The sequence below is a fragment of the Chaetodon auriga genome, chromosome 5 (genome assembly GCF_051107435.1).
Source record: "Chaetodon auriga isolate fChaAug3 chromosome 5, fChaAug3.hap1, whole genome shotgun sequence".
Classification (NCBI taxonomy): Eukaryota; Metazoa; Chordata; class Actinopteri; order Chaetodontiformes; family Chaetodontidae; genus Chaetodon; species Chaetodon auriga.
Window position 1 is genome coordinate 11,397,765 of NC_135078.1, and position 134,186 is coordinate 11,531,950.

General features: G+C 44.0%; 8 protein-coding genes and 1 non-coding gene across 10 annotated transcripts in view; 5 read left to right on the forward strand and 4 right to left on the reverse strand.

The window, feature by feature from the left end:
• The window catches only part of LOC143320664 (E3 ubiquitin-protein ligase TRIM39-like), a 14,084-nt gene extending 4,203 nt beyond the window's left edge, over positions 1 to 9,881 (forward strand). Inside the window, exons 2-4 of the mRNA XM_076730502.1 lie at positions 8,999 to 9,164; positions 9,279 to 9,517; positions 9,852 to 9,881. Coding sequence (XP_076586617.1) covers positions 8,999 to 9,164; positions 9,279 to 9,517; positions 9,852 to 9,881 — 435 coding nt within the window. The remainder of the gene's footprint in view (positions 1 to 8,998; positions 9,165 to 9,278; positions 9,518 to 9,851) is intronic.
• A 10,317-nt stretch (positions 9,882 to 20,198) lies between these two features.
• LOC143321342 (uncharacterized) lies at positions 20,199 to 28,489 on the forward strand. The gene is made up of 10 exons (XM_076731641.1): positions 20,199 to 20,278; positions 21,286 to 21,903; positions 21,998 to 22,034; positions 22,831 to 22,910; positions 23,228 to 23,308; positions 23,466 to 23,525; positions 23,683 to 23,787; positions 24,279 to 26,163; positions 26,661 to 26,825; positions 26,994 to 28,489. The coding sequence occupies exons 2-10, from the start codon at positions 21,340 to 21,342 to the stop codon at positions 27,287 to 27,289; spliced, it is 3,273 nt and encodes a 1,090-aa protein (XP_076587756.1). The 5' UTR covers positions 20,199 to 20,278; positions 21,286 to 21,339; the 3' UTR covers positions 27,290 to 28,489.
• Positions 22,351 to 22,432, forward strand: trnal-aag (transfer RNA leucine (anticodon AAG)). Its single transcript has one exon. It is a non-coding gene; the product is annotated as a tRNA-Leu (tRNA).
• Positions 28,490 to 28,642: 153 nt separating the features above from the next.
• Positions 28,643 to 38,900, forward strand: LOC143320516 (protein transport protein Sec24C). The gene is made up of 21 exons (XM_076730239.1): positions 28,643 to 28,886; positions 29,867 to 30,574; positions 30,759 to 30,817; positions 31,249 to 31,302; positions 31,736 to 31,847; positions 32,045 to 32,172; positions 32,250 to 32,385; positions 32,615 to 32,724; positions 33,115 to 33,227; positions 33,326 to 33,517; positions 33,666 to 33,762; positions 34,359 to 34,463; positions 34,759 to 34,926; positions 35,392 to 35,488; positions 35,579 to 35,727; positions 35,911 to 36,049; positions 36,246 to 36,367; positions 36,523 to 36,702; positions 36,947 to 37,144; positions 37,818 to 37,907; positions 38,335 to 38,900. The coding sequence occupies exons 2-21, from the start codon at positions 29,914 to 29,916 to the stop codon at positions 38,473 to 38,475; spliced, it is 3,051 nt and encodes a 1,016-aa protein (XP_076586354.1). The 5' UTR covers positions 28,643 to 28,886; positions 29,867 to 29,913; the 3' UTR covers positions 38,476 to 38,900.
• A 2,695-nt stretch (positions 38,901 to 41,595) lies between these two features.
• On the forward strand, positions 41,596 to 111,777 carry camk2b1 (calcium/calmodulin-dependent protein kinase (CaM kinase) II beta 1). 2 transcript variants are annotated; one of them, XM_076730241.1, is made up of 25 exons: positions 41,596 to 41,907; positions 46,564 to 46,658; positions 54,407 to 54,466; positions 55,043 to 55,097; positions 55,450 to 55,515; positions 67,623 to 67,695; positions 71,041 to 71,143; positions 71,458 to 71,541; positions 71,717 to 71,811; positions 73,194 to 73,316; positions 73,523 to 73,606; positions 75,318 to 75,360; positions 77,860 to 77,955; positions 83,746 to 83,780; positions 88,513 to 88,581; positions 93,021 to 93,065; positions 95,756 to 95,804; positions 99,182 to 99,271; positions 99,983 to 100,126; positions 100,692 to 100,862; positions 101,620 to 101,695; positions 101,798 to 101,892; positions 102,245 to 102,478; positions 103,304 to 107,629; positions 111,271 to 111,777. In XM_076730241.1, exons 1-23 carry the CDS (start codon positions 41,846 to 41,848, stop codon positions 102,475 to 102,477), a joined length of 2,046 nt encoding a protein of 681 aa, XP_076586356.1. In that variant the 5' UTR covers positions 41,596 to 41,845; the 3' UTR covers position 102,478; positions 103,304 to 107,629; positions 111,271 to 111,777. The 2 variants fall into 2 exon arrangements, with proteins under 2 accessions (XP_076586356.1, XP_076586355.1); XM_076730240.1 differs by lacking the exons at positions 93,021 to 93,065; positions 99,182 to 99,271; positions 99,983 to 100,126; positions 100,692 to 100,862; positions 111,271 to 111,777 and having other exon boundaries at positions 103,304 to 107,632.
• Positions 108,814 to 110,247, reverse strand: LOC143321387 (nuclear factor 7, brain-like). The gene has a single exon (XM_076731694.1). It carries the CDS (start codon positions 110,245 to 110,247, stop codon positions 108,814 to 108,816), a length of 1,434 nt encoding a protein of 477 aa, XP_076587809.1.
• Positions 111,778 to 118,415: 6,638 nt separating the features above from the next.
• On the reverse strand, positions 118,416 to 119,849 carry LOC143320519 (zinc-binding protein A33-like). Its single transcript, XM_076730243.1, has one exon. The coding sequence runs from the start codon at positions 119,847 to 119,849 to the stop codon at positions 118,416 to 118,418; it is 1,434 nt and encodes a 477-aa protein (XP_076586358.1).
• A 2,174-nt stretch (positions 119,850 to 122,023) lies between these two features.
• On the reverse strand, positions 122,024 to 123,451 carry LOC143320520 (nuclear factor 7, brain-like). The gene has a single exon (XM_076730244.1). It carries the CDS (start codon positions 123,449 to 123,451, stop codon positions 122,024 to 122,026), a length of 1,428 nt encoding a protein of 475 aa, XP_076586359.1.
• Positions 123,452 to 126,053: 2,602 nt separating this feature from the next.
• LOC143320521 (zinc-binding protein A33-like) lies at positions 126,054 to 127,481 on the reverse strand. The gene has a single exon (XM_076730245.1). It carries the CDS (start codon positions 127,479 to 127,481, stop codon positions 126,054 to 126,056), a length of 1,428 nt encoding a protein of 475 aa, XP_076586360.1.
• Between the last annotated feature and the right edge of the window lie 6,705 nt (positions 127,482 to 134,186).

Genomic DNA, 134,186 nt, shown 5'->3' on the forward strand with positions numbered 1-134,186 from the left:
GCGATGGGAGGTGTTTGTGTTAGACGACACTCTCCACCATCCAAACAGCAGACCAGGGAATATGTTGTGGAAGAATCTTGGTCATCTCTCCTGTGGAGTTCACACACTTGCAGAATCTCTGACAAACCTCCTAGTGGCCGAATGCCAAACTACTTCAATATTTAATGTTGGTTTTTCCTTTAATTTGTCACCCCTCTTTATTTCTCAGATATGACCAATCGAGCAATAACAGGCATCAGTCTGAGGGCAGATCACTTCTATTTTCACCTGGAAGGACGTTAAGAACCAGGATGGAAGATTATTTAAATCTGTTATTTAAGTTTTATTATTTATTTAAGGAGCAATAGGTAAAAATATTGTAACTTAAAAAAAGGTACAGTAATATTATCAGAAAAATGTTGTTACGACCCAGCTCGCTAGGGGTAAAGAAGTAATAAAAAAAAAAAAAAAAACAGATGTAAATGGTTAATATAGTTATTTATTTAAACCCAAGTCATTTTAAATTGTTTGGGTACAAAGGACAACTTCCCAGACAACAAAAAGACCAGTTGGGTGCTTTTCAAACAAATGAAATAAACATAACCGAAAGAGACCTCTCAAAAACGAGAGCTGACCTGAATCACAAACAAAACGAAATGGAAATAAAACCCTCCTAAATGAGGCCGACGGTACAGGTGGAAAACAAGAACCAAAATACAAAAGAAATAGCACCCATAAGCCTATTGAGGCCAACAAACAATATGACTGGAAGTGGGTGTAAAATCAGTCCCCAGGTCTGGTTACAACAAGAACACAAGGAGCACGAGCTCAGACAAATCTACAATAAACCAAATGAATCTCTCCTGTGTCGAGCTTTGGTCATGAGACGTGCCAACCACACACTGCCAGGCTGAGACAACTCTTGTAGCCAGCAGGAGATAACTGCTTGCAGATGATTGGGCACCGGCTGGCTCCTCCCCAATCGCCGTCCTCTTCCGGGGGAGGAGTCCTGTTTCCACACCCACTCACCTGCAACTACTCACATACATGCAGGGCACAAGAACACACACACACAAACACACACAAGAACGGTGGCGGCCGTAACAAATGTCCTTCAGTCTCTAAATTAGTGAGTGAGTGTGAATGGTTGTATGTCTGTCTATGTTGCCCCACAATCGGCTGCCAACCGGTTCAGGGTGTACCCCGCCTCTCGCCCATTGCCAGCTGGGATAGGCTCCAGCCCCCTGCAACCCCGAAAGGGATACGCGGGTATAGAAGATGAATGAATGAATTTTAAATACTGAATGAACATGGAAGCAGCATTGTGATATTGCTCATTGGAGCTCATCTTATCTGCTTGAATGAAGGTGGTCAAGTAAAGAGTACAAAGTACCATAAAATGGAAATACTTCGAATACAGTCTGAGTCCAGTTCTTTCTGTGGAGGCTGTTTTGCCACCTTTTCAATCCAAATCGACCACAGTTCTTTGTGTTCTCGATGAGGAAGAAAACAAAATACTTTCACAGCAACTACGAGATCCTTTGTGATCTCGAGACAAGTGCCATTGACGGGGGGCCGCGATTGCTCCAAAACGATCATCCTCTTTATCACTGGAGTAAAGTTCCGTGAACCCGATGAGCTTCGAGCTGTCCGCGAACAAGTGGAGCCCGTAGAACCTGAAGATGGCGTCGCTGCCCTCGGCCACCTGAATAACCCCTCTCTCGGTGGTCTCGGGAAAACTGAATACCCACCTGCTCCATTCTGGCTACATCTGACCTTTGGACACAGTTTGTCAGTGTTTAGGGCCGAATGTGCTCAGGTCACAGAGGTGAAGGGTCCTTAAGCAAGACACTGAAGCTAATGTTTAACATGAAATACACACAGATATGATCCTATAAGAACAGAAATGACCAAACGTGTGTCAGCATGAAAGAAAATGTTCAGAAAGCTGTTTCTGATATGTATTTGTTCTGAAGAAAGTTCAAGGCCATATCCAGAAAAACTGGGACTCTCTAAAATGTAAACAAACAGAATGTGATGATTTGGAGTTGGTACTGATGAATGGAGTTGGTACTGATGAATATTTGTGACACACGGCATTTTAATCTGAAAGTAACTTGTATAAATGTAATGTGCTAAAAGAATTTTTCCCTCTTAAATTTAGTGGACAAGAAGTGGAAAGTAACATGGAATATAAATACTTAAATCATTAAAAGTACCTCAATTTTGTACAGACAGAAAATGTTGAGGCTGATATTGTAGATATGTTTTCATGTTTCTGTGTGTTAAGAACAGATTTACTATTCAGCTTTTAGTATTTGCTAACTTTCACACTGAAGACAAAGAAGGTGAAAAAGACATGACCTTCAGGACTGTTACTGCAATTAAACTGTTGATCCTATACAGAAAAAAAAGTGAAACAGAAAGTTTGCCTCATGTGTCATCTTTTGCTCTACTTCCTGTGTTTTCTCTCCCTGGTGATGGTTTGATTTGTGTCACCTGTCACTCATTTGTTTCCACCTGTGCCTTGTTAGTCTTCCCTCCCAATATATTTAAGTCTGTGTGTTTCCCTCAGTCTTTGCCAGTTTGTCTTCATAGCTCATGTATCACGTGTCCAGCCTTCTTGTGAGTAGGCAGGACTGAGCAGTCTGTCCAAATGCTTTGGGGTTTTTGCTTGTTCTCTTAACCTGCTGTGTTTTTTGGATTTATAGACACTGAGTCCTGTTTCTGTGGCTTGTATTTTGCTTTTGGACTTATCACTTTGGTTTTGACGTTTGCCAGCCTCACCCTCCCGTAAGTCTTTGTTTGACTGTCATTTTATGTTAATAAATTCTCGATGACACATTTACTACAGGTACATGTTCAAAGTTCAGGCAATTAAACAAAACTGCTACGCAAAGTCCAAAGATAATGAGAGCGGTAATCAGCAATAAACAGGAAAATGAACAAATGTTTCTGACAATCTCTTTGCATATAAAATAATGTAAACCCTGGATTTAGCTAATCAAACCTGAATAATAACACACACACACACACACACACACACACAAACACACACAGTTGATTTTAATGTCACAGAGAAGCTCCATCTTAAGTGTTTTACATCAGTGGCCTTTTCATCACCAGTGTTCACTGTGACAAAGAGATAAAACTGTTCACCTTCCTGTCACTGTTTAACACTTCAGGTCGTCACACAGAGGGTTTAAACATGTTTGAATCCAGAAAGAAATGTTCTGAAGGACAGCTTGTTAAGTGTCTGTTATATCTGTTGGTCGTGAAATGAGAGGGTGAGATTAACTACCATCAATGATTAACTAATGAAAGAGGTTGAGAGAGCAGATTCTCTCTCATTGTGGGCAATCTGTTGAACACTACACATTTAGGAGACTGAGAGTCGGACTGGAGGGAAGGAAAACTTGGTGAGTCTTCATTTCAAAACAAAACAGAAAACAATCAAATGGCTGAGAAAACTGCTCTTCTCGAAGGTTTCCTGAGTTGCCATGTGTGTTCAGAGACTTTCAGAGATCCTGTGTCTCTGAGCTGCAACCACAGCTTCTGTTCAAGCTGCCTGCAACAATTCTGGGAACAAGCTAAAAACAAGAACTGTCCCATTTGTCAAAGAAAATCCTCAATGGACGATCCACAAGAGAACATTGCACTGAAGAAACTGGCTGAAGCCTTTACTGAGAGACAGAAATCTGGATCATCTGAGACAAAAATAGGACAGGTGGAGGTGGAGGCGGAGGTGGAGGTGGAAGTGGAGGTGGAAGTGGTGTGTAGTAAACATCAAGAAGAGCCTAAATTGTTCTGTGAGGACGAGCAGCGAGCTGTGTGTCCTGTCTGTGAGTTTTCTCTGCACGAGAGTCACAAGGTGGTTCCTGTAGAACAAGCAGTCAGTGAGCTGAAGGACCAGCTGAAATCTGACTTACAGTCTCTGCAGGACAAGAGGGACAAATACAAAGAAGTGAAGGAAACATACAAAGAAATGATTCAACACTCCAAGAAGCAGCTGTTGTCCACAGAGAAGCAGATCAGAGCAGAGTTCAACAAGCTCCACCAGTTCCTGAAAGAGGAAGAGGAGTCCAGACTGGCAGCTCTGAGGGAGGAAGGGGAGCAGAGGAAGAGGACTGTGAGCAGAGAGATGAAGATGATTGAGCAGCAGATCTCCTCTCTGTCAGACAGTATCTGTGCTGTTGAAGAAGAGCTGCAGAAACACAACGTGCCATTCCTCAGCAGTTATAAAGCCACTCAGAGCAGAGCCAGAGTCCAGTGCTCACTGTCAGATCCACAGCTGCTCTCAGGAGCTCTGATAGATGTGGCCAAACACCTGGGCAACCTGTCCTTCACAGTCTGGAAGAAGATGAAGGACAAGGTCCACTTCAGTCCTGTCATTCTGGACCCAAACACTAGAAGCCCCTGGCTCTATCTGTCTGATGATCTGACCAGTGTGAGGTTTGGACACAAATGGCAGCAGCTTCCGAACAATCCAGAGAGACACAGTTACTATGACACTGTTCTGGGCTCTGAGGGCTTCAGCTCAGGGAAACACAGCTGGGAGGTGGAGGTGGGAGACCATCCTCGATGGAATGTGGGTTTGGCTAAGGAGTCAGTTGATGGGAATGCAATGGGGAATCCTGTACCAAAAGAAGGGATCTGGTGTTTAATGTATGATAGTGAAAGATACACTGATGGTTATGCTGAGACTGTCACAGTGAAGAAGAGTCTCCAGAGGATCAGAGTCCAGCTGGACTATGACAGGGGGAAGGTGTCCTTCTACGACCCTGAAGACATGACTCACATCTTCGCTTACAAAGACACTTTCACTGAGAAACTCTTCCCATATTTCAGTATTGGTTTTGCCTCTGATGGTCAAACTGCTACTATCAAAATCTGTCAAACTGATGTTTCTCTGTGATGTTCAGGAATTTAATTTTTCCAACTTTCACCCTCAAGTTTTTTGTATCGTGACATTTGGAGTTTATTAAACTCTAAACTCATCATCACACTTTACACCTAAAGCAGCACTCTGGATGTGCTTGTCTTTTGTTTTTCTATTTTCCATCTGAAGCAGCATACATTTGAATTAAGTTAATGGTCATATTGATGGACAATTAAACTACTCTGACCTCAGTGTCTGTGTAGGTCACTTTAGATGCTGCTCTGTCAGCAGCACTGATGTGAAGCTCAAGTTGAAGTTCAACAGCCAACGAATGAAACTGTGTAAAGCTAAACAGCTGCATCTCTCTCTTCATATGTGTGTTTTTTCTTGAATGAATCAAAAGCAGGATGGTTAGAGTGATCTTATGAGGAAAAAAAAGGATTTTGCTGGGGGGAGGGGTTACAAAGCAACTGGTTTTATGTACAAACTACAGAGTTTCACGGTCTGATTTGTGGTTTCAGTGTTACAAACCTTGTTCCAAAACAGTCTCTGACTCTGTGTAAAGCATAGATAAAACAAAATGTAATGACTTGTTAATCTTTTTTTTTTTGACTGTTTTGGGCAGCAGCATCTCAACTGCTGACAGGATGAGACTTAACAGACTGATTAAGAAGGCCAGCTCTGTCCTGGGATGCCCCCTCGTACTGGTGGAGGAGATGGGAGAGAGGAAGATGATGGCTAAGCTATCGCCCCTGCTGGAGAACATGTCCCACCACATGCAGGACACTGACAGCACATGGGCATCTCCTCCAGTGACAGGCTGCTTCAGCCACAGTGTGTGAGGGAGAGACACTGCAGGTCCTTCCTTCCTGCTGCTGTCCAACTGCACAACCACATAACATTACATACAGTATTCAATTTTTACTTATTGTATTGTATTGTTTTTTGTTTTGTTCAGAAAAGTAGAGGAGGAGTGTTTGGAAGGAGACGAATATGCAATATAAGAGTAAAATGAATTGTCCAGCACACAGTTATTATTATATCATATTATTACACATCAACTGCATCTGAGTCTCATGTTGGCATTTCAGTGTTTCATCCTGTTTAGCGGTCCAGGTCTGAATCCAACACACAGTTCGTCAGTGTTCAGGGCCGAACTTGCTCAGGTCACAGAGGTGAAGGGTCCTTAAGCAAGACACTGAAGCTAATGTTTAACATGAAATACACACAGATATGATCCTATAAGAACAGAAATGACCAAACGTGTGTCAGCATGAAAGAAAATGTTCAGAAAGCTGTTTCTGATACGTATTTGTTCTGAAGAAAGTTCAAGGCCATATCCAGAAAAACTGGGACTCTCTAAAATGTAAGCAAACAGAATGTGATGATTTGGAGTTGTATGGTACTGATGAATATTTGTGACACACGGCATTTTAATCTGAAAGTAACTTGTATAAATGTAATGTGCTAAAAGAATTTTTCCCTCTTAAATTTAGTGGACAAGAAGTGGAAAGTAACATGGAATATAAATACTTAAATCATTAAAAGTACCTCAATTTTGTACAGACAGAAAATGTTGAGGCTGATATTGTAGATATGTTTTCATGTTTCTGTGTGTTAAGAACAGATTTACTATTCAGCTTTTAGTATTTGCTAACTTTCACATTGAAGACAAAGAAGGTGAAAAAGACATGACCTTCAGGACTGTTACTGCAATTAAACTGTTGATCATATACAGAAAAAAAAAGTGAAACAGAAATAACAAGGAAGTAGTGTCATGGTTCAGTGTTAGTTTTGATATTTCCTGTTTTATGTTGAAAGTTTGCCTCATGTGTCATCTTTTGCTTTACTTCCTGTGTTTTCTCTCCCTGGTGACGGTTTGATTTGTGTCACCTGTCACTCATTTGTTTCCACCTGTGCCTTGTTAGTCTTCCCTCCCAATATATTTAAGTCTGTGTGTTTCCCTCAGTCTTTGCCAGTTTGTCTTCATGCCTCATGTATCACGTGTCCAGCCTTCTTGTGAGTAGGCAGGACTGAGCAGTCTGTCCAAATGCTTTGGGGTTTTTGTTTGTTCTCTTATCCTGCTGTGTTTTTTGGATTTATAGACACTGAGTCCTGTTTCTGTGGCTTATATTTTGCTTTTGGACTTATCACTTTGGTTTTGACGTTTGCCAGCCTCACCCTCCCGTAAGTCTTTGTTTGATTGTCATTTTATGTTAATAAATTCTCGATGACACATTTACTACAGGTACATGTTCAAAGTTCAGGCAATTAAACAAAACTGCTGCACAAAGTCCAAAGATAATGAGAGCGGTAATCAGCAATAAACAGGAAAATGAACAAATGTTTCTAAAAGTCTGCATACTGAAGAATGTAAACCCTGGATTTAGCTAATCAAACCTGAAAACTAACACACACACAGAGTTCATTTTAATGTCACAGAGAAGCTACATCTTAAGTGTTTTACATCAGTGGCCTTTTCATCGCCAGTGTTCACTCTGACAAAGAGATAAAACTGTGCACCTTCCTGTCACAGGGATGAGCGAGTACACCGCTATCTGTAAATGTATTTGTTCAACCATCTAAATTATCTGTATCCTGTACTCGGAGTGGGCGGGGCCTAACGGAAATGGGTGTGGCTTAAATCGGTGCATTATTTTAAGTCTGAAATTAATATACAATAAAAATATTAATATAGGCTATTTTTTGTGTTCAGCTATATGTGTGTAAGTGGTCTGTAAGACTGTTTATTTTTTAATGATCTGTGTGAACTTGGTGATTCATGCAAACATCCAGTGATGGCAAACAGGGAAATAATATCTCAGCCTTGTTCACTGTATTCTTCTCAAAAGCACCGCGTTCAGTACGAGCAAACTTTTCCAACTGACTTTAGATCACCAGCCAAAATAAGAGCGGAGTGGAGGCAGTGACCGACGCGACACGAGCCATTTCCAGCTCTATCTTGTCAAATGAACCGCATACGTCACGAAACGAATTCACCAAGTAACTTTAAATGTCATACAAACCGAAACACAGGCGAGCTGAAGAAGGAGTACTGAAGAGAGCTACGTGAGCTGGATCGTGTCTGTGTAAGGAGGGGCGGGCGCTGTGTGTGACTGGCCAATCACAGAGCGTGAAGACAGTCAGTTACCCAATGAGGATTTTTCTTCAGCACGAGCCCGGATAGTGACGAGTTTTACTCGTATCATGCTCGTACTCGCCAAAAATGCTTTATCCGTATCCGGCTCAACCCTACTGTTCAACACTTCAGGTCGTCACACAGACGGTTTAAACATGTTTGGATCCAGAATGAATTCGAAAATCTTCCATGTTCTGAAGGACAGCTTGTTAAGTGTCTGTTATATCTGTTGGTCGTGAAATGAGAGGGTGAGATTAACTACCATCAATGATTAACTAATGAAAGAGGTTGAGAGAGCAGATTCTCTCTCATTGTGGGCAATCTGTTGAACACTACACATTTATGAGACTGAGAGTCGGACTGGAGGGAAGGAAAACTTGGTGAGTCTTTCATTTCAAAACAAAACAGAAAACAATCAAATGGCTGAGAAAAGTGCTCTTCTCGAAGGTTTCCTGAGTTGCCATGTGTGTTCAGAGACTTTCAGAGATCCTGTGTCTCTGAGCTGCAACCACAGCTTCTGTTCAAGCTGCCTGCAACAATTCTGGGAACAAGCTAAAAACAAAGACTGTCCCATTTGTCAAAGAAAATCCTCAAAGGACGATCCACAAGAAAACATTGCACTGAAGAAACTGGCTGAAGCCTTTACTGAGAGACAGAAATCTGGATCATCTGAGACAAAAATAGGACAGGTGGAGGTGGAGGTGGTGTGTAGTAAACATCAAGAAGAGCCTAAATTGTTCTGTGAGGACGAGCAGCGAGCTGTGTGTCCTGTCTGTGAGTTTTCTCTGCACGAGAGTCACAAGGTGGTTCCTGTAGAACAAGCAGTCAGTGAGCTGAAGGACCAGCTGAAATCTGACTTACAGTCTCTGCAGGACAAGAGGGACAAATACAAAGAAGTGAAGGAAACATACAAAGAAATGATTCAACACTCCAAGAAGCAGCTGTTGTCCACAGAGAAGCAGATCAGAGCAGAGTTCAACAAGCTCCACCAGTTCCTGAAAGAGGAAGAGGAGTCCGGACTGGCAGCTCTGAGGGAGGAAGGGGAGCAGAGGAAGAGGACTGTGAGCAGAGAGATGAAGATGATTGAGCAGCAGATCTCCTCTCTGTCAGACAGTATCTGTGCTGTTGAAGAAGAGCTGCAGAAACACAACGTGCCATTCCTCAGCAGTTATAAAGCCACTCAGAGCAGAGCCAGAGTCCAGTGCTCACTGTCAGATCCACAGCTGCTCTCAGGAGCTCTGATAGATGTGGCCAAACACCTGGGCAACCTGTCCTTCACAGTCTGGAAGAAGATGAAGGACAAGGTCCACTTCAGTCCTGTCATTCTGGACCCAAACACTGGAAGCCCCTGGGTCTGTCTGTCTGATGATCTGACCAGTATGAGGTTTGGACACAAATGGCAGCAGCTTCCAAACAATCCAGAGAGATACAGTTACTACGACACTGTTCTGGGCTCTGAGGGCTTCAGCTCAGGGAAACACAGCTGGGAGGTGGAGGTGGGAGACCATCCTGACTGGAGAGTGGGTTTGGCTAAAGAGTCAGTTGATGGGAAGGCAACGGGGAATCCTGGCCCAAAACAAGGGGTCTGGTGTTTAACATATTACAATGAACAATACACTGATGGTTATGCTGAGACTGTCACAGTGAAGAAGAGTCTCCAGAGGATCAGAGTCCAGCTGGACTATGACAGGGGGAAGGTGTCCTTCTACGACCCTGAAGACATGACTCACATCTACGCTTACAAAGACACTTTCACTGAGAAACTCTTCCCTTTTTTCAGTATTGGTTTTGCCTTTGATGGTCAAACTGCTATTATCAAAATCTGTCAAACTGATGTCTCTCTGTGATGTTCAGGAATTTAATTTTTCCAACTTTCACCTGTAAGTCTTTTGTATCGTGACGTTTGGAGTTTATTAAACTCTAAACTCATCATCACACTTTACACCTAAAGCAGCACTCTGGATCTGCTTGTCTTTTCTTTGTCTTTTCTTCTACTAAGGCAGATCTGATTTGGTGTTGAGTGTCATGGAAATGTTTTTTGCTCACTGTTTCTGTGGTCTGAAATAAATAATCCCAAGTGTTTTTCATGCACATAACGGAAAACATTTACACTGTATTGTTTTGAGTTAAAAGTTAATGGTCACGTTTGATGGACAATTAAAACTACGATGTTAAATCATCTGACACAAATCAAGTTCAGTTTTTGGATTAGAACTGATTAGCTTGGTTAACAGCATCTTGTGTTTAAACAGGTCACAATATGACAACCTGTGTCCCCTACACCAAACCTGTTTCCAGCTGTGTGATTCTGTCACTGTTATCATTAGACTTCATCGTCAGTTTCCATTGTCTTGATCTTCTGACGAGTTTAAAACTTGATTATTTCTTCTTTTGTTCATCAGCAGAGTTCATTTGTTGTCAAAAACTGACCGTACAGTCCGAAATGAATTATGAACAGCTGTTTTCATTTTCATTTATTCTTTTCATGCAAATGACTGTCAAAAGATATGTACACATAGATCATCGCCTCTCAATTTCCAGATCAATTTGAACTGATTTGAACATCTGACAACCTGTTGAAAATGTTCGGTCCTCACTGGAGGACTAAAGGAAATAAAAGCTCTTATTTTGTTGTCTGGAAACAAATCTTTATCGCTGACACCATCTGCTGGTGACAATACAACATAGCATTTCATCCCAATGATTGAGATTGAGAGCTGCGATGCTGTTTGTGACGTTTGGAGTTTATGAAACTCTAAACTCATCATCACACTTTACACCTAAAGCAGCACTCTGGATCTGCTTGTCTTTTGTTTTTCTATTTTCCATCTGAAGCGGCATACATTTGAATTAACAAGTTAATGGTCATATTGATGGACAATTAAACTACTCTGACCTCAGTGTCTGTGTAGGTCACTTTAGACGCTGCTCTGTCAGCAGCACTGATGTGAAGCTCAAGTAGAAGTTCAACAGCCAACGAATGAAACTGTGTAAAGCTAAACAGCTGCATCTCTCTCTTCATATGTGTGTTTTTTCTTGAATGAATCAAAAGCAGGATGGTTAGAGTGATCTTATGAGAAAAAAAAGGATTTTGCTGGGGGGAGGGGTTTCAAAGCAACTGGTTTTATGTACAAACTACAGAGTTTCACGTACTGATTTGTGGTTTCAGTGTTATAAACCTTGTTCCAAAACAGTCTCTGACTCTGTGTAAAGCATAGATAAAACAAAATGTAATGACTTGTTAATCTTTTTTTTTGACTGTTTTGGGCAGCAGCATCTCAACTGCTGACAGGATGAGACTTAACAGACTGATGAAGAAGACCAGCTCTGTCCTGGGATGCACCCTCGACCTGGTGGAGGAGGTGGGAGAGAGGAAGATGATGGCTAAGCTATCACCCGTGGGGGAGAACATGTCCCACCACATGCAGGACACTGACAGCACATGGGCATCTCCTCCAGTGACAGGCTGCTTCAGCCACAGTGTGTGAGGGAGAGACACTGCAGGTCCTTCCTTCCTGCTGCTGTCCAACTGCACAATCACATAACATTACATACAGTATTCAATTTTTACTTATTGTATTGTTTTTTTTGTTTTGTTTTGTTCAGAAAAGTGTAGGAGGAGTGTTTGGAAGGAGAAGAATATGCAATATAAGAGTAAAATGAATTGTCCAGCACACAGTTATTATTATATCATATTATTACACGTCAACTGCATCTGAGTCTCATGTTGGCATTTCAGTGTTTCATCCTGTTTAGCGGTCCAGGTCTGAATCCAACACACAGTTCGTCAGTGTTTAGAGCCGAACGTGCTCAGGTCACAGAGGTGAAGGGTCCTTAAGCAAGACACTGAAGCTAATGTTTAACATGAAATACACACAGATATGATCCTATAAGAACAGAAATGACCAAACGTGTGTCAGCATGGAAGAAAATGTTCAGAAAGCTGTTTCTGGTATTTGTTCTGAAGAAAGTTCAAGGCCATATCCAGAAAAACTGGGACAGAAAATGTTGAGGCTGATATTGTAGATATGTTTTCATGTTTCTGTGTGTTAAGAACAGATTTACTATTCATCTTTTAGTATTTGCTAACTTTCACATTGAAGACAAAGAAGGTGAAAAAGACATGACCTTGTTACTGCAATTAAACTGTTGATCCTATACAAAAAAAAAAGTGAAACAGAAATAAAAGGAAGTAGTGTCATGGTTCAGTGTTAGTTTTGATATTTCCTGTTTTATGTTGAAAGTTTTCCTCATGTGTCATCTTTTGCTCTACTTCCTGTGTTTTCTCTCCCTGGTGATGGTTTGATTTGTGTCACCTGTCACTCATTTGTTTCCACCTGTGCCTTGTTAGTCTTCCCTCCCAATATATTTAAGTCTGTGTGTTTCCCTCAGTCTTTGCCAGTTTGTCTTCATACCTCATGTATCACGTGTCCAGCCTTCTTGTGAGTAGGCAGGACTGAGCAGTCTGTCCAAGTGCTTTGGGATTTTTGTTTGTTCTCTTATCCTGCTGTTTTTTGGATTTATAGACACTGAGCCCTGCTTCTCTTCTCATCTCATCTCATCTCATCTCCAACTGCTTATATGGGGTCAGGTAGCGGGGGCAACAGCTTCAGCAGGGGACACCAAACTTCCCTTTCCCGGGCCACATTAACCAGCTCTGACTGGGGGATCCCGAGGCGTTCCCAGGCCAGTGTGGAGATATAATCTCCCCACTGGGGAGGCGCCCAGGGGGCATCCTTACCAGATGCCCGAACCACCTCAACTGGCTCCTTTCAACGCAAAGGAGCAGCGGCTCTACTCCAAGTCCCTCACGGTTGACCGAGCTTCTCACTCTATCCCTAAGGGAGACACCAGCCACCCTCCTGAGGAAACCCATTTCGGCTGCATGTACCTGCGATCTAGTTCTTTCGTTCATGATCCAGCCCTCATGACCATAGGTGAGAGTTGGAACGAAGATTGACCGGTAGATCGAGAGTTTTGCCTTCTGGCTCAGCTCTCTTCTCATCACAACGGTGCGGTAGAGCGAACGCAATACCGCCCCCGCTGCTCCGATTCTCTGACCAATCTCGCACTCTATTGTCCCCTCACTCATGACCAAGATCCTGAGGTACTTGAACTCCTTCACTTGGGGTAAGGACTCATTCCCTACCCGGAGTAGGCAATCCATCGGTTTCCTGCTGAGAACCATGGCCTCAAATTTAAAGGTGCTGATCTTCATCCCAGCCGCTTCACACTCGGCTGCGAACCGATCCAGTGAGTGCCGGAGGTCACAGACCGACGATGCTAACAGGACCACATCATCTGCAAAAAGCAGCGATGAGACCCTCAGCACACCGAACTGCAGACCCTCCTCCCCCCGACTATTTCTTGATATCCTGTCCGTGAATATCACAAACAGGATTGGGGACAAAGCGCAGCCCTGACAGAGGCCAACCCCCACCGGAAACAAGTCTGACTTACTGCCAAGTACACAAACACAGCTCTTGCTTTGGGGATATAAAGATTGGATGGCCCTGAGAAGTGCCCCCCTCACCTCATACGCCCGCAGCACCTCCCACAACATCTCCCGGGGGACCCGGTCATATGCCTTCTCCAAGTCCACAAAACACATGAAGACCGGATGGGCATACTCCCAGGCCCCCTCCAGGAGAGTGAAGAGCTGGTCCATTGTTCCACGGCCAGGACTGAACCTGCATTGTTCCTCTTCAATCTGAGGTTCGACTATCGGCCGAACCCTCCTTTCCAGCACCTTGGAGTAGACTTTACCAGGGAGCAGGGGCGTAGCACCAAATTCTGGGCCCTGTACACTCTCAATGTCAGTGGGCCCCTATCCATGCCAGTGCACGAGGCGCGTGGGCAAAAAAAAAAAAAAGAAGAAGAAGAAAAAGACAAAAAGAGGGTATTTATTTAAAATTAAAAAAGCATAAATAGGGTTTTAAGCTACAGCCAGATCAGATTATATTGATGAGTGGTTCTTTCATTCACCACCTGAATTGATGCATTTGGTCTACTTCTGCTCAAATACCTAAAACATTAGGCTACATCTGGTTTCTGTACTAACGTTTTGATCCATGACACTCTTGCAAATTTTGATTTAAAAACATTTATTCCTGAACAGGAGAACAGGAGACAACTGCACACTCAGGATCAAATCAAATAAGCTGCATTACTTTTGTAATGAGATGGTACAGTATAAATGAACAGAAAAATATTAAGGTTCAATGTGAAAAAAAGAAGCTGTGACTGGTTTCTGCTTTTTACATTAAAGGCCTATGTCATTTTATCAACAGAGCCTGCGATAGTACAAAATGTTGACTGTCAAATTGTTCTTCAGCTTGCAGAAAAAGAAATAAAGCCTTGCTGACATGAGATGTAAAGTGACAACTAACGTTATCTAAAGCTGCAAAAAGCTGCAAGCAGCCTGGTTGGAAACTAGCAAAGCTAAAGACTTCACATGAGCATACAACATCAGCAGCAGCTGTCTGTAGTGGACTACGTTAACTTTAATTGGATTTTGCATAACAAGCAAACTCGGTTCACCTTTTGGAAAGAAAGCAGTCAACAGCTGCCTCCCTTCATTCTGCCTTTTTTCTTTTGCCTTCCGCTCTTTCTTCTTTTGATACCCCGATTTTTGCTTTTTGGGCAGCATGCTGTCTGACCCCCAAGTCATTCAATCCGGGCTCACTGATGTTCCACTTGTCGCCGGTCGCTGTCGGGCGGACTAAACCATTTTGCGCGTCCAAGAGGGGGGGCCCCCAGAATGTCCAATATGTTGGGAGGACTGTGACATAAAGTTCATTCTCTCAGTTGATGTTATAAATATATTTGAAATAAATTATGACACCAATAAATTGGAGGGCCGAATTCATTCGAAATAAAAACATCACAAAAAAAAAAAAAAAAAAAAAAAAAAATCAGGATTGTCATGGGCCCCTCTCCCAACTCGGGCCCTGGGTAGTCAGGTCCACTTTTCCCCCCACTACCACGCCCATGCCAGGGAGGCTGAGTAGTGTGATACCCCTGTAGTTGGCACACATTCTCTGGTCCCCTTTTTTAAACAAGGGGACCACCACCCCAATTTGCCACTCCTTAGGCACTGTCGCAGACTTCCACGCAATGTTGAAGAGACGTGTCATCCAAGACAGCCCCTCAACACCCAGAGCCTTCAGCATTTCTGGACAGATCTCATCAATCCCCAGGGCTTTGCCATTGCGGAGTTGTTTAACTACTTCAGTGACCTCCACCAGGGATGCTGATCCCCCATCAGCCTCCAGCTCTGCCTCTACCATAGAGGGCATATCAATCTTATGCAGGAGTTCCTCAAAGTGCTCCTTCCACCCCCCGACTACCTCCTCTGTTGAGGTCAACAGTGTCCCATCCTTACTGTATACAGCTTGGATGGTTCCCTGTTTCCCCCTCCTGAGGTTCCGGACGGTTTTCCAGAAACACCTGGGTGCCGACCAAAAGTCCTTCTCCATGGCTTCGTCGAACTCCTCCCACACCCACTGTTTTGCCTCCCCTACAGCGGAAGCTGCTGCCCGTCAGGCCTGTCGGTACCTTGCAACTGCCTCTGGAGTCCTCCGAACTAACATATCCCGAAAGGACCCCTTCTTCAGTCGGACGGCTTCCCTGACTACCCGTGTCCACCATGATGTTCGAGCGTTACCGCCTCTTGAGGCACCCAAGACCTTTAGACCACAACTCTCCACTGCAGCTTCAGCAATGGAAGCTTTGAACATTGCCCACTCAATTTTGATGCCCCCAACCTCCACAGGGATGCCAGAAAAGCTCCGCCGGAGGTATGAGTTGAAGATCTCTCGGACAGGGGCCTCCTCCAGACGTTCCCAGTTCACCCGCACCACACGCTTGGGTTTACCAGGTCTGTCTAAAGTCTTCCCCCACCCTCGGACCCAACTCACCACCAGATGGTGATCAGTTGACAGCTCCGCCCCTCTCTTCACCCGAGCGTACGATAACGAAATCGATCATCGACCTTCGACCTAGGGCGCTCTGGTACCATGTACACTTATGAACCTCCTTATGTTCGAACATGGTGTTCATTATGGTTAGTCCATGACCAGCACAGAAGTCCAATAACAAACAACTGCTCGGGGTCAGATCAGTGGGGCCATTCCTCCCAATCACGCCTCTCCAGGTGTCTCCATCATTGCCCACGTGTGCGTTGAAATCCCCCAGAAGGACTATGGAGTCCCCTACCGGAGCCCAATGCAGGACTCCATTCAGGGTCTCCAAGAAGGCTGAATACTGTGAACTGCTGTTCAGTACATATGCACAAACAACAGTCAGAGATTCCCCCCCCCCCCCATAACACAAAGGCATAAGGAGGCAATCCTCTCATCCACTGGCGTAAACTCCAACATAGTGGCCCTCAGCCGGGGATTTGTGAGTATCCCCACACCCGCCCAGCGTCTCACACCTTGGGCAACTCTGGAGAAGAACAGAGTCCAACCCCTATCCAGGAGAACGGTTCCAGAGCCGACACTGTGCATAGAGGTGAGCCCCACCAGATCCGACTGGTAGGGCTCCATCTCACGCACAAGCTCTGGCTCCTTCCCCCACAGAGAGGTGACGTTCCACATCCCCAGAGCCAGCTCCTGCCGCCAAGTTCTGGTCTGTCGAGATCCCTGGCCTTCACTGCCACCCATATGGCAGCCCACCCAACCCCAGCGGTTTCTCCTGCAGGTAGTGGGCCCACAGGATGAAGATGAGGGGGCCATGTTGTCCTTTCGTGCTGTGCCCGGCCGGTCTCCATGGCAAGGCCGACCACCAGGCGCTCGCTGACGGGGCCCTCCGTCCAGGCCTGGCTCCAGACGTGGGCCCCGGGCTTCCTCCGGGCTGGGTATCACCTCCTCTTCCTCAATTTTTCATGGAGTCTTCATGAACCATTTTTAGTCTGGCCCCTTGCCTGAGACCAATCTGCCATGGGAGACCCAACCAGGAGCACTAGGTTCCAGACAACATAGCCCTCAGGTTCACCGGGACACACAAACCTCTCCACCACGGTAAGGTGATGCTTCCCGGAGAGGAGCCCTGTTTCTGTGGGTTATATTTTGCTTTTGGACTTATCACTTAGGTTTTGACGTTTGCCAGCCTCACCCTCCTGTAAGTCTTTGTTTGATTGTCATTTTATGTTAATAAATTCTCGATGACACATTTACTACAGGTACGTGTTCAAAGTTCAGGCAATTAAACAAAACTGCTACGCAAAGTCCAAAGATAATGAGAGCGGTAATCAGCAATAAACAGGAAAACGAACAAATGTTTCTGACAATCTCTTTGCATATAGAATAATGCAAACCCTGTTTTTAGCTAATCAAACATGAAAACCAACACACACACACACACACACACACACACACACACACACACACACACACACACATACACACACACAGTTCATTTTAATGTCACAGAGAAGCTCCATCTTAAGTGTTTTACATCAGTGGCCTTTTCATCACCAGTGTTCACTGTGACAAAGAGACAAAACTGTTCACCTTCCTGTCACTGTTTAACTCATCAGATCGTCACACAGAGGGTTTAAACATGTTTGAATCCAGAAAGAAATGTTCTGAAGGACAGCTTGTTAAGTGTCTGTTATATCTGTTGGTCATGAAATGAGAGGGTGAGATTAACTACCATCAATGATTAACTAATGAAAGAGGTTGAGAGAGCAGATTCTCTCTCTTGTGGGCAATCTGTTGAACGCTACACATTTAGGAGACTGAGAGTCGGACTGGAGGGAAGGAAAACTTGGTGAGTCTTTCATTTCAAAACAAAACAGAAAACAATCAAATGGCTGAGAGAACTGCTCTTCTTGAAGGTTACCTGAGTTGCCATGTGTGTTCAGAGACTTTCAGAGATCCTGTGTCTCTGAGCTGCAACCACAGCTTCTGTTCAAGCTGCCTGCAACAATTCTGGGAACAAGCTAAAAACAAAAACTGTCCCATTTGTCAAAGAAAATCCTCAACGGACGATCCACAAGAGAACATTGCACTGAAGAAACTGGCAGAAGCCTTAACTGAGAGACAGAAATCTGAATCATCTGAGACAGAAAAAGGACAGGTGGAGGCGGAGGTGGAGGTGGAGGTGGAGGTGGAGGTGGTGTGTAATAAACATCAAGAAGAGCCTAAATTGTTCTGTGAGGACGAGCAGCGAGCTGTGTGTCCTGTCTGTGAGTTTTCTCTGCACCAGAGTCACAAGGTGGTTCCTGTAGAACAAGCAGTCAGTGAGCTGAAGGACCAGCTGAAATCTGACTTACAGTCTCTGCAGGACAAGAGGGACAAATACAAAGAAGTGAAGGAAACATACAAAGAAATGATTCAACACTCCAAGAAGCAGCTGTTGTCCACAGAGACGCAGATCAGAGCAGAGTTCAACAAGCTCCACCAGTTCCTGAAAGAGGAAGAGGAGTCCAGACTGGCAGCTCTGAGGGAGGAAGGGGAGCAGAGGAAGAGGACTGTGAGCAGAGAGATGAAGATGATTGAGCAGCAGATCTCCTCTCTGTCAGACAGTATCTGTGCTGTTGACGAAGAGCTGCAGAAACACAACGTGCCATTCCTCAGCAGTTATAAAGCCACTCAGAGCAGAGCCAGAGTCCAGTGCTCACTGTCAGATCCACAGCTGCTCTCAGGAGCTCTGATAGATGTGGCCAAACACCTGGGCAACCTGTCCTTCACAGTCTGGAAGAAGATGAAGGCCAAGGTCCACTTCAGTCCTGTCATTCTGGACCCAAACACTGGACAGCGCAGGCTCTATCTGTCTGATGATCTGACCAGTGTGAGTAATGGAGGCAAATGCCAGCGGCTTCCTGCCAATCCAGAGAGACATACTTATTCCACCGCTGTTCTGGGCTCTGAGGGCTTCAGCTCAGGGAAACACAGCTGGGAGGTGGAGGTGGGAGACCATCCTGACTGGAGAGTGGGTTTGGCTAAAGAGTCAGTTGGGAAGGCAAAGAGGAATCCTGGCCCAAAACAAGGGGTCTGGTGTTTAATGCATCACAATGAACAATACACTGATGTTTATGCTGAGACTGTCACAGTGAAGAAGAGTCTCCAGAGGATCAGAGTCCAGCTGGACTATGACAGGGGGAAGGTGTCCTTCTACGACCCTGAAGACATGACTCACATCTACGCTTACAAAGACACTTTCACTGAGAAACTCTTCCCATATTTCAGTATTGGTTTTGCCTCTGATGGTCAAACTGCTGATATCAAAATTTGTCAAACTGATGTTTCTCTGTGATGTTCAGGAATTAAATTTTTCCAACTTTCACCTTCAAGTCTTTTGTATCGTGACATTTGGAGTTTATTAAACTCTAAACTCATCATCACACTTTACACCTAAAGCAGCACTCTTTTCTTTTTCTTTTCACTCCTAAGGCAGATCTGATTTGGTGTTGAGTGTCAAGGAAATGTTTTTTGCTCACTGTTTCTGTGGTCTGAAATAAATAATCTCAAGTGTTTTTCATGCACATAACAGAACTGTTTTGGGCAGCAGCATGTCAACTGCTGACAGGATGGGACTTAACAGACTGGTTAAGAAGACCAGCTCTGTCCTGGGATGCCCCCTCGACCTGGTGGAGGAGGTGGGAGAAAGGAAGATGATGGCTAAGCTATCGCCCGTGGTGGAGAACATGTCCCACCACATGCAGGACACTGACAGCACATGAGCATCTCCTCCAGTGACAGGCTGCTTCAGCCACAGTGCGTGAGGGAGAGACACTGCAGGTCCTTCCTTCCTGCTGCTGTCCAACTGCACAATCACATAACATTACACAGAGTATAAAATTTTTACTTATTGTATGGTATTGTTTTTTGTTTACTATTTTATAGCTTGCTTTTTCTTACTGATGCTTCTTACTATCATACTGTCCCGTTTGCTGCTAGAACACTGATTAATAAAGGATTATTTTATGTCTTACATGTTAACAACAAAAAAGTTTGATATGATAAAATACCATATATCTAAATAGCTATATCTATTCATCTAACAATATTTATCTAAAATGGTCATTTATTTTCTGGAGTTGTTTCTGAATGTGGATCTGAATTTTTCTTCCCCCACTAAATTAACTGTTTTTGTTTGGTTTTCATTCACTTAATTCTTCTTTCTGGTGCAGTCGTAGATATGCTGCTCTTATTATGAAAAACCAAGCGGAAGTCGTATGTTAGCATCCATGGGAAAGAGCCGTGAGACCAGGGTCTATGTGCCCATAGACATACTTGTAAACAAACCGTTGCGACTTCCGGTGGTATTCACAGGTATGGTGTTCGTACTCAAACATTTTTCGGGAAAATTGTATGTATTTTCTACAGTTAAGTGTTTTAAGCCTGGTCAGTTTGGAGTAAATGTTAGATTTAAGAATAAGCTCAATGAATTTTAATGCCAATCATGCTAACAGCTAACAGCTAATGAGTGTAGCTATCTCAAGACCTAAAGAAATGGGACGCCACACTGCTAGCTTACCGTTAGCTACATTTTGTCGATGTGGTGCACGTAACTGCAACGATTTGGCTGTGGCTGCTTATTCTATACTTTAAGTGTAAATGTACAGAGATTTTAATCAAATAAGTGAGTTCGTTTTCATTCAGAAGCGGTGCTGCAAATGTATGACTTTAGGTGCTACTAAACATAATCATCTAGCTAACGTTAATGTTAGTTGACTGGAACAAGATGCCAGCAGTTTGCAAATGGGCTTTTCCTTCGATGGAAAGTTGTCCCCCCCGATGACACTCACAGTGAGGTCTCTAGATTAACCAGTGAATGTGTCATTGTTTCGAGAGAAAGATTTTCCCCGGTGATTTTGTTTTCCAAGTGTGATTTTTCTTGTGCGTAATGTGTTAAATTACATTAAGATCCATTCAAATGGTGCTGTAGAGGTGGTTGCGTTAAAAGCTAGAACAAATATATCTGCATGGCTCTGTACCACAAGATCCAAGTAAGAAAATGTGTATTTAGTCACATGGATGAGAAGACACTTTAATAGTTAACTACTGAAATCAGTTTACTTTTGGTGGCTCTTTCTTTAAGTCCCCTTCTACTCAAAAATGTATTCTTCTTTGTGTATGCTTCTAATAAGAAGTACCAGAGCTGAAACCATTGGTTGATAATCAGCAACTATTCTGATGATCTATTAATTGCTTTAGTCATTTTTCAGTGAAAAATGTCAAATGTTTGATAGTTACAGCTTGTGTCGTAAATAATAGCAAAGTGAAAATGTAGGACATTGATCCTGATCAACAGTTGTCTGTGTTGTTTTGCTCTACAGGCACACGCTCCCAGACAACAAGAGACTCCAAGCAAACCCTGATGGTTATGGAGAATGATGGACAACCTGGCAACAAATAAGAGCAGCATACCCTGTCAGTCGTGGCTTGGCCAGAATGGCTGGTCGGCAACTTCAGCTCAAGGTCCCCTCTTCAACTCACAGCCCAGCTCTCGGAGTCTCAGCCTGGGCTTGTCCTCTGACCAAAGAGCCTCCTACGACCACCTGCAGGCCTCCAATCAGAGCTGTATGAGTGACATCAGCGCCTTATCATCCACTCATCATCCTGCCCTGTACAAAACCTCTCACATGAGCAGCAATCCGTCATCCACCACGCTGTTTGCCAACACTGCTGTCCCAACTTCCTCTCACAGCATGTCCTTTGCTCAGCAAAGCTCTCACGCTTCATCAATGCTGCTAACTGCAAACCAAGGAAAAAATGTACCTCCACCACCTCTACCCCAAGCAGACCAATCTCCCCAGCCCTGCAGGCCCCAACATCTACCACTTCTCGCACCCCACGACCCTTACAAAGCATCATTTCAACCTCCATTAACCAATCACGGTTTACCAAACGGACTTCAGGATCTGCCGATTAGCCTGCCATCATGTGGACAGCGCGTAAGTATATCTCAAGCTACTTTCGATGGAGCGAATGATAGAGTTTGCTGGTGTTTCTGAGTGCGCTCATGGCCGTGCCTCATTCACTTCTCAGGAGCAGCGTCAGTGGATACCTTCATCGCACTGCAGGGGTAAGCTGTACTTGAAATACCTTTTGCAGTACGCTGGCATGTTGGTGGTGTATTGGAGAAAGAAAAGCCTCTTCACTGTGGTTAAACATGTTGCATTTGATTGATACCAATCAACAGACCACAAACTACATCCTCCAAAACGACCATAAAGCTGAATCAACACATCTCTCAAAAAGAGTTTAAACAAAAACTAAGCACTAAAAGCTGGTGTGCTGGACTGTGTTAGTTTAAGCCACTGTAGCTAGCAAGCTTTTTTATGAGTGTGTATTCAACAGTCAGAGGATCTTGGGATAGGTGACAAATGACTTATCAAAGAGGTAGTGTGGCCGAGCGGTCTAAGGCGCTGGATTAAGGCTCCAGTCTCTGTGGGGGCGTGGGTTTGAATCCCACCGCTGCCATGACTTTTTGTTCACTTTTACTTTTTACTGCTCTGCGACTTCTACATGTTGCACATGTCACTTGTTTACATACTGTGTTGCACATGTTTTATAGTTTCATAGAAATTACTTGCACGTACCTCATACTGTTTATACCTCATGCCAATTGCACTACTTGTACATATTTTTGATATTATGACTATTTGCACTTCTGGCTAGATGCCAAACTGCATTTCATTTTGTCTCTGTGCTGCACTGTCACGATGACAGTAAAGTTGAATCTAATCATTCAAAAAAGAAAAATCATTTTAACACACTACAGATGAGTCACTTGTTCAAACAGTGGTGCAGATTACAGTACTGTTGAATGTTGTCGCCAACTTTCTTCACATTGTCTAACTTTCTTACCTTTTCCTCAGGAACTGTAAACAAGTCTGTCCCTGATGCAGCTGCTCAATCTGATAAAGAGCCGCCTCAGGAAGGGAACATCAGTCCGCCGGTGAGGGAATTAAGAGCACTAAAACTTATTACAGTAGAAAGTTTTGTTATTTGATGGTCTTTTTATTTATTTGTTTTTAACACATCTTCGCAAATAAAGGTATTGAATATTTATTCCATGCATGATGTCATCGAATTTGTTGTTCCTGCAGAGGTGGATGGTGCTCATTGTCAGTCGCTTTGAACAATAGCATCTACCAAATGATTGTTGTCCATTACCTACGATCATGTGGAAGTTTCCAGTAGACTTACAGGCCTGTGGATTTCACGTGAGATCATTACCTTTAGATTACACCTTCTTTTGTTATCTGCTTTCAGGCCAGCAGTGAGAGATGGCGTTCAGTACTTTTACATCAGCGTGCACAACTACTTAAACAGCTGGAAGAGTTGGATAAACTTGTAAGTGTCTTTCATTTTTTCTATTGAAGAAGGTTATTTCTTTAGATAGTTGCGACCCAGTACTACTTTAAAATTAATGTCTTAAATCTCTGTTATGAAGATTATTACAATTCTACACATTTACTCCGCATTAACATCACTTTGCCCCCTCATTAAGCTGGAATCAGTACCTCCAGATGACAGCAGTGATGGGCAGTCTTCACACACAGCTGTTGAGGTAACCTTTGAGTTGCTGCAGTTTCATTTGCAATGAAATACAACAATTTATGCCTCAAATTCATAAATGACTGCTCCGTTATTATGTACATGCTATTCCCACTATATGCTATGTTTGAGTTTTTTGTCTTCTTTTGACTGTCTGTCTTTTTTTCCAGTCACAGTCGCGTCTTTCAGTGGATTGTTCATCACCTGTATCTTGTAATGAAGAATGGGAGAACTGCAATACACCAGAGGACCAGATGTCAGCAGCAGAATCAGTGGTAGGTACTCGTTTGTTTGTTTGTTTGTTTGTTTTTTTTTGCTTGCTCGTTTCATCCTAAAAAAGTACATGCTTTAGTATGAGATGATGTTAGTATCAAGCAGTGAATCATTTCAGAACAGTTTCACGTCTCTGTCTGATATGTGAGGGCTGAGCCCACAGTCAATTTGTGAATAGTGACAATCTCAGCGTTAATGACGAACACTTGAACTTTTGAACGTGCGGTCCACTTTCATACCTTCACAGCACTTGTATGGTGTTAGTCAAGAACATATTCATTTATAGTGGTTGCTCAAACACAAACATAACAGATATTACTGGATGAAATATTTCATTCAATCAATAATAATTCAATCAAATGAAGATGTGTTATACACATTTTAAAAGATCTCTCTTTCTCAAATTCGCTGTGAGGTGTTAGCATTTCAATACTTGTGTCTTCGTTTTGAAATATTTAATTGATTTCTCCTTTGTTTTCTTTTTTTTTTTTAGAAAAAAGAAAATTCCTCAGCTGAGTCAGAGGATGACAGTGATCCTGATTACTTTCCTAACAGTGACAGTGACTTCTCTGATTTGCTGTCTGACCATGACGGGGCCTCTTCAGACGAATCCAGTCACAGCAGTCCCTCGACCCCCACATGTGAAAGGCCCTCTCCCCCAAGGAAAAAGAGGGCTAAATCGGGAAGTTCTTTGTTTAAGGTCAAAAATGTCCGTCCTGCTAAGCAGACATGTGCAGCTAATCAGAAGAAGTCTTCTAAAACCGTCGTGTTACCATGTTCAAACTCTAAAGCTCAACGCGTTTATGACAAGAGGAATTATTGTCTGTTTTGTTCTAAGCCAGTATCCAAAATGGCGCGACATCTTGAGAGGGTTCACAGTGACAAAACGGAGGTCGCAGCTGCATTTCAGTATCCCAAAAATTCCAGAGAAAGACAAAAGATATGGAACAGATTGACAAACGAAGGAAACTTTGCTCATAATAAGACTGTCTTGAAAACAGGAAAAGGCCAACTTGCTGTCCGAAAACGACCAATGCACACTAGACAAGCCAAAGACTTCCTTCATTGTCTTTACTGTCGGGGCCTCTTTGTGAAGAAAGCTTTGCACAGACACATGAGGTTGTGTCCAGAGAAAGTCAGGAATGAGAATGAATCACAGATCGGAAGAAAGCGCATCGCGTTACGGTGTGTGCTTGAGACGTCAGAGGACCTTGGCATAACTGATGGATTTAAGAGCATTCTGTCCCAGATGACGTACGACGATGTGACACAAGCTGTCATGGATGACAAGGTTATCTTGCAGTTTGGTGAGCTCTTGTTTAATCAGCACGGATCTGACGTGAAGAAGCATGATTACATAAGACAGAACCTTCGTCAGATAGCAAGGCTTTTGCTCGAAGCTCAAAAAATAACCCCTCTGAAGAAACTGGAGGACTTCTTCGTCCCTTCGAGCTTCCCACACGTCGTGTCTGCGGTGAACGTCCTGGCAGGCTACGATCCAGAAAACAAAACGTACAGCATTCCTTCCCTTGCCATCAAGCTTGGCTATCACCTACAGAAGACGTGTAGCATTGTTGAGGGTAACGCAGTGAAGTGTGGTGATGCCAGTTTGGCAGAGTCTGCACGAAACTTCCTCTCGGTGTACCAGAAAAAATGGAACAAGCTCATTTCTGCAGGTGCTTTAACAACGCTTCGAGAAACAAAGTTAAACACAGAGAAGAAGGTGCCGTTTGCTCAAGACGTGAAGCGCCTGAACTTCCACATGGAGAATGTTCATCTTCTTGCTGAGAAGAAACTCAGAGAGAATCCCTCTGCAGAAAACTATGCTGCTCTGGCCAAGGTGGTACTCGCTCGAACAATAATTTTCAACAGGAGAAGAGCCACGGAGGTGTCATCGGTGCAGCTAACAGCTTTTATGTCTCGGAAAAAGTCGAACTTGGATGCTGGCATGGACATATCCGTGTCAAATTTGGAAAGAACCATGTGTAGGTTCTTCACTAGAGTTGACATACGAGGGAAGTGTGGGAGGATGGTCCCTGTTTTGCTAAAACCATCGTTTGTGTCTGCTATGGAGCTTTTTGTAAAAGTTCGTGAGACATGTGGCGTCCCCAGCGAGAATCCCTTTCTGTTTGGCCGACCGAACGCTCTGTCAGCCTACAATGGTTCAGAGTGCATCCAGAAATATGTCAAAGAATGTGGAGCTAAAGACCCAGAAGCGCTGAAATCACCAAAGATCAGGAAGCATTACGCAACAATGCTACAGCTCATAAACCTGGATGACAATGAGGCGGACCAAATTCTAGGCCCTAATAATCAAGTCCGAACCTTGCGACAGGACAGTGGCATGCAGCTGGATGACGTCGAAATGGACCCTGATGGTAAGATTTTTACACTTGAAGTGTGGAGTTTCACATGGCTTAGGATGCAGGATTTAGAAAGAGGGTAAATGTGTGGTTAAGTATAGTGTGAAGACGCTTGTGTTACCTGCACATTAGTCACAAAAGAACATGATTGTAACTCAGTATTTGAGCAGCCACACTGTAACCCTTTAACTGTGAATGAACAGTGCAAAATGTGTGTATAATGACCTGGTTTCAGAACGTTATCTGTGATAAAGAGTGTATTTTGCTGATTTCCTGATGTCGAAACTTGAGGACCTTGATCCATTTAGGAAGGTTACGTGGTGTTTGTCCCACTGCTTTGAGAATATCCAGCATAGACTGTGCAAGACAAAGGACTTTTGTGACATCGTGATGCTGAACCCAAAATCTGTCTGGGGTCACTTATTTCTGCGTCTTTTCTGCAGTCGTGTAGATGTGTGTGTAAATGTGTGTATATGTAAAAGAAGACTTGCTGTTTTTTGTCTTCAATACAGAGAGATTACAGCCTGTAAGAGGACCACAAGCTGCATCATGGGATCACAATGAGCATCCTGGCACACAGTACGGACCAGCAGAGTTTTATCAGGAACAAGCTCATGGAGCCACAACAGACGCCAACAGGACTGTACCTGCAGTGTCTGTCAACTCAGGCAAAAAAGGTAATACTGGTGATCATTAACAGTCATTCTGTCCAGTTCTTTTTTTCATTATGGGCCACTTCATTGTGTTATGAAAGAAAGTTGGGTTATTTTATGAAATCTTGTAGTATTGCACAGTTTTTTCTTGTGTAATGGCACAAGTTCACTCGTTTCCCTTTTACCCCACAGGTGCCCAGAATAAGGGTAAACATAAATGGGAGGAAGCAGAGGTTCTTGCTGTTGAAAGACACATGATGCATTTAATTCAAGGACACAAGGTCCCTCAGAAACACGACTGCATTCAGTGTCTTGAGGCTGAGCCAGAAGCACTGAAGACCCGTTCATGGAAAGGGATAAAGGACTACGTGAGAAACAGAATCACTGCCCTCAAAAGACAAAGCGGAACATCTCAAGCTACGTCCACAAACAGTAACTGGCCTGGGCAAGCAGAAGTACAGAATTTTCCACTTTATTGGACAAACTGAGAGTGCAGAGGCCAACAGACACGTGGGGAGAGAGAAGTAGGCATGACATGTAACAAAGGTTGCTGGCTGGAATCAAACTGGCGGCGCTGTGGTCCTGTGGCATGCGCAGTAACCAGTCAGCAACCAAGGTGCTCCTGAACCGCAGCAGAGAGTCCTGAACTTTCCCTGCAGTTATAAATGTAAAGTTTTGTTGAATGCAAAAACTGTTTTGTGCAACTGTTCCCTCCGGTCCTCTTTGCCTTTCATTTGTTCACTTTCCGTCTCCATTTCTTTTGCAGCATCATGTTTCCAACCATTAATATGGCCAAGAACAGACTGAGATGTGATCATTGTTATTTTTGTGGTTTTATGGTTTGCAGTTCTCAGTCATCACTGTTGTTTTCGTACAGTGTATCTTTCACCGTCCCATTGTTAAGTTCGTTCGGACAGAGACAGCTCATGCATACAGACCAATGACGTGTTATGCAGATTTAGCTGACGGCTAATTGTTTTTGGAGCTGTGAGCGAACTCATGACAAAGATATCTGGCATACGTTATTATGTTTCTCTGTTTGCTACATTCATGTACCATGTTTCGTTTGTCTTTGTGTAACAACTTACCACCAATAAAGTGCCAGGAATAACATTCTAGTTATTCATCTGTGACCAAAAAGATAGGTTACCTGGATTCCACTCATAAAACAGTGATTTGTGGACCCTGTCAGGCCTCATCGCTTGCATGTATGTATGAATGACAAGCGTAAAGGCAGTGGTGGAAGAAGTATTGAGATGTTTTGCTTAGAAGCAGCAGTAGCGGCAAAGTCACATGTTCAAAAGTATAAGCAACACAGGCAGCAGAATTGCTCCTGTCGTTGTTATTCAGCCATATTCAGTACTTTGAGTTTAGGTTTACTAATAACATGTATGCAGCCTTTTTATCTTGCATTGTAGCCCACCAAAGTGACGTGATCTCAACTACTGTTTATATTTGGATTTAAATTATAGACTATAGCAAATGTATATGTTAGATAGGTAGTATTACACTCATTGTATTATTTTCTTAAACTTTGTAGAAAAGATCTCTGTGAAATCTTAATCTGTAGCTCTTAAATAAATGTAGTGGACAAAACAGTACGATATTGTCTTCTGAAATGTAGTCGAGTTAAGGTATAAAGTGACATAACATGGAGTCACTTAAATAAAGAACATACCTCAAAACTGTATTTGGGTAAATATGGTTTAATATTGTCCACCTCTGTGTGCAGACAGCAGCTGAGAAGAAACTCTTTAGTCACTGTTAAGGTAGTTTATAGTGTTCCTGTATCCAAGTATAGTAAAGAGTAAGAGTTTTACTTTGAAAGGACAAGCGGAAATGCGTTATTTGTGATGCTTCTTGCTGTCATTGCAGCAAAGGCTCAGGTCTCGGAATGTAACCCGCTGTGTTGTGATTAAAATTAGCAGGTTAATAATGTAACAGTATGTTATCATGGGCTTGTATCTTAATTTAACGCTTAGACCAGCCAAAACAATAATTTCAGCCTCTCTGTTTTCGCTTCCGTCGCAGAGGGGGAGATGAAGCGGCTAACGTTACCGTTGCTCTCCCTGTTGATGTCCGAAGGTATCGACTCTCATCTTCCTTCAAATACAATTGTTTCCATTAGATGCAGCTTTTTATGTCACGCTGTCAATTTATGTGGATCCGCTGCCCAGTGTTCATGTCGAGATCCGTAGACTCGGTGCCATGTAATTAGCTAGCTATAAAATAATTGGTCTTAATGTCAGATCACATAATGTGCAGCAGCTGCATGTAGCAGCTAACGTCAGTCAAGGTGGAGCTCAGTTTTACCTCATTTCAATAGTTGAATTATGCGTTTTATTTTATTAAGTCATTCAAAGTTTTTGGATCCTGAGGGGCTTCATAAATAGACATTTGGCAAAACCAACAGCCATTAACACTCAAACTACCATTTTCCTCCATTGGGATTTCAAAGAAATACTGTTGTTAGCACAGATTTGAAGGGAAACTTAACACCAAGATATCTCTTTAGTCTCTCCTGTGTACACCGATCCTCAGGTGTTTTTTTGAAGCATATGATTTAAGTAAAACTTTCCCCACAATTGCTCTAATTACATGCCTCCTCACCTCTGTTAGTTCTTGTGTTTTGATCATGAACCATTAGAAATGAACTGTCTGCCACATGTTGTGCGAACACATCACCTCATGCCTGCATGCTAACTTACGTGCCTCGCCAAATGAGACATTGCACATTATCTTTTTCCACAGATCTTGCAAAAATACAGCCTCTCACCTGTGTGACTTCACAAATCTGGACTTCAGATCTTTTCCACACGTGTCACATTTGAAAGACCTTTTACCTGTCCGAGTATTGCAGCAAATCTTTGACGCGGCAGGATGCATACATTGTTAATGTGTCTTTTGTGTTTGCAGCGTTGATTGTTTTGTTTTGCCTTTGTGTTTCTTGTTGATCCTGAGCCTCCATGCTTGCAAACCACTACCAGTAAGACTTCAGCCCCGCTGAGAAGAGATCACATCATGTCCCACATGGTCACTTCTGCATGTTTGTGTTTCCTCGCTAGATCCCGCCTCCCAGGAGAAACACACCTGTAAGTGATGGTTATGGAGGATGATGGATGTCCCCACAGCCAAGCAGAGCCAGGCACCCTGTCAGCCGTGGGTGGGCCAGAACGGCTGGTCCCCAGCTTCACCTCAAGGACACCCTTGCAACCCTCTGCCCAGCTTTCAGCATCTTAGCCTGGACTCACCTTCTGACCTCCTGCAGGCATCAAATCAGGGCTGCCAGAGTGACCTCAACACCTTTTCATCCAGAAACAGCTCTCATCACAGTATGCTATATGCTAATAGCGCTGATCAGAGTGTGCAGCAAATCAGCCCTGATGCTCATGTTTCACCCACAGTTCCAGCTGTAAGCCAAGGAAGAAATATACCTCCATGTTCTCTCCCTCTCTTCAATGAAGGGACGCAGCCTTGCAAGACGCATCAAATGCCATTTTACTCCCCCCACAGCCCTTACCAAGCAATATCGTCCCCTTTCCAGCCCCCATACATACACCAGGGTTCACTGAACGGACCTCAGTCACCACATCAAAAACATCTGCCCATCAACTCTCCATCATTTGGACAATGTGCAAACCAGAGTACACAGCGCACACCTCACCCTGCATTTGAGAGGGCACAGGTTGAGTCCTCTGTCGGATACTCACACAGTCATGCCTCGCCCACCTCCCCTATGCAGCCTCAGTGGACGCTTCTGCCAGACTGCAAAGGTTGGTTTATTTTACATACATGTCACAGAGCCTCCCATTTGGAGACCGTCATTTAAATGAAATGACTCACAAAGTCGCTCACTTGCAGTGTGAACCAAACAGCTCACTTCAGAGTTCAGTACTCTAGTCTGGATCTTCCCTCCGTGCTCATCTTCCAGTGTTAACTCCTCTGTTTTCTCCTCAGGAAACATAAACGAGTTTGTTCCCAATGTGGCTGCTCAGGACAGGGACGGCACACTACAGGTGAGGAAAATACACCAAGAAGCATTAAAACTGTGGACATTATTGCTGACGGTGTCGGCACATTATTTTCTCAACTAAAGGGCCAGTGTGTAGGACGTGAGGGATCTGTTGGCAGATTCCACCATGTTGCACCACCTTGTTTCTACCGTAGTTGGCACTGGCTCCAGAGAGGGTCTTACTTGTTTTTAGTGGCCACCATAGAGGAGGGTGAGGTGAGGTGTACTCAGTTGCCACTAAATCCTGCACACTGGACTTCAATCAATTAGTCATTTGTGATGTTTTATGAGACAGCTTCCAAGTTGGACATCATCAAATGTGTTGGCCTGAAAAAAAAGATTAAAATGAATATCAACATTGTTGCTTTTTGTGTGTCTGTATGTTAAAATGATGTCAAGGTTTGAGAATGAGTCGTTCAGCTTTTCTCTCTGCAGTCTCCTAGCTCTGAGTCTCGTTATGGTCTGGATCCAGAGCTCCTGCCCAGTGCCGTGAGTTCTTTCCTTCGCTCTCATCATCATTTCCAGACTGTATTCTGCAGCACCTCTGACGATGAACGACTTTTTACTGACCAGCGTTTTTCAGGCTTTTACCCTTAAGGATGACACACATCTGAGGCATCACAGCGCATCATTTGACGCGCGTCGTATGCCGCTGATGTGTGTTGCTCTTCACAGTGCGTCTTTAAGAAACTTTGCAATAGCTGGAAGACAGTATTCGACTATGAGATGAACTATATTCCAGGACTCTTGTGCTTGTTATATGCAGGACGTATTTTGTGCTTGTTAGTAACTTCATACATGTTTACACAAAGACTTTAACTGTTGTATGAACACAGATATTTTAGGATAGATCCTGCCTCTGTTTAAATAGAGTGAAATGTTCCTGATTAACTAACTGTGTCTCTCTCTCTGTCTGTCTTAGGTGAAGGTGATTGCAGAGGACAGGGCAGAGTGGAAGGGCAAGGTGTTCGTCTCAGAGCCTTTTTCCCATCTTCCTCCTCTGGCAACCACTTCCTGTATCATAGAGGACAGGGGTAAAGCCACTCGACACTGTCTGTGGGTCCAGATAGCATGTGCTACATCAGCATTACTTGCAGCACATGATGTGATTCCTTGCTTAGTGAATGTTTTTAGTACTCTGAAAAGTTGTTGCTTGTGTTATTAAAAGAGCTAAATCAGAAATCAATCAAAAACAAAGCTGAACGTTTGCATATTTAATCTGAATTTGTAGGCAGTGCCAGTCCCTCCGCCATTCGTTCCACCTCTTACTGCGTGCCCTGTGAGGGTCAGACCGCCCTGCTGAGCCGCCTGCCTCTGGGAGCTCTGGTCACCCCTCTGGCAAGACAAAATGCTGGAGAGGTCAGGTTTTCTTATATTTTGTGTATTATATGTTATATTTAATGTAACAGCAATATAAACGTGTGTGTTGCCTTTAGAAACCCCTGCCAGTGTGCAAAGAGCCCGAGTGCGTTATGGGTTGTGGTTGGTGCGGAGCTTCCATGTGCCCGGCGATGGGCTGGCAGGACTGTGGTCAGAGGTTTTACTGCCCCTTCTGTGGTAAACTCAGTGAAGGTAAGAGTTAACGGCTCAGCATGCGACTGATGCTCGGACACAGGCTGTAGCTGAGGTTCAGTGTCAGTATGACAGAAGAGATAGCTGCAGAAGTTCGGTCTGTTCAGCACCGAGTTTGCTTACAGTAATAATAATCGAACCTTATTTGTAATCCAGAGCGTTTCCAGTCTGGTCTTTGTTGCTTGCTTTGCACACAGCAGCAGTCTTTCTCTCCTCTCTTGTGTCTCAGTCCCGTGGCAACACTACCAGCCCACCAAAGGCTCGGAGGGGGTTCGGATGGATAACGACAAGAGGCCTGAACTCAGTACAGGGTCGTATGAGATACTCAGCTCCCAGAAGGTTTGTTTCACCCTCTACAATTGTTAGATTTGTTTGCATGTTGCTATGACCTGCTCTTGAATTGAGGCTTGTCAAACATGGTGTCTGTGCGTGTTTGGTGGGAAGCAATAAAGTAAGACTAAAGCACCCGACACAGGACACGCTGTGCTTTCATTAGAGCCCGTCTGATTAGTTTTAAATGTGACGTTTGTGAGGTTTTCTGTAACCTGATATCATTCAGCTAATTTATTAATTAATGGGACATTTTCACTGTTCACATTATCGGTGCCCTTCAAAGACGTTTAATAGTGTCTGAATTATGTGGAGAAAGATGCTCTGTGTGTGTGTTTATGTGTGTGTGTGTGTGTGTGTGTGTGTGTGTGTGTGTGTAAACTGTTGTACTTTATCCAGGGTGAACCTGCTGCACTGCTCCTCGCCATAGATGTGTCCGCCTCAGCGCTGAGAGGAGGACATTTGGAGTTTGCAACACGACAGATACACACTCTGCTCACCTCTCTGAAGAGGTAAAACACGCCCCCACGTAACGCACACACACTCCTTTATGGAAAACGTGATTTAGCTCGCCACCAGCAATCATTTAAGGGTTACCTCATTCACGCAGTGAGGATGGTGACGGTCTGTCAGACGTCCGTGTTGGTTTGCTGACGTATGACAGCCGGATCCACCTGTACGACCTCAGCCCCGCCCTGTCCCGCCCACACATGCTGGTCATCACAGAGACAGAGGAACTGCAGCTTCCTGTAAGGGAGGGGCTTCTGGTGTCCCTGAAAGACTGTATAGACGGCATCGACAGGTGAGAGATGTGTTCACTGACCTTTTTGTCCGATGCCACTTTTGCATTCTTTGATATGAAGTGATCATTATCTGTCTGCTGTGTGTGTGTGTGTGTGTGTGTGTGTGTGTGTGTGTCTGTGTGTGTGTGTGTGTGTGTGTGCGCGCAGTGTGTTACAGCTCATTCCTCAGTTTAGTGCAGAGTGTGATGGCTCTGCTGGAGTTCCCATGGAGCTGCCTGTCAAAGCAGGGCTGGCCGTGCTGCAGGTCAGTCATCAGCGCACAGACTCTGATGTGTGTATTTAAGGTTTTTGGAGGTTTCTTCTGTATTTGTTGTGGCTGCACAAGGACAGATGGTAATTCTGATTTTGCAAGCTGATTTTAGTGATTAGTGGTAAAGATGTTACTTTATCTGCATCTTCTCTGAACAGCTTGACTATTGGTCAAGTCTATTGTCTGTTGCTATTTCTGCAGTTTCTATTTACTGGTTATTAATTGTCAAGTACTACTAGTTTATATCACACTGCATCACATGCTGTGCATAGTATTTATTTAGATTTTATCACATTTATTCAGGGGCCAGAAAACAAAACAAAAAACATTGACCTTAATCAAAAAAAAAAGTGGTTTCTGTCAGATTTACCTCATAGCTGCTTCACTAAATCCAGTGTAGAATTACTGTATGAAGCTTTCTCTCTCATCCAGTGTTCTTGAAGCACTGATTGCTTATGTTGATGCCTTTGTCAATGTGTTCATGTTTCTGATCATCTATCATTTTTTTCTTTTCACACCATCTCTGCAAGGCAACTGTTGAACACTGTTTGTTGTTTGATTTAAGATCTTTGTTTATTTTTTGTCTTGAGGCCCTGAGTTGTCCTGGGAAGTTGCTTATCTTCCATACTGCCCCTCTGATAGAGATGGGACACACAAACTCATCCTCAGGGTTCTTCAGCTCCAACAAACCAAAGGTACATCGCACTCACACACACACATACTGGACCACATGCACTCGCACACCTGTCAGTCTGCAGAACACTGACTCGGGGCGTCGTGGCAGCAGCATGTATTACACAGCTGTGAGATCATCTTTCTGCCAGAGTTTGTAAGTGTCACTGTGCAGGCGTGCCCTTAAGGCTTAACTCCAAATTCCAGCGGGTGCTGCTCTGTAGCCGACCTTCCTGTACAGGTGGGAGGATAAAGCAACACTGAATATTAAGAGGGTTTCATAGGTGCACTAATTCCCTCCTCTTCTGTTTTTCCCAGTCCATCTTTCAGCCGTCAGAGCTAGCCGTCTCATTGGCCAAGGAGTGCGTCAGTCAGGGCTGCGGCGTTCACCTGTTTGTCCTCTCCCAGCAAGACGTGGGCGGGGCTTGGCTGGGGCACATTCCATATCTAACAGGCGGAGCTCTGCACACCTACAGCCACCTCCAGGTAGATCAACAGCTCGTCCCGTTGTTAGCGCTGGAAATTACATGAAATTCACTACATAAATACAAAGAGTTGATTAGCTGTTGGCTTTTTTGTTAAAGGTAGTAGATAATTTAAAATTTGGGAAGATTTAGACAAAAAGATCACGACCACTTCTATTTCTGTCAGCTAAAGTTAAGGCTACAGCCAGCAGTTAGTTTAGCTTAGCACAAACAAAAATAAGTAGAAACACCCTTTTTATCAAGCAAAAATACACAACTGACAGCGAGTTAGAGCTCTTTGTTGCCCATTAATTTTCTACCTTTTCCAAAATCTGGCCAAATATTCAGCTGACGTCACTTTAAAGTGCTGATGGAGCAACGTGGACATTGTGTTTTTAGCTGTATTTTGATGAACTGATGCGTGGAGTGTGCTGAGATGAGTTGGAGGTCCCATTGTACGCTGGTATTTTCTTAATTTCCACAACAGGGAGAATTGGACAGAGAGCGTTTCAGCACTGATCTGAAGAGGGTCGTGGAGACGGACACAGGCTACAAGGCTGAGCTCAGGATTTTTGTCAGCAAAGGTGAGAATTTTTTTTCCGTGTGTGTTTGATTATGTCGGCATTGTCCTTTAAAAATACCTGTGACTCTACTATTCGCGCCTTCCTCACCAGATTTGCGTGTGTCTGGCTGTTATGGACTTTTTATCCCTGGGCCTAGCCCCGGCCAGGTCACTATGGCGACTCTTGATTGGCTTACAACACTGGCTGTGGAGCTCGCACACACCAGAGCTCTGGACGAGACCAGAGGCATCGCCATACAGGTGGATCTGTGTTTACAGCAGAAATGAGTTGAGCTTACAGACCTGTCCCTTTTCTTGCTTTATGTCATCTAAATCCTGAGAGATTTTTAGATATAATTTCATAAATGAGAAATCCAACTGAATTTGCAGTTTGTCTGCAGAGTCTCCTTTTTTTTTTTTAACTGTAATCCTCCTCTTCGTCAGGCTGTATTGTCTTACAGCACCCGGACAGGAGACAGGAGGACCAGGGTCCACACTCTGACCCTGCGATGCTCACGTCACCTGCAGGACGCTTTCCGGCAGTACCAGGCCCAAACACTACTCACCTTCTACTGCAAGAAATGTAAGGATGCAGAGGCATAGATTAGGGCATTATTTGGATGTTAAACTGTCAATAAAATACGACAAATTCTTAGAAATGAATAGTCCTCATGAGACTGTCGACAGCACAATAATCTGTAACGTTATGTTACAGTAATATTTCCCAAAATTAAAAGCATGTCCCATTTATTTGTGTTTTGGTGTGTGTGTGTGTGCAGTTTACTGTGCAGCGTTGGAGCGCCCTCTACAGGAGCTGAGGGAGGAACTGCAGTTGGAGCTAACAGAAGCGTTAGCGTCCTACCGCAAACACTGCTGCTCTGCTTCGGTGTCTGCTGGACAGGTGAGCTTTGGAAACACTTAACGCTTTGGAAACACTTAACGCACTCATAATGACCTCTTAAACTGCTTTTTTGACCTCATGTCCTGGACGCTCTGTGTGTGTGTGTGTGTGTGTGTGTGTGTGTGTGTGTGTGTGTATGTGTGTGTGTCCTGTAGCTGGTCCTCCCTCGGTACCTGCGAGCTCTTCCTGTTTACATCAACAGTCTGAGGAAGAGCGAGGTGCTGCTGCCTGGCCTGAGGAGCTCCGTCCACCAGCGGCTGCAGCAGCGCTGCCAGGTGCTCAGCATGGACGCCTGCAGCACCTCCACACACTTCTACCCTCTGCTGCTGCCTCTGGTCAGTACCATCAACACATGGGAGTTTGTCTCGATCAGAGTGAGGCTGAAATTCTGCACTAAAATGATGCAGTGGTATATTTGGTGTGATGTGTCCGTCCTGTGGCTTTCAAGCAGAATCAGCAATAGTCTTTTCTTCCATATGAAGTTATTTTAATGTCACTGTTGTTGACAGGGCTACCTTTGTTTTTGCCTTCGTAGCTTTGGCACATGTCAGTAAATCATCACATATCTGTCACCTGCAGCCGCTGCCAGTTGACAGCTCCATCTCTCCAAACCCAGAGGAGGCGCTGCGCTGCTGTGCTGCCAGCCTGCAGTCCAGCGCTCTGTACCTGGTTCATGCACCCCTCACCCTGCTGCTCTGGGTGGGCGCCCAAGTCCCAGCATGCACCTTGGTCGAGCTCTTCAACACCAGCTGCTTCTCCTCCCTGCCCTCCGGAGAGGTAGGAGATTACCGTGATGTACGCAGGTGCACACATGCAGCAAGCAAGGGCTAACACAGTAGAGCTGCATGTACAGCAAAAGATTTGGCCCAGTTAGAGTGAATATAGCAAAGTTTTCTGTGGAAGTTAATTGGCTATGTCAGCTTTCCTGTAATGGTTTCAGCCATTTGGTAATAAAAACGTCCCCTCTCACTTTATGCTACTCGCAGTGGCAAGAATAGAGCCCATAAAACTGCTAAAGGTCAGCTGTACACAGTAGTGATGCGCGAATCACAGTTATAATCTGCGGATCATCATCAGGTCATGAGAGCTAACATTCTGGCCTGTAGGTGAAATAATACGTCATCGGTGAGTTGAATTTATTAAGTGGCTGCAGTGATCCCCCGCAGCACAACCAGTAAGTGCGTCTCCTCAGTAAAAGAGACAACAGCAGCGTAACTTCATTGATTATTTAAGTCTCCCAACACGTGACAGGATCAGTCAGGGTCTGCGTTCCTCACACACACACACACACACACACACACACACACACACACACACACAGTCCAGGATCATACAGTGAAATTGTTTGTGTCTGCTCTCATCAGGGCTGTCTAAAAAACGTTTTAACCCTAAAGACACTCTGCATGCTGTCCATTTCTGATGTTTGTTTTTTCTGCATGTGTTCCTTTAGACCAAGCTGCCAGTGCTTGAAAACCCTCTGTCCATCAGTGTTCGATCGCTCATCAGCACCCTGAACTCGGAGGCACCCTGTGCCCGCAAGGTGAGCCGCTGCGGACCATCGCTGAAGGCCAACTCTTTAGATTTCAACAGCCTCAGGAGCCAGCCAACGTCTGTGACCTTAAGTTGCATAAAATGAAACATCTCCTCTGTTGCCATCCTGCTGCTTCTCCTTATGCTGCGTTCAAGTCACGTCAGATTTATTGTAAATTTGAGCTTCCACCAGGGGCGGAAAAAGAACACTTTAATATCTTCCACCTGGTGTCAAAATGATGGTTTAGCGACCTGTAATTACGTCGTGTGGATTATTCAAGTCGAGCCAGCAGAATCTTTCGTTTTTAGTCATTTTGCTTTCTCAGATATTTAAGGGGATGAGGTAAAATCATCGCTGTGGGGGGGGGACTGATCATGCCCCACTTTTAGCCACTGATGAGACTGTGTGTGTGTGTGTGTGTGTGTTTCTGTCTCAGCTGTGGGTGGTGAAGCAGGGTGACACCTGCGAGGAAGCCCTGCAGCGCCACCTGGTGGAGGACAAGAGTCCCAACGGGGGAGCGTCTTACGCGGACTTCCTCTACCATCTTCACGTCAACTCTGTCCGGCTACTGCAGTGACTTCACACACACACACACACACACACACACACACACACACACACACATCCTCTGACCTCTCTCGGTGCGTTAACTTCTATAAAAGACGTAGTTGCCTCAAAAAAACAGACGTATGGCAACAGAAGTATCAGTGTGGACATATTAAAGGCCTGTCAGGCAGTGCATGGGGACATTTTAATAGATACATAACTTTATTGATTTAATGACTGTGACGTGTGTGACGTGTGCTGTGCTGAATGTGATCCACGCTGTTCTGAAAATGTGTTTACGATGTTAATTTATTGAGATTTGTGTGGTCGTGTGTCCTAGTGTGTGTTGGTGTGTGTGCGTGTGTGGGATGCCCACAGTGTGTTCTGTGTGTGCATAATCTCCTATAAATAAATAAATAAATAAATAAATAAATAAAGGCTTTAATTGAACCTTGACTGAAGTTTCTTCCAGTGTCGTTCAGATCAGGAGAGAAAACCTCCATGAACATCAACGGAGCTGTTCTCTAATTAATGGTTGAGCAGTAAAGGTTAATCAAACTAGTTAATAATAATGATAATAATAATAAACTTTATTTGTATAGCACCTTTCATACAGGAATTGTAGCTCAAAGTCCTTTACAAGGAAGAAATCACATGCATCAAGTGAGTGCTTTTGTTTGTCTCTCAGGAAAAGTCAGAGAAGCACCAAAGTCATGAGGGTTGATCCTGTGAGTGTCATGAGTGTCTGTACAAAACATTTCATTGATCAATCTGCACTGACCAACAGACCAGCGTTGCCATTCACAGAGCCACAACAACTGAAAACAAACCAACCATCTCTGGCAAGAAATGTTCATTGTAACCCTCAATCTCGTTTTCCCTCATCGCCTCCTTGAGTTCTTCCAAACCCTGATCACACAGCCTTTATTTTCAGTTTCAGTTTCTACAGCTGTCTGTGAGGCCTCAGTAATCACACGCTGTCCTCTCTCCAGCACCACATCGCAGCTTCATCACAGCTGGTGAAGAAAAAGACCAACACAGAGCATTCAAATTATCTGCCGCTGTGTGTCTGCATACTTGTTATTGGCCGTGTGAAGGCCGTCCTGCTTCGCTGGATTCGTATCCTCGAGCACTTTGGATGCTGCCCAGTGATATTCTGGTGGGATCACACTGACTGAGAGGATGTGGGCTGTTAGAGCAGAAGTTAAACTGCGAGCTCTCCAGGTTTGACACTTTACCTTAAAGCAAAGAGAACCATATTGTCTTTTTCTTTTTTTTTTAAAAAAAAAAATGTCTTGAAGAATATACAAATATGACTTGAAGAGATCAAATCAATGACGAGAGATCCCTTAAGGCCGTGAGGTCATGGGTGATGTAATACTGCCGTACATTCTGCAGTCACACACATATTACACATGCTGGGTTATTTAAGGAATAAAATTGAAAATTTTGAGCAGATACATGACAAAAAAATTAAGGGATCTTTTTGTTAATACTCACATTTTAACTGAGTTTGGTCGGTTGTCTTAGGTTGATGGGGTGCAGAGCAGAATGTGGACATGTGTCATCAGTATTTCTTTATATTTTTGCTGTGGCACTGAGTGAACTTAGAAAGAACAGAAGTTTTGCACTGTGTACCTTACACGTGAAATTTTGTCATGCACAAAATGCAGCTGCTTTTATTGTGCAGTGAAAGCCAAATGCTTTGAAATTGATGCTAACTGCAGCATTTCTATTGTATTGCTATATATGTCTGTGTGCATCTCTAACATTTATAACGACATTTCACTATTTTATGCTGCAGAGCTATCGCCATAGTCTAACACTCCTAGTCTGTTGCTGAGATGTCTGAATTATATCTTTCTAAAATTAATTTCAGGCTTAATATAAATGTTAACCCTGATCTTCATTAATGCTATATGGATCAAACCGTGAAACAAATCACATCGTCCAGCTTGAATCCAGATAAACACATGTATTTACAACACACATGGCGGCACGTTTTGAAGACACGATCAGCGCTCTCATATTTGCCCCTATTTGGAAATACGCAACGTGCGGGCGAGAGGTGTGTTCGATTACGTTGCCGCGCTTTGCCCTTATGCGCTTTGTCCACCAGAGGGCGGCAGAGAGTCGCTGCTTCAACGCCGCCTGTCAGTAGAGCCGCAACCTAAGCAAGCGGGCTGTCAAGGTGGCCAGTCTTATCAGCACAAGACCGGAAAACTGGCGATTTTTGCCTTCAAAATAAAAGTGCAATTTTGCAGTTTCGAACATGCTCTTGGTTGAAAATGGCAGGTAATCTATGACCTCCAGTCAGTGATCATTAATCATTATACGTTACATATATAATGATTAATGATCACATTACATTAATGATACATTAATGTACAAAGAAATGAATATCTGTAATGTTAATGAATAACAACAATAAAACAAAATGCCAGTCTTAAAGGGTGTACTCTTTTTTTGAAAAGAAGAAAATGTTGGCAAAGCTTTATGACTGAAGTGTACAAGACTGAAGAGTAGGCTGATAGTATTTATTTTATTGCCTCATTTATTCAGTTGGTTTAAATGAAACTTGTAAATATTACTTTGTTCAAATGTAGCCTAACTTTTTTTGTGCCTTGGTAACCAGCTAACCACTTAGCATAGATTAGCTGGTTAGCTAGCTTTCAAGCTGTTGTAGCCTGTCCGAGCTACACCTTTCTACTCCCAAACCAGATGGGAGATACTGTTGTTTGAGGTTAACCAGCTGTAGCCGGACTTCACCATGTCATGGTCAATACATTGTGACTGGAGTGTCAGTATGAATTTTAAATGACATGGGGCTTTAAACAAGTAGCTAGCTTGCTAGTTAAATGGAAGATGGCCTTTTGTAGTTGAATCTGTTCAGCTAGTTAACTTACAAGTTAACCTGCAGCAGTGGCTTACTTTCTATTAAAGTAAGGAGTAATAGAAAAACTGAAAGAAAAAAATGAATTTTGTGTACACACAACTATTTGTAAACCTCCATGTCAGTTATACCATCACCATTTATGAAAACGACACGCTTTATTAAAACGATAAGAGTCAACACTTTTAACATGGAAGCCTTGTTTTATTGTGGAAATCGTCGCAGGAAGTCGCTTGACTGTGGTCAGGTGGCTGGGCTGAGTGTCGGCGGAGCGCGGTAGCTGTCAGATAGTGGAGAGAGGCAGAGAGAGAGAACAGCCACACTGGTCGCTTCGCCTCGATCAAACCCTCCCACACTCGGCGCCTCTATCAAGGCATTTCACCGCTCCTCCGGCCGTCTAGCCTGCTGGGCGGACCTGTATTTAAACGCAACTTTAGCGCAAAAACAATCGCATTTTTTTTTTTCTTACGGAGCTGTCAAAGTAGAAGACGCGAGAGAAGGGAGCGACATGGCCACGACAACCTGTACGCGATTCACGGACGAATATCAGCTGTACGAGGAGCTGGGCAAGTGAGTGCCGGCTGTGTTGATGTGTTTGGGCTGCTTCTCGCGGAGGGCTCGTTGGTGTAAAGTAGGAAACCTGGTTTTCAGCCAGAGCAGAGCTGAGCTCTGACTCTGCAGGCCAGCAGTGTGTGTGTGTGCTATGTGTGTGTGTTAGGCGCGTGCTTTTTCGGGACGGCAGCTCTCAAAATACGCTGCTCTCTCTCTCTGTCTGTAAGTCAGTGTCTGTCTTGCAGATCTCTACTGGCAGTGTTTTGTCGTGTTTGTTTCGAGAGCCTCACAAAAACTGCGTTTGGTGTGTGTCTCTATGATGTGCATTTGTTAAAAATCCAGAGAAACGTGGGGCGTCAGAAATGTCTTGTGGTGCAACCATTTGAACCGCAGGTGAAAAGCAAACAATTTCAGTTCATAAAAAGTTTATAGAGAGCGGCGATTCATAGATCTTCAGCTGTGCGAACAGTGCGTGTGCACTGGAGTCTTTCGTGGTTGCACACATGACAGTTTCTGAGTGGCATGAGCAGATATCCTCTTGAAGAATTAATTCATGTCATCTGCAAAGCTTCAAAACAAAGATCTGAACAAACAAATGCATTCCTGTGGTGTTAGAATGACGTTTTCTAGGTTTCCTTTTGAAAACCTCATTGGCCTTTGACCTGTTTTTCTCCACATGGCATCGATTCAAAGTTCTGCATTAATGCCATCTCGACATGCACGTTTTGGACAACTCTCTCTGCCTTATGAGACCTTTTTTGCAGCATTGTGGCGGCAGATAACACCAGATAAGAGACTGTGCACTTGCACCAGACCAAACAACACCCATCCCTCTGTGCTCATGAAGCTGCATCAGCTGTACATGCACACATTACATTTCTCGGCTAGAGTACATCTACTCACCTGAACAGACAGTTTCTCTTAGCCAAAAACTATATGTGGTAATGTTAAAGGCGCTACAAATATTCCCCCACTGTCATTGTCATCAAACATGTTTAATTATACCACTAAAGATTCTTCTGTTGTGCCAAAGAAAAATGTCACAAAGGTAACTTTAACATGATAAACTCACTCAATCTCTCTCCCTGTTCATAACAAACTAACGCCATGCACTAAATCACTTTCAGCTGTTCTATACGAACACCACAAGAGAGGGAAAATAGACAAAACCAGTTCAGCAACGCCACTCAACTGTAATGTTTGACCCCCACACGCAGCGTGCAGGATAATTATAGTGATTTCACGATAGGTAAAAGTGAAGGTAAAGGTCAGTAAGGTCACCAAAGTCTCTTCTGAGCGCTGCAGATGTAGCTGGAGTGCCTGTATTGTAGTCCTTCTGTCATTGGATTGGGTGGAGGGTTCAGGGGAACAATAGAGAAGTCACTCCTCATCAGGCTGTCAGTGTTTACATTGCTGCTGCCGAGCGTCATGCATCTCGCTGGTGTTGTTTGATTATCATGCAAATCACTTGTTATTTACTGATAGATAGCTTGATCGGCCCCGTGCCATTTTAGCCAGCCGCCGCTGCGATGACGACTGCAACCACTCCAAAAAAAAAAACAAAAAAACTTTCAACTCAGTGAGCAGTGTGTGTCATATACATTAGTGGATTTTGTGCACTAAAGGTTGGACTCTGATTTTGAAGGTTTTTCTGCTTATTGCAATCTATATTAATCCTATAATAAGTTTTATATTGACAAGCCAAGCACTTTGCCCGCAGTGCCTCATAAAATCTAACATACACGACCCTGGTTGTGAAGCAGTGACACAGATCCCGTGTGCAGTATCTTTTGCGGCTCGTGTTTTCCTTTAGGTCTATGAGCGAATCATCTGAGGCTTGACCTCTTAACTACACTGCGGTGGAGGGAGGTTTGCCTGGACTCCAACCGAGTTCGACACCGGCGTTGCGAGTTTTGAGTGTAACTAGATGCAAGACAACAACTGTAGTGAGCTTGGTGCAGGTTTGCCATGTCGTAATCAACCTGATTGGTTATGAGCAGCAAACAGCTAACTGCCCCACCAACAGACCAAAGCTGTGCGTTTAGCGTTTGGGTGAAAATACTGAACATAAGGATCGACAGAACGAGGCTGTAATTAACTGAGAAGTTTATGTGGAATTTCCTTTTATCATGAAACTGGGTCACCGTCTGAATCCACTGTGCTGCAGTGGATTGTGGCTCCAGCTGCAGTCCTCAGTTGAGCGCTAGCTACAGCATTTTCAAAGCCACCTTTCGAAGTGTTCGATGCTGAAGACATGTTTTTGGGTGGAGTATTCCTTTAACCAGATATTTGAAAAACCCCCAGGACAATAGATTGGGCCCAGCTGATTGTTATATGAGACACAGGGATCAGACTGATTTCCAACACTGCATCCCTGCTCATGTCATCCCATAAGTAATAAATATTAGTAACAGAGAAGGTTTTGCCTGTCTGACTCCAATATATCCCGAGCCCTGTGGGACTTCGTGCTATCGTTCTGGCTCTTGATTAAAAAATACATTATGAGGAATGCAGCTGATCAGATGTGTAGGTCTTGCTGTGTGCAGATAAATCTTAGCTTCTGCACAGCACACTCCAGTCAGAGGCGCTGGCTTTGAAGCTCTTATGTGTGAGAGAGATTAATCTGTACGCCCCACACTGCAAAATATCTGTCACAGACCAGTCTTCTTCTTCTTCTTCTTCTTCATGCATAAAGCTGGAGGAAAGACGCAGGTGTGCGCAGCCTCGGCATCCTCGTGATATCGCTCTCTGTAACTTTGTGAAACTAATCCAACATCTGAGGAGAGCTGCTTGTTGTTCGCTCACTCTCTAATGGTGTCACTTTCTTAGCAGGGCTTGTGACATTTAGGCATCGAGCCTTTGCTTCGGTATGTTTATCCCATTTAATTGCAAATCACGTCTATCATGCTTCACTGCAAACGCTGCAGCATGTTTGATTTGTGTGGTAATCAGCCTGAAGTAACTACACGTACTTTAATGTTTTTTAAATCATTTTTCTGTAATTTCCCATATTTGCCGGAGAATTTGTTCTTTGAGTTTGGGATTAGGTGTGCTGTGACATCACAAATGTATTTTTTCATATTTTCCTCATTAATCGAATGCATGGCTGTCTTCTTGCACTTCAGAGACGCAGGCCTTTTGTCACACAGCTGCTAACAGCAAACAAAGCCAATGAAAAGCGCTTTGTCGTGTCTCTTTAAGTTTCTTTATTTCCAAATCCTTCAGTCCGTAATTCATCACAGGCGCCTTGTGAGACAGTAACAGCACACCACAGGCCTGCAGTGATCTGGTTACAAAATCCTTGACCGCTGAAGGCACCAGTGTTTTTCCAAAATAATGTGAGGTCCTTTTTAAACTCTCCATGTCCACTTTCTGAGTGTCAAACCAGACTTTGAAAAGCAATGAGTCCTGACCCTTTACCTTACTGAACTGTATGCGTTAAAGCATATTTAGACACTTAACTCACAGAGTGTGAACTTTCCAGGCACAGCTGTGGAGTTTGTTGTCAGTAACGTATGCACTTGTTTGTGTGTGTGTGGGCTGGTGTTGCCCATGCAGTGCTTAAACACAACTGTGCGTCACTGAGTTTCTTGCTTCTGGGTCTTATTTTTGCACGATCACTCCACCAACCACAGTCTCAACCCCGAGACGGGGCATTTCAAATTTGCTTCAGCTTGTTGTTTTCATCAGGTGCTGAAGCAGTTTTGATGTATGCTGTGAATTCTGCTGGGTTTTGTGTCTCTGCAGAGATATTTCCCCTCAGTGTCTGCTCATCTGAGTCTCAGGTCAGCTGGTCTCACAGCTTTCACCTTTGACCCTGACCTTGTTGGTTGTCTGTCACTGCCTCAGTGTGGAGGCAGACCAGTGGCACCAGTCAACCTTTCGCTGTCGACAGTGGCGGATCTAAGTAAACAGGCCAGGCTGGCCAAGGCTAGCAAGCCAGTTCCCGACACAGTGGGGAAGTGTTTACTGTCAGTTTTTGAAGGGAGATGCTCATCTTTTTGAGTTCAGGCTGCTGATATTCATTATGTTGAAATGGCAGCTTTTTATGGCCAAATACATCCAGACATTCAGCATTTGCAGTCACAGTTTTCTGTGAATTTTGAGTTATGTTTTGCAGAGAGGGTGAACACTGGCTTTGGGAACACGTACTGAAGTTTAGATGTAAGATGTGCTTTAGTTTTGTGCCTGATGCAAGAGTTAGTACATCATGACGTGTCAAGGTAACAACTCACGAGTGCAGGGTTTGTGCGTGTTTAAGAGCCCATTTTAGCACGAGTGCATGTTATTTAGAATATGCTGACTGCCTATGGGGGTCCTCGCGGGAGCCTATTAAGCAGACACATCCTGGCGCTGTACTCTTAATGTAGCTCGCTACATTAACATGTGAGCAAGTGACATCAGGTCCGTTCTGCACTGGGCCTTGGAAAATGCTTGCTGTGCAGAAAATGCTCATAGTCAAACGCTCCGTTAGACAAGAGCCACTCCTCTCCTCTCCACCACTCTGTCATTAATCAAGAAGTTGCAGGTGTGCTGTTGACGCCTTTCCACTAAAAGACCATGAATAATGCAATTAGATAACCACAGAAATATCAACTGGGCTTCAGGCATCAACCTGTTTGGCTTTGGTGTATATTGGAGTTGTCTACTAAATGCTTTTTCTGTGTCTTACAGGGGAGCCTTTTCAGTGGTGCGCAGATGTGTTAAGCTGTGCACAGGACAGGAGTATGCCGCCAAAATAATCAACACCAAAAAGTTATCTGCAAGAGGTAAGCACATCCAGACTCCAGGACTTTCCGTCAGCGATGCTGCTCATTCCATCGTAGCACAACATATACTGGAGCCAAGACCAGTGTGTGCTGTGCCGAGTGGTGTGTAAACCAAAAACAGCATCGCTGAATTTCACTGTTATTTCACCTCCTAAAACATAATGTGTAACCATGCAAGAATGACTAATTCGCTCATAGTTTCTCTGTCCCAGTGGTCACCCCCCCCCCCCCCACCTACAGTGTAGACAATTACATAAGCGATATCTAACAGCAATTAGCCTCTCAGATGGCGCTGCGTAGGACAACATTTTATCACATTGGGGTCTGTGTATGAGAAAAGGACAGCGGAACAGATACAGGCGCTAGTGACAGCAGCGCAGCAGAAAGGCAGCTGGTGTTGCGCAGTGATGACCCCGGGTGAGGGGCTTCTCTGAACACCAGGCTCAGCTTTTACACGGCCCTGTTTCACAGTCACACTGATCATTCTGATTGATGGAATCAGTGGCTTTAATTCTGTGTCATGCACTCAGTGGCTCTCAAGGCATCGAGGGCCGCATGAATGACGCGGGGCTAAGACTCTGGTCCACCTCAGGGACTGTGGAACTGGAGGAGAGAGCATAAGGATTGTGCTTGGCAGTGTGTGCCCTCCCAGTCAAGCTTGTGGCTGGTAGGTGAAAAATGAATTGTGAGAGGTAGCATGTTTTCTGTTATATCAGATATGTTTTGGTTTTGGACTGTTGGACAGACAAACTAAGCACTCTGAAGTTGTCAAAATAGGCTCTGTGAAATTGCGATTGGCATCACACAATTATTTCTGACATTATAGAGATGATACGCCGTACAAACGAGGGCTGCTCCCTGAAAGTCAATCAGTAGAGTCACTGCACTTTCTTTTAAGCTGCTCATTGTTGTCTTTCCTGGTACTTTGCCATTAAACGATCACTTAATGGAGAGAAGAACATCGTAAAAGGCTCTTAGCTTTGAATTCTGTAATATTAATTGCTTGTAAACTTGGTGATAGGCAGTTGAGCTCCTGCCACACTAATTTTAAATTGCTCTGGACGAAAGTGTCAGCGAAATGCTTCAAACGTAATATAATGCTTTACCATATAATAATGTACTGTAATAATGTTTTACTATGTAATCATAGTAATGTTACACTAAATAAAAAAGATCTTTTAAGCACCTTAATTGTCGCATGCTGTGCAGCCAGGAACGGTTTAAGCCAAAGCCAAGGCTAAATGCCATGGCCATGAAGACCAATCCGGCAGCGGCGTGGTCGCTGTGGCTCTTCACACCACCACTTGCTCGGTGTAAATCTCCTGCTGCCCCTCCAGCCTCGTAACTGGAGCCCCACCGCTGAGGCCCTGCCAGGTTGCACCACACTGACACTTGACTGCTGCCGTGCCTTCGCACACGCACATGAACACACACAAATGTGGTGGAACAGGCATTTTAACAGGCATTAGCGGAGGGCATCAACACAGACTGTTGAAAAATGTTCTTAATAAGGACTGCATGATTTGTCAGGTCATCTTTTTCTGTCGACAAACTATCAGCACTGTGTCCGAACCATTTATGAGCGTTTATGTTGAGATGATATGATGTGAAACAGGGAAGTCTCCGTTTATTCTCTCTGAAGTAGTGTGTGCTCCTCTCTCTCAGAGTGTGAGACTGAAACAGTTATTGTTAATTAATAAATCGGCTGATATTGTAATGCTTTTTTGGCATTATCTTTCAACACACTATTTCCAGCTGCAGCAGACTTTCGAGAGAGTATCGCCACTTTCACTTGTAAAATTGCGTGCAGTGAAACAACAGATTGCAGTTTGTGGAGTGTATCTGATAAAGGGGCCGGTATTTTTTAGCTGTTTCTAATTTCTCACTCAGCCATGACCAAAAACGTGATGCTGATCTTAACCTTAATGTAGTGAATGACAGTGTGAAAACAGTTTGACACTGAAAGGAACTGTTCATAGTGATGAACCCACAGAGAAACAGAAGGGTACTCAGAGAGCGCCGACATCCGCCAAGGCCAATGGTCCACTCTCCTTCGCTAAACAAATCTGCAGGCGCAAACTTCAAGGTCAAGATATTGTTCTCGTGAAACACAACGTTTGAACGTGTTTCCTCAATATCTATCTGTTTATCAGTCCACATTTGGATGTGACTAAGACCATAAAAAGTCGGCTAACCCAGAGGATAGCTGGTAGCCATGACTGTAGATTACAATGTGGAGTCATTGTATTTGTACAATTGGTTGTTTTGTCACTATTGAACTATATATATATGTGTGTATATATACCGTATATATATATGTGTGTGTGTATGTACATTATTTGAAAGCTGCATCCCATCATCCTTGGCAGCAGTGTTGTCACTCTTGTCATGCTTTCGTTATATGTCAGTGCAAGTGAGCAACGTTTAATGAGATTAAACCCATCCTAGATTATCCTGATGCTGTTAGCAGGGGGCTAACAGTTAATCCCTGTGATTGGCTTGATGAGACCTTAAGCAGCACACACACACACACACACACACACACACACACACACACACACACACACACAGAATAAATAATTCATCTATAGGTTGTACTATCATTGGACCTATACATTTCACTGGAGCTGCTTTATCGGGGAGTGCAGCTGCTTGCAGCTTTCCTCCATGTTTCTGAAGCAGAGCATAATCACCCTGCTTCTGCATTTGATAGGACGGCTGATCTGACCTGACTGAGTGGTGCACGCGGCTTGTGCTGTGCTCCTTACTAATGGATGAGCTATGTTCTGTGAAACAGCAGAGCAGTGTTTGAGGTGGCGGAGCTGCCGCATACTACCTCTACTCTGGGTCCTATTAATAGCTCCATGACCTATCTGACATGGGCTGCCACAGCCAGGTTTTATGGCAGTCATGCTGACTTGCTGCTCTACTTTGGAAGTGGGATTTGGTTTAGGTTGTTCTGTTGTAATATCTCTCAGGCAGCAGGTAAGGTCAGTGAGCTTAGAGCCCTGGTTGCAGCAACTTAAAGAGGAGCGCTTGTTTATGACCGGCAGATGGAGATGGTAGCCAAGGGGAGGGAGGGGTCATGCGAGAGAAGGCACCCCAGGCACTTGGCAGCTGAGGGCCATGCGCCTGTACGCCTACATGCCTTTAGCACGGGACTCTCATCTGACTCTCTCTCGTTCTCTCTGACACACACACATGCGTGCACGCACACACACACACACACACGGATATCAAGAGAGCCATAGCAGAACTCAGCACTCAGTCAGCTGCACAGTGAACTCTATCAATAATCCATTACAGCTACAAGAAGGAAAGATTTCTTGTTTATAGTCGCCTAAATACTTGAAGCTATAATGATTTCCTGACTCAAAAGCACATAATTGCACACATTGCACATAATATTACATTACCAAGACACACACACACACACACACACACACACACACAACCAGGCCTCTACCTCTGTTTGTAATATCTTCCACTCACCCCACCCCACCCACCCCACCCTACCCCCTGGCAGTCACAAAACGGTTCATACCAATCCAACACATGTCAACAGTAAAATGTAGGACAGGTCTGTTGGGCAAGGCCTCCAGCCAATCACAGGGCTTGTTTTTTGGCAGTGATCTCTGGACAGGGGTTGCCAGAGGTTGCTGTACATCCTTGTAATCTATCATGCGTGAGAGTCGTTGTGCTTGTGCGTGTATGTACAGGTGTGTGTGTGTGCGCGGTGTTTGAGATTCACCTGCAATGCAGTAGCAGTGGTCTGACCTGGTTTGGGCAGCCATCTTTGTGTCAATGTCAAATAACCAGGACAGATGTAGTCACCTCAGTATCAAGCCTTTTTATAAAGTCAAATCACTTCAGCTGTACTTCCACACATAAGTAAAACCTGATTTGTCAGTAGTCAAAATTTACTACTAATACACAGTCTGCTTTGAGTTCAAGCACTATTTTACTCTTATGATGTGAAGGTTTTATGACCTGCCTTTTGTTTTGGCATATTTTAGGTTAAATTGAAGGATGGTACACAATGATGCCTTCAGAGACTCAGAGAATTCATTTGTCTACTGAATCCTGTCACATTTTCCTGCCACTGCGATATAAATTTTCCCTTGAAGGGTCAAACTTTAACTTAAATTTAGAGGCTGCATTATGACACTGTGTCCCTCGTATAGGAAATGAAGTGTTCATCTCTCATGACTTAAACATGGCTGCCTCCTGACCTCCCTCACCGTGCAGCAGTTCATACTCGACATTTCCCAACTCCAATGTTCTGAACAATGGTTATATCTGGCTGTCTTTGTGGCTGTCTTTTTACATCTCCTCCCCTCTTGAGACTTAAGCCCTCACTGGTGATGATTAACCCAAATTTCTTCCTCTCCTCTCTTCTCCTCTTTGCTCCTCCAACATATAGATTCCCACAGACTTCAGTGAACTCAGTCCTTGGGCTGTCTCACTCAGTGAGCGCTTTGTGCCTCTGTTCTTCTGCAACCTATCTCTTCCTGCTTGTCCTCTTTTCTCTGCGTACTCTGTCCTTCCCCTCAGGACCAGTCCTCCTCCTCCTCCTCCTTCCTTTCCCCACCGCCTCCTCTCATTTCTTATTTACCCTGCTGCATCAGAAGCACTGGATTGGCTGACCAACTCTTTGACTGACTGCCTAAATGAATGTTTGACTGACTCATTGAGCTCTGAAGCAGCCTGCATTACCGCTGTCATTTGGCTACCGTTGCAGACAATAAACTAATTACAGTAAGCACACCCTGGTGGTTTAGGTTGAGTTTGATCCAATTTGCGAAAAAAAGAAGAAAATATATATATTTTTTATACCAATTTGACGATTCATACGCTGCTCTCTCTAACTAAACCCCCATGCTGCCCATCATCCCCAGTTTATCTCACATAGCACAGACTGTATGGGCACTTATGCCTTCTTTATGGGAAGAGGAGCCATTATAAAACCATGTATGAGTGGTCTGCCATGGGAGGATCATCTGTCATTCTCAGTGCTGACTGCAGGTTTATCTCCCATTGATCCAGCCTGATAAAGCTGGGATAAAGGACCTGACTAGCGACCTTCCTTGTTACAAAGGAGACTGTGCATCTCATCTTAAATCAATCTCCAGCTGTAAATCCTGAGACAAGGTCTCTATGACCCACATGGTTTTCCAGTCCTAAATGATCTGAAGCTGAGGCAAAGCTAGAAAGATACACCGTTAGTAGTTTCCATACGTAATAATAACAGAATATCGCTGTGTCAGCATTATTGAAACAGTATGATTTCTGTGTTTTTACTTTAAAGCTCAGTATGTTGATAAGAAAGTAAAGGTCTTCCTTAAATTGATGTTTAATGTGAAAAAAAGGCTTCAGTCATGCAGGCCCTCAGAGATAACAAAGGCTCAGTCTGGCCATCTGGTAGACTAAGCTAAGATGAACCGTTGCAGTTACTCAGAGCCAATTCTGTACTTGCAGAGTAATGTCAGCAGATGCCACCGACAGAATGAAATGCGATGCTTGTGCTTATGACATGTTTTCCACCATTTGACATTGTAGTATGATGGATAACATATCCGGGAGTGTTGAACACGAGTGGACGCTTGGTCACTTTTAAAGGCCAGTCGTGGTGAGTTTAGCATGGCAGTGCTCAGCGAGGAAGCCGTGAAGAGGTGATCCTTCGAGAAGCCTTGTTAATTCATGGAAAGTCTTCCCCACTGACTGACGGATGTCTTATTCAATGTATCCCTGAACACACTGCTACACTTCAGAGAGATATGTCAATGACATTTTTAACACAGGAACAACAGTCCTGTACATTGAGAGAAACACAGCCAGTGTGTCGATCGTCTCCTCCAAAACCAAAATGAAAAATTAAAGAACAAATCAATAGAGTGAGACACAAACAGAACCAGCAAGCAGGCGGTGGTGGTTTGGTGAAACAACAGCAGAAGCAATAGGCAATGTCTGATTCTTTCAACAGAAAGACAGCAACCAGGCTTTGTGCATTCTAATCACCCTTGTTTTTTTTTTTTTTTTCTCCCTCCTTCCTCCTCCTCTTCCTCCTCCTCTGTCCCCTCTTCAACACTCCTCCACTCCTTTCTCCGCCTCGCTCCTCTCATCCTCTAAGACTTTAATCACTGGGCTTACACTTCACTGTCACTCCTCAATGCCAGCGTGAATGCGTGCGCTCGTATTTTGCCCGTCCGTTTGTGTGCCTGCGTGTACTGCACGTGTGTACGGTACCAGCGCGTTCGTGTTGTATTTAAGCCGCACAGCGTGGACATGGGTGGGGGAGAACACGTGCATTTCCATGTTTATGCTCTCTGCTGTGCTCTGCATGCCTGCACATACAGGGTGGTCCACCCCTTGTGTGTGTGTGTGTGTGTGTGTTGGGTTAAGATTACTCCGTGCTTAATAGCCATGGAATTCAGGTATGCTAGCATTATTAAGCGCTTCTATAAGTGTACACGTTCACACACAGTAATACATAATATACATTCATGCATAGTGTGTGTGTCAGACAATAAGTTGGGAGCCTGTATTGTGACTCACAGGGAATTATATAATTCTGCTGCTTTCATAACCTGTTATGTTTCCTGTTAAAACAGGGCGATGAAGCACAATATGACGTATATTAGCAGCAGGATGCCGTTTTTATTTATTTTCTTGCTTGGGTTGGAGTTTTAAATAATCTGCTGTATTTTTTCAAGAAGGGATTTTCGCTTCGTGTGTCAACAAGAAGAAGTAAATTTCAAATAAACCATTTTTAGCATGACTAATCCAATATGTTTTTGGTGTATATAGATATTTGACATGTATTTTTTGTACTGTTCCTGGTTTCTGCCTTTTGATGGCCCCCTGTGGAGCTGACCTCTGGTAGTGTAAAATATTTGTATTTATTTATTTTTTTGTTTTTTATTTTGTTTTGTTTGTCATACGCACACACACGGGTGAAGCCATACAAAATCCTGCCAAACAATAAGACTATGTGCTGGTAAGCATGGACGTAAACAACACAGTTTTCAAAATGTTCAGAAGAACAGACGAGCGTTTATTTGATCTCAAGGACACACACGATGCGTTCTGGTCTGTCATGTTGAATGTAAACATAACTTAGTGTGTTTACAAGTAGACTCCACGGCGTCCCTTTAAGACAGTCCACTGAGGACTTTGGCCAAATTCAAACTTCAATCATGAATTTAACCTTTCTGCAGCCTCTAGCTGTTCAGTTTGGGTGGATTTTCCGTACACAGGCGGGTTCTAAAGGTGTTGGTTGTCATGCATTAATTAAACAGGACGTTGTATTGAACATCCATCGGTTGATTTCTGCCCCACCATAACATCCAACCCTCATTTCAATGATGAGTTAATGGACTGTCTTATCTTTAACTTGACCATTGTTAATCTATCGACCGGTCAGGGAAGATACTTTACTTCACCGATGATCTTGTCAAAACCCGGAGAAACAACACGTCTAATGTGTTTGTCGTATTTACGCCTGATGAGCGGATTCACGTCCTGTGCTTCATTAATCAGAGTGTGCGTGTGCCGTCTCTCACACAGAGCGGAGTTTTATCAAACTTTGAAATGACACCTCTCATCTGTGTTTTGACATTTTCACTTTTAACCTGATTGTCCCCAGCGGGCTGCTACCATATCAGGTCATAATGAGACAGTGCACCAGTATTTGCAGTCGGATTTTAAGAATAACTCCTCATTATCTTTCTGTCTCCGTTGGCCTTCAGATCACCAGAAGCTGGAGCGAGAGGCTCGGATTTGTCGCCTGTTGAAACACCCCAACATTGGTGAGGACGTGTCTTTCTATTTTTTCTCCTCTTGCCGCCTCCTGATAGTACGTTTCTCAAAGTGAAACCCATCTATTACCACTTACTTCAAAGTGAAGGCCTGTTATTTTGATTTTGCATATATCGTCTATTACTTCTAATGACAAAATACATTTCTACAACTGAAAATGTAAAGCCATTTATTATAGCTCAGTCCAAATGACAACCCATCTATTACTGATGATTAAAAAATATATAGTAGTAGCAACACACATTACTGTAATACACAAGTGTCCAATCCATCTCTGTTGATGAAGTAGAGCCCTTTATTGCCAGAACCCCCCACTGTACTCTAAATATATATGATGTACACTCAATTATTATGACTCCCTGTGGTTTCTACCCCCCACACACTCCGTCTTAATCTCTCTTTTCTTTTTTTTAATTCTCCTCATTAAAATGCAGCAGTGTTATTCAGAAATGCATTTTCAAGCAACACATTGTTTATAGTTCTCAGCTAAACTAAAGACAACCACTAAAATCATGGTTGAAGTGCAGAGAAACAGACCTCTCAATCTGTTTGTCTTTCTCTTCCAGTGCGTCTTCATGACAGTATATCAGAGGAGGGCTTCCACTACCTCCTGTTTGATCTGTAAGTCATCCTCCTCCCCTTCCCCACCCTTTGCGTACATATGCAATTACATAACTCTCTCTGTTATATTACCCCCCCTTCCCCCCCCGACCACCACCACAACCGCCCACTCCCTCCACATCCATCTTTTGGCAATTCCCTCTAGTTACCATGGTAACAGTGTGGGAAGGGGGTGCAGGGATTGAGGGATGGGGGGGGGGGGGCTGCCATAGGAAACAAGCAATGGAGCAGGAATCTACACACACACACACACACATACATGCACACACACCTCCTTCCAAACAAAGCATCACAGTTTTAATGTGTGTGTGTGTGTGTGTGTGTGTGTGTGTGTGTGTTTGCGCGTGTGCAGGGTGACCGGAGGTGAACTGTTTGAGGACATCGTAGCCAGAGAGTATTACAGCGAGGCCGACGCCAGGTAGGAGCGCAGCTGTCACTCCTGTGTGTGTGAAAGGGCTTCTCCTCGTCCTTAAATGGTCCCTGTGTTCTCTCGTCTTCTCTCGTTTTCTCTCGTCTGGTGTTCTGTAGTTCTTCCTCTTCTCTCGTGTCTCTGCTTTCCTTCCACTCTTCTGCTCCTCTTCTTCTCCTCCTCACTTTGCTCTTTACCCTCTTCTTCTCCGCTCTGTCTTTTCTTTTCCCCTGATCCCTTCTCTGTGTCTTTTCTTATTCTTTGGTCTTTTTTCTCTTGACTTTGTTTTTTATTCCTTGTTTGTTTTTGCTGCCCTCTTGTTTCTGTTTCTCTTCTCGCCTGCTAGCTGTTTCCCTTTCTTTCTCTTAACTTCTAACTTCACCTCCTATTTTCTTTGGTGTATTTTTTCTTTTCCTCTATTCCTCCTCCTTCGTTTTCACTACTCCTCTTCTGTCTTTTGGTTTATCCTTTACATCAGCGCCACACACCTCTCACACTGACACAGGAGCAGACTTTATGTCCAGGGTTTAACCGATATCAGTTTTCAATCAGTTCTTTTTTAAACCAGCTTTCCAGGTTTTCAGTTGTGGGGGTGGATGTTGTTGCAGAGTCTGTTTTAGACTGCACAGTGCCCACTTTAAGTAAAACTGACATTGAATGGGAGCCTGCGAGTCAGTGCCTAGTTTCATTTCAAAGTGCAACACAGATTTTTTTATGATTGCATCTTACATTTAATATCTTGTAGTCAACACTGAGCTACCAGCAGAGCTCTCTTTGTAATAAATAGTGATTGATTGGTGACTGCAAAGTGTTTAACATGGCAGCAAGAAGCATCTTCTATGTATCTTGTGACAGAAAAATAATCTTAAAACAGCGATTAAACCATGACACAGGGAACTCTGAGCCCCAGGACATGACGATTATCTTGCTAATAATAATAAAAACTGCATTTTCTGTCCCACACAGTAGAAGGCCACTGATATTTGTAATGATCAACAACAAACTATTGTTGATCACACCTTAAGTATGCGTCCTTTAAATGGCATCCACTTAGACTTGACTGGTGCAGACGGTCCAGGATTCACCCCAATACTGTCCTGTTGCCCCCTTCATTCCTCTCCTGTTCTTTTCATTACTCAAACATCAGGGGAGATAAAAACAAGTATGTCAGCAGAACAAAACCTGTAGTGTTTGTGTGCGTGTGGACAGTCTCACCTTCTCTATTTCTTTTCTTTTCTTCATTTTCTTCTTTACTTTCTCTTTGTCCCCCCACCACCACCCATGTTGTTTTATATCTCACTCCCACCACTCGTGCTGACTCACCCACACACACACACACACACACACACACACACAGTTCACTTTAACCAATGGCGGAAGAGGAAATGGAGTAAGGGGGGGTGGACAGACAATAGGCTGAGAGAAGAGTGAGAGAGATACTTGAAAGTGACAGTTGTGATGTGGGTGTTCGTCCATTCAGCAACATTAAAAGTGAAACTGAACGGTCTGATGTTTTTTCGCACCAGTATTGCTCACTTAATGCTTGTCTTTAGCCTTAGTCTCTGCTCCAAAACTGTTTGACTTGTCGCTTGAGAACAGTGAACTCCTGTAATTTGAGCTAAGTGTTATCTAACTATCTTGGCTTTACAACCAGTTTGTTCCATTAACTGATGGTGCTTCAAGTCTTAAATATCCGCCATCCAACAGGAGAGATGAAAGAAGGATTTTTATTTTCCTTAAAGGTCCAGTGTGTAGGATTTGGGGGGATCTACAGGCAGAAATGGAATATAATATTCATCATTATGTTTTCATTAATGTAGAGTCGCATGAAGATCAGAGTTGTTGTGTTTTTGCTATCTGAATGAGCACTTTATAGAAAAACAATTTTGGTGACTACTATTTAATTGTGTGCAACAAGTAGTCCAAAAACATCTCCATTGAGGGCAAGAGTGGCAAGCTTTGGCTCACAGCTCAGCTCAGTGCAAGAAGCTCCATCACCAATTAAATCAAGCCTCATGTGGCCTGTTTCTTAAAGACATCCTTGTTTTGTTTTTTTTCACACCGGTTGCCTGATTAGCTCACAGGACGGATTGGTTATACGTTATGGTTTCATTATAGCTCTGCAGTCGCTCTTGAGTTATGTTTTTAATCCAGTTTTAACAGCGTTCAGCAAAATATTGGTTTGATTTGATGACAGCCGCTCCTGCGAGCCATGGCAGCGGCAGCGGCAGCGGCGGCGGCGGGTGGCGAAGGGGCCCACGTGTCACTCACAGTGAAAAGGTCAAATCCCACATTAGTCTGTCATTTGCTCTCTATGATGCCAACATAAGTATACATACATACCTTCGAAAACCATTTGCAGCTACCGGCAAGCTTAAACGTCTTTTTGCTTTTTCATGTGCATTTACAGCTCTGAGCTTTTGTTGATTTTTCACCTACTGACAAATTTTGTGAAGACAAATGCTAAACTGTCTTTGTATCATGAGGTAAAAAAAAAAAAAAACAATGGAAATGTGATTGCGCAGTGTGTGAAAACCCTTCTCAAACAGAGCTTTAGCCTAATGCAACTCCTTTAATAACATCGTGAGTGCCTTAGTTTTTAAATGTCAAAATATGTACAATATGACTAGAAAATCCCCCTTTGATGCATTAAGTAGTGGTGACAGCATGTCTGAGGCGAACAGGGAGAAATGTATCATATAGAAATCTGACTGTCAGTCACTAAATTTCTGCTTTGATGGCTCAGACTGTCAACAAATATATAAATATATCGTCAATATAGACTGAGATCTCAACATCTGACAGCATAGTAGAAGTAGACACGTTTACACACACACAGATGAGAGAGAGCGGCTGTGTGTGTGTGTGTGTGTGATCGTGTGTGGTCATTGTAATTAATAGACAAAACAGTGGCAAAATATCAGTTGTAGCTCTGTTATATCACACTGGTTCGGTGTCTTTAGGCACTGGTGGCATTTCCACCGGACTCATCTGTCTTATTCCAAACTGTAGCCCCGCCATCAGTCCTCCACAGTTCTGTATCCGTTTGTGGAATTTTTACAAAGCTTCTACAAAGCCACAAAAACTGTGCCTGAGGTAAAGGATTTCACCTTGCTAATTATGTGGGATTTATGCCTGTTCGTCTCCTGTTCACTAAGGCGAACAAAACTGCATGTTTAGCAGTCTCCAGCAACTGCCAGCAGATTTCTCCTTAAGCCTGATGCCGATGAGCTTCTGTTTTGGCGTTGGTCCAGTCATTTTTTCAAGCAAACAAAAGCTGAAACGATGCACAAGACATGCATGCTTGATGGACTGTTAACTGTATCCAGCTTGTTACTGGTTTTGTTGTCTGTGTTTGGTAAGTGTAGGAATGTTTCACAACAGGGATGTCAGTTTTGCTTAATTTTGCCTTTGATAGCTTGAGAGTTTTTAACCTCTAACTAACCGATTAATTCTGCGCTGAGGAGCACGCTGGACCGCATCTCCCAGAAGGTCGTGTCCTGAACAGATTGGTTAAAGTCCAGTCAGATTTTGTTTGTGTTTGCAGACCCTGGTTTTTGATGTTTTAAGTGCAAGTGACTAATGAGGACAGCAATTTCTGAAATTGGTCCAGTATTGAGTGAGAGTGCTGCAGCCAGGAGGCGCGAAAGGGGCTGCACTGTAATCCCTCCAGAAGTTTGTGCACCGTCGATGTTCCTCCCGCTGACAGCCTTTGATTGTTACTTTTAGTGTCTGACAAAATTTTGTGGAGGATCCCTACAGAGATAGACCTCTTTGTTAAAGCATCAGATCCTTTTTGTTTAACCAGACTCCACATACAGAAGCAGTAGATTTATTAAACACACAGTTCATTCAAATTCAACCAAACCAGTAGCTCTCGATGACATAATGCACTCGGGCTCAAGGTGCCACACTGAGTCTCTGAATCCCTCGCCTTCTGCCGCTCTGATTGGCAGCCTCTGGGTCTCAGTCATACGGCGCACCAAGTGGGTGATGGCCTTGTACCAGCGTGCATCACACTGTGTGTATGCAAATTAACCTATAAACCGTTGACATCCGCAGATCTGATTTTTTTTTTGTTGTTTTTTTCCAATTCTGAGAGTCAGAGTGTTATAGTGTATGCATGTGTGTGTGTGTAGGCTGCCTACCATATGCTACGGCACTAATAACTTACTATCCAAACCTCTTAGTCTTCCCCACCCATCATGTAACCCTTACAGTGCTCCTGCGTGCGCACACACACACACACACACACACACACACACACACATACATACATACATAAAATAAGACACACACACTTTCCTTTTCCCTCCCTTCTGAATGTCACTCATCCAGGCCAGTGTCCCTCTCTCTCTCTCTGTATCTCACACACACACACACACACACACACACACACACACACACACACACATACACTCACGCAGGCACGCACACACACACTCATACACACCCTTGGAGACCAGCAAGAAGTGGGACTTTTAATTAGCTACGATAATTAGTCTCTCACACTCACACACTTACGAACTCACACAGACCTCAAACTGTGCTGCATCACACCTTGTCGCCCCTGTCAAGTCTATCTGAGTTCCTCCTCAGTGGTGTTTGATTAGATGGAGGCCATTATGAGTAGAGCTTGGGAGTAAATTACACTTAAAGCCAAATCAAGGACTTTTTTCCTCACTGGGGAGCAGACTCGAAAGCAAAGTTTCAGAAACGCAGCATTGTTGATTTCTGAAGTTGTTTTGGTGAACGTGTTATCGAATCATTTCCTACATTTGTTTTCAGCAAACGCAGAACATCTTATCCAACTGTCCTCTTGATCAATGAAGGCAAATTCACTCTGCGTTCGTTTTGTCCACTAATCCCTGATGAAAATATCTGAGTCTTTATGTTCTAAATGCCGTCACGGGTAGTTAATGCTTGAGTTTCCACCGTGAAGTATTTTGCAAGATTGTTTTCACACCCTCACATTTATTTCTGTCGTTACACAGCACTGAAAACAGGACTTTTTCCCATTCTGATTCTGTTTTGCAGGTATATTAATAGTGAAAGCGTAGATGCGTGTGAGTGGGAGAGGAGGTGTCCTCTCTTGACATAGACTGGCTCTGAGTTTGATTTTCCTCGTGTATCTCTGCACTTCCCTGCAGAGCACAGTGGGACATTGTTCCTCAAAGTGCTGAGCAAGTCACATTTTTTGGCAAGTGTGACGAAGGCTGCGCTTTTTTTTTTCCCACTTTGCCCCACCAGGAGTTCATCAACAGACCAGTCCTTTGGTATGACATAATGATTTTGGACAGTGAGATGCTAGAGGCACGTAGAAATGGACAAACAAAGGAGTGGGATGGAGATGCTCACCTCTGTTAATTCCATAGACTGTGGGTCATGGAGAGGTCATGCCATGTGTCCGTGCATGCACACAGTCAGGTTTCTCATTACTTTCTTTTTAGAGAAAAGGAAAAAGTCAGTGTAAACAGTCGCACAAGAAGGTGACTTGATTGAAGAAATGAAGCAGAAATGTGTCACTTATGATGAATGCTGATAACTGTGAGACCCATGTACGATGAAAACATGTACCAGACTAGCAAATCTTGGGGCCTTACGTTATCCATCAATCTTAAAGACACTGTGGATGAATTCACTGTTTGCACCTTATTTTGCTGCTTGTTTTTATCTGCTAGCTTAATAAACTTGCTCCAAATCTCCTGAGAGTGTTGCTCAGATGGAGGCATTTCAGACAAAGTTAATTTTCTCTGAATGTTTGTGAGATATGTGGCTTGTGAAAGATGGGTCCAGTATTTACTTCAGTGAATAAGGGGAGGAAGAATCAGCCATCATCTGTGCTCACTTCTCCCATGTTCACTTCTCTCTGGAGTGAATAGACTAGGGGCCTGCTGTCAGTCTCCTTCAGGGACCACCCGCCTTAGATGCAGGGAAAGACTCTTAAGTGCGCTGCCTTGTTTCTGAACCGTCACTGCTTGAATCTAGGATTAAAGAGTAACTGAACACCAGACTGAAAAGCGTTGTTTCACTAAACTCTGTGGTAGGTTCAGTGTATTTTGCAATGATTAGTGATGTTGTGTCTGATCGCATGTGTTTCACAGCGTACTGACACATCAGAAGTGACAGCTGACCTTAGGTTTCTGTTACAAAACATATGAAACTCAGCTCCAGGTTTAAGATGAAGATGTGACTGATAGAGGTGTTTGTGGCCATCTGTCCTCCACATTGTGGCGGCCCACCTTCCTTATGGGGACAAAACACAAGTCCCCGTAATGTAAATCATTCAATTTAAGGATGACGACTGGGGTTAAGGTTGTAGTAAGTTTAGGTTTAGGTTAAGGTTGAAGTAAGGGTTAGGATTAGGCGAGTAGTGCTTATGGATAGGGTTGGGGTAAGTCTCCAGGAAATGAATGTAAGTCTATGTAATGTCCCCAAAAATGATGGAAACACAACTGTGTGTGTGTTGGTGTGAGTGAGTGAGTGAGTGAGTGAGTGAGTGAGTGAGTGAGTGAGTGAGTGAGTGAGAGAGCATGCACATGTGTCTCTCTCATTCTCTCTCTCAGTCCTCCCACTCAGTAGACACTGTGTGGGTGTGGATCCTGCAGGCTGCCTGTCTCTCTGCGTCTGCTATTAGTCACATATTCTGCACATTACACTCTCTTGTTGCGCCAAGCCTACATACACGCACACATTTAAGTGTAGACGCACAAACACACACACACGCAGTAGAGTGTAGTAGGTACATGTCTCTCTCACAGTGATGTTTTCCTTTTAGTGATGGAAAAATAGCCTGGCACCAGCCCACCAGTCTTCTATGATTCAGTTTCATCCTATACACAAGTCTTCTATTTCTCGTATTATTATCTCTTTGCTCTTCAAAAGCTTCCCATCCCTTCTTTCACAATCTGTCACCTTTCTTTTTTTTTGTTTCCCTCCTCTCCTCTCCTCTGCTCTCCTCTCCTCTCCTCTCCTCTCCTCTCCTCTCCTCTCCTCTCCTCTCCTCTCCTCTCTCCTGTGTCAGTGGTGTTGTGGTTATTGTCTGGCAGGTTGTTCTGCTGTGGCTGCTCTTGTCTCTCATTACGTTTAAAAAAACAAAACAAACCCTTTTTGTCTCCTCCACCCACATTCACCCACCGGTCCCTCCTCTTCCAACATCAACCTGCATCAACCTCCCTCTCCTCTACCTCTCTCTTGTCTTCCACCTATTGTCTGTCCTCCTCCTCATTTCAACTGACATCTCTGTCACTTGGCCTCCTCTAATCTAACCTGCAATTTTCTCATGTTTAAATTTGTCTTATCCGTCCCACGTCGGCCCTGCCTGTCACTCTTTTCCCCCGACATCCTCTTCCTTTTCCTTCACATTCCTCCCTTCCATTTCTCCACCTTCATCCCTCTTTGTACATCCCCATCACCCACCCATCCATCTCCATCCTTCCTTTCAACCACCACCATCCCTCCTCTCTCTGTTTTGTCTTCACAGTCACTGTATCCATCAGATTCTAGAAAGTGTCCATCACATTCACCAACATGACATAGTGCACAGGGACCTGAAGGTTAGTATATGTAGAGGAGCATCTGCATCCCTCACCCCCCCTTTTCCCCCAAACTTTGCCTGCCTCCTTTCCTCCCTCCGTCCCTTTCCTCCTTCCTTCCCTCCTTCCTCCTCCGTCTCGTCTATTCGTGTCGTTCCTGTCACTTGCTGGTCTAATGTCCGCCTGTCCGACTTGTCTCTGTATGGTCTTGGTATGCTCTTATACTTCTTATTTTCTTTTTTGGTGTATTGTACTTTATTTTTTAACTGGAGGACCCTGGCCTGCCTCACCCGCTCTCCCCTCTCCATCGTCTCTCCTCCCACGCGTTCTGTTATCAATCATTTTACAAATGACTGCATAACAAAAGCTCCTGCTGCACTGACTGACAAGCAGATCAATCAATGAATGAGTGTTGTACACACACACACACACACACACACACACACACACACACACACACACACACACACAAACAGAGTGAGCACACATCCTTTTGCAGGTGTAATAAATATCCAGTGTTTACAAACGCCCATACAACCATCAATTTCTCCTGCCGGGCTAGTTTCAAAAAGCTATAGTTATGTTTATTGTGCTCTTCATTGATTTTTTTTCCTGCCCCCTCCCTTCTTTGAGTCATTCATTTGTTGTATTGATCCCCATGCTGTCAAGACAGTCTCATTCAACATCACGTTCGTCTTTATAGAGGTGTTTAGAGATCTTGTGTGTTAAAAACAATATGATTTGTTATGTTTTATAGCATATGAGCATGTCCTGAGCTGACCTTTAGCTCAGAATAGTCAGGCTCAAACCATCAGTGTCAGAGTGAAGCAATGCTCTAACAATACAACTCCCATTTCTTCTAAATATCCTCGGGCCAGATGTATACAGTGTTACAACCCCAATTCCTAAAACACAAGTAAAACAGAATGGGCTGATTTGCTTGTCCTTATTCTGTATTTAATGCCTTATTCTGTATTTAATGACAGCAATGCATGTCAAACACGTTGGGACAGAGGCAACAAAAGAGTGGGAACCAAAGGTAAAGGTATATGTGACGGCACGGAAGCAAGAATCCAGGAATAAGTGACACGGCCTAAAATAGGATCAGAGATTTCTATTCAAAATGTTAAAATGAGGATGCTTGACTTTGTTTTACTTATTTGCTGTTGCGTACCGAATGCCTTCATTGCGTGTGCCGGGAGATGACAGAATGGATCTTAAAATGCAGCAAATATTGGATGTGATATCCACGGCATGACCACCCGTAAGTGCTAACTAACACAGGAACGTTTGGGATGACCCCCTCCATCAGGCAGAGACACAAACACACACACATGCAGAGGATTCCCACCATGCCAGTTACAGAGCTCAACAGCTGACAAAGTGGGAGAGGATGGCCATAGAGACACACACACACACACACACGCACACACTAAACTGCATGCATATCTACAGACAGGCACAGATTTATGTGTGAGTGAGGGTGCGAGAGAACACACACACACACACATTTCAGAGGTGGACATGGTTTTAGCCTCGACTGCACTTTTACAGACACATGCGGTCACACGCACGTGTTGGCTTGTAGTGGTCACTCAGCACGCACAAACACACAGCTCATAGCATTTGGGCTGTAAATGTGACCTGCCTAGTATTTATTCATTGGGAGACCTTTAGAAACAAGACACAGGATTCAAATTTATAGCTCTGAACTTTAGAGCCATGCCAGTCCGTCTCTCTCTCTCTCTCTCTCTCTCTCTCTCTCTGTCTCTCTCTCGTTTCTCTCGTGTTATAATATTTCTCAGACTGGCCAGGCTCCTGCTTTATTGCAACCTTACTGTGCCTTTGTGGTCCTGTATATTAGATTAAAACCGCCCCCTATTCACAGTTCACTTTCTGTTTTGTTCAGCTACCAGCTTGCTGATTATTCCCTGTCTGGCCACAAGTAATCTTGAGATCATCTAAAAGTGCAGGAAATTATAACAGTTTCTCAAATCGATATGCAGCATGAGCGCCGTACGCATGTGATGTACTGAGCTAAATATCCGGAATTACATTAAACATCAGATAACAGTTAAAATTACCGTAGTTTATTCAGACTTTTCTCACACAAGTCCTGATACCAGGCTGAAAGAAGATTTTCTATTAGTGTGTGTGTGTATTAACATTTCTCAACACACACACAGGTATTCCCCCTTATCAGCCCTTGCATTTTTCAACAGCACACAGAGGTGAGCACGCTGCTGTTTTCTCATCAGTCGATTAGGCTAATGACCCGTCAGTTGCACAAAGGCACTGCCGTGTGTAGCGCAGCCGTCCAGCAGTTTTACATGTTCACACCTTTTTCTGTCTGTGACAGCACAGTTCACAACTGTTCTAAACCGAGCGTTTGGACCAGGAAATAAATATGAGAAAATGAAAGAAATTCACAATTTTAGAGCTTCCTCTATTTTCATCTCCACTGCCTGTGTTATCCATGGAGTGAGACTCAATACTGTATCTTACCTTCAAGTTGTCGTAGTAAGTGTCCTGAAATTACGTGAGTTTTTTTAGTGTATCTACTTTCAAGCAAGGCGGGTCATCTGATTCTGCTTCATTTGTATTTAAACTTCATTTTTCAGAATGCCCTTTAATGCCACAGAAAAACATGCTTAAACATTTCCAGTAGTGTAGTTGGAAAAAGCAACACTGTGGTAAGAGCAAGAGAGCATCTTTTTCCATGATCCTAAAGCTTCCCTTAAGCTGCCCCAAAAGCAGGCCCCCGTTAAAAACATACAAGGGGCTGCATTGGTGAAGCGTGTTGTTGGTGGCACAGGCGAGACAATGAAATACAATCCAGCACAGTTTAAGTCATTAATCCATGAGTTTGAAGACACCAAAACACTGTCGAGCAGTTTGAGGATTTTACTGCTTTGGAAAGTTCTCACAGTGTCAGTGTCAAACTGTAAAACTAACATGTCACAAAGCGATCGACCTCCTTACACGTACATTACACTGGCAAATGCAGCACCTTGCTGGTTGCCGTTGCCTTGTTTCGTAGAAAAGGTTGACGAGGTTTAACTTGTTTGCTGGGGCCCTCAGCGTCAGCATTGGCCTCATTAAAATGAATGACAGGGCTGCGTTTTTTCACACAGTGCTGTCGTCTGTCTGAAAGTGGCTTTACACATAGTGGCTGTCCAGACTCAGATATTAATAGCTGAAACATAGACTGTTGTTTCAGAACAAAGAGCTGTCTGTTAACAGTTTTGAGGTGGATCTTAATTTACAGTTAAAATAACTGATTATGAAATAAAACTTGGGTCACACACAAACACGAACCTCACCGAAGTTTTGAGTTTGTCAGTGCACAGGAAGCACACATGCATGGTCAAACATCCCCAACAACAACACAGGTGTGTGTGTGTGTGTGTGTGTGGGTGGGTGTGTGTGTGTGTGTGTGTGTGTGTGTGTGTGATGAAACAGACAAGTAACACACACACACACACACACACACACACACACACACACGTATGTATGTGTAAATATGTGTGTGTATATATGGATGGAGATGATACATACATGTATATATCTCTGAATACATCCTTCCCTTGCTCAGATGTATCGTCTAGTCTCAGCATAGACTGAAACCTCAATCATCCCTCAGCGTCCCTCACACAGTTTTTGCCTTTTGGGTTTTTATTTTTAGTGTCCAGTAGCTAAGTGACATCAGAATGACAGCAGAGGCCAGCGAGGCTGGCAACAGACATGGCATTGATCCCAGACACATCTTTTAAGTGTTATTAATTGCACAATGACTCACTCCTTCCCTTACCTCCTTCATCAACGCCTTCTGTGCCTCCCGTGGCCAGCCACATTCTCACACCCTCTTTCACCACCCAAGGCCTGCTAGCTAAAACATGCAGGGAGGTGGGGTATCTAGAATCCAGCTGCAGCCAACTGAACGGTAAAATGTGTTTCTTAGATGAGTACGTCTATAGATATACTCATCCACTCGTATGAGGAATAGAGTACTTAAGACAAAGACCATAGAGGAGATCCATTGGTTAGTTGCGGAGTTGACTCAGAGGAATCTTCTGTTGCAGAGCACCCACTGCTGTGGCCTTATAGGGGCTAACCAAGTCAAAACCATAGCTGCAGCCAACCACCAAACAATGAAGCTCATTGATCACCTCTGCTGTTCTATGGAGTGTTTGACTGACTCTAGTCACCTTTTGTGTGGAGAGCTCAACACAGGAGACAAGCAAGCTTGTAGGATATTGCAGTAAGCCTTGTATCTTGGGCCACAATTGGTAGTTAACCTAGCCTCTAACTGTTTATGTGAACCCTGATTGGATTCATTGGCATTTCCTGCGTGTGTGTCAGCCGAAGCCAATAAAAGGTGAGAGCGTGACGCCTGGCAACAGAAGAGCCTTTTCAACCCGTTATACCCCGTAATTCCCTCCTACTCCTCCATCATGCCTCCACCCACCTATCCTCCCCTCCCCTTCCCTCCCCACCCCACACCCCTGGCCTGTGCACGGGATTGTAGCGCTGCTCAGACTAACATGCGCCCCCCCCCCTCCCCTTGGTGTTTGCATGCAGTCATTGCATCCAGCAGATCCTGGAGGCGGTGCTTCACTGCCATCAAATGGGTGTGGTGCACCGGGACCTGAAGGTGAGTGATGGGGATCACCTTGCTGTCCTTTGAGAGTGTGCTTATATATTTGTGTGAGGGGGTTTGTGGGTGTGTTGTTTGTGTAGTCTGTGTAAGTCTGATAAGTCAATGAGAAGCTGTCTGTAATGTCACTTTCAAAGCCTCTCAGTCCCCTGAATTCTGATATAGATACAATTGCTCTCTTTGTAACGCTTTATACAACAATTTAGACCTACATCATAGTTGGTTGTACAGTTAAAAAGCCATTTAGAGTCAGGCCAGAGTTCCTCTCCCCACTCAAAGCTGGAACAGTCGCTGCAGCTTTGCCACCTATCACCTCCGATCTTCCTCTGGCTCTGCCCTGCCACACACAGCCTGCAGTGCTGTGCAGTCACCTTCTTCTGCTGTTGTGTAAACACCACGTCCCCCTCTGTCTGTTGAGATTTCAGGCATGCCGTGCTGGTCATGTGCACTGACCAATGCCGCAGCTCTGTAACCTTTTTGGAAGAGGATCTTGTCATTGCACAGCCGGCTGTCCAAGATGGCCTGGGAGGATACTTAATCTGACCTCTGGTCAGAGAAAGATGTTAACTGTTGATTTTGAGACATCCTGTGTGGTTTCGATTGCCTTTATAGATCACTTAATGACCCTCAGTGTTTCAAAGGTGACAACTCATTTTATGTAAACTGCCAACAATTGACTTCTGATGCTGTGACATTTGTTTATTTCGGCTGACTGACTGGTGCCGCAGTCTTTTTTAGGGTCGGAAAATCAGAGCCAGCTGCTAATTTTGAACTGGTTGAAAGTTTCTCAGAACTGGGAGATAGCTTAATTGATATGTTTCATGGACTTCTATGCATATGTCATACGATTCATGCTAAATTTTGCGCTCAAGATTTTTTGCTGAGCTTGAAATGCATTTGCAGTAAGATTGTACAGCAACCAGTGGCGCCTAAACAGATAGAAATCAAAGTGTTTCCAGTCCTCTCGCTGTCATGTTTGTACCTGGTCGTGTGTTTGTATGTGCATGCTTGTGTGTTGCATCTTGTTGTGCGTGGTGCACTTTGTCAAGCAGGCCTCTTCTATGCAAATGTCAGTCCCAGCATTCCAGTAAAGGCGTGTTGTGTTCATCAGAACTGTTGTGGCTATTTCTTTATTTAGCCGACACGCCTATCTGGTTTCACACCCAAGCATCGGAGAGCATTTCATGCAATAGGTCATAGTGTGATGACTGAGGACAGCCTGGGTGACAAGATCCCTCGAATTAGGAATTGGGTTATGGCAAATGAGATGACAACACAGCCAACAGATATATATGTGTGTGTGCCAAAAAATAATTAACACCAGATACATTTTTTCTTTTTTTTTTTTAGACTGTACAGCAAATATTGTAGTTTTATAGTCTTCGTGATCTCAGAAGTTAAAAGTATACTGCCTTTAGTCTGGCTCAAGTAATGGATTAAATTAAAATTGATTGAATAGAGATAAGTAATGTAAGAAAACACAGTAGTTTAATTTGGGCTGGGAGTCAAAATACGTCTGTAACGCAGAACCTTCTTTGCCTCATTTTTCGTCAGATAGGTTCTTATTTAAATTATGTTTTCTTCAAGATAAGGTAAACTGAGTCAGGGCCAGTTTCTCTTTCCACACCACGGCAGTCTGCTCAGATTGGTGCGCCTTCTCAGTGGAGGTCTCCACCTCTGCCACTCTCTCTGAAGGAATTAGTCAGGAATGCCACAGCAGCTCCAAATCCTCTCCAGACAGAGAAATAAAAGGGAAAAGAGAAAGATGGGAATCGTTCCATTTCAAACACCCACTCATGAAGTGCTCTCGAATACAGCTTCTCTATCCTCCCAAGACCCTCCCTCTCTCTCGCTTTCAACCGAACCAGTGTGCTCAGCTGTGTGTTCGTGTCATGTGTGCTGGAGAGACGGAGAGGGAAGGAGTGCTTATGTCAAAAAGTGATGGCGATTGCTGCTGTTATGTCTGAACATGTGACCTGGATGTTTTGTGATGCGTTTATGCACCTTTTTGATAGAAGCGCATGCTTCATCAGAATTTCCACCCACATCAGTTTTCACAGATTATCGTGCTGCTGCAGTGTTGGCAAGCTCTAACTCCCTTGTTCACAAAAGAGTAAAGCCTAACCAAGTGGCAGAGCTGGGAGAATGTGATGACACGAGGACGGCACAGCGCCTTAGGATTACTGCTTCACTCACTCACAGTCTCTCTCTCTCTTGCTCATTTCTTTCTCTTTTACTTATGGGCTCAAAGGCTCCAAAAGCGCACTTTTAAGTATGTGCACTTTAAATACACAGTATTCCCAGGCCTCTAAACAAATTAGCTGAGGGGAGAGAGCAGAGGGAGCAAGGCAGAGGGTGAAAAGACACACAGTGCTGCAATGCAGAGGAGGCAGTGACAGAAATGCAGCCTCAATATAATGTCCTCATTCTCTCCATGCTCTTAGTTTGCACTTGTTTTGCTGTTTACGGTGGCGCATTTCGGGAAACAGTGACACAGGTTAATTGGAAGAGATGGAAGACTTCCACAAGTGGCATTAAGGAGACTAACTCAAGTCCCTGAAAACGTCTTGCGAGTAACATTACGCACTGACCTTATTAATATGCACATCGTTTTTAGAGCAAGGCTATTAAAGATCCACATCTGCCAAATGTTTGGCATGCAGAGCCCAGCTCAGGTGTTACTGTTGACATAGTCGTAGTCGGTTTAGCCATAACGAGGTAGTGGCACTTTAAAACTGCACTTTGTGTCCACCAAATACAAACCAGGACTGCAGATTCTAATCCTTTGTTATCCTATTTGTAATGCTTTGTGTTAATATTTCACACCACAGTGCTTTATTTGTCATTCAAAATTGCCCGTTTCCTTTACAGAGGCAGTGATTAAATGAGATTGAGAGAGATGTAGAGAGACGAAGTGAGAAGGAGCAGGGGCCAGTGGGGATAGCGTCCCATTATTAGAACCCTCTTCTGACAGAGAATAATGAGGCTGGCTGCATTATCTGGGCCACCGAGATGGAGCCTATAGACCACAGCGCACCACATGAGGCCAGGACAAAAAAGCACTGCAGACTGACTGGGTTGTGTGGACACGCAAGGTTGTACAATAGAAATGCGGATTAACTCATTGTGCAGCCTTATGTGTACACGTTCAAATGGCATCTACGTCTGTGTGTCTGTGTTGGTGTTCGTGCGTGTGCTGAATGAGCCCCATTATAAACTTTGTGCATGCATAGCTGTCTGCCTCCAGCTCCTCCCCCTCTAGGACAATGTTTAGATTTTGTACCCACACCTTTCATTTCAAAATGTTTGGTAACCTTATTTCTCTCCTCTTCCCCACTTTAGCCAGAGAACCTGCTCCTAGCAAGCAAATGTAAAAATGCCGCAGTGAAGCTGGCTGACTTTGGACTCGCCATTGAGGTGCAGGGGGATCAGCAGGCCTGGTTTGGTAGGTACAGCAGACACTGCAGTTAATCACATCTGTGCTTTAGATGTATTTCTCTAAAGCTGTAAGCCTTCTCGTTATGATTAGAATATCCACATCTCACTTGGATCTACTACAAACACCTGTACTCATTCACAGCCAGCTGACCTTAAGGCCTAAAATCTGTCTGTAAGATCTCAGTTCACTGTGCGGATGAATCAGTCTCATTTTACAAAAGATTATCCTGCTTTTCTATACAAGCTGATCCAAGGAGAGCAGACAGACAATCTGTTGGCCTGAGCATGTCAATCAATCGTGTGTGTGTGTCTTTACTGCAGGATTTGCTGGCACACCGGGGTACCTGTCCCCTGAGGTATTGAGGAAGGAGGCATATGGCAAACCTGTGGACATCTGGGCCTGCGGTGAGTCGTACAGAGAGACACCTACTCGTTCACACACTTCACTCACATATGGCATTTCCTAGATGCTTGTACACAAACAGAAACACACTGAAGCACATTTTCTAACAACCTGTGCATCTTGTGCGTCTGTGTGTGTGCGTGTGTGTCTGTATGTGTTTCTGCGTGTGTGTCTCAGGGGTGATCCTCTACATCCTGCTGGTGGGTTACCCTCCTTTCTGGGATGAGGACCAGCACAAGCTGTACCAACAGATCAAGGCTGGGGCTTACGATGTGAGTCTCCTCTGCTGCTCTCTCATTTCTCCCCTCCTCCCACTGCCCTCGTTCCTTTTCGGCTGTGGTTACGTAACTCAGTCACCTCATTCATATTTCAGGGGGTGCAAGAGAGGGAGCCTCACCTTAGATCACATTTAAGTCCATGCCAAGTAGAGAGAGAAAAAGAGAGGGAGAGAAAAAGCGAGAGAGAGGCCGACTAACTCTCTGGCAGGGATTCTGGGCTCATAGGACACAGACCTGAACATTTATGCCTAAACACAACAGGACCTGATGGGTTTAGAGTTTCTTAACAAATTGCTTGGGGCTGCACTTGGACCGACCTTCTGATAGCGGTGAAAAACACACAGGTGGCCACAGTGGCTGACATGTTGAGGGCACAGGGGTTCATTTCTGGCCTGAGATAAAAACAAAAAAAAAACATCATATTTTCCACACATAATGTTAAATTCAGTATTTGAGATGTTAAAAACCAAAAAGACTCATCAAACATCGTTTCCACCGGGGAGCTGGTTCTGTATGAGCGGGGCAGCAAACGTCTGTTTGTTTTGTTTATGACATGGTCCCATTGTCCCGTTGATTTTTGGACTCGAGGTATTGACGATTTGTCAGTAGCGTAGTAGTGAAAATGGAGTAAATGATACAGGTGGCATTCAGAGACGACAAGAAAGAACAAAAATCATGACTAGAAGCTAAGACACAGCTGGATTTACAATCTGAGTCTAATGATAACAGGGTACATGTTGGACAGCTGAAGGAAAAATATGTCTATTATGTCGTCTAAATGAAGTAAAGTAAAGATGTTGAAGAAGGAGAATGTTTGTGTGAGAGAGATGGAGACTGAACATGTGCACTTCATCCGGCCCAGGTTGATGCTGAAGGGTAGTGGTGGAGGGATGCCAGGATGTCAAACCCGGATGATCCTGAAATGACTGATGTTGGGTTTTCAGTTAATAAACAGGTTAACTAACAGACTTGCACCACCTGCTACTGGGCTTTAAGAGATTGTGCTGTATAGCTAATCAATGAAGTTTGGTCTTTTGAATTTTGAGGGCCAGTTAAGATTTGAACTTGGTTTGAACTTGAACGTCTCAATTCGTCCTTGAGTCTGTTAAATGTAATGTAAATTCTCAGCCCTGGGTGTTGGATTAAGGTTTCTTGTTCTGTCTGACCAACAGTCCGAAACTCAAAGATATTTAATTTACAATAACATAAGACAGGGAAGCTTCTCACATTCAACAAGCTGAAACTGCTAAATGTTTGTCATGTGTCAAGTGATGATCAAATGAATTGCTGGTTAAGTCTCTGTTGATCGATGAGCCACTTCATTATTTCAGCCCTACACTGCACGTTAAGACATTTGGTTCTGTTTCCCCCTTTAGTTTCCTTCCCCAGAGTGGGACACAGTCACCCCAGAGGCCAAAAACCTCATCAACCAGATGCTGACCATCAACCCAGCGAAGAGGATCACTGCTCAGGAGGCCCTCAAGCACCCATGGGTCTGTGTAAGTGTCCCCTGCTTGAGACAGACAAGCAGACATCAGTTATTTTCCACACATCTTGTTGCACTGCTGTACGACTAGAAAAGACTTTCAACTCAAGGTGGATCACATCAAACTCAAAAACATTGATTAAGTGATGTCTTCTTCTCTTTTCCTTCCTCATCTTCCTAAACCTCTCCTCCTGCTCCTCATCTTCTCCTTTCTCCCAGCAACGGTCCACAGTAGCATCTATGATGCACAGACAGGAGACAGTGGAGTGCCTGAAGAAATTCAATGCCAGGAGGAAACTCAAGGTCTGTTTGTGTGCTCACTCTCCCACACCGTCCTCTTCTACTTTAATAAGCTCTTGTGCATATCAGGGTTACCAAAGTTCTGCACTCCTTCCTGTTTTCCTGCAAAGTTTGTGCGCTGTTAATTCAAGATGGCCCGAAGTGTAACATATGAAATGTTTTGGTGTGTATATTAGTGCTTTCTCTGGTGCTGAGGTTGTATGGAAAAGGCAGATCCAGAGTCATCCTACATGCATAGTTTCCCTCCTGCACTGATTTATTGCTGACATTTTGTTTGGATACAACAGCTTAACTGTTGGAGCATGTCACTGTTACCCTGCTGCTTTTGGCCTGTCTTGGCATGGCTCAAATACCAGCACATGGGAAACTGGAAGCAGAAACGCAGGTGGCAGCAGTCAAATGTTGGCCCATTCATCCAACATGCCATCAGCATGAACCAATTGTCTCTGGCTTTTCGCATTTAGAAAGAAATGGACAGTGACAAATCATTTAGAAAGCAACCAACACATAAAATTCACAGGGAGGGGGAGTCACTTATTTGATTGCATTGAGTTACAAAGTTAACATGTCATTGCTGATGTTGCTCTATGCACAAAGCATCACCTTATAAAGGAAAATCAGCGGGGAGTGTTATGTATTCTTAAAGTTATTTTGACTTAGGAGATGTTATGTAAAATGGTTAACTGCACTTGACAGAACATGGCGAGAGAAAGTCAGTGTGACAAAAGTAATACTCCCAAACAAGACACTTTGAATGTCACAGATTGACATATAACACTGTGAGGGCCCCATAAGACAGAGAGCAGTTGTTTTTTCCACTTGTTTTCTTCTGGCAGTAAGCCTGCCGCTCTGCTCATGTGCTCTGGGCGCTTTGCGTTTTTACAGGAGCGCTCTGATCCCCTCAACTTGAGAAAAGCTCAACTCAGAGCAGAAAAGTACCCGATGTCATTTCCATTTTTTTTTTTTTCCACATTGTCCAATCAAATGAATTGAGACAAAGACAGGAGGGCAGAAAAAGAGAAGGAATCTTCATTTCCCTTTTTCCAGCCTGCTGTTTGGGAGCAGCCTCTCACCCGCAATCAGAGCCTGAGAACGCGCCCTCCACTTGTCCATTTATATATTTATGTATATAAATTTCTGTATTAGGTATAGATGATATGACCATAAATTTCTATCACAGTATTATCTCATAATGTAGGTTAATTAGTAAATGTAATGTGATTCACTCTCAGAGTAAGACACGAGGTGGGATTAGGCATCTCAGCAGCATTTATTTGGCAGAAAACCTAAAGTACATTATGTAAATACAACAGTCAGTGTACCACGAGGCATGTCTATCAAATACATTTACATAGCAGCAGACGCACATATCGACGCAGCACGCTGCAGACGGGGCTCTCCTGTAACAACAAAACCAGCTGAGCCTGTGCTGCAGCATGAAGTGTGGAGATAAAGTTAGAAACACTGAAAAAACAACCTACTACTGGGGTTATTTAATTGGCTTCACATGATGATGATGAACATTGAAATATAGCCAGCAGTACTGTCTGAATGCACTTTTTTCTTATCACCTGGATATTGGTTGAATCACTACTGTGGTACATCATGTACATCAGTCAGTGGCTGATTGTTCATTTGTATTAAAATGTCTAAATTATTTCATTACTGTTGCAAGTGATTAAAACTGAACAGCTCGTCTTCGTTTCCCTCTCAGGGGGCCATCCTTACTACCATGCTGGTGTCTCGAAATTTCTCTGGTAAGTGTTGCCTGCACATGGTTCTTATTTGTAAATTTTACATTCATATCAGTGAACCAGCATCAGTCAATACACAGTTTCTGTACACAAGCTCAGTGTAGTGACTGTGTTATCTGCATGCCAGCCGTGTGTATAAATGTGTGTTGAATTTGAACAAGTGTATAACAGTTTGGATTTTGAGCAACATGTCACCATTTTGGAGAACTTTGTGGCTCGTACAAGTGATGCTTCACCCAAAACCTGATGTGTCCATTGTAAGTGCTGCTGATCCAAGCTGATCACTGCCTTTGCTCTTTGTGAAGAAGCATTGTGAAGAGTCTTACAAGTAAAATCTTGTGAGGAGTATCACTTTAAACCAGGATTTGAACAACATAGAAAAAGAAAGACACAATAATGTCTGACTTTTTCCTTTTGATGTTAATTTCTGCCAAAATGCTGACAGAGCTGTTATCTTCCTTGATAAAGATATATACTGTATATGTAAATACATAAAGTTTAAAAAGCATGCTGTATAACAAAATATCATTTTCATTTCATCTCAGTGCAACTTCAGTGTTTCCCTTTTATTCCAGTGTTGATGTTTTTTAACTGAGGTCTTAAGACTTAAACTCATGTAATGCGGGACATCGTCTCCTTTTTATTTTCATCTAATTCAGTGAGATGACATTTAAGATTTGAGACCCAAAAGCTTTGATATCCATGCTAACTAAACAGCAAAGAACAGTTACCAGATTTGCATTTTTACCTAACTGGTATCTTACTTACACAAGTCTTTCTCCTTTCTCTCATCATGTAATGAAACAATGTTTGAGCTGAGGAGAAAGTTCCACACTGACACCAGTTATACCCTGTCCTCAGCGTCCTCACTGTGGAACAGCTGAACATGTTTAGACCGTTTGAACCTGAAGTGGAAGTGTTTTGAAAATACAGGGAAATACTGAATTTGATCTGCAAGCTGTGTGTTTGTAATTGTGTATATCTCTGTGACAGATGAGACTTTAACATAGGACCAAGTTTTTCCTTATTTATTACATAGACTGAGATCCGCAAATTCAGTATTTCTCAACAAAAGTTGTCTCAGTGTCACTTCATGAGGCATTTTCAGCACTGTTGTGGTCAGTGAAATGACAATTCAATCAAATAATTTTTTTTTTTTTTTTGGGGGGGGGGGGGGGGTCAAGGGAATGGATTGTCAGAAGAATTCAATTCTTAATAACTGTTGAACTTTAGGGCTTCCTTTTGAAATCACAGCCACTGAATCTGTGTTCACGTTCACGTTGAATATATACAGTCGATGTGGGTGATGTTAGTGTGTGTATCTATGTATGTATGTGTGTGTGTGTGTGTGTGTGTGTGTGTGTGTGTGTGTGTGTGTGTGTGTGCGCACGCATGCTGCTTCAGGAAACATGGCAGCAGCCTGTCTGACACTGTAAGCTTTGCAATGGGGAATGATTTGAACATCGACTAAACAACCACTCAGATCTTTAACCCCCACACACGCACACACACTGACCCGGGTGTGTGGCCTGGCTGTGTCACCGCTCTTTAACACCTTTCTCTCGCTCTCTTTCCTCTTCTTAGGAAGCAGTACTCCATTTTAAGTGTGAGGTCATCTGGTGGCGAATGAGTCAGGAGGGGAGGATGAGAAATAACTAAAAAGGCAGAAATAAGAAACAGAGCTCCGGTAAAAGATAGCCATGGCACATTACATCAGCGCATAAGTCAACCTCAGTGCTTTGCATAACGGGTTACTATATTCTGACCATTGACTATGAATCATGCATTATACAGATGAGTCCCTGTGCTGACACAGAGGCGGTTCTATTTCCCTCCATGTGTTGATGTAATGTTCATACCATTTAAGGTTGTAAGGATGGAGCTGAGGTTTAGTGTATGCCCTTTATGAAGCCAGCAGTATGTTACTTTGCTCATGATGTATTGAACTGCACGAGTACATTGCCGACTGTAAGTTTAAAATGCTGCTGACAGTGAGTGAGGTCAGTGAGCGCTGCACACATTTACTAACACTGACTAAATTCTGTGTCATTATCTCCATCGTCATCCTAACAATAACACTGTTTTCAGGTAAACGTAGAGACACATTGCAAGCATCAGAGATTCTCAGATGAAAGCGGAGATTGGTGTCTCTCCCTGACATTTTTCTTCTGTCGGAGCAGCGGATGCAAATGTGACACAATTTGTGTCCCAGCCAAATAATGTCAGTGGTCTGTGCACAGGAATTAATCCCCTTTCTCTAAACTAACGAGCCTTGTTTGTCTCTGCCCTTTTGTGTCCCACCTTCTCTTTCTTTTTCACCACCCTGCTCACATACCTCCTGCTGTGTCTGACTCACTCCCTCCTCACATTTTCTTTTCCCCTTCTTTCTGGATGTCGCTCGACCCTTTCTCCATCTTTGTCTCCTGGTCCTCATTCACCTCTTTCTCACTGTCCTCGTAACTCTGTCTCTCCGTGTGTGACTGGGTATTGGACTCTTAACAGTGGGCAGCAGACAGACCACTGCTCCAGCCTCTGTCACTGCGGCCGCAGCAGCAGTGGCTGCAGCCGCCGGCACCACCGCGGGGCTGGTGGAACAAGGTATCACGGTGGCTCACCCAGTGCACGCCACCTCTCTCCCACTCCCCCCTCTCTGCTCCTGTCTTTTACACTCAATTCTTTTTCTTCCTCTTCTTATATTATCCCTCTTTCAGTTTCCTCTGCCTCCCCCTGCCCTCCTTCCTCAGCATGGGAGCTCAGAGCATGATGGCTGACCACATTGTTAACTACCACTCCCATTTACTCATCATCGGCAGCATTAGCTACACTTCCATCCAGCTATTTAGCAGGTTTTGTGCAACCTTTTGATACATAAACGATATTTTCCAAGTAAGAATTGTTGAACACCGAAAACATCACTAAGAAAAGTGTGGGAAATCTTTTAAGGGTCAAAGGTCAGTTCAGCTGTTGTTGGTCATATTTCAGGTTTTTTATCCAAGGAAGGCATCCATGTAATACAACTAATTGGCAAATAGATGCAGATAGAGTGACAGTAGGTGTGGCTTTTCAGTGAAGTCGTCATATTTTATATGAAAGTATGTCTCTGTTGCAAATTTAGCAGTTTTTCTTTATTGAGGAAAGTGTATTGTTCTTAAAGGCATACTATGCAAGATTATATTGTATAGACTCGTACAAAAATAATCATTAATCATCACTTATGACCCTGCCCTCTGCTTGTATTCTCTTATTACATCCACCAAGTTCAGTTTGTTTGACTGTCAGCAGGATTGTGGACAAAAAACTTGCCTGATTGTCATGAAACTTGGTGGACTGGTGTACCATATGCCGAGGAAGAACCTCTTACATTTTGGCGCAGATCCGTGTTATTTCTCTGATTCACTGCTCTGATCTTTGGTCTCCCTCTCTTCACTCGCTCTGTAGCTCGCTCAACCTCCAACAGTCAACAAATCCTGCATAGTATGACTTTAAAGCAAAGGACAAATGAATTTACAATAACAGAGGTGTTTTAGTGAGCATTTCAGTTTATTTGCTCGTTGAATGTGGAAGCCAGCTACTGCTGTTATTTTTCATGTCATCACATCTGTCACCTCCTGTCTGAGATGTGATAGGGTGGCTGCAGTGCCCATCACTGCTCTGTCATCACTACTGACCCATCGTCATCCAATCGTCCTCATCTCTAGACACAGCCACAGAGCATGGCCTCGACCCAACCAAACTGCTGTTCTGTCTCCCTGTTTCTCTTTTTTCTTCTCACTCCCCCCCCCCCCCCACTGACCTCTGTCACGTCACCACTGCATTTTACCCCATTTTTCCCTTTCCTGTATTCTGTCCCGATCTAGCTCTCTGGTCACTGTTGTCTCACAAGTCACGCTGTACTTTTCCGACAACTCCACCAGCATCACCCCCACTTTCCGTCTTAATTTCATCTTTCCCTCATAACTTCAATTTCAGAATTGTCCCATCACTCCTCTCTCCCTCTCTTTTCTTTTCTCTGTCTGACTGACACTGGAAAGTTGGCTCCTGTCACTTTAAGGATGGAACTGCCCAAGAGCTGTCGGTGAATGCTGCATGGGGCACTGGACTGGTGCATGCGCTGCAACACGGGCCGATTTTAGTGCATGGTGAAGATGCAAGGCTGGGCAGGTTCTAGTGAAGTCAAACCTTCTAAGCTGTTGCTTTACTATTTAAGTATTGGTTAAAGTCTAATCTTCCTGTGTGTTCAGATAGAACGTGAGGCCAGTTTTAGGTACGGCGCTATTGCATATAATGTCAATGGAAACACACGATTGAATGCAAATAACTTGAAGAAGTGTCCACACAAAGAGAAAATGTTTTAGCTGGAGCGAAGAAGTCACATGTATCCCTGGTGTTTAGGAGTCTGCTCCATAAACGCACAGAGACATAAGAGGCAAAACGAGAAAGACGAGAAGAAAATAACAGAAAGAACCAGCGTCTGACGAGTTGAGCTGAGCTGAACTCAAACACTCCCACAGTCACTGGCGGTGTGTTTGCGCTAGCTAGCTCACAGCTATCATCTGTGCGACTGGGGTATCAGCTGTTTGGAGGCAATTAACACGGGCTGCTTTAACAGTCCAGCGGCCAAATTCATGGAAATGACAGAGGGCAAAAGTTTGCTTCACTTTCTGACTGAATATACCTTTAGACACAAAAAGCAAGCAGCAACCACCGCAGATGATGTTTCAGAAGTGTTGGAGCTGCGTTAGCCTTTAGGGGACCCAAATAAAACTTGCAGAAACACTGACATGCTATTCTTGCATCAGCTGGTTAAGGCTGGTGTTATTTATGCCCTCCTGAAAAATGAAAATCTAATATTTAGTTGCCTTTGGCTGTTGATTTGTCAGCCACCTCTTGAGAAAAAAACATGATGTCACACTGTATGATGGTAAATCATGTTTATTTGGACGCTCCTATTGCTGATTTATCCAAATGTGACCATCAGACCAATCTTTCAGCTCTTTCAGTGATGTTGAACATTTTTTAGTATTTTCAACACCACAGATGTTTAACAATGAAGTTGAAGAGCAGCACATTTTTATAATGACGAACCCGACCTAATGGCATGTCCAACAGATAGATTCACATGACAGTCTAACATTGAGCTAAAGAGACAGAAGTAGTGGCTGTGTCCTTGTTTCTGTGGACCACTGGGACTCGACAGTCCTCTCTGTGTCCCTCAGCCTCCACTAGGCTCCGATCAAATATTTATAGTGGGCTGTCTCCCCCTATCAGCCTCACTATGCCTACTTCTGCTGCTGGAGGCCTCACTTAATCTTGCATAGTCATACGCACAAATATCATTGACAATGTGTACAAACATTTCTTGGGGAACCTTTGCACCTCAGTGTTTTTGTTTTGTTTTGTTTTGTTTTTTTCTGAATCTTCAAGTGAATCCATGCCCATCCTTGCTTCGCCCTTGCAGTGGTGCATCTTGCGTGTTTTTAATTGGAATTCATAGCGGTGCATTTGTTTTAACCTCTTCCTCCTCTCTCTTCTTGCTTCATGTGTAATTTGTGGCAAGGTAAGGAGCGCCCCTTGCTTCTCCACCTTCGGTTTAAATTAAGCTACTTTTGACTTTCCAGGTTTCCACAGAGGCTTCCTCTTCAGCACTGGAATTTAAGGCATTTTTAGCAACCTTCAGTTTGGGTTTTTTTAGAAGATCCAGTTTTCCACTTTGACAGAATAATGGTGTTTGGAAAGAGCACAGTGAAATACCCTTATCACTTTCATTCCTCTTCACTCTTCCTATCTGCTCTTCTTTCATATCCTTTCCTTTTCTGCCAAGCCAGCAAAGAATAAAAGACAATGAACTTGACACTATTTTGACCCCATTTCTTCTCCTCAGTAACAACAAGCCTTTGGAAGGAGGAAGAAGAGCACAATAAACCATGCACTCATGCCACTCTCGCATCCTCCTGATTATGTAGTGCTCCTTTATGACTTCCTGTCGCTCCTTCGTTGACTGCTGAATATGCAAACTTCAAACATGAGATACTGTATCACTGAGGCAGAGAAGTAAGAAAAGAAAGCCACGACAAAAGGTGGTAGTGATGTATTCTCCACACCCTGTATGGCTCCCTCTATAACTCTCACTTTTCAAGGAACAGCTTGTAGGGATGTGTTATTTTACTTAAAAGGACAGAGCCAGGCCTAATCTAGACTTTGAACTTGGTGTCTTGTGATTGGACCTCTGTTGCTCATAAGAAATCACCGCCCAATGGAAATTCTGATGGAATTCGGGCTTCTGTTGAAAGTTCAATGTAGCTGGCTAGGAGGCTTGTTTGGAAAGGAAAGTGAGAAAATCTGAGAGGAGCTATTTCTCATGTTCAGAGAGAGAGGAAAGAAGGACAGAGAAAGAAAGGGAAAAAAATCCCAGACCGCCAGAAATAGTGTTTTATGTAACGTGGCTGGCTGCTGATGTGATTGCATCTGATTAGACTTGAAATTGCACTCAGCCCCTGTAAAAAGTCCCAGTAAGGATTACGTCTAGGGGAGTAAGAGAGGAGGAGCCTGGTACTTGAGCTGGCAGGTGATAGACACCAGCGTTTCACTAATTAATTTTGCCCATGTGTCCTTTATAATGTAGCCATGCTACTATAGAAACTACTGAGTGTGAATCAGGAAGATAGCTTCCCATATTGAGTTACCGAGCCTATTTAAGGCTCTGACACTGCTTTAAAGGTCCAGTGTGTTGGATGTAGTGGTATCCAGCAGTGAGGTTGCAGAACGCAACCAACTAGATACCCCTCCACTCACCCCCCCTTTCCAACAATGGCTGCAAACCTCGCAAATAAGGCCCTCTCTGCAGAGCCAGTGTTTGGTTTGTCAGTTCAGGTCTACTGTAGAAACATGAAGGTGCAACATGGCGGGCCCTCTGTAGATGTAGCATTTACAGTGACAGAGACACAGAAATCGAAATAGAGTTTCAGCTGTTGAACAATAGCCAAACAGATAATCATACAGAATGGGAAAAGTAAATTCCAGGATGTGTCTGGTGTTGGAGCTGAGCACTACCAAGAAGTCCCCTGTGTGCGTATTCGGTAACAAGCAGTGAAAATACACACACTTGCTAGTCCAATCTCCTCAACATCTGGTGTCTTGTGAGTGTTAATCCTCTGTCTACATCCTCACAGACACACCCACAGCCTCCACCAGCGCATCACAGAGAGTCTGGCTCTTATTTAGGGGCCCCTCTGGGTGAGCATGTATCTATCTAATGCAATCAGACCACCTTGCTATCCGTGCTGTAGCAGTGCAGACATGGTGAATGCCCTGCAGACCATCTTCTGTTGTCTGCATGAAGTTTCCACTGTTGTAAGGGATTATGGGTATTATGCTCATCAGAGGACTGTGTCTACAGTATCGTTCCTCCTCTCCTACCCTCCTCCGTCACCCCCCCTCATTACCCTTCATTAGAGAGCAGACTGAAGACTAATCCCCCTTAAGGCCCTCAGAGTTCTTTAAGGCAGGGCTTATTGTTGGGTTTAGATGGCTGCCGTGCGAGGCAGCTGTTTTTGGTTCGGCTTCCTTAGGGCCATGAGGGGACCTTGGCACAAGAATTGATGTGAACCAATGAATTATAGTACATTTTTATTTCACTGACAACAACGTCTTCGTATTGTTGAAGGACAAAGCATTGGGTTCTGACCCTAAAGCAACTGGACTGTGTAGCCAGACTCTAGACGGACAGGGAAAATAAATATGGTGATGGGTATTGGCTTGAGAGACAACACCAGAATCCTCATTTGACCTTTGGTATCGAACACTATGGGACCCACGTTGTACCTTGCGAGATTTATAAAAGCCCTTACATCACACTAAGACACCTATTTAGTTTACAGATCGTGTGATTGCATAATGAGATTGACACACACAAGCTTCTGTATTGATTTCTGGCAGGGAGTTAGCCTGGAAGGCCCCTTGGCTGCACAGCATGACTCGAAGAAAAAAGCATTAATTAAAGTACAACTTTATTGGAAGTACATGCTGCATGTTGTTCTATATGAGCAATAGATTGATCAATTACTCGTGTAGTGGGTATTTCTAGTATCTAGTCAGTTCTGGAGGTGGCAGGGTAGCCTAGCTGGAAGAGTCACAGTGCTGCAACTGGAAAACACGGTTTATATCAGAAAGACACTGAGGTCTTTAACTCTGTGCCATTGCTTTGCAGAACAGACAGTGTCACTATAGAGGTCAATAAAGACAGAATTTCACAAAGAATGTGATCTCTTCAGTGTAGTTCAGAGATGTAGCAGATATTATGAATCACTAAAAAAGTCATTGTTGCTTCTCTGTTCCTCCTCGTCTCATCCTCTGACTGTTTATTTGTGCTCGTGTTTGTCATTGCAGCAGCTAAGACCTTGCTCAACAAAAAGGCAGATGTCAAGGTAAGAGCCACCAAGTCCTCCTCCCACTCCTCTCTCCCCTCTCTCCTCCTCACTCCCCCTTGCTTAATTTTCCAGACATACAAGCCGAGCCTCTTCTTCCTCTTTGTTGTTTTGTTTGTTTGTGTCGCGTATGTCATCGTCCCACTGGATGTGTTATTTCTTGTGATATATGTGGATGTTGTGGTTTTGTTGTCAGATGGTGTGTGTCCGTGTTAGGGCTGCTGGATTGTTCTGTTGAGTTTGGCACACCATTTTGGGCGTGCAAAGTCAAGGTATTCACAGACTTCTTTGTAAAAATCCACAGCTCTATTCTGGATACATACCTGTGAACATGTGGCTGCATACATGTATGTCTGTGTGCCTTTGTGTGTGTTTGTGTGTGTGTGTGCCTGCGTGTTGCCTGCCAGAGCACAAGCCTCAACTAGCACATGCTTCTGAAAGCGCCCTTTATTTTGATTTGGCATTATTCAGCTCATTGCCACCTCCATCTTCATTATTAAATGTAACCATCTGTCAGCCCTCCCCATTCGTTTTTTCATCACTTCCTCTGTCTGTCGTCCCTTCATTTCTGCCTCTTCCTCCACTTTCAGTGCTTCCTTTTCCTGCTCACCCCATCTGGTCTTTAACCCCACATTCCTGTTCATCCATTAATGAAGATCTCTCACCATCCCACGCTCGCACATGCACACGCTGCAGTAACACATCCCACTCAGAACTTCCATGAATGTGTCTGGGTGTTCATGCATGATAGTGTGCGACAAAGCTTGGAACACGATGTACACGCGAGCGAATGCGTTTGCTTCTCAGCGTTGTTCATTGTTTTAGGCAGAGCTTGGCGCGCATACACGTGATCACACAGGTGTGTGTTTGTGTGTACGTAAATTTGACCGTGTGTGTGAGTGCATCACATTTGTTTGTGGGTTTGAAAAGAGAAATGGGGGTGTGAGCATGCCTGCACATCGAGTGCGTGTAAGCGTGGGTGTCCACATGTGTGGTTTGCTTATTTGCATGTGCAGCAGTGCGTGCGTGCGTGTGAGCGCGTGTGAGTGCACATGGCCCCCCCTCCCCTTTCTCCCTGCTCCGTCGGTTCAGCAGGGAATGTGACTCCGGTTCCAGGAATAGCTGCCAGTCTGGACCCTGGAAACTCAGACGACAGAAATAGACGCTTACTTCCACTGCGGCGCACTCATTGCCTAGCAACAGGCTCCCCACACACACTCGCCCCAAACCATTTCTAAAGGCGTATTCTTCGTTCGCTGTCGTCCCCGCTCTCTTCCTTCCCTCCCTCTTCGCTTGTTTCTCCTCTGTTTCTTCCGTCCACATGTCCTTTTTGTTCTCTTTGGCGAATCTGACCTCCTCTCCTCGGCCTCTCCTCCTCCTCTTTCTTCTTCTCCTGCTGGTTCATCAGTGTGTAATGGCACCTGATGTTTTTCAGCTGTAACACCTGCTCCACTCAAGCAGACAGTCTCTCTCTCTCTGGCACTAACTACACACCACCGTCAGCCTCCCATGCTGCCACATACTTCCCGTAAAAGCCACTCTACTCAGCATTTCATGCAGTGTTGTCATATTGATAACACATTGAGTGTCTTCTTTTTGTTTCTACAAGTTATTCCATGCAGCATTCATATGCACTGATATGGTAGTTGGATAAACTGCTGCAAAACAATCGAACAGATTTGGCCTGAAATCACAAGACTATAAGACACGACATATTAGGTTTTGTTCATTTGAAGTGATTAAACACATGTCCCCCAGTGCTCATGCTAATAATGTACTGTTCTGTCGATGCTACGTGTAAAAACTTTTTTGTGTTCAGCCAGTCGTGATTTTAGATTTAAAATGAGTTCTGGGAGAGCGCTTCAGTGTTTTGACAGAATACATTTTGCATTTCCTTGTCTCACTGTTCTATAATCCGTCCATTTTACTCCTTGTTGCCCCAGATGTTCTTACAGTTTTGCCCTCTGCACAACTCTTCTGTCATCTGCTTCCCACTCTTATGTCCTCTTCCTGATGACTTCCACTTAAGCCACCACTTCTGTGCTTGCCCCTGCCCACTGTCGCAGTAACACTTGGACATCTTGTGTCTGTGACGGGAAACACTTGTTCTTCTTCTGCTTTGTTCGAGCTGTCTGGAAAAGTTTTGGTTAAGACTGACAAGTTCTCTCTTGTACTTTGTACCAGTTCATTCACTCTTTGTCATTGGTTACTTTATCTTTCTCCCTTGTTCTTCTACCATCCATCCACTCGTCCATCCTTCAATAAATCCATCCATCCATCAAACGCCTGAGGACAGAAACGCAAGTCCAGCTCTACTGTCCAGTATATGGTGAGCATGCTATTTATGCATTTGCCCAGTCACTCCTTTTTTTGCTCCCTCTTTCCACTTGTCACCTCATGTATTTGTTTTATCCACCTTTCCCCTGACTATTTTTAATCTGTGGCACGGTGGTCATTTTACATGTTGGCTACAGCAGAAGCACCTTGTTAGAAATTACAGAAACTGAGGAGTTGACATGAGCGGCCGGGGCTACTGAAGAAAAGGTCATATACAGAAGGTTAAACTTCAGTGCCATCAGAAGTGACAGCTTTGGCCCTTGCACAGTGCACAGCCATTAGACTAACCCTGACATCCTTCTGAAAACATAATAGCAGCAGGATGTTTGACTCCCATCAGAGTTACTCAAGGGACGCTGCTCCAGATCTGTCACGGGCACACTTTCAGAAATAGAGGCAGCGCTCGTGCTTGTAGTTTTTATACACTCTTTGGTCTTACAAGACTGTCAAACAAAACGTAGGGATAAAAGTATGGCTAAGTGGGGACATATGTGCTCCTGGGACCACGTCTGAGCACTGATGACAGCATTACATTTTTTAATCCAGGTAAGTGAATTGGGAGGGATTTTGACCACTCTGCCCTCTGACCTCCCATTTCCCTTTATTCCACAAATCCATCGTTTCTTCTGCACCTCTTCCTCCTTTGCTCTCCCTGTGCACAACTCTGTTTGCCCACCCGAGGCGCCACCTGTGAATGCTTTTACCCACTTTTTCCTTTGTTCTCAGACGCATCATTAAACAGTATCAGTTGTGAGGATGTGTGATCTCCTCTGATGTGCTGGCTTCATTTTATCACCATGCTTGTGCTTTCACTATGGCAAATGGTTTAAATATTTGACTTTGGACGTCAGCAGTTGTCTCCACCAGTGGCTCATTTTCGGTCAGGACTGCTGTCACCATGCCAGTTTTTAAAGTGCCATCCAGGAATAAAAGGGGCTTTCTCGCCACAGTCATATCATGACGCAAATGCTAAGACCCTGAGTTGATACTGCAAACAAGCCTTGACTAAGACATGTCGCCCGCTAATCGTTACTTTGATGAGGAATACGCTTCCTGTTTCTGTGCAGGGGCAGCGGAGTGATGGCTGACGACAGCTTTGGTTGGGTTTAATGTGTGCGTGAGCGTGGGTGTTTGTTTGGGCACGGTTGTGTGTGAATTCACTGTATGTGTGCGTGTATGTGAAGTGTCTATTTGTCAGCTTATTGTCAGCTTACACCAGCTTTTACTTTCATGGCTGCATTGTGTGTATATGCATTGTGTTGTGTGTGTTTGCACTTGTGTGTGCTGATGTGTAAGCACTCTTCTTGTTTCCTCTCCTCTCTTGAGTAAGCCCAGTGGTTTACAAAATCCATGTCATGGTTAGCCTATACACACATACACACACATTCACACACACACTGGTCTGCTCTGGAAGTAAATGATCTGGCATCATTCTTTTAATCTCGTGCTCATTCTTAAAAGTTTTCATTCTTAAATTTTGAGAGTTTTCCAAGCTTGATTAGCATTAGAGCTAAGTGTAACTCTCTCACCTGTTCGACAGACTTCTTCCCGCTTTCTTTTAACAGTCACACCATACAAAGGCCTAATGGGGCATTAATGAATCCGTAACTTCTCTTGACCTCTATCCCTGACTTTGATATAACGGTGTTACATGATGCTGATTTATGTAATGGTAGCTGACTTCTTAGAGTGAGTCACTTTGGTGATTCACTTTCACAACCAGGAGCCCCACTTCGCAATTTTTCCAAACATGATCACAAATATGGTAATGTAGATTCAATGCAAATAACGTTATGATTGAACTAAGCTGCAAAGCGCAGGCCGCTCTTTGATGCGCGGTCTTCAAAGGAGCATCTTATTGTGGCTTATAAAGGTGATTCATTACGGCCAAATGGCGCCGTTGAATCGCTGCGATGTGGACTCTAAGCAGCGGAGGTCGGCAGTGGCAACATGATGATGTCAAGCAGTTTCACCCGCCCCCTCCTGTCAGAATAACAGATCAGTCTTAATGAATGCTTTAGGTAACTAATTCATCACTGCTGCTGCTGCCTGCCAACTACATCTATAGTGATTATCTGACTGTATTTGTGAGGTACCTCAGTTACAGCTTAGCCACAGTGTTCCTCTTCTTGATTTGGCTTTTTAAATTACAGCCCTATTACAAGCTAAGAGTGTGACCTCAAACCCTAAACCTAAACCCAGACCCTACATGGGGTGATACAGGTGATGCCTTCTTAAACTCATCATTACTTCTCACAAGGTTAGGAATGCAAAGACACAAGCAAACATACAAGAGCGTGCACACACATGCATGGACACACGCTCACAAACCTGCCTCTTGCTGTTGTTAACACTCTTGTTGTGTCTCCTCCCTTTCCTCTCCTTTCCTGCACAGCCCCAGACAAACAGCACCAAAAACAGCATAGTCACCAGCCCCAAAGGAAACATCCCTTCACCTGCTCTGGTATTTACCTCCTAAGCCCCCTTCAGCTGTGTGTGTGTCCCCTACCTTCACCCTTTCCCACTCCCCATACTCCTTATCTTTGTTATTCCTCTGTGTCTGTCTTGTGGACGGTGGTTGATCTTTGCCTTGCTGCTTTGATGACCACAGCGGTCGCAAAGGTCTTAAACCAGCAGGTGGTATCAGGTGGTGTCCCCCACGGTGGGTGGGGATACTCGGGTTGATATTGTGCTGCCATGCCATTTTCTCTGTTAGTGAAAGTTTGCCAAAGAGGTACAGACAGCCAAAGTAGTGACGGCTGTCAGTGCGATTTACCCCCTCCCTCCTATCTCTGCCTCTGTAGAGAAGCGACTCCCAGCTGCGTGAGCATCCAAAGGCCTGCAGATTGTCCTTCCAGCCGAATGGTACACCAGCTGATTTCAGAGAGCCTTTCACCCTCTTTTGTTGATGGTGTGAAAGTCAGTGAAATCAGCTGGAACGATAACCTGCGTGCTCTTAGTCTTCGGGCACATGGTCAAAAGCTTCCTTCATACTTTTGCTTGGCATCAGGCCTCCAGGGGAGATTTCTGAGTTATTTGTATTCATCGAGTGCTTCTCTCCTTGATGTGTGTGGACATGGTTTAATTTACATATTTCAGTTGGTGACTTGTAGGTATGAGAACTTGATGCAGAAATGTGTATTTGCAATCACCTTCAGTTATTAAAAGCCATTATCATTGGGAATCTGTTAGAATAATATCACCCAACAACACACATTTTGGATAAATAAGCCCAGAAAATGTGTGTATGTCATGAACCGATGTGCAGGTTTAATATGAATACAGACAATTTACCAAAGCATATCATAGATCTTTAATTGTCCTCCCAGAGAACATATTGCTTTCAGAGATCAGGGTAATAGTAGCTGTCAGACCTCAGTGACATTTAGTTAACATCTGACTTTTTTTTCCCCTAGACACTACTATAAATTATTGTAATGACCCAATTTCTTGTCAGAAAAGTCTTTCCTATCAGCATCTTTGAACTGGTGTAAAAATTGTGCCGTTAAACCTCCTCCATGCTGCATACGGTTCGCTGCCGTTATCGTCAATCAGTCGGAGAGATTATCTCCAGATTTGATTTAAATCAGCAAGAGCCTCCATCCTCACTCTGTCGACCATGACTAAAGCTATCTCCAGTGTTGTGTGAATGCTGTGCTAATCATTCAGGGTGAAGCACTACAGGAGGTGACGGTTTCATGGCATGTGCTCGTCTCTTTTTGCCAAACTGCCTCTCCCAGCTGCTGATGGCTGCTCTCAGTCATTTAGAGTAAACACTAAATTAGATGAACATTTTAATGTTGTCAGTTTGCATTATTTTTTTCTGACACCATCATGGTTCCTTTTAATAAAGTCTGTATAAGACGGCAGAAATGTATTTGAACATCAACATTGTAAATGAAACCAGACCAGGTTTGGAGGAGAGGATTAAAATCATCTTACATTCAGAGAGTTTGTTGGGAACCTGTGGCTTCAGTCCTCGAACAGAACTTTTCCTAAAGTAAATGGGGACAAGACATTTCGGGGCTGATGGTCAGTAAGTCATGGTGACATAGTGGTTGCCTTGTTGATTGTGTGTATCACCTGCAGTAGCCTTGCCTCAGCTTGACACAATGCTAAGAACTAGTACTAGAAGTCAGAGAAGGCAAACTGACAAGCACACTGCCATACACACTGACGCAGCTACAGGTGCAGTTGTATGAATGTATATTATGATATGCAGTCGTCCTTCTGTGAGTGTGTCACTCCATTTTGTGTGTGCATGTGTGACCCCATTAAGCTCGTGCTTAGCAGCTCTGCATCACAGACGCAGATATAAAGGCTTAAACTTTTGATAATAAAGACATGGTACACATGGTTAGATCAGTTAGATTGTCCTCATGTCAATCTCAGGTTTAGATTGTGTTTTAGCTGTATGCTTGAAGGTGTTACCTTTCAAATGAATGCATTTTGGCCTTAGTTCTTCTCTTATAAGCTTTTCCCTTTGTGTGTGCCACATAGGCAAAAATTCTAAAAATGGATTGATGTTAAAAGGTTAAGCCTCAGTCCACTCTACCCACGTGCACACATGGCTTCACAGGAAACTTACATCCACATGCTCAAGAGTATGAATGGAATTGTGGGCACAGCCACGGAGCAGGAAATGTTTTTTTATATTTATTTATTTTTTCTGATCCTTGAAGTGAATAGAGAGTTGGAGGGCGGCTGTGATCTTTATGCTGTTGCTAGGGACTTGAGCAAGTTACTGTTTAGCCATTTGGTAAGTTAACTCCCTCATTACAAAGCTGCCAGGCCATGGAGAGACACTCTACACCTTCAGGGACATGAATTTAAGATTTTCTGACATGAAAACAGATTAATGATAGTGATAGGAATCTCCAATGTACTTAAATATATATATATATATATGTGTGTGTGTGTGTGTGTGTGTGTGTGCACCTTGGCTGTATTTACACAACACTAAAGACCATCCAATGAAAGCATTTAACTTATCTGTGCTACTAGAACACCCCAGTGAGAGCAGCGGTTGTTAATGTAAGGTTAATGTTGATGTGTAACGCTCTAAAGCTTCCCCCTCTGATGATGTGACGCCATCAGCACTCCCCCCCTCCTAATCTGCAAACCCCAGGTACTTTGTTCTCACTCATCGTCGCCTCCCAAGTTTCCGCCGGTGCTTGTTACCCTGGGTGACGGTTGCCCTGACAACACCGCCATCATCACCAGGGAGAAAGCTGATGATTGGTCATCACAGAGGTGTCACTTCCTGAGGGAGGGTGCTGCAAAGAGTGTGTGTTGGGGGGTGATGTTGGGTTCTGATTTACTGTAGATCAGATGACAGGTCCTAGCAGACTGGAGCTGTAGAAATGGGAGAAAATACATCTGTCTCCATTCTGACTCATCAGCCATCAGTGCCAGCAGCTCAGGGTGGCAAGAACGCTGAACTGTGGGGTTTGTGAGCCATAAAGGTCAAAGAGCAGTATTTGAAAAGAGCCACGAATTGTGCTAAAAACATAACAGTCAAAAAGATGTTTGATTGCAGAAATTGAAGTATAAGATGAAAAAAGGGAAATCGTCTCTTTTCTGTGACTTGCTGTGCTCTGACTGCTCAGTTTCAGCAGCAAGAAAGTGTAGGTGGGGTTGGTAGCAGAAAAAAGTAGGAGAAAAAAAGGAGAAAAGTTCTAACACCGCAGTTCATGTAGAAACATCCTCTTCACGATCATGTGTTCACAAAGTGGTGAACCTCGCTCCATCTCTTGCTTGTGAACGACTGAGCCTTTCCAGGATGCCCCTTTCATACCCAATCATGACACTATCACCTGTTACCAATCAACCTGTTTACCTGTGGAATGCTCCAAATAGGTGTTTTTGGAGCATTCCACAACTTTCCCAGTCTGTAGTTGCTCCTGTCCCAACGTGTTTGAAACGTGATGCTGTTTTCAGAATAAGCAGATATTTACAAAAATCAATGAAGCTGGTGAGGCAAAACACTCAGTATATTGTCTTTGTGCTGTTTTCAGTTAAAGGTTTGTGAAGAAGGATTAACAAATTATCACTTTCTGATTTATTTCCGTTTTACACACAACTTTTTTGGAATCAGGGTTATACTGTAATGGCTAATCTTGTGGAGTGACTGACTTTAGACTAAATTTTATTTAGAAAGCGGATCCTGAAACGATGCCAGTGTCTGCCCCCCAGTGCTTTGCCTTTTCGGTTGAGACGAGTGTGAAGGAACAGAATGACCCGTTTTAATCTTGTGGGGCATGTTAGTCTTTTTGCCGGGTGTGTCAGCGCCTTGTACTGAAAGATGTTGAGGCCCGTTTTGTATCTATGTCAGAGCACGTTTCATTTGTATTGTATGAGCAGACTGATTTTCTCTTAATTGTAATATACAGTTTTGTTGATTCTCTGAGTGTTTGTATTATGTAGGCCATTGAAGTGCAGTTTAGAACTATGCCCGTACATCAAGGCACATCAAGAAATGAAGAGCATCCATGTTCAGTGAAACCCTGGAAAAGTTAAGGTTAAAAAAAGTGACAGTTTTTAGTGTAACTCTATGCTGTCCCTTTCCTGAGGGTATGTGCTTACTGTATCTGTGCGTGCGAGCGAGCGAGCGTGTGCACAGAACAGAACTGATAGAATTACGCTTTTCAGTTCGTCCACCCTCTCACTTCGCTTTGGAGGATTCCTCCCTCTCTCCTCTGTCAGTCTTAACAAGCACTTTGTTTTCATCCAACGTTCATATCACTCTTTTTTCCTCTTTGTCCGTTTTTTACACTTTGTCCATCTCTGTCTACTTTCATGTCACAAGCTTCTCAGTATCTGTCCCTCCCTCTTTCTCCCCTTTTCTTTTCTTTCTCTCATTTATTCCATGATCCTCCACCTCTCCTCCTCCTCTTCATCCAGGAACCTCAGACAACCGTCATCCATAATCCAGTGGACAGGACGAAGGTACACGTCTTTTCCTAGTCCTGACCTATTCTTTATCCTCTTTGTCATTCTCCTCCTCTTCCTCATCTTCTCCTGCCCTTTGATCCTTCTTTTCATCGTGCATCTGTGTGAGCACACAGTGGTATCGGTTTACTAATGCGTATGTTCATATGTTGTGTGTGTGTGTGTGTGTGTGTGTGTGTGTGTGTGTGTGTTGCTTGAGATTAAACACCTTAGACTAATGACTGTTTTATAAAGGGAACATGTGGTGTGATAGCGAACGTTGAATCCCTTGTTAACCAGTGTGCAAGGTTGTGTGATCATGTCTCAATATGTCATCTAGGGAATCTCGGGACACACGCATTCCACTTTCCTACAGTATAAACAACAGTATGTAAAAATAATAAGAATAATAAACTTTATTTGTGTAGCACCTTTCATACATGTGTAATGATGGAATCCAAATAACTGCAATAGTCTATATTTTTATTGAAGTGGGACCAGTGGCTGATGAAGACTCAGGGGCACAGGTCTCATATCAGAGACATGCTTCTTCCTCATTTTGCCTTTATTCTGCCTCTTCTGCCTCAAACAAAGCATTGTGCAGCACAATGAGCAGTTTTGCTAATGATGTTAAAACAAGACATTTTACCAGATCATCAAATCTGGATCGTAGATGTCAGACCTCTGATGAAGTTGAAAGATGCTTTTTGAGCATCGTTTTGTATAATAATCATTAATTTTGGGTCCTATATTTCTATGCTATCAATTAGCCTCTTAAATGCCGAAGCTACAGTCAGTGTGAACGTGTCTGTATGTGTTTAGCGGTTGTGCATGAGCCAGCATGGCTTTGCAGTAACATCCTTGTCTGTTATGACCAAGCATTTATTATGCCTGTGTGTGTGTGTGTGTGTGTGTGTGTGTGTGTGTGTGTGTGTGCGCACGCGTGCGTGCGTGCGTGCGTGCGTGCATGTGTGCACGCCACTGTTTGCTCTAGTTGTTTTTGCTGAGTTGTGATGCGCACAGCTAAAGGGGAAGATAACTTTGTGCCAAAGCCACATCAAGGTTTTGCATGACAGCAGCCCTTTGGATTACATTTTGGGTCAGACCTCAGAAAGGAGTGCTTGGCAGGTCTCAGAGAGTCCACAGAGAGGCTTCACAGGAAGGCACTGAAAGTGTTTGGGAAGAATACTGCTTCACTACAGCGTTTGTTTTCACACCAGGCTGGTTTCAAGCAGCTTACTTGACATCCAGTACGGTTGCTCACATTGTTCGGTCCATCTGACTGAGATGGACCAAAATCAATCTGAGAGCAATTGATTTTAACTTTTGTGAGCCCATACCATCAACTTTGTGCAGGAAATGACCCAAAACATGAGTTTTTATGAGTGTAGCGGTCTGTGATCTTGGCATTTCAAAGTGAAGGAGGGAAAACCTCGAGTCAAGACTGAGTGGCTGAAGTGTCTTAATGTGGAATGAAAAATGAACGTCACTGAAACACCAACAAGTATTTACAAGTAATTACAACACAGTGCACTGATAATTAGCATGTTTACACAGGTAATACTGTTGAAGCCCCAGCTTGCTTTTAATGTGGCAGCATGAATCAAAACGAATAAGATGCAAAATGTCACAAATAAAACTTCTCTATGATTCAGACCGAGCAAAACAAACTGTGGGTGCGATCACACTTTCAGTGATATCTCTAATGTTTGACAATGCCTGCTACAACTCTCTCCCTCTCTCTCTCTCTCACACACACACACACACACACACACACACACAGACACTTTCTCTCCTCACTTGTTCTTCCTCTCCTCGGGTCACCAGCTGCTCTTTGGAAGGCTATGAAACCACTTTTGTGCTTTGTGCTCGTGAGGATGTTCGTGCACGTGCGTACTTCTAATGAGGTCACAGAGTCTCTCAACTCTCGTCTACGTGCAGGGGAATTTAGACCCATTTAATCTGCTAATTGGAAATCAGAGAGCTAACCTCTCCTCTGGCGAAAGCTTGAGACGAGAAAGGCAGACAGTTAGGTAGATGGACAGATTGCAGAATCTGAAGCCCTGCTTAAGATGACAACTAATTGGCCTTTGAGAATCCATTCTGCCTGCCTTCATTGTTAAACTGGATGGATGGAGCACATCCCATTGAGTTTTTGTCAGTTTCAACAAGAGACGAGAGCACCCTGTGGAGGAAAGACGTCACTTGTCCACATGGTGCGATGCACACACACACACACACACACACACCCACACTCAGAAGATGAAGCATGGAGAACTTTGCCTGGAGTAGATGAAGAAAAAAAAGACGTTTCAGACAAAGGGGTGAAAAAACAGCCAAATATGGGATGACTGTTGACACAGTGGTATGTTGGACTACTAGGCTGGTTTGCTGGCATGGTTTGACTTTCTGTTTGCAAAGGTTAGAGGATTATGACGCATTAACAGCATTGAACGATTTGGGGATTTGGTCGTTGTTTGGCATGAATTTAATCCACATTAACTGGACTTGATATGTGTGCTGCTCTGTAGTCAGTTTATGTTTTATGAAGACTTGACATGGCAACACAGGGATGTACCTCCTGCTGGCTTGTGTTCTAATTATGTTAAATCAGTCTCTCTACAACTGCTGGGATGTGTGTCTTCATGTGTATTCAGTGTGTGCTGTCATTGTTGAACCCAGACTGACTGTATACCTCTGATCTCCAGGAATCATCAGACAGCAGCAACACCACTGTGGAGGATGAAGATGTGAAAGGTGAGACTTCAGGGATACAAAACGTGACTAATTTCCATCGCTCAAAAAGGTCAAGGACTAAAATGTTTGCTGCAAATTAAAGGCTAGACTACCACTGGGAACATGACAAATTTTGGATCCACCGTATTTGACATAGCTACTCACTGCACAACCTCTGTAGCCACCATGAGCACCTGGCATGATCCTAAATATTACATCATTTAAACAATAAAGGCATTAAAGCAAGTGTCTCACAGTCAGCGTACAGCACAGCCATCCACAAAGTGGAGGAGATTTGGTCGATTACTGCTCGGTTGGATTTTTGGTAATGGTGGATTGCAGTGAGGTTTTTGTTACTGGTAGATTTGTTGTACCTGAAGGAGTCTTTATGGAAGTGGGCACGGTCGGTACAACTGGAAGAAACTACATTTAAACATTCTGACAACCCAGAGAGCCTCCAAATAGTCCTCTCACAACTGGTGCTCTGCTTTGCATGAGCTCCTTGTTTATTAGACGGCACTGTCACAAGCCTCAGGGTGGTGAGGCAGTTGCAACTGGCTTTGTCTTCATAGCGGCTTAATAGAGTTTTTTTTTTTCTTTCTCTCTGAGCCGTGCTTTATTTTCTATGAGTGAACATTTGTGTCATTGTGATAAAAGCTTACAGATCTAATGTGGATCAAAATGATTAACGATCCAGTTAATGGCTGAACAGCACATGCTAAATATACAGGACTTGTTATTTTGAAAAGAAGACGCACACTTCTGTGTGGTATGGATCATGTAAGCAGTCAACTGGCTGATAGATGACCTCCTACTGACCCCTCATGGAGCCTGGCTGTATTGCCTCCTTCTGCTGGTTTTTCAAAAAGCCTGAAGAAGTCTGTGTGTGTGTGCGCGCACGTGTGTGTGTGTGTGTGTGTGTGTGTGTGTGTGTGTGTGTGTGTGTGTGTGTGTATGTGTGTGTGTATGTGTGTGTGTGTGCGCGCACATGTGCCTGATAGATGAGAGGGGTCTGTGAAATGTAAGATGCCTTGTAATGCTGTTGTGATTTGGCTTTCTCAAAAGTGCCGGCGTTTGGCTGAAATTTTAACCCTGAGGAACACACACCTCTGAAATACCAACATGTCTGTGTGGGGTGTCAGCTTGTGGAGTTGTGTACTTGTGTGTACTCGTGTGTGTGTGTGTGTGTGTGTGTGTGTGTGTGTGTGTGTTACTTGAGGCTAGAATTGTGAAATGTCTGTCTTTAGTGGCGTGTATCACACATATCAGGGCATAACTCCACAAAGTGCTTCAGTGTCTTGCCTTCTTTGTCCACAGTGTGTGACTGAATTTAAGTTTGTGTGATTGTGTGTGTGTGTGTGCGCATCCGTGTGTGTGTGTGTGTGCGCCTCTGCTTTTCTATGCCAACACAGTCAAACACCCCTGTTCTTCACATCCAACCAGAGTACAATGCGTCTAAATCGGGTCGTGAATGTATCATTTCGGTGCCAGGCATACGGAACAGAATGTGCACTTCCATCTCCTTCTCCTCCTCCTCCTCCTCCTCGTCTTCCTCCTCCTTGTCCTCCTCGTCCTACTCCTCCTCTCTATAGGGGTTTGCTGCTGTGTCACAAATTCCCTAGCAACCATGGCAGAGCCATCATGTAGGTCTGTAAGAAAAATCAGCCACTGTTGCAAAGAGTACTACAGTTATCAAGTAGTACTCATGGTGAAAGGGTAACTCCTGTAAAATGTGCTCAGAGTAAAGTTTTAAATGCTATTTGAAAGTTGTGTACAAGCTCAGGTGAGATTCAAGTCAAATTGTTCTCTTTTTTCTGCTCACTTTTTCAAATTATCTGGAGACGGGAAAATCTGTAGTTCCAGCTAACGTGGCTAATGTCTGAGAATGTCATTTAAATGAAAGTTTCTAAAATGACCCCTGATAGAAACAGGAGCATTACATCACTTGAAAGTCCTTTATTCCCCCAGACTGTACTGTACAGTACTGTACACACCCCGTACACACTGTGAAACGTACCCTCCCCCTGCACATTTCCTTCATTTCCAAGGTCCAAAATTGGAACCCCACCACCCCACCCCTTTGGCAGGAGTGGAGAGGGCAAGGGCACCTTGGGGGGGGGGGTCGGGGCTAAAGGGGGATGCGTCTAAATTTAGCCCTCGTGGCAGGAAATGTAGACGGAGTGCCCAGAGAGGCATTAAAAACACACCACTCTGCTAGCGCCACCCTTAGATAGCATTAGTCTCACATAGCACTTTTCAGACTCTTAAGAGACGAGCCGGCTCACAGCGCGGTGAGCACCAGAGAAAACTACAAGAGCCAGGTGAGTGAGGGAGGAGGGGGGGGGGGTCATGTTTGAGCGGAATAGTTTGTGTCATGTTGGCCTTTGTGGGATCTTGTCAGGTTAGTGAGTGCTGGACAGCTGGTTTGTAACCCAACACCTGTGCTGGCGTTCGGAGCGTCTGAGCACATATCTGTTCTGTTACTCTCAATACTTTCAGAGTGGTTGTTGTGAGTCCTTAATCGACAGTGTTGTTGTATAGGTGATAATGTTTTTACCCACCTGTTATGATTCATGGGATTCGTGGGATTACCTGCTGTTAAATGGCTAATCCTGAAGTTCTTATTTTTGCGACATCTCTGGAATTAAGTGCTAATTGCCGGGATGTTTCTGCACCGATGCACTTCCGAGGGATCACCTGTCAATCAAACAGCGTGGGCCGTGCTGTGACGTCTCTTTTCTTTGGATTTCCTTTTGATTGTGTTTCTGTAGTCACCACTTTTAGCTGAGAGGAGGAAAATAGACTGATTACTGATTCAAACGTTGTGGGTTGTTTGTGTTGGTCAGTGAATTTCATTTGATCTCATTTGAGAGGGTGCAGTCATACCTCGAATAATGTGCCATTGTGGCAGCAACCTCCTCGTTTTTTTTTCTCTCTTTGCTCTCCCACCAGTCTCGTGCCATCTATTTTTTCCATCAGGGACGCGTTCTTTCCCTCTATGTGTCAATGAGTGATCATGTGTTGCGTTTCCCTCCGTGCCAGCTGTTTAAACAGACGTGCGGTAATGAGTAACATCCAACTGTCTCTCATGGTCACGGCCATCACCATTGTCATCATCCATCCTCTGCTCACTGAAAAGACTCCCATACATGTACAGCTGTAAATGCTGCTGTAATCAGCCTAGTCTTTTTTTTTTTTTTTTTTTAGATTACACTTGGTGACAGAAGACTGTCAGTGAACATAGCTGTAATTTCTCAGAGCAAAAGGCCTTCCCATCAGTCCTCACTGTGACACTTCTGTTGTGTGTTTTTTTTTTTTTTGCTTGCAATGTGTCGCTGGTTGTCACCTCTCTTTTGCGTGTGTGTTTGGTCTCATTCTGTGTGTGTGCATGTTATCAGGGAAGAGCTTAGACAACAGCTCGCTTAAGGCGCAGTCCAGCACAAGCTCCCAGCCTGATAGCTCTCAGGGCTCCTCAGCTGCTGTGTACTGTAAGTCAAGCATGGCCCGCCAGATGCAGCCTGTAACACACACACATTCATATGCTTGACCAGCAGGTTCACCTTGACTAAATCCTTCCTTGTGCGTATCCCTCAATGTATTAAAAGCATACACCTGCTGCCATTTAGCACCACTAAAGCCCTAACATCCTTACCCTGTGCCTCATTCGTCCATGAGTCGTCTTAATCAGCACCATTCCTACATCTTACTATCAGACGCTCTAAAGCATCTAGTAACAACATAAAAAACGAGCCCGTCTGAAAAACAGTGAGATGCTTTGTAGTATTTCTACTCCTCTTCAATCCCATCCTTCCCCCCTGTGCCGCCCACGCCACGTGTGTTTAGAGTAGCTCGTTGTCTCCCTCTCATGGACGAATGTGGAACAGCAACACGATGCTGCTCTGTGACCATCTGTGTCTAAACACTGGTTTTCAGACATTTCTCAGCATGAACTTTGCTCTGTGGCCGGTATGTTCCCTTCACTGTCTTGTCTTGTAGATCTCTAATGATACATCCTGTACCACCATTTCGAAGTAAATGAGATGTCCTTGCTGTTTGCGTTTGATAAGCCTCACCTTTTGTCACGTTTGCCTGGGTGTCCTGCTTGTCTTAGTGCATCTAAGGCAGAGTGTCTTCATCTGAATGGCCACAGTGCTTCCATTTAAGTGCGCTGTTCCTCCCTTCCTCCCTCTTAAACTCAGCTGCCACAAAGTTTGCTGACCTGCTGGGCTCAGTGCGCAGGGGCTCAGGGCCCACATCCGACAGCGAAGGGAGATCCAGCACCCCGCCCCCTGCTGCCCTCTCCGCCCCCTCCCCTCCACACACCCCAGTTGTCCCCATGCAGAGTAAGTAGAGAAGAGCGAGAGCAGGGAGTGCACAGTAGACGGCCACCAGGTGACACTTTAAAAAGATGGACTGTCATTTTGGGGAAGGAAAGAAATATAACAGCTTATTTTCTAAATTCTGCATAGATCACTCTCAAATCTTTAGGGAGGATTGGTCTGTATGTTGAAAGTAGACTTGGACATTTGAAAGGCTTCCGATAAATGAAAGATACAATGCTGCAGATTTAACGAAAAGCAAAAAAAAACTCCCATATAAAGTAAAAACTGCTTCTTTTGTGATGCTGCACCGTGCAGTATGTAGTACAAAGGCAGTTTAACTGTGTTGATGTAAACTTGATGAAACCATCTTGTGTGAAAAAGTGTGATATTAGAAACATTAAGGACACTGTAGTTCAGTCCACAGTTACTGTGACCGCAAATGTGCTAATTCCTGAAGGGATTTCCTCATTTTTCATTCATTCAACCTCTTTGTTCCCTCTGCACTGTTTCTAATGTGTTCTTTTGCATTCCTCCACCTCCACCCACCCACCCATCCACCCATCCATCCTGCCTGGACGGCACTCAGTGTCTCGGCTCACAGACCTGGTAAGCAGTGTTCGCAGGGTGCCGGCAGCCCCTGCACCCGAGGGTGACGCTGCGCCGGTGCCTAGCGCCAGGCCCACCCCTCCACCTGCACACACCACCTCCCCACCTCCCCCCCACTCCCCTTCCAGCCCCTCCTTGTCTTCCTCCCAGAGTGAGTACTGAGTGTGGTAGCCAATCACAGGGCTTAATCAGATGACATTTCCTCCTGTTTGTTTTTTTAGTGCAGGCCTGTGTGTGAGCAGTTTAAAACTCAGTGTGTTGTGTTTTTGGTAAACGGCTACAGAGAGTAAAGTACATAATGTTAAACTGTGCTTTTGTCAGCTAAGTGTGACATGAAACTGCCTGGATGTGTGTGTGCTTTGTGCTGCTGAGCCTCATTAACCTCCTCCTCAGTTGGACGGCACTGCTGACTGCAGATGGATTTGTGCTTTGTTTGGTGGCTTTTGAGTAGTAGCCATGTTTTGAACCACATTGCTTGTGGTGATATGAAGAGACGCCTTGTGCGCTCATACTACAGTGTGTTTGGGATCACACGATGAGCAAGGTTTCTAGTGCACAGTATGTGTGTGGAGGTTTGACGCGTAAGAAATGTGCTTCTGCACTAATTCAAGAGCGGGTTCACTTGCTGTTCAGGCTTCTCAGCTGTTTGTTCTACTCAATCCACATATAGCACAATGAAAGAAATCGCACAGTGAAGCACATTTTTCCAGCTCATTACATAAAACTAGTAGATTTTCACTAATCACAGTGTGCTCAGTCAGTATGAATGTATGTCGGGGTTCTGCCTTTGCTTGAGCATCTGCATTTTTGCATTAATGAATTCAAGTGATTTTAAAACTAACTGCTCTCCATCTGACCAGCTGTTTTAATTAGCTCTGATTAACTTCTCCTCCTACTGTTCTCTGCAGCACGCAAACAAGAAATTATCAAGATCACCGAGCAGCTGATAGAGGCAATCAACAATGGAGACTTTGAAGCATACGCGTGAGTCTGTGTGTGTGTATGTGTGGTTTGTGTTTGGCCTGAGTTCAAGTGCATAGTTTAAAGTTAATGCTCACCTCACATGTTCTGCTTTTTCCTCTTCAGTAAGATCTGCGACCCTGGACTGACTTCATTTGAGCCGGAGGCGCTGGGCAACCTAGTAGAGGGGATGGATTTCCACAGATTCTACTTTGAGAACCGTAATTAGATGCTATTTGTCATCATTTTTTAAAGCCACTTCCGTCCTGGCCTTGTTTCTTTTTGTTTTATGTCATTTATCTTTAGTTTTGGTGTAAACGTTCATACTGGTTCTCTCAGGTCTCAGGGGTCAGACATTAGGAAATGTGAAATGTCAAACAGCAGACAGTATTAACATTTGCAGCAGTGCCAGTGTGTGAAAGTGCAACGAGCATTTTTCTTGTTGATGCAGTACATGCCTTCATGTGAGCTGGAGGAGTAATAGTAGTAATAACAGTGGAGGACCTGATTGTTGTTGTGTAGTCCTGCCTACTCTTCCTCCTGACATTCCTGCTTTTTTTCTCTCTCTCCCAGTGTTGGCTAAGAACAGCAAGCCCATCCACACCACCATCCTGAACCCCCACGTCCACCTGATCGGCGAGGACGCGGCCTGCATCGCTTACATCCGCCTGACTCAGTTTGTTGACGGCCAGGGTCGGCCGCGGTCCAGCCAGTCAGAGGAAACTCGCGTCTGGCATCGCAGAGACAGCAAGTGGCAGAACATCCACTTCCACTGCTCAGGCGCACCAGCTGCGCCGCTCCAGTGAGGTACGGACCACAGCAATGGGACAACTGGCAGAAAAGTGATCGCAGGAGGTGTTCCTCTCAGAGCGAGTTTGTACTCTTTGGCTTTCTTTCAAACTGCTGCTTCGGGAAGGAGCTACAGCACTTGTAGCTTTATATTTTAGGCAATGAAGCCTTTTCTGTGACCAGATCAATACAACAGTACAGTTCACACTGTGTGGTGGATTTTTATTTCTTTACATTTTATGGCAGCAATAAGCCGTTGCTGTAGCTATACCTGCTGCTGTACAGTCATCCCAGAAGTAGACGGAGCAGGTCCAGCAGTGTTTCCATTTATTCAAAGGATTTGATTCCATCAGACTTTTTTTTATCTGTTTATCTTACACAACGTGCCATAATACCATCATGTCAAAGCTTTGGAACACACTGCTACTTTTGCAGCCACCTGTTTTGCTTGGATGGGGTATAGCTGCACCATGAAATACACTACTCAGATGAGAAGGTCGATACCACTCTCTTATCTGTGAATCTGGAGCCAGACTGCTGTTAGCTTAGCTTAGCATAAAGAGAAACAGGGAGAAAACTGAAGCATAAAAATATCAAGTTTTAGATGAGCTGGCAGGTAGATTTTGGTATCTTTCCTGGCAGTAGCTTCATATTTACTGCGCAGACCTGAGAGTGGTCTCAATCGTCCCATCTAATATTCTGCAAGGAAGCGAATGAGCCCAGATGATCTCCCAAAATGTCAAATCATTCCTTTAATTTCAAAGGGCGGGCTGCACCGACCTCACTCACACGTCCATCTTGACATACTGAATTTATCCAATGCCGTTTTGTTTTCCTTGTCAGGGTTGAACGCCATGCCTTTGTCTGTCAGGAGTGCTCTGCTGGAGAGAGAGGAAGAGGAGGAGGAGGAAGGGATGAGAGAACAAGTCCAGTGTCAGTTTGGGGACAGGGCTTCTCGCCCTTTAACAGCAAACCCTCCCTCACTGGACGCCGGGCCTCAACCCCCAGCATGCATCTCTTCTTTTACTACTACAGCGCCCTGTCTGTCACCTGCCCTGGAACATCTTCCGACAACCATCAAACAGCAGCAACTGAACGTCCAGCAGCTCGACATCCTTCACCCCCTCCAGCTTCCTCTTCTTCCCTCCGGCACACTGGGTGATTGGTGGGGGTGGGGCTGTTTTCAGCACTCGTTGTGATTCCTTCTTCCTGTGGTCTCCTCCCCTCGTCCCCACTATTTTTGTGACACCGACCCTCTTGTCCCCCTGTGAATCTACACTTGTGTGACATAAACACTGCACTGGAAATACAGTATGTAAAGTTTTAAGTAAAATCTATTATTATCATTACTATATTATTATTATGATGACTATTATTATTACACATTTGCAATTGTATATGTAATTTGTATCATTTGAAATTCTTGATGCCAGTGGTTTCTAGAGTTGAAGGAAATCTTTTTGTTTGTTTGTTTGTTTGTCTCTATCTTTTTAAGGAAGCATGTTTTTTTCTCCATATTAACAGTGGCTGTTTTTTATTGTGGCTATTAAGTGGAAAATGATATTGGCAGTTTTTGTAATTTGCCTCTTGTACGTTTGCTATAATACTGCGCCCAAACTCATGGTCAATATGTTTTTGTTTGTTTGTTTTAGGGTTATTTACTCTGTGAGTGTGTGTTTCTTTTTCTTTTTTTTTTTTTTTGGGGGGGGGGGGGGTGTCTGATGGTGTCTTGTGTTCATGCAGAGGGTTTTTCCCTTGTTGTGACGTGAACGTCAGGAGGAGGGGTTAGCTAGGCTCCGTGTCTTCCCACGTCAAAACCTCAACATTTCAGACACACAAAGCAAACAGCACACTATAGGAGTTTTATTGTGAGTTTATTTTTTTTATCACGCTTAACGCTGTTAATGTTAGAGAATGCCACGCACTCCAGCACCCTGAATGGTGACGTTTAGTTCAGCACAGTGAGAACATTTTATTCAAACAGCACGCTGTTTTTCTTAAAACGACATACCTACTTATTTTGTCTTAATAATAAACACAACATCTTATCAGATTATGACAAAACAAGGCGGTGTGGTACATAAAGACATGAAAGACGTGTTCCACGTTGTAACAAGAAAAACATCCGGCCTAAAGAGGAGATACCGAAGCCAATATCAGAAACAAACAATGATTCATTTGAAGGAATCATCTCTGCAAAAAGAATCAAAGCATCAAAGATACCGTTTTCTACTTTTTATTCTGGTCTGTCGTCATAACAAATGAATCACGTCTTACGTTCCATCAGTGTATCTTGTTAGAATTACAATATTTTGTCAAATGACAAACTGAGCACTGTTTCTGGTCACAGCAGCAGCGACATGCTGCCCTTCTTCTCAAACCTCACGCTCATCTGACGTCACACCTCTGCATCATCAAACTTTGTTGCTGCAGCAGCATCTTTTTGTTTGTGCTCGTGGTGCTAAAAAGGTGCTCGTGGAGGGACGCGTGTTGGTGACAACTAATATTTAAGTCCATGTCAGTCATGAAGAAGGCTCTGTAAGCTGAAAGCCTCCACGAGTGTTTTCCTTCATAGCGTGAGTTCAGAAACGTCTGCAGGTTGTGAGGTTTGGCTTTGCTGTTCTGTGGTCTGCTTCCTCATTTCAGGGCAGTCCAATCCCACAGGCTGCAGTGTTTGAGTGTGTGTGTCTGCAAGCATGTACAGTACATCTGTTGCTCTCAGTGTGTGTTCTGTAGAAACCTGGTGGGGGTGGGAGGTGTTGTGTGCGAGATGGAAGGAGAAGGCTTTATTTCGGAGGACATATCAGTCCCCTGCCTTCATCCCAGGACTTTGTTTTTTCTCTTGATTTCTGCTTTTTCATCTCTTGTTTTTCACGTGTTATCAGCTTTTCATCATTACAAAGTGCTCGTGCCAGAGGAGGCGGGATTAGTCCGATGGACTTCAAAGCACTGAAAACTGTTTTTGTGGGGGTTTGACTTGCGATCAGCTCCTCTGTACTTTGCTCGTCCACCATTGGCTGCCTTCACATTTGTCTCGCCCCTATTGGTCAGACCAAGATATTAAGAGACCGGGCAGTCGGTTTGGTGAGTAGTCCTCAGGTTTCTATTTATTTGGAATATTTATTTATTTATTTTAGTGGATATTTTTATTGTGCTTCTTTCTTTCTTTTCTTTTTCTTTTCTTTTCCTGTTGTGTACAGCTCGTGCACTTGTGCAAGTACTGTCTGTTGTTGTTCAAAGGGACACTGCTCCATGTGAAACATGACTGTTTTAAAGGGATAGTACACCCAATTTGCATCCTGCATGTGTTTTTCTGCAATGACCAACATGGTGTGATTTACTTTTTCTGTTTTTCTGCTGCAACTTTCAATTGAAGTTGATTTTTCACGTTGTTTTTGCAGTTTTCTGCTGTCCATTGTTTTTCTTCCATGTAGCTCATTACCACTTTGCCAGAGTGGGACATCGATCACGATAACTCACGTAACACAGGATCGTACTTTGCGTGAACTATCCCTCCAAAGGCTTCGTGGCCTTTTTTAGGATGGCGAAGCTTTTTTCGAAAGAAGGTTTTTCAAGGTGAACCACGGAGTTGTTGTGTTGTATCATCCAGTAACAGTGTTAAAGCCTAGTTGACCGTGTTTTGTACCAAAAGGTCAAAGGTCGCCTGAAAGCGTTCAGTGCGTGACTGTGCTGACCAAACGTGACTCCCACCCACCCGCCTCTGAAAAAAGAAGACATAGCAGCATGTGCAGTACAAAGGTGTTGTTCTTCTGTTCTTCTTAGTGTGTTTACTAGCCTTGAAAATCAATAAAATAAGATTGACATATTTAAGATGAGGGAGTTCACAGTATTACACAACTGCAGCTAACTAGCAGCGTAGCTGGCATTTTCTTTGCATGACAGTCGGGACACTTGTTTTTGGTGTTTTCCTTTTTATTTGCTTTCTGGTTTTCTACTGAATGCTGGTATACTCCACCTTTCTCTATCGATTTTCTCAGCTTTTTAAGTGCATATAACTATTTTTGTCTCAAGACGATATGATGAAGATGATGATGATGATCAAGTCGATGAGATTAATGACTGTGGCACTATGAGGATGACTATGAGGATGTTGAGGATGTGATGAAGATTATCTCGCATGCTTTTCTATGGGGCTCTGTGTTGTCAGTGCACAACGGCTGCCTTTCGCACGCAGCAGAGAGAATACGACAGGCGCCTGTTGAGCATCTGCACCAAGAGTGGCAGGTGCTTCACTCGGCCTGCGTGTCACTTTGAGGAGCAGCGTTCAGTCCAACTGACAGACTGGAGGCCGTTCAGAGAGTGAATGAGCTCCAGCAGGGGGCGCAGTCACACAAAACAAAGCACAAACGCACACAGGCGGATGGCAGATTGATGCTTCTCTTATAACAAGTTGACTTTAGTGTCAGACAATCAGAGGCAACAGCAGTTTATCACTGGAGAATAAGAAGAAGCTTCCGGTATAATGATTGATCAGAGCTGCACCGTTATGACCAAAATGACCATCCGGATCAAAGTTCAGCACCACGATCGTAATGTTGAGGCGTGGTTGTTTTCCTCTGGGGAACAAAATCAGTCTCCTTTATTGGTCTGACATCAGAAAGGCTTTTCATGTTCTGAACTAAACTAAACGTACCAACATCGCCCACAAATCAGGATTGTGTGTGAATGATCGAAGCTGAAATGGTGATAGAGAATGATTCACTGAGCAGGCCTACAGAAAGTACAGTCAGTGTCCTTCTGTGGTGTCTTGAGGTCAGTGCGAGCTCTGAGTCACATGAAGCATCACTGAGGTCAACGGGAGCCGCTGTGTTCACTCTGAAGCTCTGCCGTCGTCTTTCTGCAGCCTGTGACTGAGCTGCACTGACAACACTGAGCTGGCTTCTCTTTGTCGGGTGTCTTTCACTCTTTCTCCCATTCCCTCTGTTTCCAACCTTTCTCAATCATTTCTCTGCACTTGGCTCTTTCTACTTTCCTTTTGTCTCTTTTTGTCACTTTGGGTTTCTTCTGTATAATAATATTATTAATCCTCTAGTTCTCTGATTCTTCCCATTATTGCTCTGTTCTCTTACGTGCTACACGTGTTTCTATAACTTCAAGAAAATGTGTTAAGGTGTTATCAATAAAATGATCATTTAAATAGAAAAGTCAGTCAGTTTCTCTGATTCCAAACACAGAAAGCAGCATGGCTTTGACTGTTCGTACTGGCAGAAGTAACTCGGGACACACATGAACTCAGTCATGTTTTCAGTAGAACATTTGCAAAGCAGGTAGAAAACCAACAAGTTTTTCAACACGACATAAAGTCAGTCCACAGTTATCCAGAGTACATCCTGACGTCCATCCAACACACACTCATGTGCTGAAATTTGAGAATTTGCTGTTTTTATTTGGGATCTTTCATTATTTTCTCATATTTGATCAACTAAATAAATCAACACACTGATATTAGAAACAGTCTTTAGTCGCAGCCTTAATTCACACAATCTTAAAGTCACTAAAATACTTTGTAGAGAAATACAAACAGCATCTGACACCATTCAATAATTTCTGCAGACTTTTCTGCAGCGAAAGAAGCACAAATAAGGAAGGAGGCTGAGTTTGTTCATCTGGATGAAACTGAAATAATATGTGGAAGATTGTCTTTGACACAAATGGCAACAAAAAAAAAAAAAACAGCTGAATTATTTCATCAACGTTCTCCACAGTAAAACATGTTGATCACAAAAACATTGAAACAATCTGAAAATCTGTCTTAACAGAAATGCATTTTGAGAAATTTAATGATTTTTTTTTTTAAACTTGGATAATAAAAAGACAACAAGTAATTGTGAAATGACAAAAATAAACAAGGCAAGATGAGGCTTTCTGTTCTTCTATGATTTCAAATGAAAGCCTTTTTAAAATGTGTGTTTGTTGTTCATCCTTGAAAACTTCAAATAAATCTGTAGATGAAAGTTTTCTTATTTTAATTATCTCTTTAAATCTACTCGTCCAACTTCTTGCAGCATCTTTACTCCACAAACACCATTTTGGAAAGAACGCTTCACACACTGAATTAATCCTAAATTCACACTTCAGTTTGTCATTCTGTGCTTTGGAAATATATTTGATGTCAGACACCGACCAAGGAATGTGTTCCATCATGTCATTTGCTGAAAGAGACAAAACGTTATTTTTCATTTAACCTGGATCTCCACATTTTCTTCATTTACTTTCAAATTACAGGATTTTCACCTTTCAAGAACTAACTGTTGTTGTCTGTAATTGACATGAAAGCAGCACATTATAAAAATCTGAATGAATCACTTGGACCTCACCATCCTCCCTGATCATCACACAGAAACATCACTTTGACAGATTTTGATAGCAGCAGTTTTAGCATCACCAGCACGTCCAATATTGAAATATGGGAAGAGTTTCTCAGTGAAAGTGTCTTTGTGAGTGTCGATGTGAGTCACGTCTTCGGGGTCGTAGAAGGACACCTTCCCCCTGTCATAGTCCAGCTGGACTCTGATCCTCTGGAGACTCTTCTTCACTGTGACAGTCTCACTAAGACCATTAGTGTATTTTCCACTATCATGCGTTAAACACCAGATTCCATATTCTGGTGAAAGAAATATCTCCCCCTTCCTGTCAACTGACTCTTTAGCCAAACCCACAATCCAGTCAGGATGGTCTCCCACCTCCACCTCCCAGCTGTGTGTCCCTGAGCTGAAGCCCTCAGAGCCCAGAACAGAGGAATATTTAGTGTTTCTCTCTGGATTGTTCGGAAGCTGCTGCCATTTGTCTCCATGCCTCACACTGGTCAGATCATCAGACAGATAGAGCCAGGGGCTTCCAGTGTTTGGGTCCAGAATGACAGGACTGAAGTGGACCTTGTCCTTCATCTTCTTCCAGACTGTGAAGGACAGGTTGCCCAGGTGTTTGGCCACATCTATCAGAGCTCCTGAGAGCAGCTGTGGATCTGACAGTGAGCACTGGACTCTGGCTCTGCTCTGAGTGGCTTTATAACTGCTGAGGAATGGCACGTTGTGTTTCTGCAGCTCTTCTTCAACAGCACAGATACTGTCTGACAGAGAGGAGATCTGCTGCTCAATCATCTTCATCTCTCTGCTCACAGTCCTCCCCTTCTGCTCCTCTTCCTCCCTCAGAGCTGCCAGTCTGGACTCCTCTTCCTCTTTCAGGAACTGGTGGAGCTTGTTGAACTCTGCTCTGATCTGCTTCTCTGTGGACAACAGCTGCTTCTTGGAGTGTTGAATCATTTCTTTGTATGTTTCCTTCACTTCTTTGTATTTGTCGCTCTTGTCCTGCAGAGACTGTAAGTCAGATTTCAGCTGGTCCTTCAGCTCACTGACTGCTTGTTCTACAGGAACCACCTTGTGACTCTGGTGCAGAGAAAACTCACAGACAGGACACACAGCTCGCTGCTCGTCCTCACAGAACCAATAAGAGACATCTGGATGTTCATCACACACGACCTGCTCTTTCTCTTTCTTCTTTCCTTTTTCTGTCTCAGATGATCCAGATTTCTGTCTCTCAGCAAAGGAGTCAGCCAGTTCCTTCAGTGAAAAGTTCACTGCTGGAAGTCCTTTGACTGATTTTCTTTTACAAATGGGACAGTTGTTGTTTTTAGCTTGTTCCCAGAATTGTTGCAGGCAGCTTGAACAGAAGCTGTGGTTGCAGCTCAGAGACACAGGATCTCTGAAAGTCTCTGAACACACATGGCAACTCAGGTAACCTTCAACGAGGGTAATTTTCTCAGCCATTTGTATCCAAATTGTCTTTCAAAAGCAAGACTCACCAAATTCGTGTCCCTCTGAATTAAAGATTAGAGTCGTTCGTGTCTTTCTAGTATATTTCTGTTACCCTGTAATGGCGTCTCAGTTCCAGTCAGACACGTCAAAATCAGTTTTAAGTTTCTCTTTCCTTCCTTCGAAGTAAATCATTGACAGCTGACATGATATTTTCTTACCAGCAGATGAGGCTATTTGATTTCTTTACTTCTTATCTGTTAACTTTCCATGTCCTCCTGAGAACCAAGGGAAAAAAGTATCTTTCAATTTATTTATTTATTTAATTATTTAATTATTTTTTTTATTTTTTATTTTTTTCTTAGAATTTCCTGCCTTTTTGGAGCTAAAACAACTCACAATTTAGAATTTTGTTAAAATCTTTTTAGTTTAGATTTTCCAGCATGTCCACTGTAGTGGACTAACAGAACAATTTTACCAAAACACAATGAAATCATAATCAGTTGACAAGAAAACAAAAACGTCAATCCATTCTTTAAATGAAACTGATCAATTGGCGCATATCTTTTGATGAACTACTGAACAAAATTGACATTATTAAACATTCATAACATTACTGTCATTTTTCCGAACAAGAAGTTTAACTGAACTCTGACTCCAATTTTATGATTCCTGACATGTTCATGAACAAGAGAATATATGATGACCGTAGTTAAAAAACATATATATCTTAACAATATTTGACTTACCTTTTCTCTTTTTCTGGCATTTGCGTTTTGCTACTGTCTCCATTTTGTCTCAGCATGAAAACAAAGTTCCCCTCATCCCACCCAAACACACGAGGTAGCATTGGAGAGGCCAGGATGTCCTCTACTGAGCACACCAGGACTGAGTAGGGTAGCTCAAAGGAGTCAAAAGATCTAGACCACAACCAAATGTCCACTACTGAGGACATGAATGAATATGCTGGGTCTCAGGAAGATATGATGAGCCTTGGAATCCTTAATAATAAAATGATCATTTACATAGAAAAGTCAGTCAGTTTCAATGATTCCAAACACAGAAAGCAGCATGGCTTTGACTGTTCGTACTGGCAGAAGTAACTCGGGACACACATGAACTCAGTCATGTTTTCAGCAGAACATTTGCAAAGCAGGTAGAAAACCAACAAGTTTTTCAACACAACATAAAGTCAGTCCACAGTTATCCAGAGTACATCCTGACGTCCATCCAACACACACTCATGCGCTGAATTTTGAGCATTTGCTGTTTTTATTTGGGATCTTTCATTATTTTCTCATATTTGATCAACTAAATAAATCAACACACTGATATTAGAAACAGTCTTTAGTCGCAGCCTTAATTCACACAATCTTAAAGTCACTAAAATACTTTGTAGAGAAATACAAACAGCATCTGACACCATCCAACAATTTCTGCAGACTTTTCTGCAGTGAAAGAAGCACAAATAAGGAAGGAGGCTGAGTTTATTCATCTGGATAAAACTGAAATAATATGTGGAAGATTGTATTTGACACAAATGGCAACAAAAAAAAAAAATGAACAGCTGAATTATTTCATCAACGTTCTCCACAGTAAAACATGTTGATCACAAAAACATTGAAACAATCTGAAAATCTGTTTTAACAGAAATGCATTTTCAGAAATTTAATGATATATTTTTAAACTTTGATAGTAAAAAGACAGAAAGTAATTGTGAAATGACAAAAATAAACAAGGCAAGATGTGTAACAAACTCTGGAGGAACTGGGACTCAGGTGCAGAGAAAAACTCAGGAGACGGAGTGAGGTTCCAACAAAAATCACTGTCTTTATAAGTATCGAACAAAAGGCAAACAAAGAAACAAGGAATCCAAAAAGGCTAACAAAACAACAGACAGGAAAAAAGCCAACACTAGGAATAAGAAAACGAACAAGCAAGGTTCAAAACCACTAGGATGCGTACAGCAAATGCTAACAGCTCTGTCATGGAAACAAAGGCAACCTGGCAAAGCCATGAGGAGCTGGTGGGTGTATATATACACACAGAGAAGGTAATAATCAGGGACAGGTGAGTGAGTGGTCGCAGGTGTGGATGATGAAAGGCGGGAAAACACAGGAAACTGAAACGACACAAGAGGTTAACATTACAAAATAAAACAGGAAACAACATGACCACAATCCAGACTGTTACAGTACCCCCCCCCTTTAACGGACGGCTCCAGACGTCCCAGGCTGGTCTGAATGATGCTGATGAAAATCCCTTATGAGGGATTTATCCAGGATGTCCCTCGAGGGAACCCAGGACCTCTCCTCAGGACCATATCCTTCCCAATCCACCAGGTATTGGCGTCCTCTACCTCTGTGTCGGACAGCCAGCAGGCGCTTCACAGTAAAGGCAGGCCCTCCATCAATGACCCGGGCGGGTGGAGGGGGCTTGGAGGCGGGAACCAAGGGACTCATCTTCACAGGTTTGATTTTGGAGATGTGAAAGGTGGAATGAACCTTCATGGTCCTGGGAAGGCGTAGTTGCACAGCCACAGGATTAATGATTTTGGAGATGGGGAAGGGTCCAACAAACCTGGGAGCCAGCTTCCGACTCTCCACACGGAGAGGCAGATCTTGAGTAGAAAGCCAAACCTTCTGTCCCACACGGTAACGTGGCGCTGGAGTGCGTCATTTGTCAGCCTCCCTCTTGCAGCGTCCGGAGGCCCGAAGAAGAGCTGCCCGAGCCCTTCTCCAGGTGACACGACAACGACGAACCAGGGCCTGAGCGGATGGCACAGCAACCTCACCCTCTTGGTCAGGAAACAGTGGTGGCTGGTACCCATAAACACAATGAAAGGGAGACAGACCAGTGGCAGAGACGGGAAGTGAGTTGTGTGCATATTCAACCCATACCAACTGTTCACTCCACAGGGATGGATTCTGGGAGACTAGGCATCTTAGACCTGTCTCTAGTTCCTGATTGTAACGTTCTGTCTGGCCATTGGACTGGGGGTGGAAGCCAGATGAGAGGCTGGCAGTGGCACCAATCAATCGGCAGAAGTCCAAACTCACTGTCCGACTTACTCCTGGATGGCAACTCACCCTGGAGGCATGACCCCACTGCAGCACCCGTGGACGAAGCGGGGTCGGGACGAAGAGAAGGTTCTGAGGGCACCCATCAGGAATTTGAGCCCCCTCCAGTGCTTGTCTCACCTCACTCTCAATGTTCCAAGTCACCACTCCAATCACACGAGCAGCAGGCAAGATAGTTGAGGGGGCTCTCGGAAAGTCATCGGGTTCAAACTGGCGGGAGAGTGCATTGGTGTTCCTGGAGCCAGGGCGATAAGACAGGGTGAAGTTGAAACGGTTAAAAAACAGAGCCCACCTGGCTTGACGTGAGTTCAACCTCCTGGCTGTTCTGACGTATTCTAGATTTTTATGGTCCGTCCACACTAGGAATGGCAGTTCAGCCCCCTCCAGCCAGTGTCTCCACTCCTCCAAAGCCAGCTTTACAGCCAACAACTCCCGGTTACCCACATCATAGTTTCTCTCTGCTTTGGACAACTTTCTGGAAAAGAAAGCACATGGGTGAACCTTATTGTCTTTGAGAGAGCGTTGAGAAAGTACTGCCCCCACCCCCACCTCCGAGGCATCAACCTCAACGATGAATTGAAGTTTGGGGTCTGGCATGGAAAGGATGGGTGAGGAGGTGAACTGGTGCTTCAGGGTATTGAAGGCCTCCTCTGCTTGAGTGTTCCACAGAAACTTGGAACCAGGAGAAGTGAGAGCATGTAAGGGGGCTGCTATGGAGCTATAGTTCCTGATAAAGCGTCTGTAAAAGTTAGCGAACCCCAAAAATCTCTGCAACTGCTTGCGGTCAGAGGGTATAGGCCAGTCAACAACTGCACTAACCTTGGCAGGATCCATTTGAATGCTTCCAGGTGACACAATGAACCCTAGGAAAGAGACTGACTGCTGGTGAAATTCGCACTTCTCCGCCTTGACAAAAAGCTGGTTCTCCAACAGGTGCTGAAGTACCTGCCGGACATGCTGGACATGCTCATTTTCACTTTTAGAAAAAATCAGAATATCGTCCAGGTAGACAAAAACAAAGTGGTTAAGCATATCACGAAGAACCTCATTGACCAGGGACTGAAAAACTGCTGGGGCATTAGTGAGTCCAAAAGGCATCACCAAGTATTCATAATGACCACTAGGGGTGTTGAAGGCCGTCTTCCACTCATCCCCCTCCCTAATACGAACAAGATGGTATGCATTTCTGAGATCAAGCTTAGTGAAAATGGTGGCTCCCTGCAACAGTTCAAAGGCGGATGACATAAGAGGGAGGGGGTACCTGTTCTTAATGGTGATGTCGTTCAGGCCCCTGTAGTCGATGCACGGTCGCAGAGTCTTGTCCTTCTTATCCACAAAAAAAAATCCAGCACCAGCAGGAGATGATGAGGGGCGGATAATTCCAGCAGCTAAGGAGCTCTGGATGTATTCATTCATGGCTTCCCTCTCTGGGGCTGACAAGGAGTAGAGGCGGCCTTTAGGAGGGAAAGTCCCAGGGAGGAGGTCGATGGCACAGTCATACGGTCTGTGAGGCGGCAGAGAGGTAGCACGGGCCTTGTTGAAAACCTCCTTCAAATCCATGTAAGCTGAGGGAACGCCAGACAGATCAGGGAACTCTGAGGAGGAGTCAACAGGCTTGGGGGAAACAGTAGACAGGAGACAAGTTGAACGACATTGATTGCTCCAGCCCAAGATAGTGCCAGAAGCCCAGTCTAAATATGGGTTATGCTTAGTTAGCCAGGGGAAACCAAGAATGAGAGGAAGTTCAGGAGAGTCAATAATGTAGAAGGGAATAGTCTCTGAATGGTTACCTGCCATGAGGAGAGTGAGAGCGGGAGTCCGGAGAGACACGTGGCAGAGGAGACGACCATCTAGGGCGTGGGCCACCAGGGGAGAAGGGAGAGGCTCGAGTTGCAGCTGGAGCTGGCAAGCGAGGCCTTGATCCATGAAGTTTTCATCCGCTCCAGAATCCACAAAAGCAGCCAATTCCAAGGAAACCAAAGGAGAGGAAATGTGAGCCTTGGTGAGTGCACGGGAGGGTCTAGTAGAAGAAGTTCTGCTCACCAGTAACCCTCCATTCACTGATGAGCATGGCCTTTTACTGGGCATGCTGCCAGGAAATGGCCTTGGAGACCACAGTAGATGCATCTTCCCTCCCTAAAGCGGCGCTGTCGCTCCTCTGAGGAAAGCTGAGTTCGGCCCACCTGCATAGGTTCCTCCTTCTCCCCAAGGGGTGCTGTAACTTCCTCATTGGAGCTCCCAGGGGAGCTGGAATGACGTTTAGTTGGAGACCAGGAAGTAGACTTCCCCCAGTGGGCTGGAGTTCTCCTCTCAGAACGACTCTTCTCCTTCCTTCTTTCAAAAAGGCGATTATCAACCTTTATAGCTAATGCAACCAGAGCGTCAAAGTCAGAGGGTAAATCAAGGGGAGCAAGATGATCTTTAATAACATCAGAAAGGCTATGCAGGAATGTATCGGACAGGGACTGAGGGTTCCATTCACTGTCAGCAGCCAGAGTCCGAAAACGAATGGCATGGTCTGCCACACGGCTGTTTCTCTGTTTAAGAGCCAACAAACCCCTGGCTGCCTCCCGACCAGGGGTACGATGTCCAAAAACTCTTCTTAAGGCATCAGAAAAAGCCATCTCAGACTGGCATACTGGTGACTGTCTATCCCACTCAGCTGTAGCCCACTCTCGTGCCCTTCCAGTGAGGTTAGTGATGATAAAGGCAACACGGGAATGTTCTGAGAGAAATGAGGATGGCTGGAGGCCAAAGGTTAGGGTGCAGAGAGTCAGAAAGGAACGGCAAGTCTCAGGATCCCCGTCATACCTTTCAATGGGCGGTGCACGCGGTTCGTGGCGGGGTGCCGGCTGGATATCAGGTGTTGCTGTCTGGGCCAGAGGGGTTGAGGCAGCCACCACTGGAGCTTGGTTGTCAAGGAGTGTCAAACACCGCTGAGTCTGAGATGTGAGTGCATGTAGCTGCTCCTTCATGGCGTTCTGGAAAGAATCTTGGCGCTCGTGAAGCTCTCGAACACCTCCGACCAACCTCTTCAACGTCTGATCGTGATCTTGCAGCCACTGCTCTTGAGAGCATAGAGCAGTACGGAGGGCATCGTTCTCTGCTGAGTCCGACATGGCCAGGTTGTACTGTAACAAACTCTGGAGGAACTGGGACTCAGGTGCAGAGAAAAACTCAGGAGACGGAGTGAGGTTCCAACAAAAATCACTGTCTTTATAAGTATCGAACAAAAGGCAAACAAAGAAACAAGGAATCCAAAAAGGCTAACAAAACAACAGACAGGAAAAAAGCCAACACTAGGAATAAGAAAACGAACAAGCAAGGTTCAAAACCACTAGGATGCGTACAGCAAATGCTAACAGCTCTGTCATGGAAACAAAGACAACCTGGCAAAGCCATGAGGAGCTGGTGGGTGTATAGTAGGTGTGTCCCAATTCAGGGGCTGCATCCTTCGGAGGACCCAGCCTACGCGGTCTGTGGAGGCTGGGTCCTGCGGAGGATCCTCCGTCGGCCGCATCAACTATCGGTAAATGGGACGGTCTAGCCTTCGGAGCGTGTCCTGATTGCGTCACGACGTCATAACCTCTTCCCTCCTAACCCGGGAAAAACACACGTATGGGGTGCAGAGATGCGCCCGTACAGCTCCTATCGCTTGTAAGAGGCGCGAAATGTAGCCTATTATACAACTTACAAATTCACCTGATGTGAATATCTTCACAGCTTCGTGTCGGACGGTTCACGCCTCCGCGTCGTCCATTCATTTCTGATAATGGACACCTCGAAGGGCATTATCTCGCTTTTACCATGGTCACTTATGAAAGAAATAAATATTAAATCAATTATTAATACGTTAATGTTGTTTTTTTTTACGTTAACATCGTAAGTTTTTCACAAGAAGCGGCTGAGTGGACTACTTCATATCGCTCGTTGTGACGCGTTGCCAAGGTAACCGGCTCTGGCCACAGAACCTGCAGCTCGGTCGGCGCAACTGTTATATTAGACCTAATCAGAGGAGGGAAGTGACATGATTGCTTAACGTTATGTTACGTGATACAAAGTATCGTTTCAGAGGGCAAGTGCACCTCTTACCGCTTGTGTGTGTCCAGAGGATGATGCCAAATTTTGTTTCAAAGACTCAAAGTCCACAGATAGTTTCCTAAATCATTTTTATTGCAAGAAATATTATCCACCATTCACTCTGATCATTAAATGTGGTTAAAGGAAACTATAAAATCACTCATGTTGTCTACTGTCTTGCCGTTGTGTTAAATAAACTGTGAAATAATGTATGTTCTGAGTTTCTGTTGCCACGGTGACCAACTGGCGTTTGAGCCAGCGCAATAATTTAGAACAATCAGGCTATTTGACCGGAACTTTTTTATAGTTGTCCTACAACTCTTTTTAACGGAGACCCTGCAGCCAATCACAATCGAGTATTCACCCAAAATAAGATATTAGTTGACATGGGAGCTTGTAACATTTGTAAGTGAAGAGTTTTAATAAGGCTAACTGTTAACTGAGCTCCTCATATCAACAGGTCGCCATTATTAAAAAAAAACAATCGGTGCGCAAAGCATCTTGGGATATGGGAGGCCGTGAAGGATAGTAGCGACGCATCCTCCAAATACAGGGAAAAGGAGGACGCATTTGTCGGCTGCATTTGGAGGATCCTTCGAATTTGGACAAATTGGGACAGCCTTCACGCAGCGTTATGACGTAAGCGGCCTTCAAATCCATCCTCCGAAGGATGCAGCCCCTGAATTGGGACACAGCTAGTTACACACAGAGAAGGTAATAATCAGGGACAGGTGAGTGAGTGGTCGCAGGTGTGGATGATGAAAGGCGGGAAAACACAGGAAACTGAAACGACACAAGAGGTTAACATTACAAAATAAAACAGGAAACAACATGACCACAATCCAGACTGTTACAAGATGAGGCTTTCTGTTCTTCCTGGATCTCCACATTTTCTTCATTTACTTTCAAATTACAGGATTTTCACCTTTAAAGAACTAACTGTTATTGTCTGTGATTGACATGAAAGCAGCACATTATAAAAATCTGAATGAATCACTTGGACCTCACCATCCTCCCTGATCATCACACAGAAACATCACTTTGACACATTTTGATAGCAGCAGTTTTAGCATCACCAGCTTCTCCAATACTGAAATATGGGAAGAGTTTCTCAGTGAAAGTATCTTTGTGAGTGCAGATGTGAGTCATGTCTTCAGGGTCGTAGAAGGACACCTCCCCCCTGTCATAGTCCAGCTGGACTCTGATCCTCTGGAGACTCTTCTTCACTGTGACAGTCTTACCAAGACCATTAGTGTATTTTCCACGGTGATGCAATAAACACCAGATTCCATATTTTGGTGTACCCTGCCGCTCCCCCTTCCTGTCAACTGACTCTTTAGCCAAACCCACAGCCCAGTGAGGATGGTCTCCCACCTCTACCTCCCAGCTGTGTTTCCCTGAGCTGAAGCCCTCAGAGCCCAGAACAGTGGAATACTTAGTGTTTCTCTCTGGATTGTCAGGAAGCTGCTGCTTTGTGTCTCCACGCCTCACACTGGTCAGATCATCAGACAGATAGAGCCTGCGGTGTCCAGTGTTTGGGTCCAGAATGACAGGACTGAAGTGGACCTTGTCCTTCATCTTCTTCCAGACTGTGAAGGACAGGTTGCCCAGGTGTTTGGCCACATCTATCAGAGCTCCTGAGAGCAGCTGTGGATCTGACAGTGAGCACTGGACTCTGGCTCTGCTCTGAGTGGCTTTATAACTGCTGAGGAATGGCACGTTGTGTTTCTGCAGCTCTTCTTCAACAGCACAGATACTGTCTGACAGAGAGGAGATCTGCTGCTCAATCATCTTCATCTCTCTGCTCACAGTCGTCCCCTTCTGCTCCTCTTCCTCCCTCAGAGCTGCCAGTCTGGACTCCTCTTCCTCTTTCAGGAACTGGTGGAGCTTGTTGAACTCTGCTCTGATCTGCTTCTCTGTGGACAACAGCTGCTTCTTGGAGTGTTGAATCATTTCTTTGTATGTTTCCTTCACTTCTTTGTATTTGTCCCTCTCGTCCTGCAGAGACTGTAAGTCAGATTTCAGCTGGTCCTTCAGCTCACTGACTGCTTGTTCTACAGGAACCACCTTGTGACTGTGGTGCAGAGAAAACTCACAGACAGGACACACAGCTCGCTGCTCGTCCTCACAGAACCAATAAGAGACATCTGGATGTTCATCACACACGACCTGCTCTTTCTCTTTCTTCTTTCCTTTTTCTGTCTCAGATGATCCAGATTTCTGTCTCTCAGCAAAGGAGTCAGCCAGTTCCTTCAGTGAAAAGTTCACTCCTGTTTTGTCCTTTGAGGATTTTCTTTTACAAATGGGACAGTTGTTGTTTTTAGCTTGTTCCCAGAATTGTTGCAGGCAGCTTGAACAGAAGCTGTGGTTGCAGCTCAGAGACACAGGATCTCTGAAAGTCTCTGAACTCACATGGCAACTCAGGAAACTTTCCAGAAGAGCAGTACTCTCAGCCATCTGTATCCAAATTGTCTTTCAAAAGCAAGACTCACCAAATTCGTGTCCCTCTGTATTAAAGATCACAATCCTGCTTCTTCCTTCTTTGTCTTTCTGGTATATTTCTGTTACCCTGTAATGGCGTCTCAGTTCCAGTCAGAAACGTCAAAATCAGTTTTAAGTTTCACTTTCTTTCCTTTAAAGTGAATAACTGACAGCTGACATGACATTTTCTGACCAGCAGATGGGGCTATTTGATTTCTTTACTTCTCATCTGTTAACTTTCCATATCCTCCTGAGAACCAAGGGAAAAAAGTATAGTTCAATTAAATTTTTTTGTGATTTCCTGCCTTTTTGGAGCTAAAACAACTCACAATTTAGAATTTTGTTAAAATCTTTTTAGTTTAGATTTTCCAGCATGTCCACTGTAGTGGACTAACAGAACAATTTTACCAAAACACAATGAAATCATAATCAGTTGACAAGAAAACAAAAACGTCAATCCATTCTTTGAATGAAAATGATCAATTGGTGCAGATCTTTTGATGAACTACTGAACAAAATTGACATTATTAAACATTCATAAAATTGCTGTTATTTTTCCGAACAAGAAGTTTAACTGAACTCTGATTCCAATTTTATGATTCCTGACATGTTCATGAACAAGAGAATATATGATGACCATAGTTAAAAAACATATATATCTTAACAATATTTGACTTACCTTTTCTCTTTTTCTGGCATTTGCGTTTTGCTACTGTCTCCATTTTGTCTCAGCATGAAAACAAAGTTCCCCTCATCCCACCCAAACACACGAGGTAGCATTGGAAAGGCCAGGATGTCTTCTACTGAGCACACCAGGACTGAGTAGGGTAGCTCAAAGGAGTCAAAAGATATAAACCAAAACCAAATGTCCACTACAGAGGACACAAATGAATATGCTGGGTCTCATGAAGATATGATGAGCCTTGGAATCCTTAATAATAAAATGATCATTTAAATAGAAAAGTCAGTCAGTTTCAATCATTCCAAACACAGAAAGCAGCATGGCTTTGACTGTTCGTACTGGCAGAAGTAACCCAGGACACACATGAACTCAGTCATGTTTTCAGCAGAACATTTGCAAAGCAGGTAGAAAACCAACAAGTTTTTCAACACAACATAAAGTCAGTCCACAGTTATCCAGAGTACATCCTGACGTCCATCCAACACACACTCGTGCGCTGAAATTTGAGGATTTGCTGTTTTTATTTGGGATCTTTCATTATTTTCTCATATTTGATCAACTAAATAAATCAACACACTGATATTAGAAACAGTCTTTAGTCGCAGCCTTAATTCACACAATCTTAAAGTCACTAAAATACTTTGTAGAGAAATACAAACAGCATCTGACACCATCCAACAATTTCTGCAGACTTTTCTGCAGCAAAAGAAGCACAAATAAGGAAGGAGGCTGAGTTTGTTCATCTGGATGAAACTGAAATAATATATGGAAGATTGTATTTGACACAAATGGCAAAAAAAAAAAATAAAAAATGAACAGCTGAATTATTTCATCAACGTTCTCCACAGTAAAACATGTTGATCACAAAAACATCGAAACAATCTGAAAATCTGTATGAACAGAAATGCATGTTGAGAAAATTACTGATTTTTTTTTAAACTTGGATAATAGACGGAAAGTAATTGTGAAATGATAAAAATAAATAAGGCAAGATGAGGCTTTCTGTTCTCTATGATTTCAAATGAAAGCCTTTTTAAAATGTGTGTTTGTTGTTCATCCTTGAAAACTTCAAATAAATCTGTAGATGAAAGTTTTCTTATTTTAATTATCACATTAAATCTACTCGTCCAACTTGTTGCAGCATCTTTACTCCACAAACACCATTTTGGAAAGAACGCTTCACACACTGAATTAATCCTGAATTCACACTTCAGTTTGTCATTCTGTGCTTTGGAAATATATTTGATGTCAGACACCGACCAAGGAATGTGTTCCATCATGTCATTTGCTGAAAGAGACAAAATATTATTTTTTATTTAACCTGGATCTCCACATTTTCTTCATTTACTTTCAAATTACAGGATTTTCACCTTTAAAGAACTAACTGTTATTGTCTGTAATTGACATGAAAGCAGCACATTATAAAAATCTGAATGAATCTCTTGGACCTCACCATCCTCCCTGATCATCACACAGAAACATCACTTTGACACATTTTGATAGCAGCAGTTTTAGCACCACCAGCTTTTCCAATATTGAAATATGGGAAGAGTTTCTCAGTGAAAGTGTCTTTGTAAGTGTAGATGTGAGTCATGTCTTCAGGGTCGTAGAAGGACACCTTCCCCCTGTCATAGTCCAGCTGGACTCTGATCCTCTGGAGACTCTTCTTCACTGTGACAGTCTTAAAAAGACCATTACTGTATTTTCCACTGCGATGAAAGAAACACCAGATTCCATATTCTGGTGAGGCAAATCTCTCCCCCTTCCTGTCAACTGACTCTTTAGCCAAACCCACAGTCCAGTCAGGATGGTCTCCCACCTCCACCTCCCAGCTGTGTTTCCCTGAGCTGAAGCCCTCAGAGCCCAGAACAGTGGAATACTTAGTGTTTCTCTCTGGATTGTCAGGAAGCTGCTGCTCTGTGTCTCCATTCCTCACACTGGTCAGATCATCAGACAGATAGAGCCTGCGGTGTCCAGTGTTTGGGTCCAGAATGACAGGACTGAAGTGGACCTTGTCCTTCATCTTCTTCCAGACTGTGAAGGACAGGTTGCCCAGGTGTTTGGCCACATCTATCAGAGCTCCTGAGAGCAGCTGTGGATCTGACAGTGAGCACTGGACTCTGGCTCTGCTCTGAGTGGCTTTATAACTGCTGAGGAATGGCACGTTGTGTTTCTGCAGCTCTTCTTCAACAGCACAGATACTGTCTGACAGAGAGGAGATCTGCTGCTCAATCATCTTCATCTCTCTGCTCACAGTCCTCTTCCTCTGCTCCTCCTCCTCCCTCAGAGCTGCCAGTCTGGACTCCTCTTCCTCTTTCAGGAACTGGTGGAGCTTGTTGAACTCTGCTCTGATCTGCTTCTCTGTGGACAACAGCTGCTTCTTGGAGTGTTGAATCATTTCTTTGTATGTTTTCTTCACTTCTTTGTATTTGTCCCTCTTGTCCTGCAGAGACTGTAAGTCAGATTTCAGCTGGTCCTTCAGCTCACTGACTGCTTGTTCTACAGGAACCACCTTGTGACTGTGGTGCAGAGAAAACTCACAGACAGGACACACAGCTCGCTGCTCGTCCTCACAGGACAATTTAGGCTCCTCTTGATGTTTACTACACAACACCTCCACCTTCTTCTGTCTTTTTTCTGTCTCAGATGATCCAGATTTCTGTCTCCCAGCAAAAGCTTCAGCCAGTTCCTTCAGTGAAAAGTTCACAACTGGATGTTCGTTTGAGGATTTTCTTTTACAAGTGGGACAGTTTTTGTCTTTAGCTTGTTCCCAGAATTGTTGCAGGCAGCTTGAACAGAAGCTGTGGTTGCAGCTCAGAGACACAGGATCTGTGAAAGTCTCTGAACACACATGGCAACTCAGGAAATCTTCGAGAAGAGCAGTTTTCTCAGCCATTTCTATCCAAATTGTCTTTCAAGAGTAAGACTCACCAAATTTGTGTCCCTCTGAATTAAAGATTACAATCCTGTTTCTTCCTTCATTGACTTTCTAGTAGATTTCTTTCACCCTGTAATGGCGTCTCAGCTCCCGTCAGACACGTCAAAATCAACTTTATGTTTCACTTTCCTTCCTTTGAAGTAAATCATTGACAGCTGACAGGATATTTTCTTACAGATGGGGCTATTTGATTTCTTTACTTCTTATCTGTTAACTTTCCATATGATGAGCCTTGCACTCCTTAAAATAAAAACAATTTATTTTCAAGTAAAAAAAAAAAACAATGAATACATAACGCAGTACACTGACATTGAAAACACATGATTGACTGTAGAAAAACCTACATTAACATCTAAATTAAAGGATTGAGGAAATAATCAACACCATGTGGCATCATGTGGAGGGACATGCGTGCCTTTCGCACGCAGCAGAGAGAATACGACAGGCGCCTGTTGAGCATCTGCACCAAGAGTGGCAGGTGCTTCATTCGGCCTGCGTGTCACTTTGAGGAGCAGCGTTCAGTCCAACTGACAGACTGGAGGCCGTTCAGAGAGTGAATGAGCTCCAGCAGGGGGCGCAGTCACACAAAGAAAAGCACAAATGCACACAGGCGGATGGCAGATTGATGCTTCTGTTATAACAAGTTGACTTTAGTGTCAGACAATCAGAGGCAACAGCAGTTTATCACTGGAGAATAAGAAGAAGCTTCCGGTATAATGATTGATCAGAGCTGCACCGTTATGACCAAAATGACTGTCCGGATCAAAGTTCAGCACCACGATCGTAATATTGAGGCGTGGTTGTTTTCCTCTGGGGAACAAAATCAGTCTCCTTTATTGGTCTGACATCAGAAAGGCTTTTCATGTTCTGAACTAAACTAAATGTACCAACATCGCCCACAAATCAGGATTGTGTGTGAATGATCGAAGCTGAAATGGTGATAGAGAATGATTCACTGAGCAGGCCTACAGAAAGTACAGTCAGTGTCCTTCTGTGGTGTCTTGAGGTCAGTGCGAGCTCTTAGTCACATGAAGCATCGCTGAGGTCAACGGGAGCCGCTGTGTTCACTCTGAAGCTCTGCCGTCGTCTTTCTGCAGCCTGTGACTGAGCTGCACTGACAACACTGAGCTGGCTTCTCTTTGTCGGGTGTCTTTCACTCTTTCTCCCATTCCCTCTGTTTCCAACCTTTCTCAATCATTTCTCTGCACTTGGCTCTTTCTACTTTCCTTTTGTCTCTTTTTGTCACTTTGGGTTTCTTCTGTATAATAATATTATTAATCCTCTAGTTCTCTGATTCTTCCCATTATTGCTCTGTTCTCTTACGTGCTACACGTGTTTCTATAACTTCAAGAAAATGTGTTAAGGTGTTATCAATAAAATGATCATTTAAATAGAAAAGTCAGTCAGTTTCTCTGATTCCAAACACAGAAAGCAGCATGGCTTTGACTGTTCGTACTGGCAGAAGTAACTCGGGACACACATGAACTCAGTCATGTTTTCAGCAGAACATTTGCAAAGCAGGTAGAAAACCAACAAGTTTTTCAACACAACATAAAGTCAGTCCACAGTTATCCAGAGTACATCCTGACGTCCATCCAACACACACTCATGCGCTGAAATTTGAGCATTTGCTGTTTTTATTTGGGATCTTTCATTATTTTCTCATACTTGATCAACTAAATAAATCAACACACTGATATTAGAAACAGTCTTTAGTCGCAGCCTTAATTCACACAATCTTAAAGTCACTAAAATACTTTGTAGAGAAATACAAACAGCATCTGACACCATTCAATAATTTCTGCAGACTTTTCTGCAGCGAAAGAAGCACAAATAAGGAAGGAGGCTGAGTTTGTTCATCTGGATAAAACTGAAATAATATGTGGAAGATTGTATTTGACACAAATGGCAACAAAAAAAAACGTTCTCCACAGTAAAACATGTTGATCACAAAAACATTGAAACAATCTGAAAATCTGTCTTAACAGAAATGCATTTTGAGAAATTTAATGATTTTTTTTTTTAAACTTGGATAATAAAAAGACAAAAGTAATTGTGAAATGACAAAAATAAACAAGGCAAGATGAGTCTTTCTGTTCTTCTATGATTTCAAATGAAAGCCTTTTTAAAATGTGTGTTTGTTGTTCATCCTTGAAAACTTCAAATAAATCTGTAGATGAAAGTTTTCTTATTTTAATTATCACATTAAATCTACTCGTCCAACTTGTTGCAGCATCTTTACTCCACAAACACCATTTTGGAAAGAACGCTTCACACACTGAATTAATCCTTAATTCACACTTCAGTTTGTCATTCTGTGCTTTGGAAATATATTTGATGTCAGACACCGACCAAGGAATGTGTTCCATCATGTCATTTGCTGAAAGAGACAAAATATTATTTTCTATTTAACCTGGATCTCCACATTTTCTTCATTTACTTTCAAATTACAGGATTTTCACCTTTCAAGAACTAACTGTTATTGTCTGTAATTGACATGAAAGCAGCACATTATAAAAATCTGAATGAATCACTTGGACCTCACCATCCTCCCTGATCATCACACAGAAACATCACTTTGACACATTTTGATAGCAGCAGTTTTAGCATCACCAGTGTCTCCGAGACTGAAATATGGGAAGAGTTTCTCAGTGAAAGTGTCTTTGTAAGTGTAGATGTGAGTCATGTCTTCAGGGTCGTAGAAGGACACCTCCCCCCTGTCATAGTCCAGCTGGACTCTGATCCTCTGGAGACTCTTCTTCACTGTGACAGTCTTACCAAGACCATTAATGTATTTTCCACGGTGATGCAATAAACACCAGATTCCATATTTTGGTGTACCCTGTCGCTCCCCCTTCCTGTCAACTGACTCTTTAGCCAAACCCACAGCCCAGAGAGGATGGTCTCCCACCTCCACCTCCCAGCTGTGTGTCCCTGAGCTGAAGCCCTCAGAGCCCAGAACAGTGGAATACTTAGTGTTTCTCTCTGGATTGTCAGGAAGCTGCTGCTCTGTGTCTCCACGTGTCATACTGGTCAGATCATCAGACAGATAGAGCCAGGGGCTTCCAGTGTTTGGGTCCAGAATGACAGGACTGAAGTGGACCTTGTCCTTCATCTTCTTCCAGACTGTGAAGGACAGGTTGCCCAGGTGTTTGGCCACATCTATCAGAGCTCCTGAGAGCAGCTGTGGATCTGACAGTGAGCACTGGACTCTGGCTCTGCTCTGAGTGGCTTTATAACTGCTGAGGAATGGCACGTTGTGTTTCTGCAGCTCTTCTTCAACAGCACAGATACTGTCTGACAGAGAGGAGATCTGCTGCTCAATCATCTTCATCTCTCTGCTCACAGTCCTCTTCCTCTGCTCCCGTTCCTCCCTCAGAGCTGCCAGTCTGGACTCCTCTTCCTCTTTCAGGAACTGGTGGAGCTTGTTGAACTCTGCTCTGATCTGCTTCTCTGTGGACAACAGCTGCTTCTTGGAGTGTTGAATCATTTCTTTGCATGTTTCCTTCACTTCTTTGTATTTGTCCCTCTTGTCCTGCAGAGACTGTAAGTCAGATTTCAGCTGGTCCTTCAGCTCACTGACTGCTTGTTCTACAGGAACCACCTTGTGACTCTCGTGCAGAGAAAACTCACAGACAGGACACACAGCTCGCTGCTCGTCCTCACAGAATAATTTAGGCTCTTCTTGATGTTTACTACACACCACCTCCACCTTCTTCTTTCCTTTTTCTGTCCCAGATGATTCAGATCTCTGTCTCCCAGCAATGATGTCAGCCAGTTCCTTTAATGAAAAGCTTACTGGTGGATGGTCCTTTGAGGATTTTCTTTTACAAATGGGACAGTTGTTGTTTTTAGCTTGTTCCCAGAATTGTTGCAGGCAGCTTGAACAGAAGCTGTGGTTGCAGCTCAGAGACACAGGATCTGTGAAAGTCTCTGAACACACATGGCAACTCAGGTAACCTTCAACGAGGGCAATTTTCTCAGCCATTTGTATCCAAATTGTCTTTCAAAAGCAAGACTCACCAAATTCGTGTCCCTCTGAATTAAAGATTAGAGTCGTTCGTGTCTTTCTAGTAGATTTCTTTCACCCTGTAATGGCGTCTCAGTCCCAGTCAGACACGTCAAAATCAACTTTAAGTTTCTCTTTCCTTCCTTCGAAGTAAATCATTGACAGCTGACATGATATTTTCTTACCAGCAGATGGGGCTATTTGATTTCTTTACTTCTTATCTGTTAACTTTCCATATGATGAGCCTTGGACTCCTTAAAATAAAAATCATTTAATTTCAAGTTAAAAAAAACAAACAAAAACAATAAATACATAAGACAGCCCACTGACACTGAAAACAAATGATTGACTATAGAAAAACCTACATTAATACCTAAATTCAAATGTTTGAGGAAAATTATCAACACCATGTAGCATCATGTGGAGGGGCATGAAAGGCTGCATGGATACCAGTCCCAGTCCTGTTTTGAAGTAAACTCAGGATTATGTTTAGTCCTGGACTAGGCTGATCTTTGACCAGAGAAACCTCAGCAGGTTTAACTGAACATTAAAACACTGGAATAATGTTTTTTTGCTCTGCAACAAACCATTTTGAACACATTCAAAGCCTTCCTGTTGTTAAAATACTCAAACCACTGCTTTAGTATAAAGACTGGAATTCCCCTCAATCAATCAATCAATCAATCAATCAATGTGACCATGTTGGTAGATGAATAAATACATCAGTGTTTTTGCATGTGTATGTTTTGTGTTGCGTCTCCCACTGAGACTCAAAACATTTAACTGCTCAGTGAAACTAAGATGAGAAAGGACTGAAAAAAAAAAAAAAAAAATCAAAGCATCAAAAATTCTGTTTTCTACTTTTTCTTCTGTCAACACAACAACTTGTGACACAATGAGAAAGGCTTCTTGTCACCATGGAATATTCTGGTCTGTCGTCATAACAAATGAATCGCGTCTTACGTTCCATCAGCGTATCTTGTTAGAATTACAATATTTTGTCAAATGACAGACTGAGCACTGTTTCTGGTCACAGCAGCAGCGACATGCTGCCCTTCTTCTCAAACCTCACGCTCATCTGACGTCACACCTCTGCATCATCAAACTTGTTTGTTGTTGTTGCAGCAGCATCTTTTTGTTTGTGCTCGTGGTGCTAAAAAGGTGTTCGTGGAGGGACGCGTGTTGGTGACAACTAATATTTAAGCCCATGTCAGTCATGAAGAAGGCTCTGTAAGCTGAAAGCCTCCACGAGTGTTTTCCTTCATAGCGTGAGTTCAGAAACGTCTGCAGGTTGTGAGGTTTGGCTTTGCTGTTCTGTGGTCTGCTTCCTCATTTCAGGGCAGTCCAATCCCACAGGCTGCAGTGTTTGAGTGTGTGTGTCTGCAAGCATGTACAGTACATCTGTTGCTCTCAGTGTGTGTTCTGTAGAAACCTGGTGGGGGTGGGAGGTGTTGTGTGTGAGATGGAAGGAGAAGGCTTTATTTCGGAGGACATATCAGTCCCCTGCCTTCATCCCAGGACTTTGTTTCTTCTCTCGATTTCTGCTTTTTCATCTCTTGTTTTTCACGTGTTATCAGCTTTTTCATCATTACAAAGTGCTCGTGCCAGAGGAAGCGGGATTAGTCCGATGGACTTCAAAGCACTGAAAACTGTTTTTGTGGGGGTTTGACTTGCGATCAGCTCCTCTGTACTTTGCTCATCCACCATTGGCTGCCTTCACATTTGTCTCGCCCCTATTGGTCAGACCAAGATATTAAGAGACCGGGCAGTCGGTTTGGTGAGTAGTCCTCAGGTTTCTATTTATTTGGAATATTTATTTATTTATTTATTTTAGTGGATATTTTTATTGTGCTTCTTTCTTTCTTTTCTTTTTCTTTTCTTTTCCTGTTGTGTACAGCTCATGCACTTGTGCAAGCACTGTCTGTTGTTGTTCAAAGGGACACTGCTCCATGTGAAACATGACTGTTTTAAAGGGATAGTACACCCAATTTGCATCCTGCATGTGTTTTTCTGCAATGACCAACATGGTGTGACTTACTTTTTCTGTTTTTCTGCTGCAACTTTAAATTGAAGTTGATTTTTCACGTTCTTTTTGCAGTTTTCTGCTGTCCATTGTTTTTCTTCCATGTAGCTCATTACCTATCGGAGCCAAGGCATCCTAGATGTTATCGGGGATAGGCTTTTATTTTATTTCTATAGGTTGTTTGCCTACAGCCATAGCCTACTTTGGACAGTGAAACTCAGTTTAGCTGTATGTTACATTATTGTATTTTCTCAGTCTCTAATTAATGTTTAGATTGATGACTTTGGATATATTTGTACTAGGCATGTTCATTTTTTTGGGCTACTGGCCCTTTAAGGGACTCGGATGCTTGCTGCGCTAGCGGTCTCGGACTTGCAGTAAACCGACAGGGGGAGGTCGGGGAATTTGCACTGAGAGCGTACAGTTTTCTTACCGTAGCTGAAGCATTATTTGTGGCATAGAGCCAAATTTATAGTTTTAGTCAAGGAAATACAATTTGTTCCTGTAATAAGATTCCCCCTGTGGAAGAATAAACTTTCATCTGTCATCATTTACATCGGAGTTCAGTGGAGTTTTTCCGTGCTTGCAACTAGCGGACTTCAGCACGAGTAACGTAAACAAGTCAGTGGACCGCCGGCCCCTCACAATAGTAAGAAAACTGCTCCTAAAGGAAAAAAAGGATTCATCCACGGACTACTGGATCCCTGTAGGAAAGGACTTACTGTGAGTTATTGAAGAGGATGAAGGTAGGCGCCATCTGAGCCATTTCTATCTGAGGGAATCATTGATGCTAACGTTGTGCTAACAGCAGCTAGCTAAATAAGCCAGTGCTAGCCATCGCGGACCTTGCCTGATTGAAGTATCAGAGTAACAGACCACCGCGGTCATTTTTTGGTGACGGCCATTACAGCTAACAATAAACACTGAGTGACTTTCAATATAGCCACCACTGACAGTCAACATGAGCCATACGAAAACATCCACCCCAATGCCTGATCCTAGCCAACCTAGATAGGTTAAGTCACAATAAAGGCCCTTGAGGAAAAGTTGCGTCATGCCATCAACAAAAGGAAGGCTAAGCTAGGACAGCTAACTAGTAAAATGAATCAGATGACCCAGTTAATGGATGAGGGTGATAACAGTAACCTGCAAGTTGTACAGTCAACATTGATAGTTGAATTCAACAAGCTATTTGGAGAGTTTTGTGACCTGAATACCTCAGTTAAAGCGCTACTAAACGAAACATCAGGCGATGAGATGAACACAGATCAAGATGGATGGTTTACCCCCAAGGCCGACATGTTTTGTAACTTCACTGTTAGGGCTGAGAACTGGATGAAAGAGGTGCATCAGTGTATAGCGGAGGCTAAGAGAACCAATGAGGAGGTTACACCTGAAGATAGTGCATCTGTCATAACTGTCTCAAGAACGCCAGGGAAAGGGTTTAAAGCACCGTCCTCAATACATTCCAAAGCATCATCATCTGCATCAGCAGCGCATCTGAAAGCTGAATTAGAGAGAGCTGAGTTACAAGCCCAAGCATCTGCTCTAAAACAGAAACGACTACTTGATCAACAAGAGACTAGGCTAAAGGCAGAGCGAGAAGAGCTACAGATACAGACCGCTTTAGCCGCTTCAGATGCTAAGCTACTAGTACTGGACGTGTTTGAGGGTCAGCGAGCCTCATCAAGAGTGAGCCATGAGGATGGCATGAACCTTTACCTAGAGAAAGCAATGCCCTCAGAACCACAAGCTCACAAACAGGCTATGCCTACTCCTCAAGCTGTAGCAAAAACAGAACCGGCTAGCAGCAACTACCAAAGCGCACCTGCTAGTGCTGAACAGACAGAGAAGGAGACTCCGCAACATGAGTCCACACAAGCCATCATGGACTTCCTAATGAAGCAACAGAATATAGCCACTCTGCCTCCTCAGAAGATTCCAATATTCAAAGGGGACCCTATGGAGTACAGGCTGTTCATCAGGGCCTTCCAACACGGAGTAGAGAACAAGACAGATAGTGACGCAGACCGTCTGTACTTCATGGAACAGTGCACGGATGGACAGCCAAGAGAGCTGATAAGAAGTTGTCTTCACATGGAACCGACGCGTGGCTATTGCGAAGCTAAGAGGCTCTTAAAGGAGCACTTTGGAAATGGATACAAGATCTCAATGGCGTACATCGACAAAGCACTGAATTGGCCGACCATCAAGTCTAATGACGGAGAGGCGCTTCACTACTTTGGCCTCTACCTCACAGGCTGCCTCAATGCTATGGCTGACGTGGAGTACATGGAAGAGCTCGACAGCGTGTCCAATATGCGAGCCATTGTTGCCAAGCTTCCGTACAAGCAGAGGAAAAGATGGAGAAGCAAGGCCTACGTTCTCTTGGAGAAAGAGCAACGCAGCGCCAAGTTCAGAGACCTTGCCGACTTTGTAAACCTACAAGCCCAAGAAGCCCTACATCCTCTCTTCGGCAACATCACAGATGGAACCAGGAGCTAATCTAAGGCTCACAAAGATGAGAAGACAAGCAGAAAGAGCGGCGCTCGGAGAAGCTTCACTACTGCTGTTACAGAAGTCAAGAGCCCAGCAGAGACAAAGGCCAAGTCCAAGGGGGCCCCGCTCTGTGCTTTTTCTACCCCATGTCTCTTCTGCCAAGGAGAACAGCACACCATGGAGCAGTGCAAAAAGATGAAGAAGTCTCTTCACAAGGAGAAAATAGCCTTTCTGAAGAGTAACGGCCTATGCTTCAGCTGTTTGAAACAAGGACACATGAGTAAGGCCTTCAATGAGAAGAGTAGCTGCCAAGTCTGCCAGCTTACTCATCCAACAGTGCTTCATATGAAAAACAAGGCAGCATCTGATGAAACAAAGCACAAGAAGGAGCCATCAGATGATGTGTTCAAAGAGACAATGAAAAGGAGCGAACCACCAGAAGAAGGAGAAACCAGCTCAATGGTCAGTGCATGCATCGAGGCAGAGACGAGGACCTGCAGAGCTACCGGGGCCGGCAACGTGAACAGCGTCTTGGCGATTGTTCCGGTCTACGTCAAAGCCCAAAGGGGCAACAAGGTGGTGGCTACTTACGCGTTCCTTGACCCAGGCAGCAATGCCACTTTCTGCACCGAGAAGCTGATGGCCTCACTCAACATCACTGGCAGAGGAACCAGTATCCTGCTGAAGACTATGGGAGGCGAGCAGCTTGTGAGCAGCCAGGTGGTGTCTGGCTTGGAAGTCTGCAGCTTGGAGAGTAGTAACTTCCTGGAGTTTCCCAACACCTACTCTCAGAAGGTGATTCCGGCTCGCAAACAGAACATCCCACTACAGGAGGAAGTGGATAAGTGGCCGCATCTCAGTGAAGTGCGGATCCCAAAGATTCAGGCAGACATAGGCCTTCTCATCGGAACTGATGTACCCAAGGCAATGGAGCCATGGCAGGTGGTACCCAGCGTGGAAGATGGACCATATGCGGTAAAAACACGACTGGGATGGATTGTCAATGGCCCCCTCCGAGGAGACAATAGCCATGAAATCACGAGTGGACTCATACAGGTCACGTCCAACCGCACATCAGTGGTCACGCTAGACGAGCTGTGGAGCCAACAATTTAAGAACGACTTCCCAGAGTGTCAAGACGACCGTCTGGAGATGTCAAGGGAAGACCTCCAGTTTCTGGAGATGGTCTCAAAGTCTGTGAGACTGACTGACAGAGGGACACTACAGCATCGGTCTACCACTAAGGAACACGGCTGTCAAGATGCCGAACAACAGAAGAGTAGCCGAACAGCAAGCTCTCAACTTAAAGAAGAGGTTCACTAAGAACCCTCAGTTTCAGGCTGACTACTCTGTGTTTGTGGAAGACTGGATCGCAAAGGGTTACGCAGTGAAGGTTCCCGAGGAGGAGCTCAGCCGCAATGATGGAAAGGTCTGGTACTTGCCACACCATGGCGTGTACCATGCCAAGAAGATGAAGATCCGAGTGGTGTTCGACTGTGGGGCGTCGTACCAGGGCACCACATTGAACAACCAGCTGCTACAGGGGCCGGATCTAACCAGTACTCTGCTCGTCACGAGGTTCAGGCAAGAGGAGGTGGCTGTCATGGTGGACGTAGAAGCCATGTTCCACCAGGTCAAGGTGCCGGTCGAGGATGCTGACCTTCTCCGGTTTCTCTGGTGGCCCTCTGGTGACATCAGTCAAGACTTTGCAGAGTACAGAATGAGAGTGCACATATTCGGTGCCACCTCATCCCGAAGTTGTGCCACCTTCGCCCTACAGAAGTGTGCACAAGACCACAGAGAACTGTACAGCGCCGCAGGAGTCAGCACAGTGCTGCGCAACTTCTACGTCGACGACTGTCTCAAGTCTGTTCGCTCAGAAGAGGAGGCCATTTCCTTGTGCAACGACTTGAGGGCCATCCTAGATTCAGGAGGATTCCGGCTCACTAAGTGGGTGAGCAACAGCAGAGCTGTGCTGTCTGCGATCCCTGAAGAGGAAAGAGCCGAGGAGCTAAGGGACCTGGATCTGGACCTGGACACGCTCCCTGTTGAGCGAGCCTTGGGAGTCCGGTGGTGTACTGAGAGTGACAACTTCAAGTTTAAGATCGTCATACAAGAAAGACCACCTACTAGAAGAGGCATCCTCTCCATTTTTGGCTCAA

Bases quoted from the DNA above. Each gene is read 5' to 3' on its own strand.
- LOC143321342 (XM_076731641.1), top strand. From the start codon at position 21,340: ATGATGGACAACCTGGCAACAAATAAGAGCAGCATACCCTGTCAGTCG. The intron at 21,904-21,997 runs GTAAGTATATCT...TTCACTTCTCAG, and splicing joins TGCCATCATGTGGACAGCGC to GAGCAGCGTCAGTGGATACC. The intron at 23,788-24,278 runs GTAGGTACTCGT...TTTTTTTTTTAG, and splicing joins TGTCAGCAGCAGAATCAGTG to AAAAAAGAAAATTCCTCAGC.
- LOC143320516 (XM_076730239.1), top strand. From the start codon at position 29,914: ATGATGGATGTCCCCACAGCCAAGCAGAGCCAGGCACCCTGTCAGCCG. The intron at 31,848-32,044 runs GTAAAGCCACTC...CTGAATTTGTAG, and splicing joins CTGTATCATAGAGGACAGGG to GCAGTGCCAGTCCCTCCGCC. The intron at 36,703-36,946 runs GTCAGTACCATC...TGTCACCTGCAG, and splicing joins ACCCTCTGCTGCTGCCTCTG to CCGCTGCCAGTTGACAGCTC.
- camk2b1 (XM_076730241.1), top strand. From the start codon at position 41,846: ATGGCCACGACAACCTGTACGCGATTCACGGACGAATATCAGCTGTAC. The intron at 88,582-93,020 runs GTATTTACCTCC...CTCTTCATCCAG, and splicing joins ACATCCCTTCACCTGCTCTG to GAACCTCAGACAACCGTCAT. The intron at 99,272-99,982 runs GTAAGTCAAGCA...TCTTAAACTCAG, and splicing joins CTCCTCAGCTGCTGTGTACT to CTGCCACAAAGTTTGCTGAC.
- LOC143321387 (XM_076731694.1), bottom strand. From the start codon at position 110,247: ATGGCTGAGAAAATTACCCTCGTTGAAGGTTACCTGAGTTGCCATGTG.
- LOC143320519 (XM_076730243.1), bottom strand. From the start codon at position 119,849: ATGGCTGAGAGTACTGCTCTTCTGGAAAGTTTCCTGAGTTGCCATGTG.
- LOC143320520 (XM_076730244.1), bottom strand. From the start codon at position 123,451: ATGGCTGAGAAAACTGCTCTTCTCGAAGATTTCCTGAGTTGCCATGTG.
- LOC143320521 (XM_076730245.1), bottom strand. From the start codon at position 127,481: ATGGCTGAGAAAATTGCCCTCGTTGAAGGTTACCTGAGTTGCCATGTG.